General features: G+C 38.8%; 6 protein-coding genes, 1 long non-coding RNA gene and 1 other non-coding gene across 11 annotated transcripts in view; 4 read left to right on the top strand and 4 right to left on the bottom strand.

Moving 5' to 3' along the window:
• The first annotated feature begins 339 nt into the window (after positions 1 to 339).
• Positions 340 to 4,735, top strand: gjc4a.1 (gap junction protein gamma 4a.1). 2 transcript variants are annotated; one of them, XM_026262807.1, is made up of 3 exons: positions 340 to 484; positions 1,979 to 3,143; positions 3,932 to 4,735. In XM_026262807.1, exons 2-3 carry the CDS (start codon positions 2,000 to 2,002, stop codon positions 3,943 to 3,945), a joined length of 1,158 nt encoding a protein of 385 aa, XP_026118592.1. In that variant the 5' UTR covers positions 340 to 484; positions 1,979 to 1,999; the 3' UTR covers positions 3,946 to 4,735. The 2 variants fall into 2 exon arrangements, with proteins under 2 accessions (XP_026118592.1, XP_026118583.1); XM_026262798.1 differs by having other exon boundaries at positions 1,974 to 3,143; positions 3,932 to 4,734.
• A 2,527-nt stretch (positions 4,736 to 7,262) lies between these two features.
• Positions 7,263 to 17,517, bottom strand: inha (inhibin subunit alpha). 3 transcript variants are annotated; one of them, XM_026262782.1, is made up of 3 exons: positions 17,360 to 17,517; positions 9,303 to 9,531; positions 7,263 to 8,412 (listed from the first exon to the last, which is right to left on the bottom strand). In XM_026262782.1, the coding sequence occupies exons 1-3, from the start codon at positions 17,375 to 17,377 to the stop codon at positions 7,679 to 7,681; spliced, it is 981 nt and encodes a 326-aa protein (XP_026118567.1). In that variant the 5' UTR covers positions 17,378 to 17,517; the 3' UTR covers positions 7,263 to 7,678. The 3 variants fall into 3 exon arrangements, with proteins under 3 accessions (XP_026118567.1, XP_026118575.1, XP_026118561.1); XM_026262790.1 differs by lacking the exon at positions 17,360 to 17,517 and adding an exon at positions 9,724 to 12,019; XM_026262776.1 differs by lacking the exon at positions 17,360 to 17,517 and having other exon boundaries at positions 9,303 to 12,020.
• Positions 17,518 to 19,888: 2,371 nt separating this feature from the next.
• Positions 19,889 to 72,068, top strand: spega (striated muscle enriched protein kinase a). Its single transcript, XM_026262765.1, is given in 39 exon segments — positions 19,889 to 20,177; positions 20,450 to 20,942; positions 45,775 to 45,879; positions 46,236 to 46,365; positions 47,091 to 48,289; positions 53,278 to 53,535; positions 53,711 to 53,869; positions 53,987 to 54,176; positions 54,346 to 54,575; positions 54,734 to 54,853; positions 54,936 to 55,040; positions 59,528 to 59,734; positions 60,061 to 60,184; positions 60,260 to 60,432; positions 61,611 to 61,723; positions 61,824 to 61,992; positions 62,151 to 62,256; positions 62,369 to 62,566; positions 62,653 to 62,710; positions 62,834 to 62,911; positions 63,019 to 63,191; positions 63,283 to 63,309; positions 63,684 to 63,836; positions 63,940 to 63,982; positions 64,171 to 64,239; positions 64,347 to 66,183; positions 66,186 to 66,653; positions 66,877 to 66,981; positions 67,113 to 67,229; positions 67,311 to 67,478; positions 67,625 to 67,747; positions 67,870 to 68,034; positions 68,143 to 68,680; positions 68,819 to 69,058; positions 69,169 to 69,392; positions 69,528 to 69,603; positions 69,837 to 69,986; positions 70,523 to 70,794; positions 71,432 to 72,068. Coding segments are annotated over 37 exon segments (9,012 nt in total). The 5' UTR covers positions 19,889 to 20,177; positions 20,450 to 20,584; the 3' UTR covers positions 70,779 to 70,794; positions 71,432 to 72,068.
• Positions 72,069 to 72,220: 152 nt separating this feature from the next.
• Positions 72,221 to 73,252, bottom strand: LOC113097532 (uncharacterized). Its single transcript, XR_003288889.1, has 2 exons — positions 73,213 to 73,252; positions 72,221 to 73,182 (listed from the first exon to the last, which is right to left on the bottom strand). It is a non-coding gene; the product is annotated as an uncharacterized LOC113097532 (long non-coding RNA).
• Positions 73,253 to 73,356: 104 nt separating this feature from the next.
• On the bottom strand, positions 73,357 to 91,848 carry obsl1a (obscurin like cytoskeletal adaptor 1a). The gene is made up of 24 exons (XM_026262752.1): positions 91,441 to 91,848; positions 84,754 to 85,944; positions 83,587 to 83,856; positions 83,150 to 83,410; positions 82,681 to 82,986; positions 82,001 to 82,267; positions 81,336 to 81,611; positions 80,723 to 80,998; positions 80,264 to 80,536; positions 79,857 to 80,132; positions 79,381 to 79,656; positions 79,010 to 79,285; positions 78,643 to 78,918; positions 77,639 to 77,908; positions 77,267 to 77,533; positions 76,910 to 77,179; positions 75,967 to 76,233; positions 75,482 to 75,748; positions 75,248 to 75,360; positions 74,996 to 75,149; positions 74,442 to 74,603; positions 74,211 to 74,315; positions 73,837 to 74,103; positions 73,357 to 73,681 (listed from the first exon to the last, which is right to left on the bottom strand). Exons 2-24 carry the CDS (start codon positions 85,859 to 85,861, stop codon positions 73,410 to 73,412), a joined length of 6,555 nt encoding a protein of 2,184 aa, XP_026118537.1. The 5' UTR covers positions 85,862 to 85,944; positions 91,441 to 91,848; the 3' UTR covers positions 73,357 to 73,409.
• Positions 91,849 to 92,738: 890 nt separating this feature from the next.
• cidec (cell death inducing DFFA like effector c) lies at positions 92,739 to 98,045 on the top strand. The gene is made up of 7 exons (XM_026262739.1): positions 92,739 to 92,880; positions 93,263 to 93,339; positions 93,503 to 93,644; positions 94,046 to 94,195; positions 94,842 to 94,874; positions 96,602 to 96,792; positions 97,733 to 98,045. Exons 2-7 carry the CDS (start codon positions 93,290 to 93,292, stop codon positions 97,884 to 97,886), a joined length of 720 nt encoding a protein of 239 aa, XP_026118524.1. The 5' UTR covers positions 92,739 to 92,880; positions 93,263 to 93,289; the 3' UTR covers positions 97,887 to 98,045.
• A 1,175-nt stretch (positions 98,046 to 99,220) lies between these two features.
• trnag-ucc (transfer RNA glycine (anticodon UCC)) lies at positions 99,221 to 99,292 on the bottom strand. The gene has a single exon. It is a non-coding gene; the product is annotated as a tRNA-Gly (tRNA).
• Positions 99,293 to 116,000: 16,708 nt separating this feature from the next.
• Positions 116,001 to 121,685, top strand: part of prkcaa (protein kinase C, alpha, a) — a 121,054-nt gene continuing 115,369 nt past the window's right edge. The window contains exons 1-2 of the mRNA XM_026262726.1: positions 116,001 to 116,375; positions 117,136 to 117,167. Coding sequence (XP_026118511.1) covers positions 116,206 to 116,375; positions 117,136 to 117,167 — 202 coding nt within the window. The 5' untranslated portion in view covers positions 116,001 to 116,205. The remainder of the gene's footprint in view (positions 116,376 to 117,135; positions 117,168 to 121,685) is intronic.

Here is a 121,685-nt window from a genome sequence, read left to right as displayed (position 1 = left end):
TTTTAACTAGAAAAAAATAATCTTCATCAGTACAAACGTTTTTTAGGTTATAGACTGGAAAAAACTCTCTAAGACGTACTAAGACAGACATCTGGAGATATGCAACCTATTAAAATCTATAATTAGTTGATATATTTCATTATAAATGAACTTTGCTTTTATGGGGAAATATTTACTGAATGGAATGTTTTTATTTTTTTCTTTAATATATATATATATATATATATTAATTTTTTTTTGGACGGGAAACGACTGAGCTCAGGTTTCAAGATTAAAGGCCTTGTGTGTGGGTGTAGAAGAGGTGAAAACGATGCTAAGGATGGAAGGCTCACGTGGTTTGGCTTCCAAACAGTGTATCAACGTGGAAACAAGGGGTTGGAAGTAAATTGTAAAACAGGTGACACGCTAGTGTGGGAGGTTTGGTCAAACATATAAGTATTGTCAACAGCTGAGCACCGGAGCACTAATCATCTTTTAGACGAAGGTATGTGAATGTTTTTGTTTCTTACCTGTTTAAGGTGTACTGCTGCTGCGCATTTACCGGAGCAACGTGAGCGACTTTTAGTTATCGTCGATACAAAGTTGTCGCGTATAAAACTTAAAAACTTATTTCTTTCTTTTAAAAAAGAAAGTTTAATGAGCTCAGTATGGCTAAGAAACTTTATCATATCGATTAATAAATCGATTGTCACATTTAACTTAAAACCTGTCGAGCTAATTTAAATAGTAATAATAATAATTATTATTATAGGCTATAATAATCTATACTTTAACTCTGGTATGTGTGTTTGTACCGTAAAGGTCTTGTTCAAAAACATCACTCACTTTTAGAAGTTTGAATAGTCTGACTCCAATCAACGATCATTCTGCTCAGCTTCAACTATAGGGGTGTTATGTTGTATGGATGTTATTTGCATTGTGTGTGTCATGTTGTATTTATTTTGTGGGATGATGAGGGACACTCAGTTCAGAGAATGTGGCCAAGTATGCACTGTTGTGTTTCTACAAGCATTTGTCTTCTGTGGCCTGTCTTCTGTAGCACAAGCTAAGAGAACTCTTTATATGTTATTATTTGTTATTTGATATTAAATGATCACTGTATTGTGCTAACACGTGACTATACAATCAACACTTCGTAGCTTTACTGTTTCAGTAGTGGAGATGGAATGTCAATTCTCTGAGTACACACATGACTTTTCACAACTCCTCCTAGCTTTCTCTTGACCAAAGAACATCATCAGTCTTGGTTTATGTCAGGTAGTGACTTGCTGTGACTTGTCCTTATATTTGAAGCTCCAGCTCACAGGTGGGGTTGCTGATGTTGGCATGCAGCTACTCAGTAAATTTCCATTAAAGGACGTACCAAATATGAATTGAATCATTTTCTGATTTTTTTTGAGTTATTGTCCTAATAATAATAAAAAACAAAAGAATGAAAGAAAGAATTTTGTTTTATTTTATTTACACCTTTTGAATTGTTAAATATTTTTCTTAAACGATTTTTTATTATTATTATTATAAATACAAGTGCTTTTCTAATGTGGCATGTTTTAAACTAGAGTTTTTTTGTTTGTTTTTGCTTTGTCAAGAGTAAATGTTTTGTATCAGACTTTTGTCATATTGGGCACCTACTGTCTGTCATTAACCCATTGGGCTGATAATGATTTCCATTAAGAGGTTCACTGCTGTATGCTGATAAACAGAAGCTATAGTTCTTTAACAGACATCTGCTGGAGCTCCAGCATTCATCATCAGAACAGAATGAAGCACTTGCGATATCAAATAATAATATAAGTGTGTTACAGCATTAAACAAATGCAATTAATGACATGCATTGGTTTCTGTGTTTATTCTCAAAGAGAGACTACTTGAACTGTTTTTAATTTTAAAGTTGTGTGTTCCACATTCAATGCCTCTATAATCCCAATAACCGTTTTTTTTTTTTTTTTTCTCTCTCTCTCTATCTTCTGAAGATCAGGTCTCTTGTGTTGGTGGCAACATGAGTTGGAGCTTCTTAACACGCTTGCTTGATGAGATCTCCAACCATTCCACATTTGTGGGAAAGATCTGGCTGACACTCCTTATTATCTTCCGAATCGTTCTGACAGTGGTAGGCGGTGAGACCATCTATCAAGATGAACAGAGCAAGTTTGTATGCAATACTGCACAACCCGGTTGTGAAAATGTATGCTATGATGCATTTGCCCCTCTATCACATGTCCGATTCTGGGTTTTTCAAATCATTATGATCACCACTCCGTCCATTATGTACCTGGGCTTTGCCATGCACAAAATCGCTCGAATGGCTGATGACGAATACCGACCACGCAAGCGCAAACTGATGTCTATGGTTCATCGAGGTGTGAGCCGTGACTATGACCAGGCTTACGAAATGGATGATGAAGTTCCCATGATCTTGGAGGAGATTGAGCCCTCTGAAAAGGATAGTAAAGTGGCAGCTGCAGCCAAGTCTGCCCCTGCATCCGATACTAAGTCTGCGAAGCATGACGGTCGTCGTCGCATCAAGAGAGATGGTCTCATGAAGGTGTATGTGCTGCAGTTGATCTCTCGCATTGCCTTTGAGGTAGCCTTCCTTTTTGGGCAGTATGTTTTGTATGGTTTTGAAGTTGCGCCATCGTACATTTGCACCCGAAGCCCATGCCCACACACTGTGGACTGCTTTGTCTCACGTCCAACTGAAAAGACCATCTTCTTGGTCATCATGTATGTCGTCAGTATACTCTGCCTGGCGCTGACTGTGCTGGAAATCCTTCATCTGGGAATTAGTGGTGTGAGGGACACTCTTCGTAGTCGATCGACTCGGAGGCTCCCCGTACACAGGTCATCCACATCCACTATCTGTCACCGCCTTGCCAGTGCACCCCCGGGATATCAGGCTGTCCTGAAAAAGGACTCCACTGGCAAGCTTAAGGCTGAATTCGCGGGAGAGTCGGGACGGGAGTCATTGGGTGATGCCAACACTGGTCTACAAAGACACCTGAAAATGCGACATCTGGACCAGGCCTACCACCATGAGGATGTTGGGGCTTCACGCAGCAGTGGTCCAGACTCTAACAGCATTGCTGTTGAGCAAAACCGGCTCAACCTAGCTCAGGAGGGCTATGTCAGCTCCAAGGAAAAAGGTTTGTTTTGGGCTACACCTTTTTTGACATTATGTTGTATGTAAGTACGTATTGGAAATTAACTCCCACCAAAAGTGGATGGAAATCGACCATCATGGGGGTAACGCTATTAACTCATTAAGGAAAAGTGTGGTCACATTTACCATTGCTCTGCCAAATTTTGTTGGCAAAATCCAGTCATTTCAATTGGAATTTTTCGCCAGGGCAAAAAAAGTTCACCACGTAGATTTTACTCTTGTTAGATTTTACGAAAATGTAAAACTTAAAATAGATTAACAGAAAGATTTTTTGTTTGAAATTGACAGTGGATCTTTTTTTTCCCCATAATAGTATTTGCTGAAATATTGCTAATGTGTCCACACATTTAGCCTATCACGTTGCATTATCAGAGCCTCCAGACTTTGCAAGACAATTCACTACCGCAACTGTTTTATAATGGAAGTCACAGAAAATGTTAAGGCTGGTAGGATACAGTATAATGAATGGTAATAATAATAATAATAATAATAATAATAATAAATATGTAATTTTATGATAAATTTAAATATGCTTTGGGTTTATTTTCGTTATGGATGGAAGTAAAAAAAAATAAAAAATAGCAAAATTGGCTGGTGAATAAGTTATATTTAAACTCTTCTGTTCATAAGATATAAAGCATTAATTCCAGTCAGATCTGAAGTGCAGCTCGTTGTACAGGAAATTGCTATCTTTTAATGTGATTTTTGTGCACAATTTATTTTTTTATATTTAATAATATATATATACTTTTTCCTTTTCTGTTTTTAAAGAGGGTCATGCTTGAAGAGACTAACAGCTTTCCAACACCTGGCTGTGATGTTATTTTTGGTGGGCAGTTGTTGACAAGATTTCCGGTTCATCTTGCATTGAATACTCTAACTCAAGGCTGGGATATTATTGACATGATTTTGTGTGCTCCTCTAAATGCATATCAGAAGAAGTATTACTAACAGTATTAAAACCATAGCTGCCAAAGTTTAAAGACTAGAGAAACACCAGCTCTTATAATCCACATTACTGTACCTTTCTTTACCAAGAAATTATATTTGTTTATAGTGTATTTTAACAACAGCATGAGAACAAAGACCATTTCCCTGTGTTGGTGAAGATATTTATGAATACTGTTCATTGTTATCAGTTTTAGCAAATCAGTATTGATTGAAGCCTTTAGCCAAAGTTCACAGATCATCCTGTTCAGATTACTACAATGAAATGAAAGCTGTATTTGTCTTTGTCTGGAAAAAAACAGAAGTGTTTTGTAATGTTGCTTTTTGATTGGAGTAAAGTCCTGTGTGGTCTAATATTTTTGGAACATTTTCCTGTATGTAAATATCGTTGGTTGTGGGAAGACATTTTTCGAACCGTAACAAGGGCACAATAAATGTCTGTTTGTCTTGTTGATATGCATTTTGAGGATTTTGTATTTAGAAATTTTGAATAAAGTTATGGCAATACATGTGCATCTTACCACATTTACTATATATATAAGAACCTGGAAAACTGAATTGTTTATTATTAGGTGTCATGCTTTGTATTACTGTTAAAAAAATAAATAATTTATGCAACATACTATTGCATTACTTCATATGCAAAATACCTGTGGTTTACATGGGATTTATGGGAAATGACCGTTAAAGGCAGTTCATCATTAAATTCAGTGATTTCATCATCTCAGTTTATTTTAAATAGTGTCTGTGCAATCATTTGCTATCAAGTCAATGATATAGCTGTAAATGGAGTGTCCCCAACTAAGCAAGCCAGAGGCGACAGCGGCAAGGAACCAAAACTCCATCAGTGACAGAATGGAGAAAAAACCTTGGGAGAAACCAAGCTCAGTTGGGGGGCTATTTCTCCTCTGACCAGACGAAACCAGCAGTTCAATACGAGGCTGCAACAAAGTCAGATTGTGCAGAAGAATCTATTTCCTGTGGTTTTGTCTCTGTGGTCATCTGAGACGAGTTCTTTACAGGGGATCTGTATCTGGGGCTCTAGTTGTCCTGGTGTCCGCTGTCTTTCAGGGCTGTAGAAGTCCTCTCTAGGTGCTGATCCACCATCTGGTCTGGATACATACTGGATCCAGGTGACTGCAGTGAACCTCTGATCTGGATACAGACTGGATCTTATGTTAGCGTAGATGCCATTCTTCTAATGATGTAGCAAGTACATTAGGTGTTATGGGAAGTGTTCCCGATTCCGATTTACCTAATTAATGCAGCCTAAAAATCGTTTAACGGATTTGGATATTAGAAAGCACTTTAGTGTGTTATGTGTAAGACAGGTTAAAGAGACGGGTCTTTAATGTAGATTTAAACTGAAAGAGTGTGTCTCCCTCCCGAACAATGTTAGGCAGGTTATTCCAGAGTTTAGGCGGCAAATAGGAAATGGATCTGCTGCCCGCAGTTGATTTTGATATTCTAGGTATTATCAAATTGCCTGAGTTTTGAGAATGCAGCGGACGTTGAGGATTATAAAGTAACAAGAGCTCATTCAAATACTGAGGTGCAAATCCATTCAGCGCTTTATAAGTAACAAGCAGTATTTTTAAAACTATACCATTAACACCTCAGTTTTTTTTTTCGGAATTTAGCAGTAAGAAATTACTTGCCATTGTTTTTATATCGACTATGCATTCCATTAGTTTTTCAAATTGGTGTGTTTCGCCTGGCCATGAAGAAATATAGAGCTGACTATCATCAGCATAACAGTGAAAGCTAACACCATGTTTCCTGATGATATCTCCCAAGGGTAACATGTAAAGCGTGAAGAGTAACGGCCCTAGTACTGAGCCTTGAGGTACTCCATACTGCACTAGTGATCGATATGATACATCTTCATTCACTGCTACGAATTGATGGCGGTCATATAAGTACAATTTAAACCATGCTAATGCACTTCCATTAATGCCAACAAAGTGTTCTAGTCTTTGCAAAAGAATGTTGTGGTCAATAGTGTCAAACGCAGCACTTAGATCCAATAGCACTAATAGAGAGATACAACCATGATCAGATGATAAGAGCAGGTCATTCGTAACTCTAAGGAGAGCAGTCTCAGTACTATGATACGGTCTAAATCCTGACTGTAAATCCTCACAGATACCATATTTCTCAAAGAAGGAATATAATTATGAGGATACTACCTTTTCTAGTATCTTGGACAGAAAAGGGAGATTCGACATCGGTCTATAATTAACTAGTTCTTTGGGGTCAAGTTGTGGTTTTTTGATGAGAGGCTTAATAACAGCCAGTTTGAAGGTTTTTGGGGACATATCCTACTGACAATGAGGAATTAATAATGGTCAGAAGAGGATCTATGACTTCTAGAAGCACCTCTTTTAGGAGCTTAGATGGACTAGGGTCTAACATACATGTTGTTGGTTTAGAGATGAATTACAAAGTTTACATCTTAACAAAAGAATAGCACTTTGACAAATATGTGTGAAATGTAGACTCATATTAAATGAAGACTGTTATTGTTTGATTAATATTTGTTTTTTATGACCTCCTTTACTAAATGAATAAATTACTCCAGGGCTGGGTCCTAGAAATTCCTGTTAATACCTGTATTTATTGGATTCCGTCTTACAGTGGTTGTCATGTTGATATTAGACAAAAATCTAAATCCATGGGTGCATCAGTGCACCCATGGGTGCATCAGTGCACTACAACTCTGTTTGATGCCTCTTAAAAAAGGAAAGAAAGAAAAAATATTTCCTTTGTTTCTTACCCTCAGCATTTTTTCTTATAAAGGGTTTGATAGAACTGAAGAAAAAAAAAAATAATAATAAATAAATAAAAAAAAGAAAATTCTGATCTGGACTGAAAAGCCAAAATTCCTGTGTTTAAATCATAGTACAGATATTCCTTTTCACAATGTCCCTGTGCAAACCCAACATGCCTTTTGGGGCTAATCATTAATTTTTCAGTGTGTATTAAAGTAAGTTTCTGCTAAATAATCACCAGCATTTAACAAATTTTTTAACATAATTTTGAGATTCATTATTAATCAGTAACACATTTGAATGATGACCTAGATAAAAAAAAAAAAAAAAAAGTTAAAAGAGTAAAAGTGGATAAATATTACATAATAATGATGGGTCCATTTTTCAAACATTTGTTCTTTATTGTCATAGATACAGTATCTGGGTAATGTGCAATTTAAATATTTTAGCATTATTATTTTTAAAGAACTTAGTAGACAAGGTTAAGATGCCTTTTCTGTAAATGGCTGTTTAATTTAGTACAAATTGTCTTACATGAAATTAACTGTTGTGTATGTTTGATAAACATTACTGAGCAAGGTTTTTCAGAAAACTGCTGTTTGTGCATTAACAAAATTGTAATGATACTGAAGTTAAGCATTTGATAAAGTTACATTTACAATCATAGAATATATCTTTCACACAGATTTAATGCACACATTATTTGCTTTGATCATTTATTTAAAATGGCAGATTTTTGTTAAAAAAAAAAAAAAACATGCACTTTACAGATAATCTTAAACTCAGCCACGGCAGAGTGTTAGATGCAGTTGCACTCTTCTGGTATGATGTTAGGCAGGGTCTCGTACTTGAATGAGTATCCCCCATCTGAGGTGGTGGTGAAACGGAGAGACTTCATGCTCTCAGGAACAGGAGCACAGCACTGGTTGATGCCAAGAAGGGTAGTAGTGCGCTCAGCACTAGAGCAGTTGCCATGGCAGTAGTAGAAGGTGAAGGCTTTAGGATGTACAATCCAGTTATCCCAGCCAAGGTCCTCAAAGGAGATTTCTATCTGTTCTCTTTTGCAATCAGTGTCATCAGAAGCAGGTCTCCTGAGCTTTTCGATAGCAGCTGGTGACCATGGAATTTTGGGTGCTCTGCGAGAGCGGTCGGGGCCACTTGAACGGGTGTGAAGGTGCAAAAAGGGTGTTTTATCTTCTGAATCATAGCAACTGCAGGATGGGCAACGGACCTGCAACATGAAAGGGCCTATAGCCATGGCAATGTGGAGATGGAGATCTAACTTATAGGTGGTCCAGCCATCAGTGGAGCGTTTGACTGGACTTACAGATGCTTGGAGCAGCTCATGGTAAGGGGTGAGAATGAAAAGGGGCGCTGAAATGTTACTAGACGCTATGGCCTCTCCAGCATAGAACCAGAAGTGGGCAGAAGTGATGATGGAGTCCTGGCTGTCCAGAGAGGGCTGAAAGTAGTAAGTAAAGTAACCAGATGCAGCCTCAGATGAGTTATCAAGGGTGTCCTTGCATGTAGACTCTGAAAGTTAATAAAAAGTCAGAATGTACAGCATTTGAAACTATGTTCACTAGTCAAAATAGCATCTTTGTAAAAAAAAAAAAAAAAAAAAATTGATTCTGATTTCAGCCTTAAGTGGGTCAATGACAAATTTCCATGATAAATAAAGAAATAATTAAATAAATAATATATTTTTAAAAAATCTAGTTTAAGACAGCAAATTCTTAGAAGTGTATTTTTTATTTAATGTTGGTGTCATATGGTTTTGAAAAACTTTTATACAATTTTCAATAATGAAAAATGCCATGTGGCGTCACTGTCACTATCAGAAGTAATACCATATTTCCCTCCCACATTTAAAACTTAAGTATACACGTTGACTATATATATATATATATATATATATATATATATATATATATATTCATAAATATCATTAGGTTTTTGGAGAGTCGCATTAGATGATATTTTACAATCTAACCTTGTCCTGTCACAAAAATGTCAAATTATCCACCATTTTAACATATTTTGTTCTACATATTCCTTAATGTTGTTTGCACCACCCGTATCAATAAGCAGGGTAGCTGTTTTTACCTCTTTTCTGTGTTGTCTCACACAACTTTCAAATATTTATAAGTAGCTAAGCTGAAAGAAATAACAATAATCAATAATTATGCCAAACTACTACCATCACCTCCACCCAAATCAATTCACAGACGGTCAGGAATTGAAAACATGCTTTTAGAATATGTATATTACAGTAAGTGTATTAAAGCTATTGTATGTATGAATTCCACTTCAAAAATATTATGACTACACATAATCATACAAGTAGCCAAGAATCCTACCAACTATCATAATGTTAGACATTAATGTTTTTCATATAAATACTGGACATGAGACAAGCTCACCTGAGCTTGGGAACAGAATGACCTGTGAGGTCTCCTGATGGTGTCTTCTTTCCACTCTTGTCTCCCTTGTCATTCGCGAAGCTACGTGATGCACAACTTTGTTCACTGCTTGCTGTGTTGGCAGATGAAGCACTGGCAGAGGAGGCTCATCCATCCCCAAACCGTCAAGGATCCGTCTTTTCAGCCAGCCAAGCACCATGTCACGCGGTAATTCATCTCCTTGGCAGGCCTGGACCACAGGAGGTGACAACAAAGCCCACAACATCAGTGCACAAGCAAATGAAGGCAAAGAGCTGGTCAGGGTAAACATCCTCAAAACTAAGGTTAAAATCAGAGACTGAAAACTGCAGGCTCAAAAACAAAAAATGATTTGTATAGAAGGTTTTCAAAGATATGTACAGCAAGTTCTTAAAGTTCACACTTTTGATTCGCTGTTTCATGAGAGAGCTGAAATCAAACTCTCTCTTGCAGATCCGTCTGGTAGAAAGAGTCTGTGATTGTTTTTTGTTACACTCCAACAAATGGCAACCATTGTTTGGGTTCCTGCTATCAAAGTGTAGACAGGACAAAACAGCTTTTGAGATTACAATCCTTTGAGTCGGTTTCTTCCCCCATTCCCTTGTCCTTGAAGGGAATTGACACAATATAACAGAAGGATTTTTAAATAGTCAGAAAGCAGATTTACACAAAAGCTGATCATGCTTTTATTCCTCCAGCCTGCTTCAAGTGTCTAACTTATCTTAAATTCAGAGGCCCATATTATTTATTATGTGAATGTGATGTTATTGCAATTCTGTCATCATTTACTCTGTCATCATTAACTCACGGTCATGTTGTTCCATGTTCCATTACTAAATTTTTTTGTATGACTTGCTTATTAATGTGAAACATAAAAAAAAAAGAAAGAAAAAAAAAATACATGCCAATCAATCAATAAAACAAGGTTTTTACATTTCAACTATATTATTTTGTGTCTGGATAGTGGCTCCGTATTGGCTGTAATGACTATATATTCTTGATAATTGTATTGTTGCCTCGCATCAAAACTCTTTATATTGGACTCTTTATATTGGCTGAATCTTATTCTTTGTCCTCTGTACGATTCTTCTGACAGTTTGGATACTATGACACCTGCTTTCCCACAGTATAAAATGTGAGCTTGACAAGAACAAACAAGATAATACATTATCAAATGTTTGACCTTGGATGTGCAAATGTTTCTGTCTTGTGCTTTGCCAGTGTCTTGGCAGGCCTATTCTTAAATATAGAAGATCAGTTCTGCCACTTGCCACTTCAGATACACCACCAGAATATATAAATGGTGAAGATCAGATCTTGTGATTGATATTAAATATAGCAAATATATAATGGTTTCTCTGAGCTAATTTTAGCAAATATTTTATTTATTTATTTTTGTCTTTGGCGAACACTTTGACACCTTATTTTTGTTAGTCACGTGTCTGGTTTAGATTTAGACCATTGTACTAATGGATGCAGTACATATGGATTTTTTTCTACTTTTAAACAGTCAAAATAACATAATATGCATCATAATAATAACAGGATACATGTAGAAGATGTCTAAGCTTTCCGCACTGTTCCAGCAGGTGGGCTAAACCTACAAGTTGGTAGTGTAGTTTGCAAATGGCTTAGCATTATTATTATTATTATTATTATTTATTTTATTTTTACAGGAAAAGATCAGTTTTGAAGTCTGCATAATGTATGAAATGTTATATAGTAGCCTTAATTTGTATGATTTGAACTTTATGTGAAACTGGATAGAAGAAAAACTCATACTGATCTTTTTTTTGTTGTTGTTGGAATAAAAGTACATTTACATAATTTTATATATTTATTTATGTATTTATTATGTTTCAACACAACATAAGGCCCATGTTCCATTCCACTATGATACTACACTGTTTTGTAATCATATCATGTGCTAGACCTTGCTATCTTTAACCAATGAATCAGGCAACATTCATTCAGTGTCTACACACACACAAAAACAATGGTGTTGGTTGGTTACAAAGTATCTGGTATGTTTCAGAGCAGTGGGGATGAGTTTCATATTTGTACCACAAAGTGTAGAAGTCGTATTTATACTTGTCTGTACTTTTTCTTTAAGACCAACAGGTCATGGTTTTCATTTCTTATGTTCTCATTTCAGATACACAGAGAAAAAATAAATCTCACTTTTTTTCTTTAATGTCCCAAACTCTAGAGGAAACATAACATAACATACCAACAGGCAATATCAAATAGTTTGTATCCATGTGCTCCCCAACTAATGATGAGGCCTGTTCAACCAACTGTAGTGGCTACTGCACAGAATGTGAAACTCGTGACATGTGACCTGAAGGTCTACGTACATGAGGAACAGAGGGAAGTACTGGGCCCTATTCTCTACAACAAATGTAACTTGTAAGGCTTCAAACATTCATAGTGAACAACCTTGGGTTCTGCATGTACATTTCTCAAGTTCAGTATTGTATAAATTACACCCCACATAGCAAACGGACTTGGCCCAAATGTGGCCTCAAGCTGACACTGCTGGCCTCCTGTTGGCAATGGCATGTACCCTTTCAGCCAGAGCTGGGCCATGTGTGGCAATCATGGCACGGTGTGGATCATGGCAAACAACATGAGGGCCGATTGTTGGTGGAACACATAATTTTTATTAGTATGCTGTCATGCACAAGTATTAACCTCTTAGCCTGCACCCCGACACCCTCGTCCTCAAAGCCACTCAACTCGCACGTGTCAGTGTTTATGAATATATTAAATGAAGATTAAATAGATTAAATAAATTAAATAAAATTACCATAACAGTATCTTATTTTTTATTTAAATCCTCTGTATCCATGTGATGCTTGGTGTGAGGTACAGATCCAAATTCAAACTATTCATCATCAAACATATGTATCTCCTTCCTCTGTAGCTATAGTAACAATTAAAAAAATCTGCCTTTAAGAAGTTTTACAACAAGTTTTATGGCAGCGATATCGAACGCTCATTTGCTCTCATCAGTTTCGTCTTAGATTGCGACATGCCGTTTCCGGGGATGTGTATTTTGAATGAAAAATGCACGCCTTGACAGAGTGGATCGGGATAGTATTTTAACAATTAAATTATGCCCTGCTCCTCGCTCTACTATTATATTCTGCCAGAGAGGACTGCAACTGAAATGCAGCGTCATTTGGACTACTGTGGTATTGCTCTGTGACACATCTGTAATAAATTGTTATGATTAAGTTACATGTGTCTATCTGTTACATCTCTTATAGACTGTATACTTTATACACTCACTCTTTATTGGTTGATTGGTTCTTTATAAAAATAAATAGAAAAATCAATGCAATATATTTTTTTAATTGCACAGTTACATGATTTGTGGGTTTTAAGTCTGATTTTCTATTCAGTATAATGCACTTTGATGGCATAGTTTGTGTCTACACAAACCGCATGGATTTCACAAAGGCCAGATGTGGGCCAGATCTGGGCCAACACTATGTTGCTGTCTGGGACCAAAGCATGTCACAAAATGAATAATGGCGATAGTAATACACAATGCAATAATATAAAATATTACGATTCTGTATTCCCAGACAGCAATCAGTTTCGCCCCAGATTCAGCCCACATCTGGCCCAAAACTGCTTGCTGTCTGGGCTATATAAGGCTGAGGTTTGGCTCATTTTGGGGATTCTGGTTTACTTAAGGCTGAGAATTGACTCCAACAATTAAACCTGTTTTTGTCACGTGGGGGTTTGGGGATGAACTCAGTCCTGGATGAACTCAAACACAGACAGAATGCACTACACACAGGGTTTATTAGTGACAAAAGGGGAAAACAAAACCCACGAGGGGGAAAACAATGACTAGGGCAAAGACAAATAACTTAACAGGACTAGAACCAAACAATAAACAAGAGACTCTTCACTCAGGAACTCTCACTACAGAAAACCAATCACAGGTCTCACAACGTTTCTTCAAAGTGTAACAATGAACCGCACTAGACAGCAAACACAAGGGGAATGAAATAGGGAGACTAATGAGAACATAACAGGTGACACAGGTAAAGCAATAATGACAGAACAAGTATAACAAGGGTGCGGGCCAGGAAACAAGACAACACAAGCACATGGCCCAAAGACAAGGCCATGTGCTTGCACACAAAACACAGGTCTGTCATGATCCTGCCTCAAGACTAGAGAGAAATCAAGGACATGAGGGCAGAATCATGACAGTACCCCTCCCTTAAGGAGCGGATTCCAGACGCTCTTCAAGGGGACATCAAACGCGGGACATGACTGACTGAGATACAGACACTAACCAACAAAACATGACAAATAACAGTAAAGGTAAACACGAAAACACCACGACAGGGTTTGGGTGACAAATCAGAAAAAAACTAACAAGGAAGGGGAGGAGGCAGAACAACAAAGTTCATGGGTGGACATCCAGGGTGGATGGGTGGGGCAGAAGTCTTAGGTTGACGGGACGAAGGCTGATGACGAGGTGTCCGGGCAGGTCTGGGTGGCGTAGAGTGGGAAGTGATCTTGGGAGAAACAGTGCAGGGTTGGACCATGACAGGGGGTGCAGCAAGCAAATGAGAAGAGGGAAATAGTCCGGGATTCACAGTTACCGACCTGGAATCAGAGCTTCCATCCGAATCCACACTCATCTCTGATTCTGCAGCGGTGTTGACAGCAGCTGGCTCTGGAAAGGAGCTCACTACAGCTGGTTCGGGAACAGCGCTCACTACAGCTGGTTCGGGAACAGCGCTCACTGCAGCTGGTTCGGGAACAGCGCTCACTGCAGCTGACTCGGGAACAGCGCTCACTGCAGCTGACTCGGGAACAGCGCTCACTGCATCTCTAGGAACGGGGTCTGGGGACAAGAAAGGTCTGGCAGGGACTTCTAGGATCTTGACTAGGTGTGACAAATATTCTGACAGGGTCTTGGCAGCAATGACAACCGGCATCTCTTGACGATCCGAAACAGACTGCAACACTGCTTCAGCAGAAGAGTCGGCCGTGGCTCTCTCCTCGGCAGTCACAACTGCTGACTCAGACACAGTTCTCTCTGTTGCTGGTTCAGAATCCTCCTTTACTGAGGTAATCTCAGGAACAACATCTTACACCGCAGTCTTCGGAACAGCCTCCTCTGCAGGAACCTCTGGAACCGTACTTAAAGCAGCATGCTCAGGAACAGCACTCTCAGTTACAGCGGCGGGTTGGAGAGGCATCACAGACTCAGGGGGAGACAGGGACGGAGGATTGAAAGAACCCTTCTTCCTCTTTCTCCTTGGCTGCGGTGCAGAGGCAGTAGTCGGATCTGAGACTGGTTGGGGAAGTTCAGTCTCAGGCAGGGTAGACTCTGATGCAGAGGATTTCGAAGCAGACTCCCACGAGAACCTTCTCCCTCGTTTCTTGCAGAGACTGATTGGTGTGGAATGTGCCTCGGGATTCGGGGAGGGAAGAGCCTGATCCCCCAGTGTTGCAACGGCCAGGACACGACCCTCCGAGATCACTGGCAGCTTGGCAGAAGGTGGAGATCTCGAGGGGGAAACTTGCGGCTCCCCCCGGGAGAAACTCTCATAGTTCCCCAGAATCCACTCACACTGGGACGAGAATGGAAGGGTGACCCTCCTCTTGTCAGTGGGGGATGACAACCAGCATTGCTTTTGGGACTCCAGTTGTTGCTGAAGTTCAGAGGACATTTCTTCGTTCTTTCTTCGGCGGTTCATTCTGTCACGTGGGGGTTTGGGGATGAACTCAGGGGCAGACAGAATGCACTACACACAGGGTTTATTAGTGACAAAAGAGGAAAACAAAACCCACGAGGGAGAAAACAATGACTAGGGCAAAGACAAATAACTTAACAAGACTAGAACCAAACAATAAACAAAAGACTCTTCACTCAGGAACTCTCACTACAGAAAACCAATCACATGTCTCACAACGTTTCTTCAAAGTGTAACAATGAACCGCATTAGACAGCAAACACAAGGGGAATGAAATAGGGAGACTAATGAGAACATAACAGGTGACACAGGTAAAGCAATAATGACAGAACAAGGATAACAAGGGGGCAGGGCCAGGAAACGAGACAACACAAGCACATGGCCCAAAGACAAGGCCATGTGCTTGCACACAAAACACGGGTCTGTCATGATCCTGCCTCAAGACTAGAGAGAAATCAAGGATGTGAGGGCAGAATCATGACAGTTTTGGCCCAGTTTAGGGCCAGTTAAGGGGGTATTAACTGGCTGAGATTAGGGCCAGTTATGGCCCATGTGTGGCCCTTGTCTTTAATCCAGTTCTGGGCCACTTCAAGGCCGTCATTCTTTGTGGCACTTGTGCCGAGGGAAAAGTGCTTGTTTGCCCCGGATCTGGGCCAGAAGACATTTACTATGTGGGACCATTTATGTCCACTGTAACCACTCGATATGGTCCTTCCATTTAGGATCAAGTTTCTTTCTTTGTGTGGTTGGATAATTCATCCACACTAGATCACCAACTTTGAAAGGTCTGAATTTTTCATATCTATTAAAGTAGTAATCACGCTTGAGTCTCTGATCATCACCAGTGTTAAGTACTTCTTGGAACACAGTTTCAATGCGATTGACTAGAATTGAACTGCAAGTCTGTAGGATGTCCACAGCAAACTGTCCCTGTGTTGAAAATAATGGGGAGTAACCAGTGCTAATCAAAATACTGCAGATAAATACTGGTCCCATTCACCATCACTATGAAAGATAACTTTGGCTAACTGAACCTTTAAAGTTCTATTGAACCGTTCTACCATTCAATTACCACGAGGATGGTATGGTGTAGCTCTCTTGCAAAGGTCCTGCAAATCTCTGACACATTCTGCATTCTGTGACTGGCAATTCAGTGATATCAGTACATACAAACTGAAAAGGTCTCACACAACACTAATTGACTAGAGAGGCGCCTTACGCTGAGGAACAGGCTTTTTCCGAGACTCAAAAGCTTCATGTGACTCAGAATACTGGCAGTTCTCCATCCTGGCTAAAAACACAAACTTTGAGCTCATTTGAGTGTGCATTCAGTGCTGTAGTGTCCAGCACAGGGGTAATGTAAATCATCCTGAATGAGAATGTCAGGAATGATCAGTTGTACTTGTGTATTGCCCCAGGTAAACCTAAGGCAATACACAAGTACAACAGCTTATGAGTAATTTCTGATCACTTGAAATGTATGTGAGAGTGACACTGTACGTTTTCCCAGAGTGACATTAGCTGACAAAGTACCGACTAAATCTAAAGTGTCACCAGTGTAACAACAATGAGTTTTACAGAATAATTAACTCAAATGATATATAGGGAATTAGAATAATTAATCAGGAATATGATTAATTTATATCTCAGATGACAGTTACATTAAATTTGATTGATTATGAAAAATAGCTCAATTGCCTATACCAATAAATAATCACAGGGCACTGTAACTTACTAATTAATATGTCAATATTACATTCTTCATATCAATTATTGTGATCTCTTACTGTAAATTACTGCAAATCAAACAGTGGTATGTCCAGCAAACCACTGTTGACCTATCAATTTTCAATAAGGTTATCACGCCTTATAATTCAAGGAAAAATATTCTCTGGCCATGAAAACATTATCCTATCCTTATGATAAATTTAGTTTCTAAATTTAAAGCTTGTAGCTATAGATCAGACATCTCAGTGACTCATAATGTGAGTGGGGTGGAGTCCAAGCCAATCGTCAGTATATGGGTTTTTAATAATTAAACTAGTAATACGTCAAACTACAAATCACACAGAGTAAAAATGTGTACGACAATACAAACAGTAAGCTTTACAAGACATAACTGAATCCAAATAAAAGAGAGAGAGAGAGAGAGAGAGAGAGAGAGAGAGAGAGAGAAAATAGAATGAGATCACATAAGGAGCTCAGGTATGGAAATCATAGTCAGTAACTTTTGGAAGCCAACAACGATCAGATCACAGCAATAATTTAAAGCAGCATTTAACTCTCCATAGAGAAAGTGATACTTGCAAAGTGTCCAATGTGCATGAGCTGGATATCGGGGCGCGCTGGATCTTTTGAAACCGGCGTGCGCGTGCTGGAGACCGGCGCACGCTGGAGCACGTGGTCTTTTGTTCTGTCCTCGCGCGGTATTTGAAAGGTTCAACAAACAATGTTCCAGAATTCGTCTTCCTTGCGTGGAGAGGCGAATAGTTGAATAAACTTAGTAAAGAAAAGAAAAGAAACAACAAAAACGAAAGCTTCCAAAGGAGCCATTAAAATGGCTTTTTCTCTCAGCCCCTGTGCTGAGGGGGTTTGCGCTATGAGCGCGGCCTAAGGCCGCGCGGAAGCAACGTTGGTCGCACAGGAGAGCAGTGTGTCCGAGAACGGAGAAGGAGAAGAAGAGGAGGGCGGACCTTGTTCGGTCGTTCTTATGGCTTGAAATGGTTCACGCCCCTTTTTCACGTAAACAGCCAATGAAAGTCCACGATCTGAAGCGGAGGGAAAAGTTCCTTTGTCTCTGTGGAGACAACCCCCTGGAGATCTAGGGCTTGTCCAAATTCCAGGGATTATTCTAGCAAGTTTGTAATTCAGATTACATACATTTTTCATTACTTTGCTCTAGATAAATGGGTCTGTCAGAGCATGACGATTAGAACAATACTATACATAATATATAAATGATCAAAACATGAAGTTACATTCAAATGCAGAATTACACATATTTAAAGATTTGATTAACACATGATAACACTGCAGATAGTCCCAATTTATATGGGAAATTTCTAATGCACCGCAAAATCAATAACATACACATTAAGACTACATTTGAGTACATTTTACCATTCTTTTGTAAGGATTAGGTTTCCTGTCCTGTGTGGTCGTAAAGTTTTACGACCTGCAGGGGTGGGGGTTGCAGGAACATGGCTCTCTTTGAGAAAGTTGAAGTGAGGAGAGACATTTCCTAAAGTATAAGCTAGCAACTTATACTCTTCACATAACAAGAATTAACCATTTTATGCAATCCATAAACATATTTAAAATACATATTAATAAGGACTTACAAAAGTAAGGAACTTTACGAAAGGTTTCTTTTTGTGTATGTTGGAATGTGGTTGGTTTAGTGTCTCCTTTGAGGCTCCCCCGGGCATCGTAAATTAATTTAAGTCCAGCCAGGCTGGCGCCAGGCCAGGCAATTAGTGCAAAATGGGTTTCAATTTTTTATGCCTGAATTTAACCCATGAATCGATGATCTGCATATCTGTTACACCAGGTAGTGTCAGAGGTATGAAAACCAAAGGTCTTTTACGTAAAGCAGTAGACTTTCTGAAATCTTTATTCATAAGCACCAGTATCAACAACCACATTAACTACTTTGTCCTCAATTACAAGTGATACATTTTATGTCATGAACTGAGCAGTGTCTAAAGTTACATGATGTTCAACCAAGTTACCAATGGGCCTGGTGTCAGCAGCAGTTGGCTATTGGCCCTCATTGTTACTACCAGTAATTTCCCTGGCTCTGAGGAACATGTAAAGGCAACTGGAAACGCACATGTTCAGGACTTGGGGAACAATGACTCTGTCGCTTTGGTGAGAAGCTGTCCAAAAGACCTGTTGACCTGACCACAGTCGGAACAACAAGAACGATCCAGAGAGTCCACAGTCCCGTAACTTCCTAGGACTTTGATCACAATAGCCTTTATGTCTGCATGCTTCATAGTAGTCCATTTTGCCACTTGTGTCTTTATATGAAGGTCTACTATGTTTGTAGAAAGAGACACAGTCAGTACAGTATATGTCGGTCATACCTGCAGTGTTCAGATGTACGCCCTCGTGAATCCTTCGGGATCCTCACATAAAAATATTGATGATGAAAAATGAAGTGCATTTTTAACAATTAACTTTATTTTATTTATCAAGAACTTCAGTGCATAAAAAGCTTCTAAGTGGAAAAATAGACGATATTAGCAAATAATTGTTTTGGATAGAACTATTTCTTCTGCTCATCGGAACACAGTCATGCTGAAAGACAGAACCAATCAATCACAGACGGCGTTTGCTGCTGACACATGGCTCACAGTGTTCAAATAGGGCTGCACTTCCCAAAAACATCAGAAGCATAAGTAGATGAACTAAATCTCACATCAGTGTCAACAGTTAGACCGTGCTGATAGATGCTGTATCTACCCCATCATGCATGCAAAAGTATTTTTTTCTCAAATGATTGCCACTGAAAATTAATCATGTATTCTGATCAAGTTAAATTTAGGAAGCAATAAATAAAAGTGAATTATCTTACAGTAGATGTTTTATTAATTATGGATTCAAGAAGTCTGAAATGAGACATAATACTTTTTTGGGGGTTCTTTCTCAAAACAAATACATTTATGGAGTAAATCTTATAACCGTATTAAACACTCAAATCTCACAATTAAAGCATAACAGGAAGCTTTGCGAATGTCCAGCTATATCCTTTCTCCAGCTGTCTCTTTAAAGCTGGTAGTAGTCACCTGTCACCTCTACAGACAGTCAGTGTAGTATAAAGGGCATGGAAGGAAAGATAAAGGGGGGTAGAAGAGAGAATGGAATGTGTTAGATCTTTAAATGACTTGAGCTACACTACCATCTAGTCAGCAAGGGGCCGTGTGACGTGCTGGTAGATTGCTGGGAGAGAGGGTCAAAATCCAAAAGAGGAAAGGAACACTCTATTACCCTCTCTTGAATAAACAGACCCTGGTACTGGACTAATACTACATGATCCTGAGATGGCTAAAAGATTAAGCTGCAGTTAATGAAGGTATTCAGAGGCATCATGTTGGGGTTAACATCTCTCTTTCTTATGTATGTATGTATGTATATTATTATTATTATTTTTTTTTTTTTTTACTGTTAATTGGATTTTGGTACAAGGAGGTATGACAGGGCTTAATTTGCCTTTGAAGTATACCATTCCATATTCTAGTGTACATGAAATTAAAATCTAGATGTATTTTAATGTTATGTGCACATTATAATTTTATATTTGTTTATATAAGTTTCTGATCAGACAGTCAGCAATTAAATATGTTTAATAATTGCTAAATTTCAAAATAACATTGCTTTTAATTATTTTTGCAGATTACAGACTAGTTTTATCATGTCAGCCTATAACAAACTGGGAAAGATAATATCACAAGAAGTCAGTGGCCACCAAAGGATTTGTCTCAGTGCAAAAGATTAAGTTTAACAGTGTTGCTCAATAAAATAATCACAATGAAAAAAGTTGAGCTTGTGAAGAGGAACTCTAGCTCCATATTTTCCCCGAACCAAGAAACATCGATGGAGCAGTGCCCAGTTGAAGCGCCACCTGTGTTCCTCCGAAAGCTGAAGTGGGCTGCTGTTGCAGCAGGATGTGATGTCCGTCTGAGGGTATCTGTGGGAGGCAACCCAATACCCACACTGCACTGGTACCATAATGACGACCCTTTGATAAATGATCATGAGGATTATGCCGGATTGTGGATACGAGATTGCAAGCAAACTGATGGAGGCCTCTACACCTGTGTGGCCGTTAATCACCTGGGTGAATCTAGAACCAGTGCTGTCCTTGCTGTGCTGGACCTTGGAGAAGGTAAGCTGCACTGTATAGCAGGTGCCTGAGAGTAAATGCAAAATCTTGCAGAAGAAAAAAAGATTACCCAAGTCTGCTGGATCCAGCTTGACTATGTGGTCTGAATGTTAATGAAAGATACATTTCCCCTGATGTGATGGGGGAGGGGTTGTCCCTTCTTGACTCTCTTGGTATGATCTACAGTACAGCATGGCATTATTTCTTTCAATGTTTCTGAATATACACTATCAGAAAAAAGTACCTTTAAGAGTACAACAGCTTATATCTGTACCCCTAAATGGAAAACATTGTATCTTATCTACTTTATCTAAATTATGCATGTTGGCACCTTAAAATAGCAACATTTACCATTAAGGTACTGATATAAACCTGTAAATAAGATACAAAGATGACCTTTCAAAGGGATAATCCATAATCCAAAAATGAAAAATCACCACATGGTATTCCAAAACTATAAGACCTTCATTTATCTTCGTAACACAAATTAACTTGTTCTTGCATTGCAAAAGGGTCAGTAAGCTCTTAGATTTCATCAAAATACCTTAATTTGTGTTCCAAAGATGAACGAAGGTCTTACGGGTTTGGAACGGCATGGAGGTGAGTAAATAATGACATTTTTGGTTGAATCATCCCTTTAAGGGTATTGCTCCAGTGATAAGCTGTTGCATCCCTAACAATGGCGGAGCTAGAGTTTTATACAAGGTATGGCCAGAGGCTGGCCAAAGCTAATTCAGGGGGTCCATAGACCATGACAGAAAATCAGTGTATAACAAAAGCATGAACAAATCATATGATTGCTGCTTACTTCACATTACCCCAACATTAGGAGCTAGGAATAATTTTATTATTATATACATGATAACATTAAAAAATATTAAATACATTGAAAAAATATACTGCTCATTGTTTGTTTATGTTATATATAAAATTATATTCATTTAATTTATAAATTATAATCAAAATATAAAATAAAGATAATGTCTAGGACATAAAATTGTTACACCAGAAAGGCTTATTTCACTCTTTTTGAGTAATGGGGGTACAGTTTATACATTTCAAGTCACACTTCTGTGAGTTATTGCTGTTCTGAATCTAAAATACACAAGAGCCACACCAACTACAACACAGTCTATGGCTATGACTATGCAGGGTCATCAGCTGTCAGAACACTCAGCACCTCTCACTCTTTCTCTTTTAGGCACTGGGTATCTCATCTTGTTCTCTTCTCCCCACTGTCTCTCTCTCTCCATCTATCTCTGGGTATTTACAGCCTGGAATGTGCCAGAGCTCCAGTTACAGATTTACTGTTACTCTGCCACACATCATTCTCAATTATAGATGTGGCTGTGTTGGACTGATGCCTGTATTTTTTATTTAGACCCACAATGATAACAAATCCGAACAAGAGTTAAGGAATTACAAAGCATTATTGATCCACTCAGAAATGTATTTCCCATTTAGTGAATGAAATGTAGCTAAATGAATATCACCGTAGATAAGTTCATGGCTGGACTAATAAAATAAATATTGACTTTATATGACAACTAATAAAGGAGATCAAAGAATGTCTTGAAGTAGCTGGAGAAGCACACATGTAGGCTGGAGAAATAGGATAATCGTATGATTATAAAAATTCCCACCCATAATTTTGTTGTGAATTTTACAGAAAGAGCGACAAGCTATGCTTTATAGCTGTGCCAAAAAATGAATATGCCTTCATGGTAATCTGATGGTATTAGTGAAAGGCAGAGTGTGAGAGAGGTCCTCTCAGGGTTTATTATACCACTCAAAATAGACCACTGGACTCTCCCAACATCAGTGAGTTCTGAGTTTAGTAAGAGAAACATACACAGACAAAAGGGCGAAATTTACCCACTTTTATTGAAAAAATATAAGCTACATTGTTGTGGTCTGGGGATAATGAGAGTATCATACTGGAAGCCATGATAAGTCAAAAGTTGTCTGATCAGAGGAATCCTCAGACTAATGTGAGGAGGGGAAACGTTGGTCCCAGGAAGGAGAAAGAACAAGGTAAGTTAAGTTTGTACAATATTCTGAATTCAGTTCTTTATCTGTGGCAGAACCAATTCAGATACTATATATCAGGGGTTTGCTCTGATTAGGTTTGTAAAACCAAAGTGTGTTGTTCAAGCTCGCAAACTGGTTCTCTCACACAATTATGGGATAAAGCATGGTTCTGGCATATTTTACACTTTTTTTTTTTTTTTTGGTTGTATGGTTTAAGTGGTCAGTGGGACACACAAGACCGATGTATAAGTCACAGTCTGCTTCCCTACTTGATCCCAAATTCTGCTTGTGACATTTAATTTGATAACTTCATCCTTGCATCTCCCTCTGTCATTTCCAGGATTCTATAAGTCAGTGGAATATCCACAGAACAGTAACTAAATAATAAAGTTTACATTAATTGATGTGACAAGATCAGTTTTCTTCAATGTGCAGATATATTTAGTTTAAACAGGAAGTTACGATGAGACTTATCAAAGAGCTCATCCTTTTTTTTAGTTTGTCACAGCCCAACAAAGCAGGACTTGGCAGTTTTTTTAAGTTTGCCCTAACATATAACACCAAAGTACTTTTTGAGTTTTGGTCACACGTCATGCAAGGTGAGAGTAAGATGACATGGGCATAAATACATGAAAATGTATTTAAAATAAAAAACAAAATATTGCATGGAAAAATGTATTTAAATACAAATACAAAATACTGCTTGCAAAAAAATAAAATAAAAAAAGTGTTACATACAAATACAGTATTTTGTATTTTGAAAATACAAAAAAATAGACTATTATTATTAGGCGTCATCGGATGCCCATTTCCCACAAGTTGATATGATTCTTTAGGGTCTTTATTAAAAGGCTGTAACATAGTTTGGTTAAAATTTCTCAACAATGGTGTAAAAAAATGTTGTTTTTACCCTGTCAAAGCGGTTTTGTAGCATTTCCTTTAAATGTTAATGAGCTCTGCTGACCCCACCCCTCTCTTCCGAGCCCGCTCTCAGAGAGACTGTTTACTTTAGCCGCATTCATCGTTAGCACATTATTAGGAAAGGCAATTTGTTAGGCTAGGAAATTTTTGAAAATGCTAGTGTGGACGGAGATTATTTTAAAAACTGCCGAATACGACCAGTGAACAGCAGACTGCTTAAGTTCCCTTTCAGTACTAGACTTGTACTGCGTTGTAAGCTGTTTAGGCTAAAACGCTACAGGGAAAAGTCATTTTTCTCAAATTTTTCAATCGCACAGTCAAACTGCATGACCATTGGTGTGTGGAGTTCAATAGAACCCGAGCACGCCAAAAGGGGCGGGGAAAAGCGCTATATAAGAAGCCATCTCACCCAGGAAAACTGATTCATTCTCCTTCAGCGACGACTGATATCTCTTCGCAGGATCCAAGACCTGAAGCCGATCAAGCAGCCAAGATCACCACTGACCAGCTTGCCTATCTGCACAGCAGATTTGCCACTTCTCCCTGCTCTCCGCCTGCTTCGAGCAGCTAGCAGCCCTCGCAGCTTTTAACCTCAGCTTGCCACCCTCAAGCAGCTCTGCCCCCACACTGCTTCACAAGCATCTGGTCAGCACAACACTTGCGAGCTGCCTGCAAGTGTCGATCGCTCTTCAGCGCTTCCACCTGCTTTGCTGAGGTGTCTAAAAGTGCTCATTTTCTATGATCTGTCCACATTGCATGGATATGAGTCTGGCCTCTCTGTGCTTGTGGATAACTTTCATTTCAGAAATGAATTCATTGGGTCCAAAGACAAGCCGCTAGACGACAGCATGACAATAATGCAGAGGATTGGTCGGGCGGAGACTCCTGACCCCGCCCCCTTGATGTCTACACAGCCAGGCGACACCCAGAGGGCCGCACCCTTCTTCCCAGAGGTCCACAAGGAGCACATGAAGTCATGACGCGCCCCTTACTCCTTCCTCAGAACATCTGCCTCTCATGCCCTCACTAAAAAGTGAAGTGACATTCAGCCAAGTATGGTGACCCATACTCAGAATTTGTGCTCTGCATTTAACCCATCCGAAATGCACACACACAGAGCAGTGAACACACACACACACACACACTGTGAGCACACACCCGGAGCAGTGGGCAGCCATTTATGCTGCGGCGCCCGGGGAGCAGTTGGGGGTTCGATGCCTTGCTCAAGGGCACCTAAGTCATGGTATTGAAGGTGGAGAGAGAGCTGTTCGTGCACTACCCCCACCTACAATTCCGTCCGGCTCGAGACTAGAACTCACAACCCTTCGATTGGGAGTCCAACCCTCTAACCATTAGGCCACGACTTCCCACTATGGTTGAGGGGATGGGGCAGAAGGGCTATGAAAAGATCCCTCCAGTGGACGAAGCCGTAGCGCACAACTGATAGCCTGCTGCCATTGGATGGAAGTCTAAGATGACCCTCCCATCCAAGCCATGCCGAGCAACTTCAGCTCTTGTGGGACGAGCATTTGATGGCCAGTTTGGTGGTGTTGGAGATCAAGAATGCAGATTTAAAGAATTTTCTTGACTCGCCTGTCTCCCCCGCTGGTCTCTTCGGCCCCACTGTGGAAGGGTTCGCTGAGCGAATCTATGCTGGCAAAAAGGGCCATAGAAGTGGTTCCCCAGCACAAAGCAAGTCAGGCTCCTACAGCCAGTACTTCCTCATCACCAAAAAGGATGTGAGACTCAGACCCATCCTCGATATAAGACATCCATCTGAACTGGGCCCTTATGATGCGCTCATTCAGAATGATCAATTTGAAGCAGATCCTTGTGCAAATATGCCCAGGGGCCTGGTTCTTACTTTCACATCCAGATAGCCCCCCATCACATGCGCTTCTTGAGATTCACCTTAGAGGGAGTCGTATATCAATACACAGTCCATCTGATCAGGCAGTCCCAGGCACCCCACACTTCTCCGAAGTGCATTGATGTGGCTCTCTCCCCTCTGAGACAGATGGGAGTTCACATATTGGATTACCTCAATGACTGGCTCATTTTGGCCAAGTCGGAGGTAGAGCTGGTGACTCACAGATCCCTCCTCCTCAACCACCTAGAGTGTTTGGGACTCAGGATAATTTTTTCCAAGAGCTCGTTGTCCCCCACCCAGCATATCACATTTCCTGGGGACAATCATCGATTCAACCCATATGAGGGCCTTAGTCTTGTCAGAGCCTGCTCTGGCCATTCGGCAGCTTGTGGAAAACTTCACTTCCGGAACAGCTCTGCCACTCAAGAGGTTTTAAAAGATGCTACCTCTCATGAGCTCTGCATCGCCAGCTCTGCAACTTGGCCTGCTCTAAATGGGGCCATTGCAGTTTTGGCTAAAACCTCAAGTCCCGCCCCATGCCTGCCGGCACAGTCTCCACATGATCAATGTGAGCCAGAGGTGCAGTGCAAAACCCACTTGGAAGAACACCGGCTTGTACGAGCAGGGGGTGGGGATAGTTGGCAGACAGAAAGTCATCTTCACAGATGCTTACAAGATGGGCTGGGGAGCCCTGTGCACAAGCCATCCGACCTTTGTCATCTGGACAAGTGCAGAAAGAGAACTCCATATCAGCCGCCTGGAAATGCTGGCTGTATGTCAAGCTTACAATGCTTTCTTGCCACTTCTGACAGGGAACCACATCCTATTAGGGTCGGACAACACGACAGTGGTGTCCTTCACCAAGGCAGGCTCTCCTCGAAACTCCTATTCACTCTAGTGAAAAGCATCCTAGAGTGGGCCCAGCACCACTTGCTGTCATTGAGGGCAGTGCATGTGCAGGGCGTTCTGAACAGAGGGGCGGAGGTGTTGTCCTGGAGCAACCTCCCCTCAGAGGCATGGAGGCTTCATCCCCAGACTGTTCAAAGGATTTGGGGTGTCTTTGGGAGGGCAGAGTTCGACTTCTTCAACTCTGACGACAATTCTCATTTCCCAATCTATTTTTCAAAAGTCAATGATGCTCTGGCCCATGACTGGCCTAGTCTACTTCTTTATACTTTTCCTCCAATCGCTCTGATCCGCCAGGTCATCAGACGAATCAGAGAAGATGCCCACAAGGTCCTCCTGGTAGCCCCTCAGTGGAGGAGACAACCATGGCTTGTGGACCTGTCGCAGCTGTCACTAGTGGAGCCATGGTTGATCCCCTTGAGTTGGGACCGCCTCGATATGGCACCCCAGACCCAGGCTGTATACACGACAATTTTGTCATGTGGTTTCTAAGTCAGTAAAGGAGGTAACAAAGGGTAACTAACGTCATTGACAGGCGACTGCACTGCCCCATGTCACTGTTTAGAATGGGAATTTTCTCATGATTTACAAGTAGTTGAAAACATTAGAGATATTGTTATTAATCAGCTGGACAAAATATATAACTGTAGCCTAGTGGTTTTTGGATATTTTACTTCAAATATCTCACAAATTGTACCTTTAAGCCCACTGAAATGCTTGAATGCAGACGATCCAGATACATCAATCAGTGTCTCTATGTTTTAGGTAAAAATAAATAAATTAAAAAAAAACCTTAAAATAACACAGATTAAATAAAATAACTCATGCACGTTCAAATTCCACACTGCTGTAATGTTTTATTGAAATGCTAAAATGGCCTGTGTGACATCTGTTGTTATATTGTTTATCAACAGTATAATTTTTTATATTGTTTGGATTAACTAGCCGAGTAGACGGATATGAATGTTTGTTCATAACCATACTAGAAATAAGTAAATATTGTTAGCTGATGCTAACTGTCTAGCTGACAAGCTTGATGGTGCTAAGTGGAGGTAATTTTTAAAAATAAAGTCAAAATATTTTTTTCAACCACATTAGATTACATCTGGAAGAAACTAGGGATGCACCGAAATTTCGGCCGCCGAAAATTTTCGTCCGAAAATGGCCTTTTCGGTTTTCGGCCGATAGACTTTTATCACCGAAACAACACGGCCGAAATGTTGTGATGACGCAAACAGAAACCGCGACCTGCACGTGCACCTGCATAGCAAAGACCACGAGCTCCCCGCGACATTCACTTCACACCAGTGAGAACATTCTCTCTCTTCGTATTCCTTTATTCGCAGCACTAAAGCGTCTCCTAACAAAGAGATTAAGACGGACCACGAAGTAAAAACAAAGAAAAGTACAGTCTTATAGAGTCTGTTAGCACACGTCTCACTGAGATCTTTTCGGATCCTCTGCACTTAATCGCGAATGTGCTTGATCCGCGTTATAATGACCATTACTTGGATGCGGAAATAAGGCAGCGCGCACGAGAAATGATCCAGGCCGCGCTGGATGCGGAGAACCCGCGCGGATACGGAGAAGCGCCAAGCGCAGGAGACAGATCAGAGCGCAGAAAAAAAAGACTGGCCTCTGCACCAGATGAGTGGCATGCACCATCGTTGTCTGATATGTTCAGTGGAATTCTGCAAGAAAGTGCCTCAAATAATAATAATACGTTGGCTATTTTGTTCTTATACACACACACAAACATATATACATACATAATATCAGATTGTAGCCATATTTATGCTAGATTTTCTGCTAGATTTCTGCTTTAATTTGATAAAAATGTTTATTTATGCCCTGGCCCTATTTAAATACACTCTCTCAAATATTTCTCAAATGTCAGGCAGATGACAAGCTCAACTGCTCAACAGCTAGATGGTTATCTGTCTGAAGTCCCCATCCCCAGAAGTGATAACAGTCTTGCCAAATGGAGAAGTAATGCACTTTCTAGTCCTACATAGAAAAATTTCAAATGCACTTTTTTTTTATGAGAGAACTGTTCATTTTAAAACCTTTCTGCAGCCAGTAGGCCTGTACATTATTATTAAATAGACACATGAGTGGGATAAATTTTTAGTTTGAATTTTATTTTATACTGTGCATTGTTGCAATGTGCTTAATAAATATTTACATCATTTGTAATTATGTATTTTTATGTTTTTTTTTTTTAATAAGTTATGTAATTGTAATTATCTTTGAAACTTTAGTATTAATTTATGCAATTGCAATGTCTTAATTTTAGTAAAGTTAGTACACGGTCATAGCAATAAATGCAATGGTACTAATAATTGGCATAATTTATTTCGGTGTTTCGGTTTCGGTTTTCGGCCTTGGTTTTCTCTTTTTCGGTTTTCGGTTTCGGCCAAGAATTTTCATTTCGGTGCATCCCTAGAAGAAACAATAAAGAATGTGATGTTCAGAGCATGGTAACAGTAATTATCAAAGTGGGAAGTGATGCCCTCTGGGAGCGTTTAACCAGGGGTGGCTTCACACCACAAACCAGGTTTGAGAAGGAAAAAAATCATTATGAAAATATAGTTACATTTCCCTTAAAATGTTCTTCCTAACTTCAGGCCTTATTCTCATGTCATATATAATTGTGATGTTCTGCAAAACCAGTGGTTATTGTGGTTATTTTGTGGTTTATTGTGGTTATATTGTGGTTATAGTGGTTATTTTGGGAGAATCCCAGGTATTTTGAGCAGTAGAATTATAAAAAATATTTTCTAATATAAAATTTAATTAAGTCTATATAAAATTGCAAAATCTATCTTTCTGTACTTTTTTACTTAAGTACTGTACATAAATTGTTTTGTACTTTTGTACTTTCACTTGAGTAAAATTGAAAAAGGAGTACTTTTAATTTTACTGGAGTAATATTTTATTATACATATCTGTACTTCGTCCACCACGGCTTAAGAGCAGTATTGTATTGTCCCCAAACGCTTCTTTGTGTCCTTTGGAGGCCCCACCTCTCGTGGGCATGGTCTAGTGGCATGTCTATTGCAGAAATCTGTGGCGGCTAGCTGGGCCTCGCCGTCTACATTTGTCAGGTTCTACAACCTTGATATTCCTGCACTACAATCACAGGTCCTGTCAGCATAAACCCACCGTCATGGTCGGTTTTTGCTTGTTGCCCCATGGCGCCTGAACTGTAGGAGGTCAATGAGATGACTGATATAACTACATCCCCAATTGGTTTTGGATAATTTATGTGTTCGTTACAAGCCCTTTACAAGCATTACAAGCCCTTTTCAGTGCTCTTCGAAAATACCCAGTCATCCTCCCTGATATCACGGCATGATCGTATTGTCCCCATAGCGGTCTCGAATGTCCAATAGTCCCCATATTGTCCCCATAGCATCTTATCCTAAATGGCTTACGATGCAGTACTAATGTAGTATCAAAAGGGAATGTACTCAGTTACTAACATAACCTCGGATTACTTAGATATGGAATGAGTACTGCGTACTTTGCCATGCTATGCGCAAGGACACCTCATGTTGTCACTTCAGTCGAATTAAATTAGTTTGCTTGGGTGAGACAGCTGCTTATATAGCCCTATGCCCCGCCACTATTGGCTGGCTCAGGTGGGCTCACTCACAAACCAATAGTCATGCAGTTCCACAGCGTGACTGAAAAAGGAATCTGAAAAAAAGGATATTTCCCCATAGCGTCTTAGCCTAAAAGGCTTACAACACAGTACTCGTTCGGTATAACGATAATAACGTATAATGTAAGAGCACTGAGGTTACGTTAGTAACCAATTAAATTTTTTTGTGGACAATAAATCCTCTGTTTGACTTGCCTTTGCATCCGGGTCCTTTAATTGTGACACAAATACTGCCAACACACATTTTTTGTGTTTGTTTTTATCATTCATCGGTAGGATAAATTGCAAGAACTCAAGAATTTGGTAGGTCTACTCACTTTCTGACAAGCAGCTTTCTGTGTGCGCACCCCAAAACAAACTATATAATGATAATAGTAAAGATATAGGGTTTAATATAGGGCAGGTTTATAGGGCACTTTACATTAAGTAGTTAAGGCCACTTAACGTAAAGTGCCCTACAAACGTGCCCTATATTGAACCCTATATATTACCCCTTGGTGGACCTCCAATCAGCCCGGGCCCATATGCACTTGCATACCCAGACACTACACCTCTGGTCATACATGACACAAACATGTATCCATTATTATTAATGAGCAAACAAACCATTTATCAACGCACAGTTCGGTTTATTCATGTAGATGTCAAAATTAATGCACAGTGATTGTTTTATGATGGATGCTTGCTGAAGAAGCGTGTTTTGGGTAAATTTGTAAGGATCAGTGGTGTTTATGTAGATATGGGCATCAGATGCTCCAAACACAGACACGATCACTTGTTCTGACAGAGGAACCGTTCACTGAGATCGTTGAGTTTCCACACATGTAAAATGTTTGCATTTTGGCAATTCTAAACGGATCTGTATAGTATTTTTGTAAGGCTCCAGCCTCTAGTTGCTGCCCATGTAATGACTCTCCCAACCATTAGTTGGCGCTGTCACTCATGAGGTGTAATGACTCTCCCATCCACTAGGTGGCCCAGCCATTGTAGAACTCTCTGGGTCATCACTAATTAGGAATTGATTTCTACCACCTGCTGGTCATTATCTTGTTGGTGTTCTGCCTATTTAAGTGTGCTTAAGTGTCCTTGCCTAGAAAGTCAAGTTTGTTAAACTTCTGGTTTTGTTACCGTTCTTCTTTTGTTTTGTATTTTCACTGAAGAAGCACGACTTCTCTTATGTTGTTCTTTGGGAACTTGGAGCCTACAGGAAAACCCTTTTGTTTGATTGACAAAGCCTGCTTGTTATCCTTCTGCTCTTGGGTCCAACGGATATCTATCACTCACCATAGCCCAGTGGTAAACAGGGAGCTCAGTTGACTAGAAGACCTGAGTTCGATTACAGCTTCAGACACCCATTACAGCAAGATTGAACCATGGAAGTGGACCCAGCAGAAGGAGCCCCACCTGCTTCCAATGTGGATCGTATATTAGCTGCCTTGTCTGGCCAAGCCTCCACCATTCACAGACATGAGCAGATCTTAACTGAGATCCTGCAACGCCTAGGTGAGCGAGCTGAGTCTCAAACCTCTCCAGTGTTTAATGTTCCAGCTGTGAGACCCGCACCTCCAGTTCTTGGGCTTCTGTCTGAGCCAAAACTACCTGCACCAGAGAGGTATGATGGGAATCCTGAGAGATGTCGGGGCTTTGTCACTCAGTGCACTCTAGTATTTGGATTACAACCTAACAGCTTCCCTACGGAGAGCAGTAAGGTTGCATACATCATCACTCTGCTCACTGGAAAAGCTCTGGACTGGGCTACGGCTTTGTGGGAACAACAATCCCCACTTACTGACAATTGTGACCAATTTATTGCTGAGATGAGGAGGGTCTTTCATCACCCTGCTAGTGGGGGAGAAATTGATCACCGGCTGCTTCAGATCTCTCAAGGGACAAGGAGTGTAGCTGAATTTGCAATTGAGTTCCGCACGTTAGCCACTGAGAGCGGTTGGGACCAACGAGCCCTGAGAGCAACGTTCCACCACGCCCTGTCCCCTGAACTCAAGGATGAACTGGCCTTCCAGGATCCGGCTCCCGACCTAGAGTCCCTTATTGACATTTCTATTAGGGTGGACAACCGCATTCGGGAGCGCAGACGGGAACGCTGTGGGGAGGTCCGGCTGCCCGAGCCCCAAGCTTGTAGCAATACCCTTGATGCACCTCCACTCCCCAGGAATTTCGAGGAACCCATGCAACTGGGGAGGACCAGACTGTCACAAGCCGAGAGGGAACGACGCATGAGGGAGAAGTGCTGTTTGTACTGTGGTAAGCCAGACCACTTCAGGTCCAACTGCCCTGAGCTGATGGGAAAAGACAACTCTCGTCCGAGAAGAGGGGGGCTGGGACGAGAGTAATCACATTCCCCCAACCAACAGCTTCTGGGGTTTCACTCAATGTGTCACTGAAATGGGGCAACCACCATCATAAGCTTCGGGCCTTTCTAGATTCAGGGGCTGCTGGAGATTTTATGGATTATACTTTAGCCAGACACCTAAAAATTCAGCCCATCTCTCTTCAAGAACCCCTGACCATAACTGCATTGGACGGGAGACCTCTGGGCTCTGGTCAGGTGAGTCAGTGCACTACACCCCTCAATCTCCAAATCGGTTGTCATAATGAGATGATACAGTTTTTCTTGATTCATTCACCAGAGTTCCCCTTAATCCTTGGTTTCCCATGGTTGTCCCTCCATAATCCACATATAGATTGGACAGCCAGGGCAGTGATTGATTGGGGTACTAATTGTGGTATTTCAAGTCTCTCTCCCTGTTATTTTTCCGAGTTGCTGGCGAAGTCTGACTCCCCAACCACTTCCAAGCTGCTGCCCATCCCTCTCAAGCCACCAGCCCAATCCACAGAGTTGTTAACGATCCCCAAGCTAAGACCTGTATCCTCCGGCGCCCCAGTGGTTCCTCCTGAGCTGTCTCGAGTCCCCTCAGAATACGCAGACCTCTGTGAAGTTTTCAGCAAGACCTGCGCCGCTTCACTGCCACCCCACAGACCATATGACTGTGCAATAGATCTGCTACCAGGTACCTGTCCTCCTCGAGGGAGACTTTATTCCCTCTCTGCCCCAGAAAGAGCTGCCATGGAAGAATATATCAGTGATGCACTTAACAATGGATTTATCCGTCCATCTACATCACCGGCAGGGGCTGGATTTTTCTTTGTGGGGAAGAAGGATGGTGGTCTTCGTCCGTGCATTGACTATCGGGGCCTTAATCGCATCACAGTAAGGAACCGTTATCCACTGCCACTAATGACCACGGCCTTCGAACTCCTTCAAGGGGCAACCATTTTCACTAAGTTGGATCTTCGGAATGCCTACCACCTTGTAAGGATACGAGAAGGAGATGAATGGAAGACTGCTTTTAACACACCTAAAGGACACCTATGAGTATCAGGTAATGCCCTTTGGACTAGTCAATGCTCCAGCAGTTTTTCAGGCACTTATTAATGATGTGCTACGGGATATGCTTGACAAGTTTGTGTTTGTATATCTTGATGATATCCTCATCTTCTCTCGTTCCTATCAAGAACATGTTCAACATGTCCGTACTGTCCTGTCCCGACTGCTGAAGAATGGACTCTTTGTCAAGTTGGAGAAGAGCGAATTTCATGTCCCCACTGTATCTTTCCTTGGTTTTATAGTCTCTAGTGGCAAGGTCCAGATGGATCCCGGCAAGATCCAGGCAGTTCTTAATTGGCCCCAACCATGCTCGGCCAAGGAGGTCCAACGCTTTTTGGGATTTGCCAATTTTTACCGGAGATTTATTAGGAACTTTAGTGCTATTGCCGAACCCCTGACCGCTCTTACCAAGAAGACATCAAGCCCTTTTAAGTGGACTGAGAGGGCAGATCAGGCATTCAACCGACTCAAGCAGCTCTTCACGTCTGCACCCATTCTGTCTCTCCCAGATCCTGAGTTGCCATTTGTTGTCGAGGTGGCTGCTTCGGACATTGGGGTAGGAGCTGTTCTGTCACAGAGGGCTAGAAATGACCACAAACTTCACCCTTGTGCTCATGACGACTCTCCCCAGCTGAGAAGAATTATGACATTGGTAACCGGGAACTGTTGGCAGTAAAGCTGGCACTTGAGGAGTGGAGACAGTGGCTGGAGGGGGCCAAGCACCCATTCCTTATCTGGACAGACCACAGAAACCTCACCTACATCCGTGAGGCCAAGAGGTTAACTTCACGTCAGGCTCGTTGGAACCTCTTCTTTAATCGTTTTGATTTTACCCTTTCATATCGCCCAGGTTCTAAGAACTCAAAGCCTGATGCCCTCTCAAGACAATTCGATCCACCAAAAGTGGAGGGCGAACCCGAGCCTATCCTACCCAGCTCCAGAGTGGTTGCATCTATTCAGTGGGGAGTTGAGACCGCAGTTAAGAGGGCCCAACAGCAACATCCTGACCCAGGTAATGGCCCACCCGGGCGCCTTTTTGTACCTGATACTGTGCGTTCTGATGTGTTACAGTGGGGCCATGCTTCTCTTTCTTCGGGCCATCCTGGGAGCACAAGGACATTGAAACTCATCCAGAGAAGGTTTTGGTGGCCCAACATGCAACGAGATGTTCGGGCTTTTGTTGCTGCATGCGCTGTGTGTGCCCAGAACAAGGAACCCAGAAGCCACCCTCATGGCCTGTTGCACCCACTACCCATCCCTAGACGCCCCTAGTCCCACATATCTTTGGACTTTGTAACTGGTCTACCCAAGTCTCAAGGTAACTCTGTAATTCTGGTGGTGGTAGACCGATCTTCTAAAGCCTGTCACCTAATACCATTACCCAAGATTCCCACAGCAGGCCAGACTGCGGAATTGTTGATGCAACATGTTTTCAGAATCCATGGCTTTCCCCAAGATATAGTGTCTGACCGGGGATCACAATTCACCTCCCGATTCTGGAGGTCTTTTGGTAACCTCATTGGGGCATCCATTAGCCTGTCCTCTGAATTTCACCCCCAATCAAATGGACAGACTGAGAGGCTCAACCAGGAGATTGAGAAGACTCTTAGATGCCTGGTGTCTAACAATCAGACCGCCTGGAGCTCTCAGTTGATCTATACCATGAGTCGACTGTTGGACTCTCGCCAGGTCCGTGGGAAGACCCAGTATCTTGTGGACTGGGAGGGGTATGGCCCAGAGGAGCGGTCCTCGGTGCCAGCCCGAGATATCCTCGATCCAGATCTCATCAGGGAGTTCCGCCATCATAGTCAACACCGCTAAGGGAACGTCAGGAGCCGTTCGTGGAGGAGGGGCTCCTGTAAGGCTCCAGCCTCTAGTTGCTGCCCATGTAATGACTCTCCCAAACATTAGTTGGCGCTGTCACTTATGAGGTGTAATGACTCTCCCATCCACTAGGTGGCCCAGCCATTGTAGAACTCTCTGGGTCATCACTAATTAGGAATTGATTTCTACCACCTGCTGGTCATTATCTTGTTGGTGTTCTGCCTATTTAAGTGTGCCTCTTCATTAGACTTGTGTTCAATCTTGAGCTAACCTATCGTGTGTAATCCTTGCCTAGAAAGTCAAGTTTGTTAAACTTCTGGTTTTGTTACCGTTCTTCTTTTGTTTTGTATTTTCACTGAGGAAGCATGGCTTCTCTTATGTTGTTCTTTGGGAACTTGGAGCCTACAGTAAAACCCTTTTGTTTGATTGACAAAGCCTGCTTGTTATCCTTCTGCTCTTGGGTCCAACGGATATCTATCACTCACCATAGCCCAGTGGTAAACAGGGAGCTCAGTTGACTAGAAGACCTGAGTTCGATTCCAGCTTCAGACACCCATTACAATTTTATATGCAGTCCTCACCTCAGGCAGTCAAATATTATATTGACATTTATTAATTTAGCAGGTGCTTTCATCCAAAGCAACTTACAGTGCATTTAGGCTATAATGATTTCATTTATTTATTTTTTACTAGTAAGTGTGTTCCCTGTGAATTGAACCCACAACCTTTTGCACTGCTAACACAATGCTCTACCACTGAGCGGTGATCTTGAATGTGGTTGCCCACTTTGATGTCCACATCAATCAACTCTAAATCTGGAGCCGGGTCTCTAGATTTGACTTTGGTAGAAGCCCTGCTGGTGGCCTCAGCTGAGGGAGATCTTGAAGCTGGAAGGACAGGAGGCTTTAGATATGGACTCTCAGGAAATATGTGATCATACTATATTCTCAGTATCCATATAAACACAGAAGTAACAAAAATGTCAACAGACAACTCTTAGCCTTACTAAACTGAGGTAATCTCTACAAGACAGGCTGGAGACTGAACACAACACAAAACAGTTGGTACGAATAGATTGCCGAAGTTATGACGTCACTTTGTAGGCCAAAACGTGGAAGTGAGTTAGCATTTTAGCACTTCGGGTTATGGGTTTTTTGAATGGGTTTTTGCTAAATCGCCTGAAATAAGGGTGGTTAACAAAGCCTCTAAATATTTTCATGTTTTGATCTATGACATAAAACACACCGGTTATAACCTGTTTGTGATTTTTTATTTTATTTTATTGTGTCTTAAAAACCATGGTTGCTAACAAGTTGCTAAAAGGGACTACATCCTGTGACGGGGACCTTAGACGTCATCATGACAAACATGAAATCTCTCACTAGCCCGCGTTTCAGCCTCACGTTCTTAGAAGTTTACCTTTCAGTTAATATAAATAACGTTATATATTTAGTCTTTTCAAATCGTAGTTTTTCCAAGTATTATTTCTGTGGAGAGACTGTAGATCGAAAATGTTGTTTTGGTTTGTTTTGTCCCAAAATGCAACTACAAGTCGTCGAATGAAAGATGCTCATTTTACCGTTTTACGTCCGATGTTACCCAGCAGAGACTGGGTTCGTGCCGTAAGGTAAGCTCACACAACGATGATATCCATGTGAACACTGTATTTACTGCCTTAATGTGGCCACGACGAAACTTTAATGGTGCATATTGCTTAACACGCTATTGTTACTTTGACGTTCAGGTGGAGTTAAAAAGGCTAGAAAGAATAAATGTTTTTCATAACCAGATCAACAGCTAAATACCTTTGTCTTTCTCTTAAAATATCGAAATGCTTGTTTACTTTGCCACTGTTTAATAGATTAGATCCGCTGCAGTTTTATTAAAGGCTAACGTTGCGTCGAGAAAGGTGTTTAATTAAAATATTCAAAATAATACCTGGTTTATTGACATGTAGTAACTTGTTTGGATATAATTATAGAAAGGGTGGGTCCTGATATTTGTGAACTTGGCTTTTACCCACTTATAATAATATGATTGTATTTGTAAACAGCATTAGTTAAGGCATTAGGTAACAATGATATTAATCTTTGTTATTTTAGTAGTAAATGTTAACTATATTTAATGTGCTATATAAACGTGGACAGATCAATGAATGTAAATCCTGAAAAACTCCATTGTAATATAATACAAATATTTGATTGCGTGATTCCCCCACCCCACTTTGTAATTTTAATCTGTAAAGGTGTAACTTCCATAAAACTAACATTGGTTATTTTGAATTTATCCTTAGACGAGCTGACTGGAAGCCCAGTGTCCATTCTCGCATCTGCAGCTGTCATTTTCCGGCAGGGAATTTTTTTTTCCCTGTTTTGTTTTTGTCCACAAACAATGTTCCCACTGGACAAATTCTGGAAGATCATTCATACTCCTTTAGACAGGTTAGCACTGATGTGCCAAAAAAATTCAACCACCCATTGTAGCAACAAAGCCATCTTTCCCTGTTGTGTGAATTATCAGTTTTTGGAATTAGTATATAGTTTATTTTCAGTGTACTTATTTTATGAAAATAAAGATGTTTACTACAACTCTTGCTGTAAGGTTTATGTGGCTCAGTGATTAGAGCATTTTGTTAACTGTGCAAAAGTTTGTGAGTTCAGTTCCCAGAGAAAACGTTGATATGTATAGCCTAGATGCACTGTAAGTCGCCTGTCACCAAAAATTATATTTTAAACTATTGTATACTACTTGTATACTATTGTAACTACACTCAGCTCACAGTAATGTGAATGTGAGATAAAATTTACTACACTGGCTCTCACATTGAGTAGTTATCTTAAATACATAGGACACTATTATAACTCTTCTAACCTTATCCCTCCCTAGTTTTACTTACCGAGACTCGATAAACCTTGTCCCTCATGCTGGCCCTTACAATACGGCATCTAAGCTGCACTGTGTTCTACATGTCCAGATTTATAGTGGTTCTCTCGTCGATCTATGTTTTTTCTATCGTCTAAAAAAAAGGACATAATAATGGAAATTGATACAGCCATAGCGAACGTTTTTATGCTTCTGAGATGGTAAAAGCGCATTTTTTCTTCTTCTGCCGAATTAGCAAATGGTATGCAAACATACAATCAAACATAATACAGTGAAAGATAATCTTTAAAGTTTATTTAGGGCACAATGATAAGGCATAACAATATTAATCACAAAGAAAATAAAATTAAGGTTTACATAAAATAACAAAATAATAAATTAATAAATAAAACATTAACAAAGATAAAAAATCTCAGAGAGGCAAAATTAGTTTCTAACATTTTTAAAAAAAATGAATGGGCAATATTCTCATGGAAAAGTGGATAAGTGTTCATACACAGCGCAGATCATAATGAGCGAGCATGTTTTTTAAATAAAGTTTGAGGAAGCTTGATGATGACGATCCGTGACCATTATGTGCTGTAGTCCGTTTATAGCCTACCGTTAGCATTTTATATCTGACGGCTTTATTTAGGCTTCAAAATTTATAAATTTTGGAGTAATTTGTGAAGGTTATCTTGATAGACGTATAAGGGTCATAACTCTTTGTTGAACACAGATCTTATTTTTTGCGATTTTCCAAAAGTCTATGGGGAAAATGCATGGCTTTTCGATCGAGGGAACCCATGCGCCGCTAACTTCTGGGTTGTCCTACAAAGTGATGTCATAACTTCGGCACTCAATTAGGTTAATGGGTAGTTTTAATTAAAGAGTGTACAGCAGGTTGTGGTGCCTACTGGCGGTGTGACTATTTGGAGGAGGGAATCTTATACATCCATCAAGAGCCAGACAGTATTCTAGGGTAATGTCATGTCTGTTGTGTGGTTCTTGTGTATTATGTTTTCAATATATTTTACTTTGGATTACTTTGGAGTCTTGTTTCCTGTTTGCCATGTGTCTACTTTCCCCATCAAGTGATCCTGTCTTATGCTTCATTCTAATTGGTTCCTTTGTTGCATGTGTCATGTTTTCATTCGTTGGCTTATGAAAGTTACATGACATACAGCCAAGCCATACTCGGAATTCATGCTCTGCATTTAACTCATCCAAAGAACACACACACACACACACACACACACACACAACATACACACACCCGGAGCAGGAGGCAGCCATTTATGCTGCAGCACCCAGGGAGCAGTTGGGGGTTCGGTGCCTTGCTCAAGAGCACCTCAGCCGTGCTATTGAGGGTGAAGAGAGCGCTGTACATTCACTACACCCACTTACAATTCCTGCCGGACCGACACTCGAACACTCTCTAACCATTAGGCTATAACTTTCCCCAACATTGCTAACTTACAAGCTGTAGTTATGCGTTCTACAAGCACGTGGGTGTTTTAGCATTGATAGTGTTGCCAGGGGAACACATACAGTAATTCCAAAATAGTCAGCTCTGAGACATCACATGTTGTCATCTTGAAATGAAAGTAAGTACATCATGGCGGGCCTGCAGCTAATTTTACCAGATGTTGACTGAATGTCCAGGGTAAGTTTAAATGCAGGGCGTGATTGCAGCTAACATGGAACAGGTGTGGATAATTAAAAGTCTGGGGAGAATGAACACTTCATTGGTGGAGGGAGAGAGCTTGGTGTTGATGTGACATAACTAGTTATCCTGTATTTAAATTTAATATCCTCTATGCATTCAATTAGCTGATCAAATTGGTAGGTTTTGTTGGTCCTTGAGGGCTTTGAGGAATAAATATCCTGATTTACCCCTACTCATTCTCCAATCATGTTCATCTGCCTAGTCTAACATCACCTACACCTCTACCATAAAGCTAGTTGCACTCAATCACCATCCACTTTCTGGGGTACATCCTAGCCTTCTCCAGCCATCATTAAAGAACTCTAACACATTCTCAGTTTCTCAAACCTTTTACAGATTATTCTTTCTTCAACTCCCCTTACTACCAAAACCTTTGCCATGGTCTTCTGAAACTGCTCAAGTCTTTATTCATGCATTTTCTTCACGAAAACAACAACAAAACTTTCCTCAAGCAGAAATGTAATACTTGCAACTAAGAGCTAATTGCCATCATGCTCGCAATCAAGTAGTCATACCACTGACTTGAGGGTTCTCACCATCTGTGTCAGATCATCATAGATCACTTTAGAGTGGAATGTCTTTGGGATGTCAAGTGGTCATCCTGGGATAACCCCCAGATTTTGCGTCTCCTCACTTGGCACTGGTGGCCCTAGCTTCCGTTCAATGGCCACAATGTCGTGGTGACTGTTGACTGTTTGTCAAAAGTGAAGTGACGTGACATTCAGCCAAGTGTGGTGACCCATACTGAGAATTCGTGCTCTGCATTTAACCCATCCAAAGTGCACACACACAGAGCAGTGAACACACACCCAGAAAAGTGGGCAGTCATTTATGCTGTGGTGCCCGGGGAGCAGTTGGGGGTTCGGTGCCTTGTTCAAGGGCACCTAAGTTGTGGTATTGCCGGCCTGAGATTCAAACCCACAACCCTAGGGTTAGGAGTCAAACTCTCTAACCACTAGGCCACGACTCCCAAAGGCTTGTGGAGACACTGGAACATCTGCTTACCAGGAAACTTAATGTCTGATGATGGTCTTCAAGTCATATCCTAAGTCTGGAAAAAAAAAGTTATGACCAGTCTTTAAAAAATACGGAGCCCCGCACATGACATGCAAGAAAAAATAAATAAACTGCATTTACGTTTTACTAATTCATTCCCTCACTGAACTAAAACGTGCACACGATTACTATTGCTTTCACTTGATTTACAATTGCGTTCCCTCTATTTGATAAATCGTGCACACAATTTAGTAAATCAAGGGAACAAATTAGTAAATCATGCGCACAATTTATAAAAAAAAGTAATAATAATAATAATAATAATAAAATAATATATATATATATATATATATATATATATATATATATATATATATATATATATATATATATATATATATTATTTTATTATTATTATTATTATAAATTTTTTTATAAATTGTGCGCATGATTTACTAATTTGTTCCCTTGATTTACTAAATTGTGTGCACGATTTATCAAATAGAGGGAACGCAATTGTAAATCAAGTGAAAGCAATAGTAATCGTGTGCACGTTTTAGTTCAGTGAGGGAATGAATTAGTAAAACGTAAATGCAGTTTATTTATTTTTTCTTGCATGTCATGTGCGGGGCTCCGTATTTTTTTAAGACTGGTCATAACTTTTTTTTTTTAAGTTACATAAAGTTAGATTGGTCTAATTTGTTTTAGGATTCAGTAGTTCTTAAGACGCAGTCTTAACATAATTGCTTTCTGGCTCCTGATTCCTCTGAAATTATTGCCATCACCTCCAGCAGAACTGGAGCTACTGGATACTCACCTCACACTTACTTCAGTTTTTCCGGCTGCAGTGTTCTCTTTATGACTCAACTGTGAATACTTTCCATCTTAATTGTGAGACATATCCTTATCAGTTTACCTTCTTTATTATTGTGCCATTTTCTGCATTAATATCTGTTTTGAACTAGGCCTATGTAAGAATTTTTTATTAATCTATGACATTATTATTGTCTTTGTGGTTTTATTGATGTATATTTGCCATCTAAAAATAGAATTTTATTCTCCATGCAGTACACATAATTTCATTTAAACAAACAGACAAAATAAAGCACATATAATTTTCGTTGTGTACACTGAATGAAAGAATGCAAATAAGGCCATCGTAGTAACAAAAATAAATAAATAAATAAATAAAAACTTAATGCTCTTTGTCCGCTTTCCTTCTTTCCCATTCCAGCAGCAGCACCATCGACATGGGAGTAGTGTGACGTCAGCAACAACCTGACAGAATACATAATTAATGCTTTGCGCTGAGACCAATAGTCTCTCTCTCTTCACACCAGCACCACAGACAAAGGAAGAGATGAGAAAGCAAGAGAGATAGCACAATCTGGCAGCTGAAAATGCTGTTTTTGCTTTGACTGCATTAAGATCTACCTCTTTTATTAGCTGCCGCTTGTTATTTGTTTCTCTTTTTAGTCCTCTACCACTCCCCCTTTCTTTATTTCTTTATCTCCAAAGGGGATTGAAAGAATGCAAGTGGGTGTCTGTAAAAGACAGATTTTTCATCCCTTCTGTTGTGACTAGGACTGAGCTGACCTCCACCTCCTGCTGTGCCTTGGAATTTCTTATCACTTGGATTGTAGTTTGTCATTTAAGAGCATCTCTTGTTTACTTGAGGAGATTTTTTTTTTATTTATCTTCTGAATTCTCGATTGTCACATGAGGATCATGGTTGGATGTTTGTACAGTTTCTATTGCTTTTTGCATAATTGTGGATTTTGGTACATTCTTTCTGAGGTAAAAGCTCTGACAGCGACATAACTGAGACAATTAGGAGTGTACACAGGAGTCGATAATAACCAGGATTCAGATTAGAAATAGACATTGCTAATCTCTGCAGAAACACGGGCAGGTGGTTCTGTTGTTTAGTCTGAAAGATAGATTAAGTTCGTCTGAGGCCATGAAGAAAATCTGGTCAAAGAAAAGATTCCAGGTGAGTCTAATAATTCTATCTAGGGTCATATAATTCACAAACTACAGCATTTGAATTTTTCTTGGATTGGATCGGCAAATCACACTTAAAATGTAGCAATTTGAAGTAAGTGATATAGTTGAAATTCTTTCTTTAAGGTATCCTACCAGCTACCTCATGTTGAGTTGTTTATGTACAACCACAATGATACAATGACTTTGAAACAAACAGACCTGATTGAAGTTATTTGGCTTTAAAATGGGCAAAAAACAATTTCTTAGGCATTGTGTCAACTACATTACCCAGTTGCCTTGGTAGCAACATAGGAGTACATTTGAAATGCTGCAAGCCAGCAAGCAAGAAAATTGACAAAGGCAGGAAAAAGCATAAGTCTTCATATTGGCTTTGTGTTTAATTTCTGCCTCGTGTCATCATGATATATTTATGTATAGATAGTTTATTGGTGAATGAAGGCAAAATTATTTACACCACTAGCAACACTATGGATGCAACAAAAAGGCTAAAAAAAAAAAAACAATTTAACACTTCCTAAAATTAACAGACAGCCTTTTGTGTATTTTTTGTCTTTCCAGAGAGCGGGGCATACTAGCTGGACGTTTGGGAGATTCACTCATGGTGTGTTTTGCTTATAACAAAACTGTAAAAAGTCCAAAATAGCAAACCTATTTAGACAAAAAAATCAACAATGTAAGAGCGTGCACCGCTTTACAGAATGGATATATTTTGCAGAATAAACATAGTGTAGATGCATAAACAGGTTTAAAAATAGCTGATAAGACATTACATTTCTATCCATGGGTTTTTAATTTTGGCTTCACAAATGCAGTGCTGATTGAAGCTGTACAATAATACATTTTTTTTTTATTTATCCTGTAATTGTGGAAATTTGTGTATGTTTGTGTGTGTCATGTATATGCTCCCACACAAGTGCATGTCTGCAGACATTGGTTTCTATAGTAACAGTCTTCTCTTGTCCACCTCTGCTTGCTGCCGTTATGGAAGTGAAGTTTTTCGCTTGTGCAGGAAGCAAAGCAATGGTAATTGTTATTCACTACACTGTTTGTTATGGGAAAAGTAAGGCTTGAAAAAAGCATGGTTCTTTTGTTAGTCTATTTTCAATCAATAGAATAGCACTATATATTGTCAATACAATAGTGAATCTATTGGGAGATATCGGATGAAATTGTTGTACTATATCCAGGAAAAGACATTACAGTCTAAAAATACTTTTACTTTAAGCGAGTCACTGTAGGCTCAATTAACTTGACAAACTATTAATCATTATATATATATATATATATATATATATATATATATATATATATATATATATATATATAAATAGTTTAGTGACAGTGGTTTAATAATATGCGCTAGGAATTGTGAACAATATCAAAAGCTGAATCCATACCTTTAATATGACATGTGAGCCTCTGCTGTATTCATGAGGGCGGGAACGTGTTTCAATAAACATCATCCCTCAGGGCTTTTAGTCCAAATGTCTGCACACCTGAAGAAATATTGATGGATCTCTTACATCTATAAAGTATTTTCTTTTCTTTTTTTACTCAAAATTACGGAGCGTTTCATTCATACTCTTAGCTGAAGGGCAATCTCGGGCAAAAAGTCCCCACAAGTGAGGAAATGCTTATATGGTTAAAGACTTTCAGCCATCCCTGTAGTGGTTAAATAAGAGAACCGTTTTGAATGATAAAACATGAAGACAATATATAGTGCTCATATTTCGGTAGCACTTTATTTGGTTGCACTTTATTTTACAGTACGTGTACTAACATGTAATTATAGTGTACTTACAGTGTATTTATCTAAGAAGGTTCTGGTAACACAAGGTAACTACAATGGGGTAGGGTTAGATTTAGGGGTAGGTTCAGGGTTAGTACCTATTTATTACATAGTTATTGTAATTACTATAATAAGTACATAGTATGTACATGAGGAACAGGACTTTAAAATAAAGTGCTACCCTTTATTTTACAGTCCTGTTCCTCATGTACATACTATGTACTTATTATTGTAATTACAATAACTATGTAATAATTAGGTACTAACCCTGAACCTAACCCTAAACCTAACCCTACCCCACATAGTTACCTTGTATTACCAGAACTTTGTTAGATAAATACACTGCAAGTTCACTGTAAGTACATGTAAGTACACATACTGTAAAATAAAGTGCAACCCATATTTCTTCTAGCAATCTCAGCTATAGTACTTTTTAGCATAGTCTTTATCACTGTATAGAATACTTTAAAGTTTTGACTCATTCTCTGATCGAAAGCCAGATCAGATCACATTTATAGGTTGCTCCAAATAAAACTGCGCAAAATTATCGTATAAATTGTAATATAATGTAGTGATTTGACACCATGCTAAGCTAAAGTGCTAGCCCTTAGGCAACTGTTACTGATCATATTTTATGACTATTTTTAAAAAGTATGCATGCGATCATTGTAATGTTTACCATTTAAATAAGGATATTTGATAAAAAGGTTTCAGTGTTTTTTTTTTTTCTTCATAGATTTCTTGTAGCTAGTTCATTAGGAGGAAATTCGATTTTATTAAAAAAATCATACCAATACATTTCAACATACCTCACCTACTCTCTTTAGACTCAAACAGTACAGAGGATGAAAGTGCGGAGCCTCAGGTCTCCATAGAGATGAAGGAACATTTCATGCCTCCCCAGGGGGAAGCAATCAACAGTCAACCCACTGGTAAGAACATACTGAGTGATTTTTCCCCCTTCAGCAATATTCAGTTTGCAGTGTCAATGACATTTGCACATTTGGCCACAAAGCATAACAATGTATTTTTCCAATGGCAGTACACACAAATAATGACCTTTCAGAATCATTTACAGCAAGACAAACTAAAATTGTGACTGGTATACCCTCCAACAAAGATCAGAATTCCTAAATGTATTATAATTGATCCATCCAATTAACCAGTAAAAAAAAAAAAAAAAAAAAATCTTTAACATTATAAAATGCTTAACATAATAATAATAATAATAATAATAATAATAATAATAATAATAAAGCTCCATTAACAGAACATTATGTATTTGCAGGCAGGGGGAGAGCAGTGCTTTCCCATATCCCAGGTGATGGTCCAGTAGTGGAGAGGGAGATGCAAACCCTGGGCTCTAGAGCACCTGGTCTTCAGGATCCCTTGTCACCTAGCAGGCAAGCAAATGCTGGGTGTGTTGAGAGTCCTCCAGTCAGACACCTGGGGATTGAAGCTCTTGTACGGGCCTCACAATTAAGTGTGTACTACGTGGCATTGGGGTCAGAGGAGAGTATGTCCTTAGCCAGTGACTATTATGGCAGTGTTTTGAGCCTCTATCGAAGAAGGACCTTTTCCATTTACAGTTTTCAAGAATGAGTGCTGGCACTCTGGATATGAAAAGGCATAAAGTAACTAGAATTAGGTGGCACAAAATAAATGCATTAAATTTAGATAACAGGTCTAAAGAAATATTTAAAAAATAGTTTTCGTTACCCTATTCTTCATTTATTGTGGACTTATGTCTGCCATGTCATGTCACATTATGTTTTTTTTTTTGTTGCTTTTTTTTTTATTTATTTATTTTTTTTCACTTTTTTCTATTATTCCTACTTCCCTTTGACTCCTCTTGCATTATTTTTTTTGATATGGCTTTTTTACTTTCAAACCTTTTGTATGCCTTTGTATGTGACATTTGTATTCTCATGGCAGTCTCATTTAGATTTATTTCTCTCCAATATTTTACATCTCTTAACGTGGTATGTTTTCTAATGCATGTTTTATTGGATAACTATGTTTGACCATTTTGCTTTTGTTCACTGTGCAAAATGCATTATTAACAAAAATCACCCATTTTGCCATTTTACTGTTTTTATTTTTTGTCATAACGCAACATTTTCCACCATCACCCTCATTTCAGGGACCAGTTGGACTTTATAAAAAGGGAAAAATCTCCATTTGTCCAAACCCAGCCATTCCAAAATGCTCAAGGTCCCATTACCCTAAGTGATGAAGAGCCAATAACTGATCCAACAACTGCCCACAGTGGCACCAATGCCTCCATAAATGGAGCTGAGCTACCTGTTAAACTCACAAGCTCAGCTCCATCTCAAAGCAGTGGTTACCAAGAGAAATACTCCTGCCAAACTCCAAAAGCATCACAGGCAAGTTCCAAAATCTTAGACAAAGTGAGAGCTTTTGAGGAACAAAGACACAGCAGTAACATACCAAAGTTGTCTTCATCAAGACTATCTTGGGGCTTCAATCGAACATCATCCTGCAATCCTGAGGACATTAGGAGTAAATCAGGTAAGCTCCAAGACAATTCCAAGAGTGATGTGGCACTCAAGAGGTCTTTCTTCAAGAAAAAAGCATCCTCTCTGGATGAACAAACAACCTATGTACAGAAAAATTTTCAAAGTAAACTCTCAGAAGAGCTTCACAGAATAAAAAGACTTGTTGGAAAGTCCAATATCAAGAAAGCCTTTTCAATGGATCAACTCACACAGACTGACAAGCAGTCCACTGAAAACACTGATTCAGTTCCAGCCCAGGTCATTCAAAAAGTTGAAGAGACTACTTATTCAAAGGATTTACCAGACTCAAAAGAAAGATGGTCAGCCTTGCCAAAGGAGGAATCACAACAACTACAGAAAAAGAAACTGGCAGATGAATCAAAACAACCTGAAAGGAAATCACCTCCTGATATTACAGAAAACCAGTGGAGGAAACATTCTAAGCCCAGGCAGCTGATGGACAGGCAGGTCATCAGTGAGAAGGTCACTTTCAGTAAAATACCAGGACAATGTTCACCAATGGTGCCAAGGACAAATATGTCCAGCAAATTACCAAAATCACTTGCAGAAATACCACCTTCTCAACCCCTAATGCAAGGAGGTTTGGTGCAAGCACCCCAAAAACCTCCAAGGTTGTATGATTCCATTTCCGTGCGCCCAAAGTCATTTAAGGAAAGGGAGGAGAAAAAAGACTCATCGCCTAAAATGGCCATACCTACAATTGTGGTTGAAAATAAGCCTGTGGATGAAGAGGCGCATAAAGCAGAGAAAGGTCAAAATGAAGTTAACAAACATGAAGGAAAAATAACCAGGAGAAACAGAGGTAACACTTTTTCCAATAAATAACACCTTAACATTTAGTAACATTTAAAATCTGTTTACGTGAAAATTAAATTTTTTAGGCAACAAATGAGTCTTGCTGCTGTTTGTATTGTTTCATTTAGAAGAGCTTCATAATAGCAATATGGTTACATAAATGCATGTTGCATGTACAATGACCTTCAAAGGTTTGTAAACAACCTAGGTTGGGACAATATCAGCATAAAACCTTTTCAACATTAATTTAAAGTTAGGCTAATTAAAGTAACATTAAGTATCACCAAAGAGCAGCAATAATTATTTTCATTTTGATTGCAAAATAAATAATAGATAAACACATTACATTCATGCAAGGCAGTTATCATTACTTAACTAACAAATATGTGTATAATCAACAAAGAATAAATGTAAGCAATTTTTCTGAACCAAACTAATAGTGAAACATTACTGGCTAGCAATCCTAAAACTGTATTTCTGAGTACTTCTGCTATCTTTGGCTATAGTGGAAAAACCTAGTAAGTGTTTCCTTTTTAGGCCACGAAGTACACCACACATTTATAGTGCTCCTTGTTACTTCATGTAATGGCAGCCTTGTTTTATTGTAATGGTTAAGATTATTGTTTTTAATTGACTTGAAAACTAACCACTGATAAAATATAGTTTAGATAAACATTAGGATGTTTTCCTTAAGATCATGTTTGATAACTAATTTATGCACCTTCCTCCATCTCGCCATCTGTGATTATGCATCCATGTGTGACTGGCCACCATGTCATTTTGAATAATACAGAATTTTGATAGATTTAAAATAATTAAAAAGCATTACTATGTATTTTGAAACTGTCTATGAACCAGCATGAATCTACATGTTTCTAATGAGGTTGGATGTTTATTGTACCATTCTGTGGGTGACAAAAAAATGTAGATTTTGACCATAGACTTTGCTTAAAAAATAACCACTCTAGCAAGTAACATAAATTGTACAGCAACATAATTATTACAGTCACATTTTGGAACACAGCAACAAGTGAAAACAAGCTTGCATAGCTAGAAGTGTCTGTCTCAGACTTGCACTTAGTATGTTTCAGGCTTACAGTGACAAAAACAACTCACTGGCTTTTCTTTTCATCCATAAATAAATTGATCAGTGTCTTTCAGCTTGTCTTTGAAAAAAACATTTTTATTTTTAACTTGAAATATTGCTTGTACTGAGAAGACATAATAGAGCAACATCAAGCATATGAAGTTAAAGTCATGGGAAACCAGGTAAAAAGTATCAACAAATCTACCAACAATTACATTTATCCTCAAAGAAAAAAACAAAACAAAACAATGGCTTTTACAGGGTTTTTTTTTTTTTTTTTTTTTTTTTTGAGAATTGTTTAACCTAGAAGCAATTGTGTGACAAATTTCAACAAAGGAATGTTCCTGGAATTTTCCATTAAGTCACAGTGTTTGTTCTGCGCTTGGGACACTGCCTTTCCTAAGTGGAAAAACTTTGATTAGATCAGAGACCACAAGGTAAATGTATTATCTCCCCAGCTGTGGTCACTTCGAAATCTTGTTCAGAGCCATCTGTGTTTGTTCATTGGCCAAGATCGAATGCAGTTTGTCTATTCTGTTGCTAAGCATTACACTGCCATGACAACATAAACATTTTTTGGAAATTAAACCCAAGTGCACTAATGAACTGTGAAAGTCGAATCAGATTACTGACATTCATTACCACAACGTGTTTTATTGTGCTGATGTTGATTGCAATTTAATGACATGATATAATGGCGGCTTAAAGGAATGTTTTTTTTGTTAGTAAGGGAAACAACCTGATGTAATCAAGCAGCCCTTCACAACAACAATTTGCATAAAAAGTTCAACTACATTACAAATCTCAGGATTTCTTAGTGTTTGGAGGCACTGATTTGGAAGTCTTGGCACCTTCTGAAAGTTATTTCCTCATATTTTTTATTTATTTTTTGTTCAGTATTTATCTTTTCCTATGCAAATATTTTCTTAATTTTTTCTGAATTATTTGGTCTTATTTTTTCCTACTTAAAAATATTTTTCTCTACTGAGAAAATAAGTTCCTTTTCAGTCGGTCACTCTCATAGGTTCCCTTTCAGTCGGACACTCTCATAGGTACTCGCCTGGCCTGTCCGGCAATTCTTATATGGTCTGTGGAGAAGCTGCCTCTGCCTTACACTCTACGGCACTACTGCAAATTCTTCAGGCTAAAGCAACGAGTGACCTGCACGAGGGTGGTCATGATCCAGGATTTCTAAAAGAGCTTTGAACCACAACTGATCTCGCGCTTCAAGCATCGCAGGGTCACAGCAAGCTCTGTGGGTCATGCGATGTCCACACTGGTTGAAGGAGCATCACTTCTGGTTGGGTCTGGTCAACATGAGGGACACCGACAAAGTTCAGTTCCTCGGGGTCCTTGTGCCCCAGATCATCCTTTTTGGCAACATAGTTGAGAACTTGGCCCACCAGTCCATCCACTGTTCGCAGTGCCCCAGCCTGCTTGTCACCGAGGGCGGCCCCTTGCATCCACCCCTGCTCCTGTGCCGCATCCACAGCAGCCTCAAGCAAGCAGTGCCATGGAGCTGGGCATAGGCAGGCCACTCTGCCCGTCCAGGCCCCGGTCAACCTGGTGGTGAGCAGAAGAGTGAGAGGCCTTGGGATGGGCATCCCAGAGAAACAAGGATGCACCTCACATCAGTGAAGGTGGCTGATGTTCCTGTCTTGCATGCAGAGATTGCAGTCCTATTGGTGAAGGATGCAATAGAGCTGGTCAATCCTTCCACACCTCAGACCATTGCTTGGGTCCGCGTCCAAAGGATGAGCATATCAGCATGAGGTCCTACCCTCTGGACTGTCCCTGTTGCTCTGTGTCTTCATGAAAGCTGCGGAAGTAGCCCTTGTTCCTCAGAGAGAACAGGGCATTCACATTTTCGACAACCTCAATGACTGGCTCATACTAGCTCAGTCTCAGGATCAGTTGTGTGCACACAAGGACTTGGTGCTTTCGCACCTCAGCAGGTTGGGCCTTCGGGTCAAGTGGGAAAAAAGCAAACTCTCCTTGGAGAGAATCACTTTTCTCAGTATGGAGTTGGATTCGGTTGAGCATGCATCATGCAAGAACGTGCTCAGTTGGTGTTAAACTGCCTGAATATGTTCAAGGGCAGGACAGAGGTCCCACTGAAACAGTTTTATAGGCTTCTGGGGCATATGGCAGATGCAGCAGCAGTCACGCCACTGGGGTTTCTTCATATGAGACCACTTTAACAATGGCTCCATGACCGAGTCCTGAGGTGGGCGTAGCTACATGGCACTTACCGTGTCTGAGTCACACCAGTCTGCCGCCAAACTTTCACTCTGTGGTCAGACCTTGAATTTCTCCAGCAAAAGTGCCAATAGAGCAGGTCTCCAGGCATGCTGTGGTTTACACAGATACCTCTGCCACCAGCTGGGGGGCCAAGTTCTACGTACTTGCAATGTCTGGGGTTTTGACGAGCCCCCAACTGCAATGGCACATCAATTGCCTACAGTTGCTGGCAGTGCACCTTGCCGTGATCCATCTCAAAAGGTGCTTACGAAGCAAGTATTGTATTGGTCCTCATGGACAACACTGCAACCGTTACGTATATATACTGACAAGGTGGTCTAAGCTCCCATCGGATGTGACAACTCGCCCACCACCTCCTCCTCTGGAGTCAGAAAAATCTGAGGTTGCTTTGTTCCATTCACATTCCTGGTCTGCACAAACAGGCAGCCGACGAGCTGTCACAAGCTGTGCGACATTTTCGGTCAACGATTCATTCATAGAGTTCAGGACAGCTGACTTCCATGTAATCCTGAGGCCTTGCCCCTGGCTATTTTCGAAGAGAGTTACAATCACCTCTAATCTTCTATATGCACCTAAACGGTTGTCCATATGTGTAAGTGCTTCTGAAACCTCCTTCAGGAAGAATGGGGCTTCCGCAAGCTTACAATTACCATGTCATACCAACTTTAACAACTAGATGCCACTATCAATTTGCATAATTAATAATAACTAGTGCTGTCAAGTGATTAGTCATGATTAATCACATAGAAAATAAAAGGTTTTGTTTGCATAATATATGTGTGTGTTTTGTGTATATTTATTATGTATATATAAATACATGCATGTATTTGCATGTCTACTTATATTCATATAACTTATATTATAAATAAATATATTTAATATATAAAAAAATTCTGAAATATATACATGCATTTGTGTGTATTTATATATAATATAATTATATATAATACATATATACAGCACACATACATATATTATGTAAAAAAAAAAAAAAAACTTTAATCGCGATTTAACATTTGACAGCACTAATAATAACTAATTAGTGGCTGATTAGTGAAGTAATGTTACAACAGATTTCTTTTTTTTTTTTTTTTGACTTATTGTCTAGTTACATTGCAGAAGACCAACAAATTGAAAAACATTTATCAATATATTTTGTTGGTCACAATTTAAATAATATCTGAATTAAAATAATGCTAATATTGATGATAATGATGATAGTGATGATAACGATAATATTAAGATAATGCCAAGAGTTTATAAAAACACACAGTATTAATAATGGCACTGAATTTTCCAATGATGAAGGTCACCAAACATCTCTCTCTCACTCATTATGAGAGAGAGTTTCAAATAGAAGGTTTTGCACTGATTACATTTATAGAGATACATTTTTAACAATTAATTTTTTAGAGGGTTTTATTTAAAAAAAAATAACATGGTCAAAATTTGCTTACATTTGATTAGTGACCAACAGATTCCCTTATTTGCATTTTACTGTTTGTTTGTTTTCTTTCTTTAGTCCAGCTTTTATATATGAATAGCAAAACTTTACATGTAGATATTTCTGCAAGTAATTCTATTTTAAATTAAGGCATAAACTTTGGATGGTACACAACTTGTAACTGTTCTTTTCTGCCAAGCAGCTCTTGCTGAGTCATCTCTGACAATTACCAGACCAATGCAGGATGTGAAAGTCAAGGCGGGAGAGATGGCCTTAATTGAATGTTTCATAACTGGGCCACAGACTGTGGATGTTGATTGGCTGGCCAATGGGAAGCTGATACAGCCAGCACTATTTGATTGTAAGATGCAATTTGATGGGCACCGATGCAGTCTTCTGTTCAAATCTGCACACGAAGATGACAGTGGAAGTTATTCTTGCAAAATCAGTTCAGCTAAAGGTAGGAGTCGTAACTACAATCAAAAACTGAGCATAGCTCAATCTTGCATCATTAATGCATCAATATTAGCATGCCTATTCTTTAATTTTATGTTAATATTGCTTCTTAGTAATGCTTATTTGCTTCCAATTAATTGATATTAACTGTGGTTCTTGTTCTTGTTTGTATGGTACAGAAGAGCTCATTTGCACTGCTAATCTTCTGGTGATTCCATCTAAGGAGCCACTCTTTACACGGAAACTGGAGGCACTGGAGGCTACCGAGGGCCGTTCTGCACAATTTGATTGTAAAGTCAGTGGATCTCCCCCACCTGAAGTAAACTGGACTCATTGTGGTAAGACAATAATAATAATAATGTTTTTATTTCCCTGAAATAACTTTGTTTTAGTCATTTCTATGGAATATGAGATGTTTTTCAACACTGATTGAATATACATTCTTCGTGTCCTAGAGCAACCTATTGTGGAGAGTGATAATATTCGCATTCTCAGAGTAAATGGGCGATACTCTCTGTTCATCACTCACATTAACAAGGAGAGTGAGGGACTGTACACAGTATTTGCTCGAAATGTTCATGGAGAAGCAGAAAGCTCAGCTGAACTATATGTACAGGAACCACGACAAGCCATATCTACTCACATGTAAGAAGACAAACTCTTCTTAACAATGTCTAAACAAACAAACAAACAAACAACAAAAAAATAATTCTATATATATATATATATATATATATATATATATATATTGTTAATTTACTCTTACTTTTACCCCTTTTCTGACTCGTATATTTGTTTGTTTTTCCCTCTTCAGGTCAAGGTTAGAGAAGATGCCATCAATCCCTGAGGAGCCTGAGGTGTTTGAGGGAGAGGTGGAACACAGGACAATGCCAGACTTCATAAAACCCCTCAGTGACCTGGAAGTGATAGAAGGGAAAGAAGCAGTATTGAAGTGTAGGGTGACAGGCCTGCCATATCCCAAAATCATTTGGTACCACAATGGCACGAAGATAGAAAGCTCTGATGACAGAAAGATGATACAGTGTAAGTCCACAAAACATTTTAAAGGATGTTAATGGCCCACCTTTAGTTTAATAAGGCTATATTGACTTCTAATTGTGAGGTTCTTATAGGTTTTCTGCTTTTATTGTCTCCCAAATACATATTGTCTTTAATTATATCCTATCATGTACTTTTTCTAGACAGGGATGTTCACAGTCTGGTCATTAATTCTGTGTGTAATGGCCACAGTGGTGTGTATAAATGTGTAATCTCCAATAAAGTGGGAAAGGCTGTCTGCTATGCTCATTTATATGTTGCAGGTAAGGCTGAACTTTCTGTATTATATATTAGTATTGTGACATCCCATGTGTCGGTCTCACTAACATTGTAGTTTCTTGACAGTTAGCCTTCCTGAGCCACCTGATGGTCCTCCAGTAATTGAATCTGTAACTGGGAGAACAGTCTCACTGAGCTGGAAAATACCAAAAAACCTAGATCCAACCATAGGTATATATTTTTTTGTCTTTAACTGAACTGGTTTGAGAGCTCCTTCAAATCTGTGTTTTTTAGTCCTGGTCCTGGGGGCCCACTGCTCTGGACAATTTTTATATCTCATATATCTGAAAACAGCTGCTTTAGATTTTGTGTAAAGTTAGTTTATCATGTTTTATAATCAGTTATACTTAATTGACAACTAGGGAGAATGTGGTAGGACGTCACTTGATTTTGTCATTGCCAGTTGCTTATGCAGTCCTGCAGTGATGACACATTTCTGTAGGCCAGCGCAGAAGTTAGAATCACCCTTTTCCTGAAAGTCTGAGTGAGAATAGTTTGAAAGAGAATTATTACAAACTGTGAGACTGTAAAAGTGAGTGAAAAACGGTATTGTGGATGAGGAGGTGCTAAAATTCTAGCTCATTTGCAGGTTTACAAAAGTAAGTTGTCCCTGCAGTACTCTGTCGCTAAGACCTCATGTTAGTGATAGGCAGTTGGGTAGGAGAGATTATTGTCTAGCCCTTGCACTGGTGGACATGACTTTTGTTAAGGCTCAGGCCTCTGTGGCTCTCTCCGACAGCGACCGGAGGGCACCTTCACTGGAATACTGACATTCTTATGGACTACATTACCCAGTGGCCCCGTACCTCGGACTAATCACCACCAGGTGTTCCTCATTCCATGCCCTATTTAAGCTGCAGCCAAACACACACACACACAGTGCAAAGTCTTGTTTTGCCTGTCTGACATTTCTGAGCATTTATCCCTGCCTGCCTTTCCGTGTATTACCTTGAACTTTTCTGATCCTGACAATTCTCTACCGCCTGCCTTACTGACCCTTTGCTCTGCCCTCGACTTGTCTACTGTCTGCCGCCTGCCCCGATTCAAGCCTGGTAATCGACCCTGTCTTTGATTGTTTCTGATATCGCTGACACTGCTGTCTGAAGCCTTCCTGTTATCACTACAAGTTCTTAATAAACATTGCACATGGATCCGAATGTCTCTGACTCCACGTTACAGAAGTCTTTCGCCACCTCAGGATTCAGCGATGTTCTCAGAGTTATCCTCCGAGGTTTCTGCTCAGGCCTCCGTGCTGGTCACATATCAACAACAGCTACAGAGACTCACCTCTCTCACAGAGGAGCTAGTAAAGATGCAACAGACTCTCCATGTGACTGCCCCAGCAGTGAGTTCAACACCAGACGCCACGCTCAACACTACCGTTTCGACTAACGCATCTCATGGCATCCGTCTCTAACTTCCAGAAAAATATGATGGTTCCCCAAGCAAGTGCAAGGCTTCCGAATGCAATGCTACATCTGCATCAACCAGCAACCCCTCTCTTACTCTATGGATGAGAGTCGGGTGGCGTTCATCTGCTCACTGTTGACCGGAAGAGAGCTGGAATGGGCAACAGCGATCTGGCAAGGTAATCACATGTCTTTCCCCATTTATGACCATTTCATTCGCCAGTTTTGGAGAGGAGAGGAGTTAATTGTGCTATGTCAGGGTCGCAGCACCGCTGCCGAATATACCTTGGCCTTCTGCACCCTCGTTGCTCAAACGGGCTGGAGGGACGAACCGCTACGGCTCTTCTACGGCAAAGGGCTCAACCATGATCTACAGTCAGAGCTAGCCTGCAGAGAGGAGGGAAGGACTCTGGATCAATTAATGGATCTTTCTATTCGTCTGGATAATCTGATACGCTCCCGACACACTCGTCGACATTCACCAGGCCGGCCGGTCGCTCAAGGACTCCCCGAGCCAGAGCCCATGCAGATTGGTGCCAGAGATGCATTCGCCAACATCTGTGTCTGTACTGTGGGCAGGCCGGTCATCTAAGAGTCTCCTTTCCCATCAGACCCTCTCGCCAGAATTCCACAGAGATGAGTACCCACCTTCATTCTTTTGGGTACCAGTGGTCATTAACAATGAGGGGAGGAGAGTTGATACCGATGCCATGATAAACTCTGGGGCTGCGGGAAATTTCATTGATATCTTGTTCGCTGAAACTCAAGACATCCCTCTCCTTTCATTTGAATCCCGGGTGGCAGTGGCAGCACTAGATGGTCGTCTGCTGGTCTTAGGGAAAAATTGAATACATCACGCCAGATATCAACCTTAAAATTGGAGCTCTCCACACCGAAACCATTTGACTGTTTGCCATTTACTCACCTCGGAATCCCATCATTCTAGGGCTACCCTGGCTGGAAAGACATAACCCACGCATATCATGGTCAACCCAGGAAATTGTTCAGTGGTCTCAATCCTTTCAAGACCACTGCCTCCTTACAACTCTGCCATCCACTCATACCCAGGAGGAGGAGCGCAACTGTTCTGACATATCAGGCTCGCCTATCAAATATCAGGACTTAGTTGAAGCCTTCAGCAAAACCAAGGCTTCCAAGCTTGCACCTCATCGACCCGTTGACTGTGACATTGACCTCATCCCAGGTTCCACTCCTCCCAAGAGCAGAATCTTTCCTCTCTCGCAACCTGAGTCACTAACCATGAGGGAGTATATAGAGGAGGAGTTGGCCAAGTGCTTCATTACGCCATCCAAGTCACCAGCTTCAGTGGGGTTCTTCTTCGTCAAAAAGAAGGATGGAGGCCTTCGGCCTTGTATCAATTATTGGGCACTCAACGAGATCAGTGTGAAGTTCCGTTATCTGCTACCTCTGGTTCCGTCGGTCCTGGAGCAGCTTCGCAATGCCCGGTACTTCACTAAACTAAACATTTGCAAGGGGGATGAGTGGAAGACAGCCTTCTCTACAACATCCAACAACTACAAGTACCGGGTTATGCCGTTCGGGCTTCCCAACAGTCCTTCTGTGTTCCAGGCCTTCATTAACGATGTCTTGCATGATATGCTTAACTAATGTGTGATCGTCTACATCGACACCATCTTGATATACTCCGAATCCATGGAAGCCCATGTCAAACTCATTCAGCATCAACTCAATGCCCAAGCTACAGAAATGTGAGTTTCACCAGACACAAATTTCCTTTCTGGAGTACATTATCAGTGCAGAGGGGGTAGCCATGGATGAGAAGAAGGTAGAGGCGGTGTTAGATTGGCCTAGACCATCCACAATCAAGGAGCTCCAATGCTTCCTAGGGTTTGCAAACTTCTATCGTTGCTTTATCAGAAATTTCAGTGTGGTAGCTGCACCTCTCACCTCTCTGTTACAGGGAAAGAGCCAACGTCTCACGTGGACATCTTCAAGCGAGCAGGCTTCCTCCGCACCTACTGTCACAATAATCAGGCAGACTGGAGTCGTTACCTTCTGCCAACTAGCTACTCCCTTCCAATGTGTTCTGGGTTTCCAAGCACCCTTGTTTCCCTGGGCGGGTGAGCCCTCGGAGCTCCCCGCAGTTGACGACTGGATGAGAAGGAGCGAGGAGACTTGGAACAGAGCCCATGTCCACCTTCAACGTGCCAAGGACGTTGGGTCCGCAGGGCCAAGGAAAAGGCGGATCATCACCGCAGATCTGGCCCTCGGTTCACTTCTGGTCAGTGGGTCTGGCTTTCCACCAGAGATCTTCGATTCCGGCAGTCCTGCAAGAAGCTCAATCCCAGATACATGGGTCATTACAAAATCATCCGGGAAATAACCCCAGTTTCATTTCGTTTAGCATTACCTGCCAGTTACCGTATCTCACCCACTTTTTAACCATTGCTGACGCTGTTGTCTGAAGCCTGCCTGTTGTCACTACGAGTTCTTAATAAACATTGCACATGGATCCAAATGTCTCTGACTCCACATTACAACTTTAGAGAAGAGATGATATTGTAAGGGGGAGGAGAAGTTAATGTTCTTGGTGAAGGATTATTAGGGCACATTAATAATAAAAATAAATAAAGAAGATTTACATTGATATACAATTTAAAATAAACACTGCAGTGTCCCTTAAGAAATAAGAAATGTCAATTTTAATTTCATGGTGTCTTTAAACCAGTTTTTTTTTTCTACATGAGAGAAATTATATGTGTGTATATCAAAGAAAACATTTCAATGTCTATAAATATGTATGTAATGTTTGTGAATTTCCTATGTCCATGTAGAATAGTGTAGCTATTGGATACAGTGTGCCAGATGTTTACGGCTCAACGGCTCATCTACAGGAATAGTTGTAGTACTCTGTGTTTTCCATCCAAGTGTAGGATACATTTTGTAAGTAATTATAATTATTAGCAATATTATTTCAAAACAATAAAATAAAAAAATATATAAATATAAAATGTAACTTTCCTTTGTTATTTACATTGTTTACATATTCCTGATGATCAGAATTCCTCCTTAATAGCACACAGTTTATCCCTAAGTTCCAAAGAAGTCACATTTCTATCACCTTTGATATAGAAGCTTTATAACAAATTAAATTTACAGCAGAAATGCTGAAATATAATTATATTTTTAGTATTAGTTTTACCTCTGTCTCATTTATCTTTCCCTGCTCTTCCTTCTAGCATTTTCCATGTCTTTTGTTCATTTCAGATCCTGCTTCACTTATGTACATTGTTCAACAACAAGCTCTAGGCTCCACCCAGTGGACAACCATTGCCTCCAGCCTCAAAGACACCTCTTACACTGTCACCTCTCTTTCTAAAGGAGTGTGTTATTCCTTCAGAGTCCTTAATACTACTGGAAAAGCATCCAGCAAACCCTCCCAGCCCACTGACCTGGTCCAGCTCTGTGACAGAGGTATTGAGAAGATTTGTGCTTGAATTCTGTCTGTACTCACAGCAGATAAATGTGGTGATATTTATTACTTTCTGGTGACATGTATACTGATTATAACCTTGATGACACATGTGTCTTTTGCTGTTTTGCACTTTTAATGACTGCAGCTGTCATTTACTTCACTGTAAACCATCTCAGCAGGCCAAAGCAAACCCACATAAACCTTTTTGCTTGTGAAATGCTGGCTGTGTCATTGCCTGATGAATGCACATTACATGTAGACTTGTTGAAATAATTTATTAAATTATTATTATTATTATTATTATTATTATTTTTTCATATCACAGGACAGTATTTACACAAAGCACCAGTCATTCTGGACAAGCCTGATATTGTGTATGTGGTTGAAAACCAGCCTGTCACCATCACAATAACCCTTAATCATGTCCAAGCAACAGGCACATGGAAAAGGTTTGTGTGAAATGTTAACCAAACATTGAAACTGCAATATAAATTGTGGATATTAAATAAGTCATTGTTTACCAGAAGGGGAGTGATGCTTCTCAACAAACCTGGTGCATTAGAGATGACCATGCCTGATGATGACCAGCATGCCCTACACATTGCCAAAGTGAAAAGCACGGATGTAGGTCAGCTGATCTTCATGGCAAACAACCAGTATGGCAGTGACCTCTGCACTCTGCAGGTGGCAATGGCAGGTGAATGCCCTTTTTCTGGCCACACATTTCTTTTAAACTCAGAAATATTAGGTGCACATCAGCGACACTGCTTACAGCAGTAAAAGTAAGGTAAGTGGGGGAGTATTATTTAGTATGTGTGATTATGTGGTAGTACTGTAGTAGCAAAAACCTTCCAGTACGTTCAACCAGGTGTCTTATTAAAGGAATAGTTGATATATATATATATATATATATATATATATATATATATATATATATATATATATATATATATATATGTGTGTGTGTGTGTGTGTGTGTGTGTGAGAGAGAGAGAACCTGGATACTTTAAATATAAACAAAAAATAAGCTTTCCATTGATGTATGATTTATTAGTATATGACAATATTTGGCCGAGATACAACTATTTGAAAATCTGGAATCTGAGGGTGCAAAAAAAAAATATATATAAAAATGTTTTCTATCACCTTTAAATGTGTCCAAATTAATTCTTAGCAATGCATATTAGTAAAATTAATTCTTAGCAATGCATATTACTAATCAAACATTACGTTTTCATATATTTATGGTATGAAATTGACAAAATATCTTCATGGGACACGCTCTTTACTTAATATCCTAATGGTTTGGCATAAAAGAAAAATCAATCATTTTGACCCATACAAGGTTTTTTTATTTTTATTTTATTTTATTTTATTTTTTTGCCTATTGCTAAAAATATACGCCAGCAACTTAAGACTGGTTTTGTGGTCCAGAGTCACATATATATGGAGCTCCGCACATGATCAACCCTAGTAGTTTAATCTGAAGAGATATGCCCACTTAGTGTACCAAGCGATAATCAAAACGTTGATCAACAATATTGATGTATAATCCAATATTACAATTCCAATAACATAACCTTTTAATATAACCTTTTGTGTGATGCCATTAGAATATGGGATATAAAGGTAGGGTTAAAGTAATATAATAAACTCATTGGAGTAATGAAACATCAAAAACATCAGTAACATCAAACAGTAACATGTTCATGTGACTTAAAACTCGTGACATGACTCAATAACTAATAAAATAAAATCAAAGACAGAGTTTATATATTTTTTTCTTTACACTTGAGTATTAAGTGTCTGTATTGATCCTGCTTTAAGTGTTCTATTTTAAAATGCTCTGTTGTTGTTTTTTCCTGTACATTTCAGTGCCTCCTTCATTTGAGACCATCATGGAGGACTTGAATGTGTGTGTGGGGGAAACATCCCGTTTTGCTGTGGTTGTAGATGGGAAACCTGACCCTGATATTCTTTGGTACAAGGTCAGATTGCACTTTTGATTCTCATGCTAACTGATAGTTCACTGAACAGTTTTTATTCTGTCCTTGGTGATTCCACTCATTTGTGAAATTTGACTTTCAGGACAATGTCCTTCTGACAGAGAGTAGTCATTTTACCTTTGTGTATGATGACAGAGAGTGCTCGCTTGTGGTTCTCAATGCTCAGCTAGAGGATGAAGGGGTCTACACTTGCACTGCAAAGAACCAGGCTGGGTCAGTGTCCTGTAAAGCTGAGCTTACTGTTCATACTGGTAAGTAATGCAGATTAGTTTGAATATGTCTTAGCTTAGATGAATTCACCCAGAAGAACTTATGTTTAAAGTTAAGGGGAATGTTATTTACAAGTCTATGGAATGTGCCCATTCAGATAGCAAAGTAAATGTGTGTGGGTGTACTTACAATTTCACAGCCAAAAATGTGGAGGAGGAGGAAGAGCAAATGGAAGATGAAGGCACAATTCTACGGAGGATGCGTAGACTGACTGATTACTACGACATACACAAAGAAATTAACAGGTCGGACACCCTGCCAAAAGGATAGTTCTGTTAATACTTTATTTATTATGTTCATTATTATATATTATATATATATTTGGATCTGACAAGTCTGTACTGTTCCTGCTCACAGAGGGGCTTTTTCATACATCAAGCGAGTGACACAGACAAATGGGCAAATATTTGCAGCAAAATTCATTTCATTACGGGCAAATACAAAAGCTTGTGCTCTGAGAGAGATGACCCTGCTGTCAGAGTTAGACCATGAGAAGATCATCCACTTCTATGATGCATTTGAAAAGAGGCGTGTACTGGTCATTATTACTGAACTGTATCCTTTCCCTCTGATTAATTATCCCTACTAAAGCTGTTACAAAAGATGTTTGCTTATGTTATTATCTTTAAATGATTATAAAGGTGCCACGAAGAGCTTTTGGAAAGAATAACAAAAAGAACAACCATCTTAGAATCTGAGGTTGGTGTTTTAACTGTGTATTCTGTAAATATTATTTGCTGCTGCATTATGAAAAAACAAAGTCAGTGAATTACTGGCAGATTAACATAATCCACAGAATTGATGCTCATGTTCTGTTTACAGGTTCGGTCTATCATAAAGCAGCTACTAGAGGGTATCATCTATCTTCACCAGAATGACATAATTCACCTTGATATAAAGGTCAACAGATAAAATTGTACCATTTACTTAATCCTTTGCTAATCATTGCAAATTAAAGTTTTTAACATTTCAGGGTTGTGTAACCATACAGTATGTGTGTCTTTCAGCCTGAAAACATCCTCATGGCAGACCAAAAAAGTGACCACATTCGTATTTGTGATTTTGGCAATGCTTTAAAAGTCAAACCAAATGAAGAACTGTACTGCAAATACGGGACACCAGAATTTATTGCTCCTGAGATTATAAACCAGTCACCCATCTCTAAATCTACAGATATTTGGTAAAAGACCAACGCTATACTTGCCTTTCTGACAGATGGTTAAGTTTCATTCTCTTTATTTGCTAAAACTACAGTATCTTTCTCTCCACAGGCCAGTGGGTGTCATCACTTACTTATGGTATGTATATTTGTAGGTTACACTTTATTTCGATAGTCCAGTTTATACATTCTACTAACTATATGTTTTCAATTGCATGTCCATTAACTATCATTAAAGAATTAGAATTCTTTAGACTTAGACTTAGTCGGACTTTAGACTTAATGTCTTAATCACTTAATGTCATTTAACAGACCATCTACAATTGCTCTAATGACTGGTAGTTGACAAAGTAACTGTTATTGCTAAGTTATTTATACTTAATAGAATGTCTAAAGTGGACTACGTATCAAAATAAAGTGTTACCAATTTGTACTGTACCACTGTTAGAGTTTTGCAAATAATGCTAGATGTGAAATTATGTACCATGTCTTTTTCATTCATATAATTTACAGCCTAACAGGAGTTTCTCCATTTGCTGGGGAAAATGATCGTGACACTTTGCTGAACATCAGGAACTATAATGTTGCCTTTGAGGAGAGCATGTTCAAAGACCTTTGCAGAGAAGCAAAAGGATTCATCATAAAGCTCCTTGTAGCAAGCAAACTGTAAGTGTTTATTGCACCACAGTCTCCAAGGTAAATATGTCTGACTGTTGTAATTGTCATGGAGTTATGCAGTCTTAAATTTGTTCAAACATTTGTACTTCAGGAGACCTGATGCCACAGAATGTCTTCTTCATCCTTGGTTCAAGGTAAGATGGAATATCAAACAGGGTGTAGTACTGCTTAATGCAATTTAAAAAAATCCTCTGGCTCCCTTTAATTAATCATTTTAGCACCTGGTAACTTTAACACCTACCTTCTGGGTCACTATATATGTGCAGAGATGTTGTTGGCTTGAAATGTTTTCTTAGTAATCTAATTGACATTTTTGCCTTAGTCACTGGTAAAGGGAAAGAGTATCAACACAACATTACATAAGCAAGTGTTAGCCCGACGCAAATGGCAGGTAAGCGATTTAAAAACCTATATATTAAAAAATTATAATTAATTATAAATTAATAATAAAATAAATTACTGTTAATTTCTTAACTTTTTTTTTTATTGCTGTTTCAGTGTTCGCTGATTAGATACAAATCTAAAATGGTGATGAGATCCATATCAGAGTTGCTGGATGACTCTTCAAGTCATGTGTCCCTTGCTGTGCCCAGAAACCTTAAAGGTGGTTCCCCACCTCCATCATCATCCTCCGATTCAGATGAGGACATCGATGAACTTCCTTTCATCCCTATGCCTCAAACAATGATGTTCTCTGGATCAAGGATGTCACTGACTGAGATCCATGAGGATGATGTTGATGTCATTAGAGGATCCGATGAGTCCTACCAAAAACACATTAATCGTCTGGAAGGCATCACAGAATGTCACACAGCTGATGGACAGAGGGATGTAGACCAACTGGAGATTGAAGAAAGGACTGTGAACTTGAAAGAATCCTTCCAAATGGGTTCGAGTGTAGAAGCTGGTCAGGTAGCAGGTAAATCCAGAAGAGCGCTAATGCGAAGAGGGAGTTCTGCTGATAGTGCTCTTCTTCTACAGATCACATCTGAAGATGATAATATGAACAATATTACAGAAGATGGCCAAAAGCACATGCAAAAGGCAGTTTCCATGGAGCTGCCATACAAGAACAATAGTCCAAATACAGGGAGGCGTAGCAAGGAAGATTATGCTCTAAAACTGGATCTTATGCGGCAGAGGTTGCTAAGAGGAGGCACTGTTGACAAGAACATGAGTGGTCTTCGCGGCCCCCTTCTTGAGACACTGGGTGTTGATAATGAGAGACGAACTGCTTCTTTGGATCGTAACTTTAGACGTGCCAAGTTAAATGCTTCAGAAGTTCCTCGGGCATTCTCCTCTGACTGCCATGAGGATACCTCTCCAAATATTAGGAAGAGGTCTTCTTTAAGGGATGGAAACTCTGAGTCAATTTCACTACATAGAAGATCTGGAGCCCCACTAGAGATTCCCTCCATTTTGTCTGGGGACCATAACTTGTTGGAAGCCACATCTCCTCTCTCAGAACAAACAAAGGATGGCCCAAAGCCTGTGTTTCCAAGAGAAATTTCTTCCAAACCACCAACTCCAGACATAGAAAATAAACAGGCATCTAAGGAAGAGGCTATTGGTGCCATCCAAAGTATGAATACATATCAGCCTGCATCTATAGTAGATGACAGTGATAAGAAGGTAGAGAAGATGGAAGAGCACATGCTCTCTGAAGACTGTGTGCCAGGAAAGATAAATAAAAGTACTGAATCTTCTCTCGATATACTTCCACATGACATATCTTCAAATTATTCCAGTAAATTGCAGGTAAATGGCAAAAAGGAATCATCTGTTGCAGTGTCACCCACCCCTATCTTGAAAATCTCAGAGCCAGATATTCAACCTAGCACTGGACATCCAGTTGTTTATGCTTCTGCTTCCTCTGCATATCACCCATCTCTTAGAACTGATATTAAAGATATTGATTCAGAGGAAATTTTTGAAGCAAGGTTTAAGAAGAGGGAATCATCTTTGACACATGGTCTAAAACGATTGACAAGGACCAAGTCTGAAGAAAACTCACCTGTTCTCCCACGGAAATCAAATGAAGAGGTTTATCGACCTCGCCCTGTAGGTGCCCCGTTGGAGTTTGGACCTAGAGGATTAAAGGAAAAATCCAAATCTGTCCAAGACCTCAGGGAGGTGGAGAAGGAACCTGGCCTAGGATTTATTGGAAGATTCTCTATGCGTGCCAAACTGCAATCAAAAAAATGGAAAGAGGAAACCTCAGATTCTGTAGCTAACAGACGTCGTGTTACCTGGGCAATGGGACGTAGCAAGTCCCTAGACAAAAAAGAAGTTGAGATAGGAAGCACTGATAACACTATGGATACAGAGAAAGAAAATCAAAAAAAAATTGTAAGAAGGTTGCTGAATCACCTGTCCTTGCAGTCCGACGTAAATTTGAATCGAATGTTTCAGGAATATTTTCAGTGCATAGCAAGTCAAAAGACACTAAGGATAGGGAAACTAAACCCCACAGTGATGAAGAAACTCTAAAAGAAGAGAGGCAAGACATAAAGAAAATCAGTGATTCGCCAGTTCTGGCACTCCGAAAAAAGTTTGAGTCAAAAGTATCTGGATTTTCATTAAGAAAACAAGGTCAGTCTGACAAGAGTGAGGGAGAGAATGAGGTTAAAAATGAGGAACAGAAAACACCTTTGTTCTCTCGTCATCGGCGCTCTCAATCTGATGGGATCATTCACAAGAGTGTGAAAAATCCAGAGAACCAAGTTCCCTCAAAAACTGCTTCTACATCATCCAAAGAGACATTGATCTCCTCTTCTAGTTCACACTCTATACAATCCTCTCAGAGTATGTATTATTGCGTTTTTTTTTTTTTTTTTTTGCAATAAATTGTTTGTTTCTTTCTTTTTTAATGATAGAAAACTATTCCAACACTTATTACTAAGCATGTAAGTTGTTACTGAGTATACCATACTGTAGCTAGTGTACTGCAAGTTAAACCTTGGAACCTGTATGCAAATGATGAAGACATTCATAACAAAACGACATTAAAGTAATTCATTGTTGACAGCTCCTGAAAGTGACATCAGAAATAGGTGGGACAGATGGGGTTTGTCCAGAGGCAAGAGAGACAGGACACCATCAAAATCAAATGCACCTCAAATTCAGAAAGAAGGTAAAACAAACACTTTTTTAAAAATAATTCTACTTCTGATATGTCAAGTGTCATTTTGAACAACTGCCACAGTTTTCATCAGCAACTCCAATTAACAGTTTATCCTTTTTCATCTTTTTTTTTAATTTCAGATTTTCCTCCAGTTTTCCATATTACACTAAAGGACCATGTTCTTCTTGAAGGAAATCCAGTGACTCTTAGTTGTCTTCCAGCTGGCAGTCCTGAGCCAAAAATATTATGGATAAAAGGTCTTTTTTTCATTTATTTGTTTTCTTTTAATTACAAAAACAGTAGTGTTCCACCAATTAACCTTTCTCCTGTACTCATAGATAAGAAACCTTTGGAGATTAATGACAAAATGAGCTTAATGGCCTGCCCAGATGGAAGGCAACTTTTGATGATCATGAAGACCTCTAAGAAGGATGCAGGAATATATGAATGTGTCGCCTCTAATAACCTGGCCTCTGCTACTACTTCCTGTATACTGTCCATAGCCTGTAAGCATTAGAAGGTTGCTTATTATTCAGTATAGCATTAATGCCAAGCAGATGTTTGGGTGTTCTCACATTTCGTTTATTACTGTATATAATTATCTTTCAAGTTATTTTATGATCCATATTTTGTGTTTATATCACATTTTAAGGTGTTCCAAAACGACCAGGAACTCCAGAGATTCCACAGATATATAATAACACTGCTCTGGTGCAATGGAAACCATCAGACTCCAAAGTTCCTTGCACGTACACACTTGAGAGAAAATGTGATGGTATGACATATGGCATTTACTTATTTATCATGTTCTTCAGTGTTAAATATTGTTATCAAATAAGTGTTCTCCTTTCCATTCGTTGTGTGCAGTGATTTAAAATTTCACATTTTTATCTGTAGGTGATGATAAGTGGGTAACTGAAGCTACAGGCGTGACTGATTGTTTCTACAATTCCTCTGTATTTCTAACTGGTTCCACCATCCAATTCCGTGTAGCATGTGTAAATAAAGCTGGCCAAGGTCCATACAGTAATGTTTCAAAGGGAGTGAAAATTAACGTTGAAGGTATTATGCATGCAGTTCAGCTGTAATATTAAGTTTGGATATGTGAATTCATTATACTTTTCTGGATTAAGGAAATGCATTTATGTGTACATAACTTCGGTTCTGCAGTGCCACTGCTCTCTCAGCCTGCTGAAATGAAGACACACCCCTCGTCTCCTTTTTCTATTGCTGCTGTGACTACATCTGCTTCTACATCAGAAGAACCAAGTGTTAGTCAGTCCATTAGTCCTATTCCTGCACAGTCTGATGGCATCTCAAATACTTCCTCTGAGATGCCCATTTCTCACTTATGCCCAAAGATGTCAATCCCTCCTCTTGTTTACCCCAAGCCAACAAGCACTATCAACATGGTTCACCCTGTTACCCAAACCCAGACAGTACCTGCAAGGTCATACACAGCTCCACCTTCAATAGACAGATCGGTTTCCCCTGTCCCTTCATATGTTACAGCCACTTGTTCAGTTGCTCCCACCCCTGTCTCTCCTTCTGTGATCTTGGTCAGCAGTATCAGTCCAATAGGAGAAGGAGCGAGCTCACCCACACCAGAGACAATTATGGAAAGAGTGGTATCCTCCACCAAAACTGAGACCACTTTGAGGCAAGGAGTTCCTCAGAAACCATACAGCTTTTTGGATGAGAAAGCCAGGTGAGAAAATAAATGAATTCCTATATTTGTTATTCCTTTATTTATTTATTCATTGTAGTTAATAATTTTCCATCTAATTATATAGTTCACAAATCAGTTATACAAGCATTTTCACACAACTCATTCATTTTTTGACAGGGGACGTTTTGGAGTGATAAGGGATTGCCGAGAAAACTCAACAGGCAAGATGTTTATAGCAAAGATTATTCCCTATGATCAGCAGGACAAGCAGGCGGTCATAAAGGAGTATGAGATCCTCAAGTCCCTCCGTTGTGAAAGAATCATGGCCCTACATGAAGCCTTTATCACACCTCGCTACCTTGTACTCATAACAGAGTACTGCACAGGCAAAGAGATCCTGTATAGTCTCATTGAAAGGTATGTATTGGCCCAGTATAGTCAAGATGTGATAGATTATCTATTATATTTTAACTGGGCTGTGAAAATGAAGTTCAGTGTTCTCAGATGACTCTTGTTTTCTCTTCCAGATTTTGTTACTCTGAAGATGATGTAGTGGGTTTCATTGTCCAGATTCTTCAGGGTTTAGAATATCTCCACAACTGCCGGATTCTTCATCTGGACATTAAGCAAGACAACATCATAGTCACCAACCTCAATGTTATTAAAATAATAGATTTTGGCAGTGCTCAAAGGTTTAACCCCCTATCCCTCAAAAAGTATAGCAGGGAACTTGGGACTCTGGAGTACATGGGTATGCACAACATAGAATTCTTAACCTGTAAAATTTCTATGTACAGTATAATGATTTATTATATATATTCCTGTCTTGATATGTGACATGATATGTGATATGTCTCGAAATGACCTGTTTCCTGCTTTCTTCAAGCTCCAGAATTGCTGAAAGGGGATCTAGTAGGACCCCCAGCTGACATCTGGAGTTTGGGAGTTCTTTCCTATATTATGTAAGTCCAGTATATAAAATAATTAAATTTGGCATCAAACAGAAATTGCAACCAACTTCACTGTTGTATTGTGGTATATTTTTAAGAGAAGCAGTAACATGCAATAGACAAATAAACATTCCTGTTTAGAACATGCAGTATTTGAGCTTCTTTTACTTAATACTATTTTTCTTTAAAATAACATCATTTATTAATTGTAATCTAATTTTAAGTCACTTTGTTTTAAACTGAAGGCTCAGCGGTAGACTTCCTTTCCAAGACAAAGACCCAAAATTGACAGAGAACAAAATCCATGCCGCAAAGTTTGACTCAACTAAGCTCTACCCAAAGGTTTCCCAAAGTGCCTCCACTTTTTTAAAGAAGACATTAAATGGCTATCCGTGGTGAGTATCAGTTGAACAACCCTTTAGTACAAGGGTTTTCAGACTGTTCAACTTCATTGCACATTTTAGATTAGGGGTAGCTCTTGGAGGCTTAACTTTGTGCAGATTTTTATTCTAACCCTATTCAAACACAATAGTCAGTGTCTTCAGGATTACTCAGAACTTCCATTCTTCCTGAAGCAGGGATGGAACTGTACTCCAGGAGTAGGGTTGGCTACCCCGATTTTGAATGTTTTCCCTATTGGACACACCCAGGCCAAATGATATAATACTCTACTAACCAGCTGATGAGTTAATTCGACTGGGTAAAAAAAAAAAAAAAAAATGAATATGTCCAGAATGTGCAGCTCCGGGAACAATTTGAAAACAATTTTTTAACAAAGTTTGAAAAGTTAAAAATGTGTAAATAAGCACTTCCCTTTTTAAATTCAACATTGACATAGTAAATATTATGTTTGTTTTGTTATGTCCTTAGTTCTGAAGAATAAACATAGTATATATCATAACTTGACTTATTTTATGGACCATTTCCTCAGGTGTCGACCCACCATTAAGGACTGCCTCAATCATTCATGGCTTCATGACTCATATCTAAAGAAGCTGCGTCGACAGACCTTGACTTTCACTACCACACGGCTCAAAGAATTCCTGGAGGAACATCAGCGCAGATGTGCAGAGTCAGCTACTAAACACCAGGTCCTCCTGAGAGCCTACCAGAGTGGGTCTTCACCCCAAACCTCACCAACCAAGCCTAGTTCACCAAGCACACCTATCTGTGAAGAAAAACATTGACTTTGAACAGGATAAGGTAATAAATTCCTTGAGTGCTGGAAAATGTATGCTGGATATTATACCCAGGGGTTTCCTTGAAGAAGTAATATGAGTATTATGAGAACAAAATAGACTATCCCTCAAATAATAATTACATTAAAAAAAACATTGACTACTGGTCAATGATGTTGATAATAGGAAAGTTGGTTGATGTAAACAAGTAACAGTTTGTTTCAAGGTTATGGACATTAAATTAGGAACAATACTGGATTCAGTTAACTTTGGATCAGTGATTGTACCAGGATGAATGTTTTTATAAAGCATACCCTTACGAAAGGAAAATATATTTATCAATATATTTCTTAAATTATATTGTGATATATTGTAATATATTATTTTCCCTTTTTGTTTTCTAATATTTTATATGTTTGAATACATTTAATAATATATTGATGATACATATATTATATAATATATTGCAAAATATACAAATGATTGCCGCTTTTAATATATTGAAATATATTGGAAAAAATAAATATATATAAGAATGTATGCTTAATATATTACATGATATTTTCCAATATACTGCAATATATTTTTGTTTCATAAGGGTAGTCATTTAGACTTTTTTTTAATTATTATTTCTTTTTGGAATTTTTGCCTTTTTTATCTAGGACAGTGTAGATTTTGACAGGAAGCAAGGGGGATAGAGAGAGGGAGACAAGATTGGGAAAAGTCTGTGAGCCAGGACTCGAACTCGGGACAAGATGTCGGCATGCTGCCAACGAGGCTATCGGTGCTGACATCATTTTGTTTTTTAATGTAGTTTGCTACATGTTATTCATCCATTTGGACTTAAATTTGATTTGAGAATGATTTTAAGAATTGCAGAAGCAGGCACAGTAATAGGGCCTGTTTATGAAAAAGAATACAATAATACTGTTACAGATTGTTTTCTTTAGAGAATTCTTAAAATACACAAACTTGTCTGCAGTGTAAAATGCTGATTTATTAGTGTTTTAAATATATAGAGTGTAAGTAACATACTGTTAAGCTTCATTCAAGTTTAGAATCATGCTCTGGTGTTTCAACTTGTTTCTAAATGCATTTATAAAAACTTGTCAAACAAAGAATGAAAATGTTTTCTTTTGTCAGCTCATTATGTCACTTCTATTACGTAGATCTCTTTGATGTACTTTTACATTTGATTTTATATTTCAAACTGTGTATATGGCACTATTTGGCATGCCTTTCAATACAATGTTTCATTATAGATTTTGTGCTGTTGTTTTTGTAAAAAAAAAAAAAAAAGGATGCCAACAACAACAATAGCCTAGGGTACCGTGATAGCGTATATTTATGTGTTTTTGATTCTTGTGAGAGTATTTCTACTTACTAAGTAATGATTCTTTCAGCAGAATTCTACATTAAATTGAAAATTAAAGACACAAAATGGACAAATCTTTTTGACAGATGGGCATCTTATGACTTCTTTTATTTATTTATTTATTTATTTTTCAAAGGGACATCATGTTTACAGCTACAATATCACCATTACCCTGAAAATGGGATTATATTACATAAAAGCTTTGATATTATTGCGGACTTTCATTTAACAAAATTTAGAAAATTCTAAACAAACATTACATTAAAGATTATAAATACTATAAAAAGTGTCCCATCCACATAACACAATACACTTTTATCTACTTTATCATCATTCATGAGTGGGTTGTATTGCATTAATTTAATGGTAGTACTGCAAAATAAATAAAAGGGTCAATATTACCGTAGGGTGCCTTTTGGTGTCCTGTACATAAGTAACTCATTTGCCATGGTAACTTAGCATAAAAATGTCTATCAAATGGTATGTTATTTCAGGCAAAGCTTTTATATTCATAACAAAAACATTACTTTAGTTATATTTTCTAGATTTTTATTTTTGTGTAAGAGAGTGCGTGTTATTTTGCTTTGCCCCATGTATTGCTCATTAAATTTCCTTAGAAAAAAATATGTGTGAATTGTATGAGTTTCTTTAAAAACGCATGGTTTACATAAAAATTTTGAAATTAAAATTTGAAAGCAAACAAATAACCATATTTAGGAAAGGGATATCATACATTTCAGAATATATAATTTGTATCTTAATTTTGGAATCAGAACATATTTAACATTAATATATATGTCCATGAAAGGGTGGACATATCTTCTGGTTTATGCTTCGAATAATGATCCATAATTATCAACAAAAAAAAAATGTGTGGGAGCTCAGCTAATATGTTTATACTGTTTCTGACATGACATAAAGTGAATGGGAAATTAAAACCAAATGTTTTGAGTATTGTGAAGATGAAAGGCACTCTATGGTGGTATTGACCCCCAAAATAAAAACACTGTGCATCCTTATATCACTTCCGATGCCTATCTTGAGTTTACAATGACACTTGCTTGCTACTGCGTTCTTTTCCAACTGGATATCTCATACTGACAACCATCAGGTTTAAATAATGACGTTCTTCACATATATATATATATATATATATATATATATATATATATATATATATATATATATATATATATATATATATATATATATATATATATAAAGTATTCCCCTCTTCTATACTGTCCTCATATATGTGATCATTTTTAGAGCACTGTCAATTTGGCACTAGTCTTGGCTTTCCCTGTGGTAAACCTGACTGTACCACTCATGTCAGAGCTGGTTTTTTTGAATGTCAGTTTGTGCACAGTCCCTTGGTTCTCTATTCGGACATTGGGCCCTGACTGCAGGGTCTCTCCGTTCAGAGTCCAGATGGGAGGCTTGATGAGGGTCACAGACACTTCACACTGGAAGCAAGCCATTTCAGGAGCTCTCACTTCCACATCCTCTATATCCTTTACCACTTGGATAGACTGGGCTGTGAAGTTAAAGAGAAAAAAAAAAAAACTTAAACTATGAATATAAATGCTGTGTGTTTCATAATATTGACTTAATAATTTGTCCTATTCTATTAGTATATGGAGGCATTGATATACTGTATATAGTCACCAGCTGAATTCACAAGATACTCACCTTCCACCATCAGCTTGGCTGTGGATGTGTGCTCCCCAACCTCAATGCTGTATGTTCCCTCATCCTCCAGCGCCACCTGGTGGATGACAAGTTTATGATAACAGCCTTCTTGTATTATTTCCAGGTGATCTGTGGATTCCAACTCTTGATCCTCTTTGTACCAAGTGACATCACAATTTGTGGTCGACACAGTGCATTCTAGAATGACTCGATGTTTTTCCAGAGCTGTACGATCCCTAAGGGGACGGACAATGCTTACAGGAAGCTCTGTAAAAATAGATATGGACAAATGATTTTTGGTTAAATTCAATTATCTTTTTATTTACTATGAAGGAAGAATCATATTCAGTTAAAGTACACCTTTTGTACAATACCTTCAACCTCAAGAGAAGCAATTGACTCCACTTGTTTAGAAACAAACTTAATTTCTCCAGAATCTTCTGGCTTTACATTGCATATAAGCAAGAAGTGTTTTGTGCCTGTTTAAAAGATTAAAGAAAAAATACTCATTTCTTTTTCAAGTATGATTTCAAAGTCTGATATTTTACACAGAAACACTTCAAAACAAGATTAGTTGTAGTTTATCCACAGAAGTTTATCCTCACCCTCTGTACGAGTCCTGACGGTGCTAGTGGGGCGTACCCTGCTGCCATTTTTGTACCATTCCCCAGGCATATCTTCCATAGACAGCTCACACATAAAGACAGCATTCTGGTCCTCCTTAATCCAAAGATCCTCCAAACCAGTTATGATCTCTAATTCATGTTCTGAGCACAATGTGGAGAAAATGTTATAAACTTTTAGCAAAGATATAATGAATTTTTTTGGTACAGAAACGTGTGTTGCTTTGTGACTTTTCCAAAATTGGTCATTCACCAAAATAAAAAAATAAAAATTTGAACAGTAAGAAAATACTGTACATATAGCCAGTTTTGGTTTTACGCCAAGTTTAAAGTCCAGATAAGCTTCGTAAATGTGTGCTAAGTAAGCAGTGTGCAGTGTGCCTCTACTCTATTGAATTTTGAGTAGAAATTGTCTGGTCTCAAATAAAATCCGCTCTAAAACAACAGGGGAATTTTACCACTAGTGTGCATTTTCTCAATGTTTCCAATAAGCAACAAGCTTGGAAATAAATAAAGAATGAAGTGAAAAAGCTTACCATAGACCTCAAGTTTACAGGAAGTGCTGAGATCACCTATTTCACAAGTATAAAGGCCTGAGTCACCAATGCTGCATTCCAAGATCTGTAGACAGCGTTTACGTCCCATGGAATAGATCCTCAAAGTCTTACTGGATTTCAGCTCCAACCCATTCTGCCAATTGATCCATAGAGAGAATACAGCTCAGTGAGAAAGAATGAAAACCTATTTAGACAGGTACTGTGCCTTTTTTATTTTAAATTTAGGGGTACCTTTAGCCATTTGACATCCACATTTGACCTAGACAACTCACACTCCAAAATGACTGCAGATTCCTCCTCAAATCTGACATCAGACAGCTTCTTAATGATTGTTACTGGTGTTTCTAAAATGTAATGCAAAATGCTTGTTATTTTTGCCAGTTATGTAAAAAAAATATTAAGAGCCCCTAAACTTGGAAATATACTATTAGTTTTAATTTTTTAGTATTACTTATATATACCCACCTTTGACTACCAGTCTGGCAGTAGTTCTCAGACCTTCTGCAGAGAAGACAATGCTACCAGTATCCTCTAATGTCAGGTTGGAGAGGGTGAGACCATGTACTCGTCCATTGCAACTAACACGCCAGTTGTTATTGGGTTTGACACGCAGACCATCTTTTTGCCATATACCCTCCACATCACCATGAGAAAGTTCCACCTCGAAGGATGCAGTCTCTCTTTCAAACGTCTCAATGTCCATTAGCCCCTTGCGTATGACAATCTTCCTCGCTTTAAATTGTAACAGAGCTTATTTAGTAAATCGTAAACTAAATAAAAAAATTATCTGTTAGGCCACCCAAAATAGCTGATGGTCCTATTGAAATGACTGCCAAGTTCTTAGGTTAATTTTATTTTATATCACCAACTTATTGTATATTGTTTCAGCAGCATTATAAATACTTAAGGCTAAAGTGCCAAAATATTTGAAAATGCTCTTAGCCACTTACGCTCCACATTGAGTTTGACCTGTGTTCGGTCATGAAGAGTCTCACAGCGGTAAGTGCCTCGATCAGACAGGCTGAGGTTAGTGATGGTCAAGATGCGTTTGCAGCCATTCTGGGCGAGTTTATGTCTGGGTCCTGGCTGGATCACAACCCCCTGTCTCATCCACTGCACTTCTCCAGACTCCAGACTCACTTCCGTCTCTAATACAGCCTCTCCAAACTCTTCAGCCATCACTGCCTCCATTCTCTTTGTGAACAACACCTGTGCCTCTGTATGTAAATGTCAAAGTTTAGTGTTACGAAAGCCACGAATTTGCAAAACAAGTTACATATTAATGTTTTATTTTAGAAATAATGCCGGTCTGGATCATTGTGTGTGTTTTCTGTATAATGAACATAAAAAAAAGTAATAGTAATACAGTGTAAAAATACAGATTACTGCTATAGTTTTATTATGTTTTGTTTTTAAGTGGAGCATAGCCAGTGTGAATCACAGTTCATTTTTGTTATCTTTAAAAGGACAGCTTGGACATTCAGCAAAATATCTAATTTTGGAAGAAGAAGGAAGTCGTGGCCTAATGGTTAAAAAATTGGACTTGCAATCCCATGGTTGTGAATTTGAGTCTCGGGCTAGCAGGAATTGTACAGTGCTCTCTCCACCTTCAATACCATGACTGAGGTGCCCTTGAGCAAGGCACCGAATCCCCAACTGGTTCCTGGGTGCTGCAGCATAAATGGGTGCCCACTGCTCCGAGTGTGTGTGTGTGTTCACTGCTGTGTGTGTGTGCACATTGGATGGGTTAAATGCAGAGCATGAATTCTGAGTATGGGTCACCATACTTGGCTGTATGTAACATCACTTTGATTTTTTTTTTTCATTTTGTGTTCAATGACTAGCTTTGTTTTTGTTTGAACTAATCATTCAAACGATCATTTATTTACCTACCCTGGACTTTGAGACTGGCTTTAGAAATGATTCCCTCAGCCTCTGCAGTGATCCGAGAGGAATCCAAAAGCTGGACCTTCCGGATTGTTAGAGTATGGCAGAGGCTGTTCTGTTCAATATGGAATCGATCACTGGGTGTGATGGGTTCTCCATCCATGAGCCAGATCAACTGAACATCATCGGGGGAGACCACACACTTAAAGGTAGCGTCCTCACCCTCCATGACTGTGGTATTGTGAAGCTCTGTGAGGAATTCCACCACACGGGGCACTGCAAATGCAAAGCAAGTGGATTGTATTGACACTGTGTGTGTGTGTGAGAGTGTGTGTGTTTTATCTTCAAATTTTTCACACTTACATTCTACCCTTAATCTGGCACTGGTGCAGTCATCTTTGGACTCACAAGAATACTCTCCAGCATCTTCTTTGGTGAGACGATGAATTGTGAGACTCCTCTCTGTCCCGTTGGCACGGATAGAGAAGCGACGACTGGGAATGATCTCCACTCCATCCTTCTTCCACTGGACATCTGATTTGGCCTTGCATAGCTCACAGCAAAGTGTTATCATACCATCTTTATGGGCCACTGTGTCAGCCAGTGGCTTCACAAATTTAATACGCATGTCTGTAACACACACAGGATACATGGTTATAATTTTCTGTTGAATGAGTTCCAATGCTAATGTTACTTTTCTCTGTCACAAGCAAACATTTTATTCCAGTTGCCAACCTTTCACCAGAAGACTGAAGTGCATATCATCTGTGTTTGCATCACATGTATACTCTCCACTATCAAGTTTCTTTAATGGGTTGATGGTGAAAGTGCGAGTCAGGCCCAGGCTGGCTATGTGGAAACGTTCATCACTGACTGGAGTCCAGTCTTTAAGCCATCGCACTATAGCATTGGGTCTGGAAACCATGGCAGTAAAAGTGACAGCCTCTGCTTCATAACCAGTGACCAAGTTCGGATCTTCTTTGTTGAGAAACTCAACAGGAGGCTCTGGAGATTAATACAACACATAGGACATTTAAGGTTTCATTATGTTTTTCAGGTAAATGGGCCAATAACACGAAGAGTGTCCACGACTAAGAAAAAAACAGTCTAGTTTAAAACACATGCTAAGAAATGTAAGCCATTTTCTATAAATTATTTATTTTAATTATTGAAATGTCATGTGGTGTAACCATCATTCAAGTAATAGTGTCTCTTAGTCATAATTTTCAAAAACATATTTAAATATATATTCTTCAAGGTAGAAAGTAATTTTTATATATATCATGAATTAAGAATTTATAAATATTATTAAATTTTTAGGGAATCAGACCACATGACAATTAACAGTCCCAATTAACAATGCCTTGAAAATAAATGTAAAATCATAAACATTATTTTATTTTTCTCCTCGATATTTCTACAAGGCAGTTAGGCCACATGTCACATGACTGTATTGATCACACCACTTGATTTTAATTAGGTGGACAAACTTAAAAATTTTAAAAAGTAATTACATCAGTTATAATAATAATTACATTAATGTAATTTTAAAACATGCTGAAGAATTGTATTGTGTATCAAATGTATTTTTAAATAGTAATTGAAGAATAGAATAAATAATGAGTGTAAAGTAATTGACTGAAACTACAATTCTTCATAAATCAGATAAAATATATTTCATAAGCCCCATGTTCTTAAATACAATTATTATATTAAGAAAAGGAAAATAAATACAGTACCTTGAACTCTAACAGTGGTTATCATTTGGTCATCAACAGCATCACACATATATTTCCCAGAGTCAGAAAGGAGGATGTTGGATAAAGTCAGTTTTCGGAGTGTTCCACTGCTTTCAATATGTGTGCGCTCATCAGGGACCAATGGCTTATCATTAAATAGCCATGTAACTGGTGCATTTGCTCGGGAAACCTCACAAGCCAAGATGAGATCATCTCCTGTCACCATTTCCTGATATTCAGGATCACCAGAGTTGCCAACGATCTTCACTGATGGCTCTGAATTAATAAAAAGTATGTTATTATGACTTTTGTTTGCTTTTGGGATCATGCACAGGTTCACATCAACACAACCGAAAGACACTTTTACCTTTTACTACAACATGAAATGAAATCAGATCATCTTTAGCATCAAGAATATATTCTCCAGAGTCCTGCAGCTCTGCACAGAGAATGACCAGCGTTCTGAAGGCACCTTCCTCCTCAAAACAGAAGCGTTCATTCTCCTCAATAGGGCTACCATTTTTATACCAGTTGACTTCACCATTGGCAGTGGAGAGCTCACACTCCAGTACAACGTCATCATGTAACGCAACCTTGTGCTCACTCTTGATCTGATCTTTATTCAGGATTTTTACTGGTGCCTCTGGAAGAGATAAAGATAAATAATAATAACCGTCAGAAAAAAAAGGACTAATAACTTAAAAAAATTAAGATAGAAATAATGGTTTACCATCATACCAGTAATTTTAACTTTAAAATCAATTGTGTCATCTATGGCATTGCAGGTATATATTCCAGAATCCTTCAAAGTTGGAAAATGGATAGTAAGCTTGCGTATGAGGCCATTCTCCGTAATTGTGATGTTGCTGCTCTCTTCCACCTTCACTCCATCTTTCATCCAGAACACCTCTGCATTGTCACGGGAAACTTCAAGTTCTAGGACAACAGGCTCACCAGCAAAACTCTCTGTAATGCTGCCTATCTCCTTGGAACAAGAAAGTTTAACAGGGGGCTCTGTGGAAATGTGGAAAGAATTTCACAAAAAAACAATACTTATAAAGAAAATGAAGCCCCCAATATTAAACCTCTATAAGTCTAAAGTCTAAAAATAGAATATTATGAAATACTCAAATGCTAGATAAGGGAAATAAATGTCTCTTCCCAAAGTCCTGGCTAATTTCTGACCCTGGTACACACAAACTACACAAAATTACCTTCTACTTTCACCCAAAATGTGACCGAGTCATCAGCAGTTTCGCATACATATTCTGCAGAATCATCAATGGTAGCATAGGGAATCACCAGCCTGCGGTAAATCCCGTCATCCTCTAATTTCAGGTTATCGTTCTCTTCTACCTCCATTCCATCACAAAACCAGCAGACTTCTGCATCTGCTTTGGAGATCTCACAGCTCAGGACCAGCTTCTCAGAGCTCAGTATACACACATCGACCTCTGACTCTCTGGGGCACACAATGCGGACTGGGGCCTCTGGGTTTAGAAGAGGTGCATGAAGGTTGACAAAACATGAAAAAAATACATGCTGCTGGTTTTGACAAGGTTATTCCAGCTGTATATTAAATGAATAACAAACACTGAGAAACATATAATTTAATACTTACCCATAATGATGAGCTGAAAAAATATTGAGTCACCACCTGTGTCGCATACATACTCTCCAGAATCACGTTTGGAAGCGCAGAGAATGGTTACTCTCCTGTATGGGCCTTCAGCACCGAGTCTGACATTCTCACTTTCCTGGAGCTTTAGGCCATCTTTAAACCAGTGAGCTTCTCCATTTGATCGAGAGAGCTCACAGTTCAGTACAACCTCCTCAGAGACATAACGCTCCATGTGGATGTCATCTTTTGGGTCCACAATTATAATCGGAGGTTCTAGATGTAAGTCAGTCAGCATCGTCAGTTAGATTTTATTTATTTTATTTATTTTTTTATTTTTTTATCTCAGTGTACTTTGACTCAAATTAGATTGTAAGGAAATGGAATATAAACATATTAAAAATATTCTTCATATGCAATATGATTCTAATAGTTTAAGAGATCCAGGATTTCGACTGTTACCTTTAATGTTGACAGAAAACGACATGGTTTGGTCGCCTGCTTGGCAAGTATACGTCCCAGCATCTGGCAGTGCCGCTGAACGGATTATAAGTCTTTTCATTGTGCCTTCAGACTGAATGGTGATGTTGTCTGACTGAAGAACCGCAATTCCATCTTTAAACCAGTAGGCAGGTTCATCTGGTCGGGAGAGTTCACACGTCAGGACCACAGGGTCCAGTTCCATAGCGCTTTTCTGCCTCTCGTCTGGTGTAATCTCTTTAAATGACACAGGTGGGGCTGATGGAAAAAGAAGATAATTTTAATAATTTAAATTAACCATTTAACCATAAAATATAATACACACGATATCTGGCACAGAATATTCAGTATTTTCAAATTCACATCACACATGCATGCATCCCTGTTAATGATGACCCATATATAATAATGATTTACATAATTCCTTCAGTGAATCTAGCACTAAACAATGCACACAGCATGTGGAAATAAACAATAAAATTAAGGGCACAACTATGTCTTGGTGAATTCTTTTATTATATTTAATGTTATGGTCAGGTTTACCATTTACGATTGTAATGTTGTACTAGGAATAAATATTGCATATAGATTTTACCTTCAACATTTACATTAAATGTGATAATGTCATTGTTTGATTTGCAGGTGTAGACTCCAGAATGAAAGTACTCTGCTGACTGAATGACGATCCTCCTCATGTTACCATCTGATTGGATATTCAGACCTTCCTCTATATTTAGCTCCTGTCCATCTTTGAACCACTGAACGTTGGCTGTGGGATGGGACACCTCACAGTATAGCACAATGGGATTTCCCACCTCAGTGGTCTTCTTAGTGTCCATCTCTGACATTGGTAAGAATTTATCCTCAGATGCTGCAAAACAGGACATAGAGAATTCTCTGTGAGACTGTCAATGTCCTAAATCTTGAAAGTAATGCAATTAAGTATTACTTAGAAACATGAGCGCATCAATCCGAGCAATACACAGATTTCAAATTAGCATCACATGAAAATTCACCCTATCCATTTTCTAAATGCATATTAATCTTATCGTAACGAATTTGTAGATGCATATGTGTCAGGTTTTTTATTTTATTCTCCCATATAAAGTTCAATCAAAATACCAAATCTTTAACTTTCTGTTAAATTACAGATATCTGATGACATATGCAGTTCAGCTCAAATCATTTCATCCTTTTATTTCATATTTAGTCAGACATGGTGACACAAAAAAAATCTGAATCACCCATGTAAATACGGACCTTTAATCTGTAGGCTCGCTGAATCTCGTACGCCAGTGGCAATGAAGGTGATTTCAGCTCCATCGTACACATTAGGAACTTGCTGAATCCTTAGAGTGTGTTGGTTTTTAGACTGAGTGATGGAGAAGCGTCCACTATCCTGCAGTTGCTGGCTATTCAGGAACCATGTGCCAATCAAGTTAGCAGAGAGCTCAATGGAGAACACAGCATCCTTCCCCTCAGCCACCACAGCATTCTTTAGAGGGGTTTTGATCTTTGGACCTGGGGCTGCAGATAATAAAATCGAACATTATATCATGTTATTGAAACAGTATGTACATGTAAAAAAAAACTAAAAAAAAACTTTTTTGTCATTCTATACTATGAAAATTGTAGGCTCTTATGACAAATTGCTCATGATGTTCCTCACTTGTACCCTAAGTCTCTTTGGATAAAAGTAAGTGCTAAATGAATATATGCAAATGGAAAGTTTAAAATTACATCCTGTACAGTTAAAGTGCCAAGCCGGAGACATTTATAGCACTGGAGACATTCATGTTATAGTCAAACCTGAAGGGTCTTTTTGGAAAGTAGCTCCTGCCAACACTTACATCTCTGCCTTGTTTTTATAGGTTTCTTTTGAGTGATGTGTTTAAAATGCAAGTAATTTTTGACAAAGTTTGTAAAAATGTTATTCTTACCTAGATGTACTACTTTGGGAAACTCCACATGTCCACTTCTGCCATATTTATTAACACAGCAGATACGGAAACGGTAATCACCCTCGCATGGCACACTGTCACCCAGGACCTCAGCAGAAGTGGCTGTCTCTGTTGTCAGACATCGCTGCCACTCCTGAGAGCCCACTTCCTGACGCTCTAGCACATACACTGACTTAGTAGAGTTTTGCAAGTTAGGTGATGCTGACCAGGAAAGGACGGCACCATTTAAACAGTCAGTGTTCATTTGGACACTCACAGGACAGATGGGTGGGCAGTGTCGAGCAGCTAAATGAAAACAAATGAAAACACAAAATAACTAAATATTAAATTCCACACATTAAATATGCTATTTTCAAAAAGATTTAGTAGAAATAAATCTCTCTTTTTTCCCCCTTTTTAAATAATAAAATAACTTGTGCATCACAAAGCCATGTGTGTATTTTCTCACTTTTGACTCTGAGTTTGGAGCTTGTTGTTGATCTGCCTGCCATAAAGGTGATTGTGCCTGAGTCTTGATATGATGTATTGACAAAAACCAGGATGTGGGTTTTTCCAAAAGACTTGATAATGGTTTGATGTGTTTCTTGCAACTGCAGTCCATCTTTAAACCAGCAGATTTCCATATCATCTTGTTCTACCTCCACAAAGAATGCTGCATTCTCTCCTTCCATCACCTCCAACCTCCGTGGAAGTTTCTTCACAATTGTTCCTACCAGAAAAATATGTTAAATAAATTAGCCAGATCTTTGTATTTCAAACTGCAACACAAACTCTTTAATGCTTCTCACACTTATCTTGAAGCAAAAATAACAGGGTTGAACTTAATTTGCTGAAAGCGTTAACGTGAACTTCAATAACCTAAGAAAAATTCTCTCTGTACTGTACCTTTAACTGCCAATTCTGCAATAGTCTTTCCACCATCAGGCATTTCACACAGGTAAACTCCATCATCATCTGCCCCAACATTTTGTATGGTTAGTCTTCTCCGTGTTCCCTTCTGTTCCATGTTATACTTATTTCCTGGCTGCAGCCTCTGATCCTCCAGGTACCATGCTGTGGAAATGGACTCTTCCGGAACCTCACATTCCAGAACAGCAACATCCCTCTCCCTGACCTCTGCATCTAGGAGAGCCCGCTTAAATCGGACGGGAGGCCCTATAAACAGAAAAAGTCGTAAGAAATGCTTTCATTTTTATAATAATTGCAATTTGCTAAGTGATTAAAACATGTCACACTGCAAATGCACTGTGAAACCACAATGCGTTAAATACCTAAATACACTATGCATATATCGATGCACTAAGCAATTTAAAATTAGGCTATACAATACCTAAACTGGGATGTGGCAGGCCAAGGACAGTGGTTAAAAAAAAAAGAAGAAGAAAAAAAGGTTGTGGTCATGCAGTTACTAGAAGAGAGCAAAAGCCTAGAGGCTTAACTGCACACTACAAAGCGTAAGCTATGCCTCATTACATTGCTGATAAGATTGCAGTGATGCTGTCACTCAGGAATGCTGAGCTCTGTGGCTTTTCTCACCTTTCATCATGCATTGACCATTGCTCAGTATTCGACAAATACATTGCTCAGTGCATGACTTTACAACTAAATATATACCCACAAAGTCAGTCAGTCACTGTTATATTAAGGTCATAAAGAGTAAAGAATTCATTACAGAAACAATACAACCAATGTTTTATTAACTTATATTGGGAATATAAACACACAAAAGACATAATTAGTTAGAACTTGGTATATCAGTGTTATTAATATGCCATAGTCACATATTTTAATCACCTGCTAACCTTAGTCTTAAGTCTTAAGCACACAGCAACATATACTAACTCATAATGGGAGATAATGGTGATATGAAAACTCACAAAACAACCAAAACAATGATTTTAGACATATTTTAGGTTTAAGATTTTTAAAGAAGAAGTAAGAATGTTTTGCTTAGGGGTTGAACTGTCAGAGAACCTAGAGATTTGTTAGTTGTTTGGTACAGATACGTTAGTAATAATAAATAAAAAAACTGTCAATTAAAAATGGAGTTACCTTTAACTGACAGTTGCACAGCACTCAGAGTGTTTCCAAGTGCGTTTGAGGCCGCACATATGTAGAGTCCTGTATCCTGTTGCTTACAATACATTACTTTCAAGGTGTAATACCCCTCTCTGTCTTCAAAAATTAAAAATCGTCGACCTGGCACAATATTCTCTCCATCTTTCTTCCATACAATCTCTGGTTTAGGCTTTCCTGTGACATAGCAACGGAATTTGGCATGTTTGCCTTCTGTGACTGTGAACTTCTTAGCCTTCGACACATTTAAGTGTGGCTCTTTGGAGTGTTTGGCCCTCGATTGGTGTGGTGAGTAATGGCCATTGGTGTAGCCATTTGTCTTGCTTCCTTCTCTTTGTTCTGGAATGGGCTCTACCAGGAGCACAGCTCCAGTCATTGCTTCTCCGTACTTGTTGACTGCTTTGCACATGTAAACACCTCCATCTGGGGCTCTTGTTCTGAAAATTTTCAACTGGAACCAGCCACCATCTTGCTGGCCTACATGGTAGTGGGAACTTTCATAGATCTCATTCAACTGTTTACCATCTTTCTCCCAAACCACTTGCGGTAAAGGCTCACCTGACAGCTTGCAGGAGAATGCAGCATCTTCTCCACGGTCAACTCTTAGAGAAAGAGGTTTGATCAGAAAACGAGGCTTGTTATCTTGGAATGGGTCTGCTTTTTGCACCACCCCATCCTGGTGTTGATTAATAATCTTGATTTCTTGTTCTGGTGGAATCACTTTTACTTCATTTTGTTGTGGTGGTGGTGGTGGGGCTGGTTGTGTTTGCTGGAGTTCTTGGGGTTCTTCTTCCACTTTAAGGGTGGCAGCTGCATATGTTTCCCCAATGTTGTTTTTAGCTCTGCAAATATACTGACCAGCATCTTCCATTGTCACCCCAGAGATGTAAAGGTTGTATACCTTGCCATCTTGAGTAATACGGTAACGCCCCTCAGGAAGAATAGACTTGTTTTTCCGCTCCCAGATTACATCTGGTTGGGGATCTCCACCAATCTGACATTTAAGAACAGCATCTGCTCCACATTTCACCAGAACTGGACGCGGGTAACCAAGCACACGTGGAGCACCTCCAAATACATCCATATTTTGTGTTGTCTTGTAATCACTTATTTTGTGTTATTGCTGGAATTAGGAATGGCACAAATATATGTGGCACATACCAAGCTCTGAAAAAAAAAAAAAAAAAGTTTTCAATCTGACATTAACATTCCTGTTCAACTAGTGTGTTCTTTTCTCTCTCTACCTCTCTCATTTGGAAACTTGCAGCTAAATTAATCACTAAATACAAATTGTTAAGATGGTTATGATGAGACGTAAAGTATAAAAAGAAAAAATACATACAATTTTGGTAAAAAAAAAAAAAAAAAAAAAAAAACCTGTGCTAGAACTTTCACAACTTTAACAAATTTCTCTTTCCTAATCCAGTCCAAAAAAATATTACAACCTTCCATTAGGGATGATTAGATTGACACACGCATGTTTCAAGTTTTTGACACAATAGCGCTTCGAAGCATTGCTTGAAATGAGGCTGACACGTGACCTGTGAAATCGAAGCTTCAGGTGCGTTCAACTTCATGCGGCATTGCGTAGACCAATCGGTGGCTTACTTGAAGCAGTGCATGCTGGTTAGAAATTTTGTCCGACTTGAACCGGCGCCGACGCCACTTCAGTGTCCCATCTGGCATCGAAGTATGATATGATACCATGATAGCTTTTCGAGAGCAGCTATCTGACTCAGTTGGAGCTGATTTTTTAGAACAACTGCAGGAGCACTGATGATGACACAGCTGTTCCCCAATTGGCCAAATTCACCACATGACAACAATGCCGTGTGTTTCTAACATCTTAAATTACAGTGCTGCATGAAGTCGAACACACATATTAGTTCCCTGTCGAGGGATCACAGGTGGATTTTGCTGAGGAGTGTAGAGAGGCACTTTTCCTCTCACATTCTCCGGCGGCAAACGAGAGCGAATTTCGGGAGGAAGATGCGTTGTCATTAACCCATTCTGACACTGAAGTTAGTGCTCTGCTGGGTTCTACCCAGAAAGAGCAGGAGATATTTGAGAGTGGCGAAGAAGCTGGTCACGAAGAGGTAAGCAGGGTCTGAGGGATGTGATTCAGATGAGGCAGCATTCTCGTCCGAATCGGAGCGATACCTAGGAGTTAGTCACTTCCTTTTGGATGTTTTTAACTTCCGTTTTATTTCTCCCCTGTTTAATTCCCCTGTTGCCACCAGCGCTCCACCTGATCGGGGTTAGGTGGAAAATTTCTCACATAACAGTCTCCTATTCTGGACCTGTTATGTTTTGGTTGGCCCTATTTTCATAGTGACCACCTTACTGACGGTCCGGACCAAAAGGGGGCGCCCCGTAAAGCGGGACTCCAGTACAGGAGGGTGGGTGAGTATGTAACCCTTTCTGCTTATGGGTGTTATGTTGCTGGTGTTTATATGTCTACTAAGTTTCCTTTACAGTGCTCAGTTCCAGCCTCGTGCTCTGGCCATGATCACAGGCTTTAGGCAGGCGGCCGTGCCGCGTGGGTTGCCCCCCCCCCCCGGGCGCGACACCCACCGCGGAGCGAGTCCCGCGTGTGGGAAGCAAGCGCTCTGCGGTTGCTCGTCCCACACACCCTCCCAAGGAGCCTGGCTGATCGTCAGAACTGGCAAAGCACTGCAGGGAATTTCATGGATGTCCGGCCAGTGCCTAAGCGATGCTTAGGAACCTTTCTGTACACATGCTAAGCCTGTGTACTTTCTCAAAACCACATGGTAGTCAGTGTGCACATGAACACTTTGCGCGTCTCAAATCCACGTAAGTGGTAAGTATGCACGCAAGTCTCGGCGCACTTTCTAAAATCCTGTACGGTAGGGGTTACGCGCTCTGCTTCGTTCCCTTTCTGAAGATGTTAGCCCTGGGCTAGGTCCATGGGCTTCATTCAACCAGTGTGTATTTGTTATACACCCCAAGCATCACTTCCCTCAATACGAGGGGCTGTTTGGACTCCCACATATTGTGGTTATCAGGTAGTAGGCTTCATCAGGCCTCTCTGATGGTGAGCTCCCACATACTGTGGTTGTCAGGTAGTAGGCCTCACCAGGCCTCCCTGGAGATTTAGCTCCCACATACTGTGAATTTCCACTAAAAAAACAGGCCTCCCTGGAGTCGAGTTCCATATTACCTTCCACTGAGGTGGTTATCTGGTAACAGGTAGTAGGCCTCTCTAGGCCTCTCTGTAGGTGAACTCCCACATATTGTGGTGATCAGATAGTAGGCTTCTCAGGTCTCTCTGAAGGTGAGCTCCCACATACAGTGCTTGTCAGGTAACCTTTCAGTACACACACTAAGCCTGTGTACTTTCTCAAAACCACATGGTGGTCAGTGTGCACGTTAACGCTTTGCGCACTGTCTGAAATCCACATAAGTGGTAAGTGTGCACGCAAGGCACTGTGCACTTTCTGGAATCCTGTATGGTAAGGGTTACGCGCTCCGCTTCGTTCCCTTTCTTAAGATGATTAGCCCCGAGGTTCCTTGGGCTTCATTCAACCAGTGTGTATTTGTTATACACCTCAAGCACCGCCCTTCAACATGGGGGGCTGTGTGGGCAATTCTCGTGGTAGTTAGCAGCGCTCCCCTTTTCTGAAAGGGTCGCCTATAAGCATGCTGCTTGGAGCTCGGATTCCTCCTCTCAGCGGGAGACTGAATTCTTGTTTTTTTCATCGGAGCGCTCCAGTACTACATACTGTTTTGAGACGCACTGTGAGAGCAGGCATCCTGCTGAGGCAGGGGCTGAGGCTCGGGAATGGCGCCTTCGCACCAAGGTGTTGAAGCAGAGTTGGGAAAGTTGGCCAGATTTGGGTGGATGGGTTTTGCGGCTCGAGAGAGCATCGCACTATCCCCTCTGGCTTCCTCTGAATCATCCAGCTCCATTGGGGCTGGACGCCATGGTACAGGCGTGGCCGAGGCTTCATCTGTACGTTCCATCCTCCAATTGCTCTGCTCCCGGGCCATTCCATTTACCAGCTGCTCTATCAGAGTGCCACGAGAGCCCCTCCTTTGTGACAGGCAAGACTTGGTAATAAACAGTGCTAGTTTCTTAGCTGTATCCCTTTAAAGGAATCTTACGTGATTCCTTTTAAAGGTCTAAGACTCCTGAATATATATTTTACCAATGTTTTTTGTTGAAAATTATGTAGGAAAAGTAATAGATTAAGATTTATTTATGACAAGAGTTCACCCTCAAAAATCATTCAATTATCAAATCAAAATTATAACAGGAGTTTTGACCTTTGTTTAAAAAAAGACTTCCTCGTTGCCTTTTTCTCTATCACATTTTAGAAATCGTCAGAAGTTATATATCGACTGAAAACTGGGTTTTAAACCCATACTTTATACCCATTTTAAAATCAGACATTGCATTACCATGTAAATGGTACATCAATATCATGTTACAACATGTTTTCAGTCAAGAATTATACAAATGTAGGTTTGTATTATGCACATTCAAGTCTATCTTCAAAAACGTGAGTGACAGTTAAGAGGTTAAAAGAACCAGACATAAACTACTTCCGTCTGTGTGCATTGAATTTATTTAATACACGAATTTCACAATTTGAGTTGAATTACTGAAATAAATTAACTTTTCCCATGACATTCTAATTTATAGAGATGCACCTGTATATATATTAATTTATAAAACAAAATTCTAATTTCAAAGTTTCCAAATTATTTTGTCCTCCATTAAACAATTTACTTCAGGTTTATACAATTTACACTGATTGCAAATTCATGATTCATATGGATATGACTGACGTCAGGGCTTGATTCCAGTGTCACCCCATCAGTTGCTGTCAATGGTCTGCTATCAATGTTAATGATAATATAAGTCCTGGTGAATTATGTTTTTCAATACTGCAGTAATTGTGTCAAAATTACCACACCTGTACTACATTTAAACTACTGCAGTGACTTTTTGTAATGGTACAATACATTGTATATTGTGAACTTTATGTTGAATAGTGAAACATTCCTTGCATAAAGGAATTCCTCTTACAGCAGTCAAGATAACTCCAGTCCCCATTCCCTACTTGAGCCCAGACAGCTGGTGCTGTTTATCAGGAGGAAGCATTTAAAATAGTCTTTCCAAATAAAGATGTGGGAGAGTTGGCCATGTGCTGCACAAGACAAAGCATGTTCAGATGTACTACTCTGACAAACACTCATAGCATCAGGATTCATCACTTTTCTATATCAGGGATTTTACATCAACATACCATCACTGTTAGTATGATATTTATGATAGCAGTATGTAATCATAGCAGTATCTTAACATACCCTTACTAAGCATGATTTTCTGTGTAATCAAATATTATATTAAATACAAATACATTTCATAATATGGCTTATTTTCTATCCAAGTCTGTAGAGAATACTTTTACTGTTTAAATGACATTCATACATTAAATGTTTTTAATTGTTGGAATTGTTGGTCAATTTACACGTTTTGCTTGCTTTATCACATCTCAGTGTTTTTAGTGTCTTGCACCAAAATATGTTATGTCAACATAGATGTAGTTTTAATTTTAGAACAAACTTGTGGTCTGTGTTCTGTTCAGTCCTTTTCTAAATGTGTGTTTGAATGCAAATAGCAATATTTGTCATTGAATGAACAGGGAAGCTATATGAAAATTATCCGTTGAATAAGAGAGCTGAGGTAAATGGTGAGTGATCTTCATTGGATCAAATTGCACTCCTGGGCCTGTCGGGCTTTGATTTTACTATGTAAAGTACGTCAAAGATGACTGCCATATCAGTTAGAGCAACATAAAAGATTACTGTGTTCATGTTAAAGACCCAATGAATAAATAGTAATTGGGTCATGCAAATATTCATCTGATCATGCTTGGTAAATTTTCCGGAAGTATCCAGTCAAGTAATATGAATCTTGCCTTAATAATAGCGTGAATAGTGCACACTTGAGCCAATATAATGTTAATTTAACTAATATCCATGACCAAAGAACCACAGTAAGATGTGTAAATTACAGCATACTGACTGTAAATAAAAATATAAAGTATTTGAAATATGCTTATAAAAGATACATTAACATGTATTTATAATAAATGCAATTAACTGAACATTAATACATAATGTAGGTGTTTCTTTATTAATTAATTATTAATTTTCAGATGGTTATGAATATCATGAAAGTTTAATAAATATTAATATCTGAATGTGGAACTACTGATCTGTTAAGCATTATATGATGTTTGCATGATCACTAATCAAATGTATTCTAAACTGTCACCACATATTTTTATCATAGGTTCATACTGTACCTGGGCCGAAGTCAATTATTGCTTCCTGTCAAGGCTTTGTCAATGTCTTTCAGACATATATTCAGTAGTATATATCTTATATTTTCTAAATTCTCTGTACGTTTATAGTAAAACTTAGTTTCCAGTGCGCACTTGTGTATGTTGTACTATGATACAATAATGTTACAGTCATTTAAAAAAGTAATTTTGATTGCGACTTTAACATTTGTAACTGAGCACCTGAGGTTTTTGAAACAGAAATGTTATCACATTTACCTAGTCATTATGCCATTTACATAAAAGAAGACATCATCATGAAAATTAAGCATCGCAAACATAAACTCACGTGTCAACAGCAGTATCAGATCAGCATTTAGGACCAGCCAAAACGCTTATCTTCAGGCCCTCTTCTAAGAGAATACTGACCCCGATGTCAGCTTTTCTTCTTTAAGAAATTACCTTTGACCTCTTTGTTTGTTATGGTTTTAAAAAAAACATATCATTAGCGCTGAACAGTTGCAGGTCATAGAAAATATTCCACACGACAGTAGCTTTGGTCCTCTAAATACTAACATTAATCCACCCAGGTTGATCTCCAATTCTTTCTACTAGTGTGGTTTGTTGCTTGAACTCCTTGATATGTCTCTGTATACATGTGCTTCTCATGTGTGCCTTTCAGTGTGACTAAGCTCTCTTCTTTTACACCACCACCAAACTCTGAATGTGTCTTACGGTACTGGGGCCTGTGTCGTTGTCAGCTCAGAGCCAATAAATGCTTTCACAGCTGCCACCCATCCTACTAAACATAGCACAGCTATCATCATTGCGGGAGTGGTGGGCTGCAAAGGTTAAATTTAGACCACCTAACCACTTGACTCCTTCCACTTGGCGGGGTCTGTTCCTTTCGAAAAAATTTATACACTAAAATATTAACTACATTTCTTCTCTATTGTTAACATACAAGTTATACAATATTCAAAGTCACTCACTTGCATGTCACATTTTGCATCTCCGGAGATAGCAACACTTTTCAGTAAGAAACCTAAACAAAATGTGACAAAAGTTGATTAGGATTTAAGATCAAGAAAGCAATAGATATACTGTTCAAAATTATTGTTTTTAAAATAATAAACTACAACAGTGAACTATTAATAAATTAAAAAAAAGGCTCAGAAATGTGTTGTTAGTTCTGATAAAAGCTAGTATCATTTGTTTGTAGATGCTAATTGGTTTGGTATTTGTAGTTAGTTCTATGTCATTCCAAACCTGTAAGATCTTCGGAACACAAATTAAGATGTTTTTAATGAAATCCAATAGCTTTCTGACTCTGCATAGACAGTAACAAATGTTATACAAAGGTCTTACGGGTTTGGAACATCATGAGGTTGAGTAATTATTGAAACAACTTAAATTTTGGGGTGAACTATCCCTTTAAGCAAAAACTAAAACTCTGAATAATATATATATATAGCTACAGTATAGCCAACACATCTCTGTATGTACTGTATATATTTCCATATATCTTTTATTTGTTCATGCACCACTGATAAACATCTGAAAATGGTCACGAGTGGTATGACTGAGCAGGGACAGAGAGACTACTACACATTATTGCCCATTGCTCAACACAGCATGACCAAATACTCATGCTGTCAGAGTGGAACAAAGGTGAAAAAATGTGTTTTGCAATAATAATCCAAAGCAACGAACAGACGAGACACACACATTTACTGTAAATACAGAACAATACCAGAACAAAACGGATCCAAAGAGATTTCCTTTTAAGGTATTGTGTAATTACTTTTAATTAGTCTTATTGATTTCTTGTGAATAATTACATATACAAGTAATCCGTTTTTTTTTTTTTTTTTTTTTTTTTACAAAAGTTAAGAAGTCTTGAGGTCTTTCATTATATGTTCAACTCTGCAAAAGCTGTTAGCTTTACAATAGATTTTAAATTTTTAATATACAAAGATATTATATATTTTGTTTCCTGTTCTTTGTGTATTTAGATAAGTATGTATTTGACAGTGCTACAGTACATGTGTCCCTCTTAAGCAATCCCTATTGCTTGTATAGTAGTACAATATATTTTAGCTGTTATTGTTGATGCTACTTATTTACTTATGTTATGTTATGTTAATGCACTATTTCCTGTATTTTTGAAGGTTACTGGAACTTTATAGTCGATTCCAATGGAACATGCCAAGAAATCCCTTAATGTGTTTGCAACCTCCCTTTCAAAGTAACTGTGTTTGTATTATAATTGCCTCTTTATATACCAATTGTTATTCTATTAATCTAATATTAGATTAAGCTTCCTTCCTTATATCTGTGTAAAACTGGGGACCGGGATTTCAAGCAAACCATTTTGTACCTCTGTGTGTGTGTGTGTTTAATGTGAACAGATGCATATCAGCCTGCGGTTCTATGACACAGCAGCTCTTGCCAAGTTGGCCTCAGCACTCCAGACCCTTCCGGGTCATTAACTCTGACCGCTCCATTAAGAAAGGCATCATGGCCAATGACCTGAGAAACCTACAGAGCAAGGTGAAGACAAGAATTAAAAGGATCGAAGAAACATTAAAAAAACCAACTCAAGAAGTCCTTGTTTCTGCAAACTACCAATTATTAAGTACATTGAAACATTTGACCATTTGACACACTAATAAAAATAAAAAATCAAATCAAATGGTATGAGCTTGATATATGAAAGACAAATGAAGACACATACTGTTTTAACTATTACGGTGGAGTCAAATATCTAATTATGTTGAATTAAACTACACTGGATCACATAATGTTTCCATTTCTCACTTTGGTTCTTAGTAGTGGTTAAAATAAATGATTATGTGTGATAACTCAAAAGTTGGAGGAGCCAGCCTAAGAACAGAAGCACTTCTTGAAATTCCAATTGCTCTAAAGATCTTTGAATGCTTTTTCCCTTCTAGGTGATGGATATATTCCACATGCACTGCATCAGGTCTTTAGTGTTGGATGAAGATGGAACTGGAGTGGATACAGAGGACTTTTTTCAAACCTTAAAAGATAACACTGTCCTAATGGTTTTAGGGGAAGGACAGAAGTGGGCTCCACAGCAGGTCAGTGTTTTCATCTAGATCATCAGCATAGAGACATGTTTGATTAAATTTACTGTAATATAATGCATTTTCATGATTTTCTTTAACTGTTTTTATTTTATAAGCTTTCTTGTGCTCACACAATTGCTTTCAAATTATATGCTCTTTAGCATAGCTCCTACTTAGTGAAATTCTATATTTGGTTTATAGTGGTCTATAGTGGTTTATAGTAACATAATAAGACATTAGCCATTTTCACAATTCCATAATTGTTTTACTGACACACATCATGTCTAGTATTAAGACAAGGATTATGTTCCAATGTTATGAACATGCACTTTGATAGCACCTCCTGGTGGAACCCTTGAAATGCACAGACTGAGTTTAGATCTTGTGCAATAGACATCTGAGAGTCATGTCTATTCTCAGCTTATTGACCTATTTCTAATGAAAACAGCAATGTGTCAGCCAGTGATTTGAAGGAGAAGGAGGTGAAAGAGGTTTGAAGCATGTGATAAGTCTAGTCTAAGTCAGTTAGCCAGAGTTAAAAGACTTAATTATTTAAACTATGTTACATGATCTTAAACACATGGTTGATCGAAATGAATTTAGATGTCAACAGACGCATAAAGGACACTTCCTTTCTTTCTTTTCTTTTTTTTATCAGAAACACCTTCTGGGTCAGAAGAAAGTAGAAAGGGTAAGTGTAAAGAATGAAATGGACCTCCTTAAAGCATATCTGATGTCAAGTGTTTTTTATTGTCATGTCTTTCCTGCATTGAGAGGAAGGGGCGGGGGGGCACTATCTCTGGAAGTAAAGAACATACAGGCTGTTTTCAAAAGCCTGCAGTAGTTAGATTCATTGCTCTTTCCTGTATTCTAAGAAACCTTTTTAAAGGTCATGGTACCTTATAAGCGATAAATCTGGAACGCTCTGCATAGCAGCATCAGTCATGTGACCTTTGCATGTTCCTAGGCAACCATCCTATGCTCTTCAGGATTAGATTAATGCTTTTACATAAAATGTCAGGCAAGACATGGATAAAACCTTATATAGATTTTGTGAAACATCTTTGTGATTCTACACCAGCTCAAAAATGAAAATCAATACATTGCTACACAGAGTTTACACCCGAGGTTAACCGATGCCTTTAAACAGCGCCATTTTAACAATCCACAAAAATATAAATAAAAATAATAATAATAATGCAGTATAGGTACAGAATGTTGTTCGTTTGTATATATTGTTTATACTTATATTTATAAACAAAGCCCATCTCGAAGCCATCCCAGCAAAGAATACATTTGATGGTTCATTAGAATTTGATGAAAAATTAGGCATTTTAAGGAGACAGAATATTTGACACCTACATTTTGGAACAACCTTCACATAGTGCTTCTGAAGGCAACTCACTAGGTTTTGGAACAGATCGATATTATGTTCTTACAATACCAAAAAATATTTCTAATAATAATACTGGACCAACTTCCTTTACAATACTGGTTGCTTTTTTAAGGCACATTCATGCTAAAAAAATAAAATAAAATAAAAAATAAAAAATAAAAAAGGAACAAATCACAGACTAATGGTCATTATTCAGATTATCTGACACAAAACAAATACACATTTCGGCTGTCCATCTGCGATATATTTTTATTGTAACTAAAAACATTCTTAATCAAATGTAGTATCTACTCTGGCCTAATGATATTTAATATGAAACCTATTTCACAAATAAAAATAGAAATGTATTAACTTTTCTTCGCAACCAAAAGTTGCAAGTGCAGAATGTTGTGAGAAGGGTATTATTGACATAATTCTGTGTGTCACGCCTTTGTGTGTAATGTATGCATACGCTCTGCACGTGTGTGGCAGAGCCGAAGAGACGCTGTGCGAGATGTGGCTTATGAGCGTGCGTCAGGTGTGAGTGAGACAGCAAGACAAGACGGCAAATATTTGTTTTCTTCAACTTATTGCAATTAACTCTTTGAAACATCAATCAATCCTCTGCTATATGCGTCAAACTAAAACTTTGACCTTTTGCAACATTTTGATTTAAGTAACCTATTATTAAAATGATTCAGATATCGCATGTCCTAGCGATATGCATATTGCGATATTTCGATAATTTCGATATATCATGCAGGCATACTACAAAACTAAAAAAGGAAACTATCATACCAACATTTCACCATAAAAGTAATCAGAACAGGTATTTACACTTTTTATTGCATCATTTAATTCCTTCATATCTATCCTGCACATTACCTCCCTCTCCCCCCATATATCCTTCTTCCAAAATTTTGAGATTTTGACTGAAATGCTAAACACCACATTTATGGACATTTATGTAAATTCATGTTCTCTCTCTCTCTCTCTCTCTCTCTCTCTCTCTCTCTCTCTCTCTCTCTATCATTACTACACAGAAACATATAACCAAGAGAGATCCTGGATGTAGCTGGAAAAAAACAAGGAAAGACGTTGCCAAACTGACTTTTGATCTTTACAAAAATCACCCAAAGGATTTTATTGGCTGCCTAAATGTGCAGGCAACATTGTATGGCATGTACTCTGTGTCATATGATTTGCAGTGCTATAAAGCAAAAAGAATGCTAAGGTAAGTGTGTTTGTCCATGTGTGCCATTAGAAGTTCTAGACACAGAGAGAAAGAACTAATATGTAAGCCAACACAGGCCTTTAGATGAAGGTACCTTATCAAGTTTTCATTCATTCCTAGGTGTCAAGCAATGCTTTCATGCTTACCCTGCTTTAGGGATTACTTTTGAGATTAAGACATGGTTCACAATAATCACTTTTGATTGAGAAAAACAGATTTGGTAGAGACCATGCTTTGCATGCCACAATAAAGACTTATACATATTCACTCAGGTGATATACAAATACAGTCTTGTGTAAAGTACATGTATAAATAGTAGAGCCTTACCGATATGTTTTTTTTTTGGTGGCCGATACTGATACCAATATTAGGGAGTAAAAAATAGGCTGATACCAATATATCGGCCAATATTATTTGTGTATATTATAGTACAGTAAATGTCCAATTTTTGGACACTTTTCCAATTGTGAAAGGGCCTCTAGATGTACACCTGATATGTGTCCGAGGGGTTCTTCAAGCTGAAGGGATCCCCTGAATTTGGTGCGGATTTGCAGCGCCATTACGGAGATATGGCCGTTCAAAGTTAAATGGTTTTCCATAGACTTAAGCATTAATCCAGGTCGCCAGTAGCAAACAATGGAGCACTCTCTGCTGGACAAACAAAGTAATTACACCATTTCAACCATTAAACTGCATTATATGTTCTGTAAAAAAAAAATAATAATATTAATGGCATATTCACCGATACCGATATATCGGTAACAGGCTCATATCAGCCGATAATATCAGCAGAAGGATATATCGGTAGGGCTCTAATAAATAGTCAATAATAAATTATACAAAACAAAAGATTATAAATTATATTTATTTGCATTACTATATTATAGAACATAAACACAAAAGGCTTATGTCTCACTGATCTTCTTTTCTCTGCTAAAAGGGAAGCCCTAAAATGGACTCTCTTCACTATGCAGACTACTGGCCATGTTTTAGTAGGAACTTCGTGTTATATTCAGCATCTTATTGATGAGGATGAGAAAACGGAGGCACAACTGATATCGCCTGCATGCATCATCAAGCAGTTACAACATTAAACAATGGTGTTTCATGGCTAGGGCAAACTAACCAGAGTGCATTGCTTGTTGATTAAATGCTTCTTTAAATGTATATTTGTGATTCACACAAAATTGTAAACCCAAATCTTACATGTGAGCAGTTACACCACTCTTGAATTTTAAATTTCATGAACATATCTGGGGATTGTGGGAATGTTGGGGGGGGGGGGGTGGGGCAAGGTTAAATGTGGTTTGCCATAGCAAGGACAATCAGCTGTCCTTCCTATCGCCCTTAAGCATCTTACATGATGGATACTGAAGATTATCTGCAGTCCTCATGCAGTCAGAGTCAGTATAGGTCTCTGGTTTAGGGTTTTTAAAAATACTATCAACCCTTTCCAATAAACATCTGTAAAGCTTATTTTAATTTTACTAAATTATCTTTAAAATACATTATCCTGAAAAAGGGACAACTCTTTCTTTCCTTTTGATTACATATTACATATATGGACCACAAAACCGGTGGTCCATATATGATATTTGGCTGAGATACGACTGTTTGAAAATCTGGAATCGGAGGGTGCAAAAAAATCTAAATAGTCAAGTTCAAGTTCAAGTTCAAGTCTGCTTTATTGTCAATTTCCACATGTACAGTACATACATACAGAGAATCGAAATTGCGTTACTCTCAGACCCCGGTGCATACAGATTACATTAACATTAAAGCCTAAAAAAAAATGAGATTAAATATAAAATGTAGATACAACTATACAATAAGGGAATGATAAAAAAGACATATAATACAATTAAAAATAAAGTTAAAAATAAAGTTCAATAAAGCAGCGCAAGGTAAATTACAGATATAGTGCAAATCAATGAAGTGAACAACAGTGCAGTTAAAAGATTTTTTAGTGCAAAAAATCACTTATTAAGAATATCTTATTAAGTCTGATTAAAGTGACAAGTGACAAGTGACCAAGTGAAAGTGAAGTGACATTCAGCCAAGTATGGTGACCCATACTCAGAATAACCCATCCGAAATGCACACACACAGAGCAGTGAACACAAACACACACACTGTGAGCACACACCCGGAGCAGTGGGCAGCCATTTATGCTGCGGCGCCCGGGGAGCAGTTGGGGGTTCGATGCCTTGCTCAAGGGCACCTAAGTCGTGGTATTGAAGGTGGAGAGAGAGCTGTTCGTGCACTACCCCCACCCACAATTCCGTCCGGCCCGAGACTAGAACTCACAACCCTTCGATTGGGAGTCCAACCCTCTAACCATTAGGCCACGACTTCCCACAAAATGTTTGGTTGGAGTCGCAGGTCACAGAATGAGTTCTGCTTCGACGTCAGCCCGAGCCAAAGGACATGCGTTGGCCGGGAATCGAACCCGGGTCAACTGCTTGGAAGGCAGCTATGCTCACCACTATACCACCAACGCAGGCAGCTGAGCAGTTATTTAACTGACTGATGAGGTAGTGGAATGACATCAGTTTCATGCCGAATGAGGTAGTGAGCGGTGAGTGAGCAGACCAATGCTGCACAAGTGACTAGTGCATGCCATCATATAATTAGTGGGGGGGGGGGGGGTCATAGTTCAGTGGTGCCTGGGGAAGAAGAGGGGAGGGGGGCAGGTTTGGGAGGGAGTTCAGCTTCCTGATAGCCTGGTGGATGAAGCTGTCCTTCAGTCTGCTGGTCCTGGCCTGGAGACACCGCAGTCTCCTCTCTGATGGCAGCAGGCTGAAGAAGCTGTGTGACGGGTGGGTGGGATCACCTGTGATGCAGAGGGCTTTGCGGGTGAGACGTGTTCCATAAATGTCCTGGAGGGAGGGGAGAGAGACACATTGCAGAGTCTTTCGGCAGGACGTGTTGCAGGCGCCATACCACACAGTGATGCAGCTCGACAGAATGCTCTCGATGGTGCCTCTGTAGAAGGTGTACATGATGGGGGGTGGGGCTCTGGCTCTCCTCAGTTTGCGGAGGAAGTAGAGACGCTGTTGTGATTTCTTGGCCAGTGCTGCGGTGTTTTCAGTCCAGGAGGGGTCCTCTGTGATGTGCACACCCAGGAACTTGGTGCTGCTCACTCTCTACACAGTCGCACCATTGATGGTCAGAGGAACGTGCTGAATTTGTGCTCTCCTGAAGTCTACAACAATCTCCTTTGTCTTCTCCACGTTCAGAGAGAGATTGTTGTCACTGCACCACTTGGCCAGGCGGCTCACCTCACTCATCTTTGTTTTCATCTTTGTTGCTAATGAGACCCACCACAGTCGTGTCATCCGCAAACTTAATAAAGAGGTTGGAGCTGTGTGACGGTGTGCAGTCATGGGTCAGCAGAGTGAAGAGGAGGGGGCTCAGCACAAATCCTTGGGGGGCCTCAGTTTTCAGTGTGATGGTGCTGGATGTGTTGCTGCCGACCAATACTTCCTGAGGTCTTTCATTCAGAAAGTCCAACAGCCAGTTGCACAGCGAAGTGTTGAGCCCCAGCTGACTCAGCTTGTAGATGAGCTGCTGAGGGATGATTGTGTTGAATGCTGAACTGAAGTCTATGAACAGCATTCTGACATATGAGTCCTTTTTGTCCAGATGGGTGAGTGCTGAGTGGACGGCAGTGGAGATGGCATCATCGGTCGACCGGTTGGACCGATATGCAAACTGGAAGGGGTCCAGGGAGGGTGGGAGGTCAGACTTGATGTGGTGCATGACTAGCCGTTCAAAGCACTTCATGAGGATGGGGGTAAGTGCAACAGGATGGTAGTCATTGAAGCAGGATGAAGATGGCTTCTTCGGGACTGGGATGATGGTAGTAGTTTTAAAACATGTGGGAACAACAGCCTGACTCAGTGATATGTTAAAAATGTCTGTGAAGACATCAGTGAGTTCTGCTGCACAGACTTTCGGTACACGCCCCGGGATGTTGTCAGGACCCGGAGCTTTGCGGGCGAGATGCAGTAGTGGGGGTCGGTGATGGTGAAGGCCTCCGTAGCAGATCGAGATCCCGCAGCTGTTCCGCGTGTGCGGAGTTTAACTGTAAAAATGCGGTTCTGCCGACATCGAGCAGAAACTCACGACTGTATTTGTGCTTACAGACAGGTAGACGCGACGACAACGTACAAAAACACTGCGACTCACAAGACAAAAAACACGAAAACACCGTTCTGTCGGGACAGAGAGAAGCTGCTGCGTGTGGACGTGCCGCCATCTTGCACGTAGCTAGATGGCGGCGCGTCCTTTAAAAGTTCTCCTTGCAAGTCGCCTTTAAAGTTCTCCAAATTAAGTCCTTAGCAATGCCTGTCACTAAGCTAAAAATAAGTTTTGATATATTTACAGTAAGAAATTTAATAAATATCTTCATGGAACATATTTACTTAATATCCTAATGATTTTTGGCATAAAAGAAAAAAAAAAATTGTCAACAGAATAAAAGTTATTGTATGCTTTGAGGATTGTATTACCCCATTTTTCCACAAGAGGGAAATAAGGGATAACAGAGAGGATGGTGCCTGTACCATGGCACACAGTCGATCAGTCCATGTTCTTTGGTTGTGAATAGAAGGGGTACAGCAACGGCCAGAAGGGGAGCAAAATCTTGCCAGAAGGACAGGTAATAAATAAATAATTGTAATAATTATTTTAAAAAAAATAAATGGACAGTAAAGACTACAGCGAATAATCAGCCCGCATTGTGGCAAAGCCATACAGTTTTCGTTACCAGACAGAACCAGTGATGGCAAACACGGTACGTAACCCCAAACAAACTCTGTGACGTTACATGAAGACTTTAAAGACTTTAACATAAGTACATTTTGCTGGGAGCAACAGCCATTCAGGTGAAACATTTAAAATTTTAAGATAAGCAAAATCAATAAAATTCTTTCTGAAGAACAGTATTTTCTCATTTGGTTTATGTTTCTATTAGATTTTTAGGCACAAGTCAAGGCAAGGTCCTGTTTAATAAGCTCATGACAATCAAATGTTCCTTGATCTTTCAACATATAGTTCATTGTAGTTTAAGAACAAACTAACTTACAGAACTCAAAACTTCTCCCTCAATGCAAAAACATTACTTACTTAAACCAAGGTGCAATAGACTTGCTCTCTACTTCCTCACTCCTTCCACGTTGTGGAACACATCAGAATAGGACTGTTAACCACTTCAACACATTAAACGGCTACTGTCATACCTATTAGAGTCCAGCAAATTAAATAAGAAACACTAGGGGTACCCTTAAGGGTTGTTCCCACAGGACATGTTCTACTTTTATTTTTAATTGTAAACATATTGATGTCTTTGACCATTGGAATACACATTTTGCATTTTTAAGAAACTGTTTTAAACACCAACTCCATTCCACGGAACCAGTTTACCCTCAACACACAAAGAATGATAGCCCTGTATTGACCAGATCTAGATTAAAGACAAGGGCCTAAATTAGGCCAAAGATGACCCTGGTCTAAGCAAGGTCTAAATTTTTTGTATGTGTATTTCTTTTACTTGCCTTTTTTAATTTTATTTTTTATATAATGTTTTGGCAGTATTGTATGAAGACACAATCATGCCAATAAGGTACATTGAATTGAATTGCAACTCAATTCACAATTCACAAATCATCCACCTGAAGAAAAAAGCGAAAAAGCCTGCTCTCATTGAACATAGGTGGTGAAAGCGAGGCACAACCTAACACAGAGCTAGTTGTAACATACAGTACATGGGCTGTGTCCAAAATCGCCCCCTTACCCTTACATATGGCACTATTTGAGGGATCAACCATTTGCAGTGATGTGCCCGAAACCATAGTGGAGTGCATTATTGAGTGCACTCATTCAAACCCATAATGCAACCACAATAATGAGCGTACAACCGATTTATGCTCAGTAAAAGAGAATAATCACAATGTACCCATAATGCACTGTGAGGGACATGCAAAATGAATCACCCATCCATCCATGTTTACATGTTTACATAGAAAAGTAGTGTTACTGTATATAAAATATATAAAATTACACTTTCAGTTTTGATAGTACAGATAAGAGCAATACATCAATCGTATCTGTAAAGGATCTACTTTTTTGTATACAGACATAATAACAACAAAAATTTCTGCACAAAGGTGTGCTGTCTGCAGCCTGTCTGCGCTGATTTTCATTTACAAACACGTCATTAAAATTAACTGTAACTCAGTGAATTCTCAACGAAGAATATCTATATCTATATATATCTATAGAAGGCCTGACATGTCTACTTTTAAACTAAACAAGTGATGCCAAAAACAAATATTCTGTGATAAAGTAATCCATATGAAAACTACGCCATGTTCGTTTTTCACGTCTCCCTTCATTATATCTAATGTGACTCTGCCCCAGCGCTGAACGCTCTATTCAGATTCTGATGTTTCACTGAAGCGCGCGGCTTGAACACGCCCACACAGAAGAAAAAGCAGGGCAAATCACCTGAAAAGATATGTTTGTGTGCTCAAACACGAGTTGAACCCGGCACAAAAGCGAAGCTACTGTACACTCCTCGTCTCTATCAGTCCTCGACTATGGGATTATTTTTCCGCCAAATGTATTGCAGTCACAGATCGAAAAATAATAAGCATAAATAAAATATTTAAAAACATGTGTAAAATAATGATGCACAAAACCGAAAAACAAATGCAATTTTTTTTAAATAACAAAAAGCGCAGTCATGGATCGAAAAATAATAAGCGTAAATCAAAAATGTAAACGCATTTAAAATTATATTGCACAAAACTGAAACATGAATTCAATATTTTCCAAATCTCAAACAAAATCAGGTTTCCTGCTCATATGTTATTTTTTTGTGTGCTTGTGGTTTTTTCTCCTTTGCTTTTGTTTCCACGTTCTGCGCTTGCATTTCTAAAAGTTGCAGTTTGAGTTTCATGTAAATCAGGGGAGGCTTCAGCGTCACCATTGGCCACAAGTTCTAGATTGACAGCTGCGCCTCTAGCCAATCAGTTCAAGGGGGAGTTGACGTCACTCCAATGCAACTCGTGGCTGCTATGGCAGGTGTGTGTGTGTGAAATAGAGGGTGATGGTGACACAGGAGTGGATTTTCAAATCTCTCCCGTCCCCCTCCCGCAAAAAAAGATCCCTTACCGTCCCAATCCCATGAAAAAAAACTGGGGTAAAATCCCGTCCCGTCCCATTTCCATTGACTCACGATGTCTCCCTCTCCCATGTTGTATTTATTTATTTTTTTCTGCCAGAATCTGTCAGTTACAGTGAAAAATTACAACACAGATCACAGCATGCCCACTTTAGTTAATTTTTTTTTTTTTTGTTATTTTATTGAACTGAAAGCAGTCTTAAACAATGCACATTGTGCATTTCACACACGTTTTCTATTTTATTATTTTTCATTTGAGCATAGACATTGGTCTCTCAGAGTGGCACTCTATATAGATTTATTTTTCATACATGGAGTTTCTCGCTCAAGTTCACATTTTAAGAGCAAGTGAGAGCACAGGTGCCTCCATCTGTCCTGCTGTTCAGTGTCCACACACACTTCAATAGCGTACATTTCTGTAGGTCAACATTAGACTGAAAAGTTATTACTACATATTTTCGATGAAAAGCTATATTTGAGGACTATGAATGATAAGTGGGCTTTTGGATGTACTGCCCGATGTAGGCAATTGTATTACCACATAGACCAGCCTTTACCGATCTCTCCTTTATCAGCCACACCAGAGCAAACAGGAGGACAGCATAAAGACACAGGGCGAGTACAATTGAGTTCATAATTAAAATATAAGCCTATAGTTTATACTTTATTTATTTAAAAGGTAGGCTATATTTGTGTAGAAAGTTGGGGATCAAAGTGTTATTACGATTCCAGTTCCCACCAAGATTTTTTCCCATCCTGTCCCAATCCCGTGATAGTGATTATGTTTACAATCAATGTCAGCCTCTAGTGTGAAGATGGATAACCAGCGTCAGCAGGCAAATCCCGGACGATCTCAGGTAATTGGTCTTAAATATTTTGTTAGTGGGTGACAGAAACATTCCCTTCGTGTGATATATAATGCACATCTTATCAGTAAAGCCGGTTGTGTAATCAGCGGTAAATCTCCATCACCTGCACGCTTTCACAAGGAGCAGCATTAGCGTTCGACTTGAAGCAGCTGCACAGAATGATCACTGCAGGGCTGCCAACTCTCACGAATCTGACTTCAATCTCACGCTGAAGTCCAAGCATGAGTGTCACGCCAGATGCATGAGAGTTGGCAACCCTGAACACTGTATTACATCAAAGTACCGCGCGAGCGATCCGAATGCATTGGATCCGTGTGCTCTCTTATCGCTCGCGCGGTAGCTACTTTTTGTCATACAGTGATCATTCTGTGCAGCTGCTTCAAGTCGAACGCTAATGCTGCTCCTTGTGAAAGCGCGCAAGTGATGGAGATTTACCGCTGATTACACAACCGGCTTTACTGACAAGATAAATTAAATATTGCGTGTGATTTATCATGCAGCCCAACTGCCTAAAATATAAAGTATTGGTAAATAAACCAAACTAACAAGACACGTGTTAACAGGATATCGGCCTACTCAGACTACATAGGCTAGTGCTTGCAGAAAATACAATAATACACAAAGGGAATGTTTCTGTCACCCACTAACAAAATATTTTATATATTTTATTTATGCTTATTATTTTTCGATCTGTGACTGCAATACATTTGGCGGGATTCTAATCCCATACTCGACTTTTTACAAATGCTGGAAAGAAACGTGTGCTACGGAAACCCTCGCGATAGCACATTTGCCTGTAAGTGACTGATTCAACTGTCATGATAGTTTTGCAGTCCGAACGTAATCGTTTTGCCATGATCGATCAACGTCATTTTGATCAAAATCTAAGAAACTATTATTATTATTTATAATAGATCACAATTACGATCGGTGGGTCCGTGATTATTTCCATGGTGGCCATGGCAACCCCTGGCCACCCCCTAGCTCCGCCCCTGATACTACATGGTTGAGTATATAGTCTACAGTGCATCATTTGGGATGTAGCTAAAGTTCCAAAAACATCTCGTCACTGCACAAGATTCCGGTATGCTCAGTTTCAAATGATTATAAAACAACAAGTACAAACTGTGCAAAAGCGGCAGTGGTTCTGGCACACTCAGTGTCCAAATCCACTCACTCGTTTGAAATCACTCCTTCAACTGGTCTACGGTATATTAGTGGAATAGTAATGAGAGCATAGTTTGGTGATTTCGAGCATTTAGTTAAACCATTTTAGAGATAAATTTCACTAAATTAATCAAGTTACATATAAATCTCAGATACTACAAACGTTGAGTATGTATTACTTAATCTCAGCCACAAGTAACTTTGCTTTATTATTTTCTGATTTTATTTGTCATTTTATTTGCTGCCTCTGTCCTGCATGTTACTAATGTCTTTAGAAATGTTTAAAGTCTTAAAATTCTACTTGATTGATACCATTGTTGTGTTCCGAATGCTGAATGTTGAGATCTGTGTGAGAAACAATTGAAGTCATTTGCAAGATATTGTCTCACTTTAAGAGGGATAATATGTAATGTATGTACAATTGCAATAAAAGTATGCTTTATATGAAACACTATAATTATAATTATTCAATTGTTTACTCGCCCTCATGTTGTTCCAAATCAATACTAATAATAATAATAAATCATCTTGAAACATAAATTAACAAATCTGTAAAATTCCTATCCATTTATTGAAAGTGTCTTCACCCAAAAAAAAAAAAAAAAAAAAAAAAAACAGTCTGTGAAACCTGTGTAATCTAATGTTTAACGCACTTCATGATGTTGATAACAAAGACCTAAATACATATATATATATATATATACACACATACATGCACAGTGCTGATTGAAAGTTTGTTAACCCTTTACTATTTTCTATATTTCTGCATTAATACGACCCAAAACAACCAGTCCTACAAGTCCTAAAAGTGGACCAGGAGAACACAACAAACAAATGAGACAAAAATGTTTTCTTTGTCATTTGTTTATTGACAAAAGTGACCCAGTGTATCTTTTTGTGCAAAGTGCTTTTTTTTCTGCTGAATGAATTACGGCATAAACAAATGAGATTTCTGAGGACCTCAGAAAAAGAGTTGTTGGCACTCTCTAAATCTCTAAAGAGTTTGGACTTCACAAATCCACAGTTAGACAGACTGTATACAGATGTAGGAAACCAGCAACCACTTTTACCCTCCCCAGGAGTGGTCGACTGATAAATATCACTCTAAAAGCAACCACAATGTTGCAAAGGACACCACACTCTTAAAATTAGATTTAGATTTTTAAGGGTCTTCAAAATGTTTCTGTTAGTAACTTTTCACTGAAAGGTTCAAAAAATGGTTCTTCTATGGCATCACTTCAAAAACACCCTTTTAGAAATTTTATTTTTAAGAGTACAGGATAATATATAAACAAATAAAGGCTTTTCTCATATTGGATAATCTTAATGTTCATGTGGCCACAATCAGGAGATCACTGAACAACTATGGTGCGCATGGCAGAGCTGTAAGGAGAAAACCACTGCTCCGAAGAGAAAATTGTTGCCTGTCTGCAGATTGCCAAAGATAATGTGGACAAGCTAGAGGACTATTGGAGAAATATAACTTTTTGGTTTAAATGAGAAGCGTTATGTGTCCTTGTTACACATTACATGTCCATACTATTATGACAACAATAAATTATGCATATATCACCCTAATCTTAACCCTTTTGCATTGTTCAAATTCACTACCCTTTCGTTATGTTCGGGATGAAAACATCCACTCAATTAAACTGATGTAAAAATTCATCAAATTCATTTTTTTTTCTTTTTTCTTTTTTGCATAAATCTGTTAATTAACTTCAGTCCGGATCAAAACTACCCAATGTTTTTTTTTTTTTTTTTTTTTTTTTTTAATCCAAGATTTTAACTCTTTAATTGCCAAGTTCATAAATGATGTCACTGATTTGGGGGAAAAACCCCACAAAATGACTTATTTTCAATATAACAGTAATTGTGGCCTTTTTTTTTTTTTTTTTTACTTTTTATAACAGTCTGGGCATGTCAAAGATTAGTGACAAGATTGGCTTTGATGCATTTTTAGTTTTTGTGCAGCATTCGATTTACATTTTTTCTCCCTCATTTGTTGTTGGTGGCTAATTTTAGACTGTGATAAAAGGTCCCGAAAAATATCCAGTCCACAATCACTTTTTATATTGAAAATATGTAATTTTGTGTGTTTTTTTCCCCCAAATCAGTGACATAATTTATGAATTTGGTAATTAAAGAGTTAACATCTTGGATTTTTCTAAACATTTGGTAGTTGGAGGTGGATTAATAGATTTATGCAAAAAAACAAAAAGAATTCTGATAAATTTTTACAGCAGTTTAATTTAGTGGATGTTTTCATCCACGAACATAACGAAAGGGTAGTGAATTTGCCCAAAGTGTACCGTTTTTAAAAAATTTCAAAGCATTTTCCCAAAATATGGGTCAAAATAATATTTGTCACCAAAAATCAAAGATAGAGCTCAAACACAGAGAAAGTTGTGGCCAAAATAAGACTCAACTTTACCCCCTAGTGGACGAAAACGTCTCCAACAACGCATAAGGGTTAACCCTACCCATATAGTAATTACATGTTAATTAATACTACTCAGTACTTATATGTAAAATTACACACAACAAGCACACCTTAAAATAAAGTGTAACCAGTCGATATTTTGGAATGACCAAGACAAAGTCTGGACATTAATCCAACTGAAATATTGTGGAAGGAGCTGAAGCAAGCAGATAATAGGAGGAAACCCTCCAATATCACATAATTGAAGCAGTTTTGTACTGAGTAATGGGATAACATTTATCCAAGATGTTGTGCAGGACTGATCGGCAGTTACCAGAAGTTTAATCTTCAGTTATTGCTGCAAAATGGGGTCAGACCAGATACTGAAACCAAATAATTACATACTTTTGAAATACATGGACATGTAACAATGGATACATTCTCTAAATAAATAAATGACAAAGAAAATATTTTGTCTCATTTGTTTGATTGGGTTCTCTTTGTCTAATTTCAGGACTGTGAATATGTGATGTTGTTTTGGGTCATATTTATGCAGAAATATAGAAAATATTGTAACGGGAGGAGCCAACGACAGACAAAGTGGGCATGGCGTCAGGCCTCGGAGAGGTTTTTATTAAAAGAAAATAAAACAAAGGAGGGAATAAACGTGGCCAAAGGGGGAGTGTGTCCAAAATAAACAGGGGATCTGGTGTCCACGTCGTTCTGAGTGGTTCGGGCAGTGTTCATGGAGGAAGCGTCCAGGTAAGGGGCGGATTCCGGCCGCTGCACGTACTCCCGGCCGCTGGCCATGTAAACAGGTACAGTTGTCGTCTGGATTGCGGGTCAGGCAGCTCACGTCTCTGGTGGTGTGGGAGTCCCTCAACGCATCCTTCCTGGACCCACGAGGACACCAGGCACGGGGAAGCGACTGGTCTCCCGAGGAGAGGCCCATTGGGATTTTAAACAGCGGCGGTGATGAGGCTCCATTCACATCAGGTGCGCCCCATCACATGCCGCCAGCCCTGGCTCGTCCAGCGCCCCTCCTCTCTCACACACCCACTCCTGTTGGGAGCCTGGTATTGGGCGGCGATTTAGGACAGGGTGCTGATGATAACCAGGGAGGAGGCAGCTGACTTGTCACAATATCAAAGGGCTCACCAACTTTTAAGCAGAACTACAGTAAGATAAATAATAATGTATAAAATAATCATATTAAAATCTATGTGATAAACAAGCTATTGGTCAAAGGTAGTCTAAAAGTAATCAAAAAGCATTCTGAATACATTACCTGATATGTGAAGTCCAATAGATTATGTTAGTAGTATGTAATTAGTAATGAATTACAAATTAAATGGAGTTAATTGGTATTAACTAAAGTTCGGGGCAGGGGCATGCCCCAAACAATCACATGACTTCTAAAAACCTCCATATATACCGGGCCACATCACACCACACTTATAGTGTCGTTCTCTCGAACCCACCCTTTCCCTCCCTTTCTCATCCATTCAGCCATCCTTCTCCCACATTATATTTCTATTAGGTTGTATCAGGGTCCTCATTGTCTGGCATAAATATATGATAGAGACGGTACCCCCAGCCTGAGTCTCTCTGAGTCATCAATTCAAAATGCCCTGATCAACCTGACCATCATCCCATTCCCTCGACCCCTTCATCCCATTCCCTCGAGACCTTCATCCTCTTTCTACTGTTTCCCAGTTTCTTAGCTTATTTGTGGCGTGGTCCTACCTTGTGTCACACCACACTGCTAGTCTCGTTCTGTCGAACCCACCCTTTCCTCCCTTTCACATACATTTAACCATCCTTCTCCCACATTATATTTCTATCAGGTTGTATCGGGGGGGGGGGGGGGGGTCCTCATTGTCTTGCCTAAATATATGCTAGAGACGGTACTCCCACCCTGAGTCTCTCTGAGCCATCAATTCAAGATGCCCTAATCAACCTGACCATCATCCCATTCCCTCGACCCCTTCATTCCATTCCCTCAAACCCTTCATCCTCTTTCTACTCTTCCCCAGTTTCTTAGCTTGTTTTGTGGCATGGTCATATCTTGTGAAATACAAATTAAATACTATCCAGCACTGCGTGTCAATTATAATCTGTATCAGAAATGTGTTTTTATTGTAATATTTGTTGACTAAGTTTGTTTGAGTGGTTAGTTGTGACAGTCTGTATGGATTATGATTGCATTTACATTCATATAAACTGCTTCAATCCACTTCAATCCAGCAGGCAAATTACAATGGCAATGAACACAGCTAAAAATCCATCTTCTTGAACCTGAAAAATGGGAGTTTGCTCAAACTAACCTGGGCAGCCAATGAAACTATAGCTTAATGAAAGGCTTAATGAAAGGGTGTAACATGAGATAAACTAGATAGTTAAGGGATTTAAATCCTGCCATGATTCAAAACTGAAAATACAGTTCTGAAAGGTTGATACAAAGTGTTCGAAAATTTGAAATATTACAAAAAAATTTTTGCAAGATCGAAAAATAAGATTTGCAAGCTTGCAAAATGTAAAAAAAGAAAAATATATCTGCAAACATTATGTTGTTTTTGAGATATCCTTCTTCAGAATTGCAAAATTTGTTTAGGATGTTGCGCAAAGGATTTTTCAGAGTTTTAAATTTGTCAGTGTTCTCCCAGTGTATAGTTTGTTTACAAGATTTGAAACTTTGTAAATAGTGATCTGAAAACTGGTGTGCAAATAGGTGAAAAAAAGTTTTGAAACTATAAAAACTGAGGTTCGAAGGGGCGAAACTTATTACATTACATTACATTTGCACTCCTATTGCAGACAATTTTTTCAGAGCTGAGTTTACAACACCCACTTTGCGGAGATACGCCCACACAGTTGCGAGCTTGCGACTCACGTGATTTGTGGCAGTGTTGTCACGCAGCTCTGCTCTGAAACTCTGAAACTCAGAATGAGCGAAAATGAAGCTTCGCAACCTCGCAACTAAAAAAAAAAAAAAAAGCCTGGAGGGAGGGCCTTCTGCTCTTAGCCAATGCTTTGCTGTCTGCTGATGTACAGTCCAATCACAAGTAGTATTTACTGGAAAGGTGAGATAGACCGACTGCTCCGCCAATGACAAAAGCGCACAGGATACAGAGGATGCACAGATTTCTGGCCACAAGGCGGTCCGGTTCTAAAATAACACTCTCACACACTTTAACACTCACTATTCTTAAAAAAAAAATAATAATAATATTAAGCTTTCTAATCTTTTGTATTCTATCGGTTTTCTTTTATTATACAATTAACAAAGGCAAAAAATACCTCTAATAGCTTGCTCTATTCTTTTTCTATTCTATCGGTTTTCTTTTTTCTTTATTATATATTATTTAAAAGGCTTTGTTACGTGTAAGCTAACTGAGACTTGTTATAGCACTTGTATATCATTGCTCTTTTGTTGTTTTTTATTGCTTCCATTGTCCTCATACGCTGTTTGTGACGGATTGAGAGAGGATAGAGCTGACATTTTGAGTCACCGACTGTCATGGTTGGTAAACCGTGATCTCGGGTTGTTTACACTTTGTGGTGAATTCTGTGTGTTCTGCGTCTGCACTGATTAGTTGTGGGCGTCTCCGTTAATTGTATCAGCAGCAGCTGCCACTCATTACCCATCCACTATATAATGGCTTGTCTCACGTCCTGTGTTTGTGAGATCGTTGTTGCATGTCGTTGTGTTAACCCCCGTCTGGCTTCTGTGTAGTTTGCGTTGGATGTCTGTGTTTCCCCAGAACCTCATCCACTCTCCGCACGATCACTCAGCCACGGACACTTACCTTCGCCTCTGTTCCCGCAGTTCCTGTGCCACTCTCTCCTGCTGCCTCACGCCGTCAACACCCGGCCTCCTCACCAGCATTCCATTACCATCTGGACTTCTCACCGCCTTAATTATCCCTCTGGAGTGTTCCCGTATCATCGTCTTTGTGTGTATTTGTAACATTATCTCATCATCTCATTAAATACGTTAACTCGCTATTGTTTCCAGACTGTCCTTTCACCAGCCGTCACACCGACTTTGCAAAAACCCAACAAAAACACTTCCTAAGAGTCCAAAAGCATTCACTGCGCAATGAAGCCTGTTAGAATTAATAAAAACAGTTAGAATGTCCTTATAATTTTAAGCCATGAAAAAAAAATGTTTAACGTTTTTATATTCATTGAACATTAAGCAATTCTTGAGTATCAGCACGTGTGTGAGCACAAATGTGCTATTAATTTTGTAGCTACAACAGTGCATAGTAACGGACCGTTCACATATCGTGTCTTTTGCGCGCTCAAGCTCGTTATTTCCAATGTAGGTGCGCGGCATGCGCGCTCATAATGGAAGCGACGGTGTGACGCGCTCGTTTTTTCCATGTAATGTAATGTAATAAGTTTCGCCCCTTCGAACCTCAGTTTTCATAGTTTCAAAACTTTTTTTCACCTATGTGCACACCAGTTTTCAGATCACTATTTACAAGGTTTCAAATCTTGAAAACAAATTATACACTGGGAAAACAGTGACAAATTCGAAACTCTGAAAAAATGATTGCACAACACCATTAAAAAGAGTGTTGCACTTCTGAAGAAGGAAAACTCAAAAACAAAATTATGTTTGAAGAGATTAACATTTTTTTTTACCACTTTGCAAGCCTGCAAAGCTCTGTTTTCAGAGTTTCAAAACTTTTTTTTCACACATTCGCACACCAGTTTTCAGATCACCATTTACAAGGTTTCAAACCTGGAAAACAATCTAATACAGTGGGAGAACATTGACAAATGTGAAACTTTGAAAAATTCTTTGCGCAACATCCTACATTTTTTTTGCTATTCTGAAGAAGGATATCTCAAAAACAACATAATGTTTGCAGAGATATTTTAATTTTTTACATTTTGCAAGCTTACAAATCTTATTTTTCGATCTTGCAAAACTTGTTTTGTACGATTTTGAGTTTTCGAACACTTAGTTTCAACCTTTCAGAACTGTATTTTCAGTTTTGAATCATGGCAGGATTTAAATCCCATAGATAGTAAACATTCATGGAAGTTAAATTCATGTTCTTGATTGTTTTAAAAATAAATAAAAAAATGATGATATTAGAAAAAAGAGGGTTAAAGATTATAATAATCCATGTCTTCATGTTTGTAGCATGTTAACACATTTGATAACAAAGAAGCTAGGAGGCTGGGCAGGGCCAGCAGAGACGAAAGAGCTTAACTGTTGTGTAGGAACAAAGGAGATGACAGAGACTGACATCTGGGCAGGACAAACAGAGGAAGGGCCAGAGTTGGGACCAGAGAGTCTATCCAACCTGACGGGCTGTGGCAGGCATTGGCTCAAGATGAACCCTAACAGAAACCTGTCTACCCTCACCCTAATACTTAAGGGCAGGTTTACAGGACAATAATGAACTAAAAACTGAAACGTTTTACCTTTATGTTTTTGAAAAATTTTGCATACAGGCAACAATGTTGTGTCATTTACAAAAACTTTCACTTTTTGCTTTTTCAGTCCCTCAAATCACTATTGTTGTATAGGTAGGGTATGCTTGTAACATGGGGAGAGTTATAACAACACCATTTCCACCTATCAGGGGATAAGCTAGGAGATTTATGATAATTTCATTATTTACTCACTTCCTCCCCAATCTTATATGAATGGTTGTAAAGGCTTTAAAAAGTAGATGGCAAATTTATAAAGAAAAAACTTTATGCAAGAATCACATTTTTTTGACCGAAACTATATTTTCCTTAGTACTTAAACTGTTGCAGATAAAATCATATGACTTACATTAGAATAAATAAATAAATTCTCAGGCAAAATGTGATGCATTTGTAAACTGCTAATTTCGAACCATTATGCTAATACAGCTAACTTAACATTGGATGACGGGGTGGGCTAAGTTGTAACACATTGTAGCATTCCCTTACATTGAACTGAGAACTTTCATGTTGTATATGCAGGTTTTTTGGCAGCTCAAAGCCAAAGGACGTGTTGGAAAAATGTACCCTATGCAGTTCCACCAAACTTTGGATCCACCAAAGCCTGCACTCTAGGGTTAAAAACATTGGGTTTTGTGAGGGAAGTGACAGCAAGAAATATGAAAAATATTTGTTCATCCCATCCCAAATTTTTTCCATCACCATGTCCCTCCCAATAACACCTCAATGCCCCCCCCCCCATATATATTTAAATAATGCTTCCAGTGGTCCCTGATGTTCTCTGAATGCCCAGTGGGGGAGGGGGGTTGTATCAGATATTTACGTAAAAGTGAACGTTATCATTATTTATTATTATTAATTTTTTGTTAAAGTTACACTAGTTAATCCTCAAACATTCCTTCTCTGGGTGTATGCACTTTGATGTGTTAAATGCACGGCTCAAGCTCAAATTCTGAGTATGGGTAACCATACTTGCCAACATTTTACCACAATGGACTACATTTAGGGTTTTTGTACAAGTTTCGTTCCTAGTTCCGCGAATTGGGGCTTGAACTCGGGACAACTGAAGCACAACGGCGGTACATGTCAGCACGCTCCCCACAAAGCCATCGACCTCAATGTAATTTAGCATTTTAAGACCAACAACACTGTTCTGTGTTCTCCTTTTTAACATAACTCATGGTTTACAAATGGTTTTATATGGTTTATAATTTGTTAATTATATTCTGGTATTGTCATTAAAACTATATTTAGAATTTAAATTTTATTTAGCACACCCTTAACTTAGTGCAATCTAAGTGAAATTTGGTTTGTTGCCATTCTCATTAAGGAGAGTTGACTGGGAGGGTGAGAGCAGAAGATTTCGAAATTCCAAAATGAAGGGCCACACTACTGTCTTCAAGTCTGTGTATCTTGTTTTTCTTCATTTAGCTAATTTTTGAAATAAGCTTTGCACTAATGAAACTGTTTAGCAAGTTGTGTGTGTCTGAAGTGCTGAGTTAATTTTGAACTACAATTAATAAAGTTTAAGCTTTTCTAATTACAGCCCATGACCTGCATGTCTTCTCATAAATAAGTGTGGTCCATGCACGTGCAGATGTTTTGGGGGCTAGATCCCCTCCCTTTTTCAAAATTAAAGTAGACAGTTTCTGGGATTCTTGTGTCTACAAAACTACAAAACTACAAAAGAACTACAAAAATAAAGCATGTTTTTCATGTCACGCCACCCCAAACGCAAACATCGAAAACACAGCTCTAATAGATCTATAAAAGAGAAAGCAAGTTTCAACAGGTGAAAGTATAGGCTACTTTCAACAAAAGGGCCAACACATTAGTAGGGCTAATACTTTTTAATACTTTTTTTGCTTAGGCAAATTAAGAATTGAGACTGGGGGACTTTATGAAGAAGACCAGCCTCCACTGATTGAGTAGCGATATCTACAGGTGTAAAAGAAAGTGAAGGTCCAAACAAAATTGTCTTCGAAGATAATCTTTTGGATTTCTCACCGAAACTTGCAGACAGGTTTCTTGACCGCCGGATGACGCTCACTGCACGGGACTCATGATCCAGCGGCGCGCGCTATTATCCACTCCCAGCAGAAGGACACTTCAATGACGTCACCTCGAGCGAGAAGGAAGCAGAGCGCTCTCTGGAAGCTGTCACACAATAGTTGTGGGGAAAGCAAGAGAAACTCTCTCCACTCGCGCGCACCCAACTGTTGCACTACACGGACAAACGGCAAGGCAGATCAACAACGGTTGTCTGACAGCAACTTCCACATACTCTGCGGGGAATTATTCCTGTTTCTGCAATGGCTGATGTCATACAAAACAACGAGCAATCCTCATCTGACGTTGCAAATCGATTCGCCCGTAAAGGTGCTTTGAGGCAGAAAAACGTCCATGAAGTGAAAAACCACAAATTTATTGCCAGGTTTTTCAAGCAGCCGACTTTCTGCAGTCACTGCACTGACTTTATTTGGTGAGTAGATCATTTCACACACTATTGCAATATCGGTACAAGTTTAAACATTTTTGCCGTGTTACTGTAGAGCTGGCAGCTGGCCTGTAACCAGGGGTACACATAGAACTGGTTTAAGCGTTTAAGAAACTCACTGTTTCCACTTGTGTTTACTGGACTGTCACACAGAACTGCTTCACAGAGCTCATGGGCTTTAACTTGCTTTCGTTGTAGAAATTAATTTTGTTGCTGGACAGAACTAAAGCTAAAGTTTGGAGAGAAATATGTTTCAGACTGCTGCCGTATTCTGCATGCCTAAAGTTGACTGGAATTGCCATGATGTGGGTGTGATCAGTTTGTCTAGGCTTACAGTGTGGCATTCATCTGCTAAGTCAAGTCATTGGTTCACACTTGTTGATAGTTTATTTAGTAATTTATAAAAGTTAAAATAGGAATGATGTGGATATGTGGAAAAAAATGAACAGCATTTTTTGTATTTAATATTACATTTTTACATTTATTTTTGAACATGTAGGTGCAGTCTACTTTAATTATTAAATTTATGTCTCCCTGTAAAATTCACTGTCAAAGCACATACCCTTTTATTGTTTTCCTATATGTGCATTGATACAAATCAAACATTAGATGCCATAACTGTCCATGTACTTTTTAATTAAGGGATTGCTTGTTCCGTGGGAGAGAACTGATAGCTAAAAGCCCATTAAAGGATTTAGAGAGGCAGATCTCTAATGCATTGTTTTTTGTCTCTCCTCTTCATCAGGGGGTTTGGAAAGCAAGGATTTCAGTGCCAAGGTAAGCAGTCATACAGTAGATGAATTTGCATGGCCTGCTTATTCTCTGAACAGTCACTTGTATCGATCCTAACTAAAGGAGATGATGCCGTGGTCCTCAACACCAGACATCGTCTTGAAACATTTCCTTTCCACACAACATCATCTGTTGAATGCCCCAGAATAAGAAAATGTTGAAGATTGTTGTTGTAGTCAGGAGACACTGTTTTTGTTGATTAAGGCCTAAATTAGCAGGCAAAATGTGAGCAATAATGTCTGTCATAAGAATCGCTTAGCTGGCCTTGAGTTAAATTGAGTTGCTGTTGCTTTGCAGAATGTCCACAATCAGTTTCCTGTGAAGGCAAAGAAGTTCACCATGCAGATGTTGCTTATGTTAAAAATGGTCACACAAATTTGCTACACTGACCAACAGAAAAGATGCTTGGTTTGAAAGTGGCTTCTGTGTGAGCTGTTCTTAATAGATCTCAACACTGTTGACAATGAGTCTTTTTAAATGCAAGATGTTGCTGAAATTGAAATCTGAAAACTGAATAGTAATATATAGAAGGAGCTTGCAATACACAAAAATAGGGTACAAAACACTAAAATAGTGCAATAAACATTTCATTTTTCACAGTGCTACTGTTCACATGCAGTGTGGGAACATACATTACATTTCCATGTGTTTTAAGTGATCAAATCGCAATCCATTTACCCCATTTGTGATTAGACATGTTCACTGTATACTAGGGCTGAACGATATATCATTATCGTATCTATATCTAGATATGAACTTTCAAGATATTAATATCGAAAAAAGCAACGATATAGACGATATAGATTTCCCCTCTCCGCGCTCGCCCTGCATACAACTCTGTCAGTCACAACAAACAACAGTTTTATGACTTCCCTTGACTGCACCGCTAAAGCCAGCGCGCACACACAAGAGGGGGGCGGCGTTTCCATGGTGATGCTTCATTGCTTGTCACGTGACACACCGCGGCAGCAACATCGCTGAATGAATTATGATCTGCTTTTATATCATTTTTTAAAACATGTAAATGGATTTGCAGCACTTGAAAATCTCTTGCAGTGGCTCTGCTACAAAATGTATTTCAAAATGGCAATCAATATGTGACAAATCACGGAAAGGACACAAGTCGGTTCTGGGGCATTTTGAGTTATTCACAGATTCTGAAAGTGTACGATGTGTAAAACATGGAAATCTGATAATATTTGGAGAAGTTGTGGCCATTTGAAGGTAGGCACTCAGAAAAAGCTCAAAAAGCAGAAATAGCCTCTGAAGATTGTGCAGTTCTCACTGCTGTGAGTGACAATGGGGCTCATTTACATCTCATTTAGATAAGCCATACCCCCTGCATAGCAACGACAGACACAACGGGAAAAATCTGGCCGCATATTATTATTAATAAAGGAGAATGTGCATTGTAAATGTCAGTAATTTATCTTTTTTGACTTTTAGAAAAATGATTTAGAGGCTGAAATATGTGAGTTTTATCTTTTTATAAAAAAATCTTTAATATTTCAAATGTGGCCATCATTTTTAATGTTATTATTTTAATGTTTATGTAAACAAAAAGTACATATTGACGCTAATTTTATTTGTTATTTGCTGGTTTTCTACATAAAACTTGGTGAATTGATTTCATTGTGTAGCATTAGGACTTTTTAACAGGATTCTGTGATAACCGATGAGCTAGCTAATAACAATAGGTAGATATGGGAAGGTCTAAACATGGACTAAACATGAGATAACGTGTGTTCTTAGAATGAACACAAAACGACAAACTTTGATGTTTATGGAAACTCACCCCATGAGAAACAGAAAAGTATTCTTGCAGATCCAAAGTTTGCACTGTGCGTCTGTTTGCCTCTAAATGTTACGGATTTCCCCCATTTATCTGTCTTTATCCCCATCAAATGTCACTATCGATATAGCCTCTGATATCTTACGGTCTGCACGTCGGACCCGGCAAATTGCGGAACATTACTGGGTCGCCTTCTGTGTGAAAGTAAACACGTCCGGAAAAATGTGCAAACAGTAATGAAGCAGAAATTAGTTAGTTCCTCACTTTCCGCACTGACGCAGAGATCTTTCACTTCAGTGAAAGTATAATGTGCCTAACGTTTTCGACTCGTACATTACATTGTAAAAAATGTACTGTAGAATTTACAGGATTTTACTGGCAAAAAAGTTGCCAATAAAATCCTGTAAAAATTATGTTAATTGCTGTAAAATGGATTACAGGACATTACTGCAAAGCAAATTACAGTTAATTGCTGTATGTGAAATACAGTAGTTTGTAGTAATTTTTACAGTAACATTGAATTTTACTAGTAGTTTGTTTTACAGCAATATTCTTTAAATTCACTAAAGTACAGTATTTACCTGGCAAAAAAGTTGCCAATAAAGTCCTGTAAATATATTTTACAGCATTTTTTTGTAATTTCATTAAATTACAGTATTTAACTGGCAACAAAAGTTGCACAATAAAATCATGTAAATACCCCTGAATACAATATGATGTTGTAATAATTTAGCAATGAAACTGAATAATTTTAACAGTAAACTATAAAATACTGATATAAATGCATTATCATGAGCTCTATCTTAATATATTTATAAATGAATAATAATAATAAAAAAAAGTCACTGATGTTACAAATAAGTATTTATTAAAACTGGCAGAAAAACATTGCAAGGCTTTTACTGGTAAAATAAAAAAATCAGTCTATCAACAGTTAAATCTTATCATAAAAATAACATAGCATCACAAATAACTGTTAAAAAAAAAAGCCATATTCAGAGTAGAACATTAACGTTCTATAAAAATGAAGGTCAATCAACAGAATTTGTATAATTTTGGTAAACAAGGGTTTACAGGATTAAAATAAAGAAAAGGATTAAAATAAAATGATGGAATCTCAAATTCTGTTGTTTGAGCTTATGTTCTATTAAATTAAGAATATTCCTACATATTTACATTTACTTTACATACTGAAAGTCCATCAACTTTCTGAGATGAGCACACACATGAGGGTTGTCCCTCTTGTTTTGCCTCTATGTGTCCGTCTTGTATCCAGTGAGTGTTGTGATTCCAAGAAAACATCTGCACATAAAACAAGCAGAAGCAACAGGATAAAGTTATGTATCAAATGAAACTAGCTCAATAAAATAAATGTGAAAATGCCACTTATACAATACAATCAGCATTTACCAGTACTTAAAAGGTTACTCCAACCCACAGTGTAGTGCCATTTTTGGAGAGTATCTGTTGGACATATACTACATAGCCTGTTCTGTGTCAGCTGGGTCACATGGACACGCTTGCTATGTTCAAAATATCTTAAATTGTGTTCCGAAGACGAACAAAGCTTTTACGGGTTTGGAACGACATTAATCACTGTTAACAGTGATGAATGACTACATTTTCATTATGGGGTGGAGTAAACCTTTAAATAAGTAAACTTTTTCGCAAATGAAATGACTTAAGTGAAACGCGCTGTGCCACATTAAAAAAAAAAAAGTTATTGCGAAAGAACCTGACGTGAGATTTAAAATAAATTAAAAGAGGCTTCGAGGCAGAGGAGTTTGCCTCGATCATTTTTTGTAATCGAGTTACTCGAGTTACTCAAGGAATCATTTCAGCCCTAATCCAAAGCGACTTGCAGTGCATTCAGGCTATACATTTTTACCCATCATGTGTTCCCGGGGAATTGAACCCCCAACCAAACGCTTGATAACACCGTGCTCTACCGCTTGTGCTACACGAACACTATACAGATAACATAATAATATAATACAGATAACAGATTGTGTGAATGGGTGAGTTTTATAGTTTGTATTTAGTCCATCTATTTCCCCCAGCCTGACCCATTATAGGCCAATTTCCAGAACGCTGGAAAAATGGACAGCCAAATAAGACAGTCGCAGGAAAGTGGAGTCATACACAATTACCCCCATCAAACCCACGCCATGTCATTGGGGCACTTTTAGAACTTACAAAGTTGAAGGGAGATAAGAAAGATTCTTGCTTCTGTATGAAACTTTACCCACCTGTGCACTGTGTTATTAAAAGTATTATTTTAAAAAGATGAGTGATTAATATGCAGCTGATCTTATAATTTGAGCCAGCAGTTGACTGAGCCAGATCTACTCTGCATGACTGCTGCAGTAACTGCTTTCCCATATCTATTTAATTTATGTTTTATGATTTAAATATGCATTGCATTCAGCACAGTACAGTTACATTTCTATTCTAGTCATGTGGAAAAAAAAAAAAAATATATAAAGTCTCAATGAGAGACAAAGAGAAGACCATTTTCATACAGTTCCTCATACGAAAAAAAAAAAAAAAACTAAGAGATACAATAAGTTTAAGTACAAAAATTCATGATAGAGTGTTTTAATAACCTCTGCAGATGTCCAGATCCTTGATCATTGTTAATAGCACTTTAATGCAGCATGTGGATTTTTCTGCACTGAACTGCAACTCCATATTTAAGCTGAAATCCTTCA

Source organism: Carassius auratus, chromosome 6 (genome assembly GCF_003368295.1).
Source record: "Carassius auratus strain Wakin chromosome 6, ASM336829v1, whole genome shotgun sequence".
Classification (NCBI taxonomy): domain Eukaryota; kingdom Metazoa; phylum Chordata; class Actinopteri; order Cypriniformes; family Cyprinidae; genus Carassius; species Carassius auratus.
This window is presented reverse-complemented; position numbering and strand designations above follow the sequence as displayed.

Excerpts from the sequence above, each read along its gene's own strand:
- gjc4a.1 (XM_026262807.1), top strand. The coding sequence starts at position 2,000 with ATGAGTTGGAGCTTCTTAACACGCTTGCTTGATGAGATCTCCAACCAT.
- inha (XM_026262776.1), bottom strand. The coding sequence starts at position 9,612 with ATGTTTACCCTGACCAGCTCTTTGCCTTCATTTGCTTGTGCACTGATG. Across the intron at positions 8,413-9,302 it reads CATTCTGTTCCCAAGCTCAG|AGTCTACATGCAAGGACACC; the intron begins GTGAGCTTGTCT and ends ATTAACTTTCAG.
- obsl1a (XM_026262752.1), bottom strand. The coding sequence starts at position 85,861 with ATGGATGTATTTGGAGGTGCTCCACGTGTGCTTGGTTACCCGCGTCCA. Across the intron at positions 81,612-82,000 it reads AGCGAGCCTACAGATTAAAG|CATCTGAGGATAAATTCTTA; the intron begins GTCCGTATTTAC and ends CCTGTTTTGCAG. Across the intron at positions 75,361-75,481 it reads TGCCAGACTGGTAGTCAAAG|AAACACCAGTAACAATCATT; the intron begins GTGGGTATATAT and ends ATTACATTTTAG.
- cidec (XM_026262739.1), top strand. The coding sequence starts at position 93,290 with ATGGAACATGCCAAGAAATCCCTTAATGTGTTTGCAACCTCCCTTTCA. Across the intron at positions 94,196-94,841 it reads AGAAGTGGGCTCCACAGCAG|AAACACCTTCTGGGTCAGAA; the intron begins GTCAGTGTTTTC and ends TTTTTTTATCAG. Across the intron at positions 96,793-97,732 it reads AAAGCAAAAAGAATGCTAAG|GGAAGCCCTAAAATGGACTC; the intron begins GTAAGTGTGTTT and ends CTCTGCTAAAAG.